This window comes from Gopherus flavomarginatus, chromosome 5 (genome assembly GCF_025201925.1).
Source record: "Gopherus flavomarginatus isolate rGopFla2 chromosome 5, rGopFla2.mat.asm, whole genome shotgun sequence".
NCBI lineage: Eukaryota > Metazoa > Chordata > Testudines > Testudinidae > Gopherus > Gopherus flavomarginatus.
This window is the reverse complement of record NC_066621.1, coordinates 116604576-116724927: the sequence shown is the minus strand read 5'-3', so window position 1 is coordinate 116724927 and position 120352 is coordinate 116604576. Positions and strand designations below refer to the sequence as shown.

The 120352-nt window shown below is 48.3% G+C and overlaps 1 protein-coding gene across 4 annotated transcripts; it reads left to right on the top strand.

The window, feature by feature from the left end:
* The first annotated feature begins 13789 nt into the window (after window positions 1-13789).
* SYNDIG1L (synapse differentiation inducing 1 like) lies at window positions 13790-112924 on the top strand. 4 transcript variants are annotated; one of them, XM_050955755.1, is made up of 6 exons: window positions 32634-32819; window positions 33528-33566; window positions 34877-35033; window positions 103872-104323; window positions 107062-107199; window positions 110798-112924. In XM_050955755.1, the coding sequence occupies exons 4-6, from the start codon at window positions 103913-103915 to the stop codon at window positions 110954-110956; spliced, it is 708 nt and encodes a 235-aa protein (XP_050811712.1). In that variant the 5' UTR covers window positions 32634-32819; window positions 33528-33566; window positions 34877-35033; window positions 103872-103912; the 3' UTR covers window positions 110957-112924. The 4 variants fall into 4 exon arrangements, with proteins under 4 accessions (XP_050811708.1, XP_050811712.1, XP_050811707.1 ...); XM_050955751.1 differs by lacking the exons at window positions 32634-32819; window positions 33528-33566 and adding an exon at window positions 13790-13893; XM_050955750.1 differs by lacking the exon at window positions 33528-33566.
* Window positions 112925-120352: the final 7428 nt, after the last annotated feature.

Sequence of the window (120352 nt, the reverse complement as noted above, 5' to 3'; positions counted from 1 at the left end):
GGGGTGTGGAAGAAAATGTACAAATGCTGCTTGGAGAAGGGAATGGTGTCTGAAGTGAGCACCAGTGGCATAGTGGAAAGAGCAGGGTCGAGTGTGTAAGTGGATAAGTAGGAAGGGAGAGAGAGAGAGAGTTGTGAAGTGCCTTCAAGGTTATGGCATCAAGTTTTAACTCCCATCTGGTGGAAAAGGGGGAGCTGATGATGGAGTTTTAAAGATTGAGGGTGACACAATGAGGACAGGCCAGGAAAATGTGCCTCGCGACTATTGTTTGAATGGACAGGAACTGGATAATATGGGTGTCTGGAAAGCCAGATAGGAGGAAGTTGCATTAACGGAAATGAGATGAGGATGGACTGGGTGGGTCTTGGGTGTATAGGCAGAAACGGCTTGGTCTTAGTGCCTCTGGAGCAAGAAGTGGCAAGGTTTGGACACTGTCTGAATCTTTGGGGCAAAGGTGACACCCAGGTTGCAGGCCCAGGGGACAGGGTAGATGGTTCAGTTCACAGTTCTGGAGAACGGTGAGAGTGGAAAAGCTAATTCAGGAGTTCAGTTTTGTCCATGTTGCATTTAACATAATATATCCAGGAGAATGTTGGATGGAGTGAAACAGATCAGGAATGGGAAAGAAGATCGGCGTCATTGGCATAAAGATGATGATTGAAGCACTGAGCTAAGATCACTTAATGAAAGGATATACAGGGAAAAGAGGGACCAGGACAGACCTGCATGGGGGCTCATGGAGAATGAGTGATTGGAGGAAGAACATGTTTATTTGCCTCACACTCCTAGGAGGAACGTCTTACTCTATCCACTCCCTCAAGAGACAAAGAAGGAATGACCAGAGAGGCAGGAGAACCAAAAAATGATAATTATGGAAGCCAAGCTGAGATAAAATTTAAAGAAAGGGCAAATTTAATGGACATGGTAGATAAATCCTATGCCTGTATCTGCTATTATTCTGTTTAAGACCGTCAGTACAGAGCTAAGTGTCACTGCCAATATGCTAGATTTCTTTGTCAGGGCTCAGGCCAGGGAATGGTACAGAGATGACATTTGTTGCTGTGGTGAAAGCACTTTTCCTTCCCATAGATGAGGGAAGTGCATCACACCATCCTGCTGGACCTCTCTGCAGTGTTTAATGCCGCTGATTGCCAAGTACTCATCTCCCACTTCCAAGGAGCTGCAGGGGTGAATGGACATGCCCTGAAATGGCTCAGGTCCTTCCTCTGAGATCCAACCCAGTGAGTCATCATGAGCAACTGTCCCTCCACTTCCAAAGCCTTTACCATGGAGTCCTACAAGGCTCAGTCCTCTCCTTGTATTATTCAACACCTACATGCAGCTGCTGAGGTAGGGTGGGCCGACGTGCCAGCAGGATGCAGACAATACCAGCTCGCGCTCGCTCTCTCACCCTCACCTTTTCATCAAACACAAGCAGCACCATCTCCTAGCTCTCTCTCACTGCCTGAAACCAACTGCTAGATGAAGCTCTAAAGCTGAGCCCAAGCAAAAGTGCGGTGATGCTGGTAAGATGGGAATGCTTCAGTGAACTTGCCTCCTGTATCACATCACCCATTGTCAAGGGCATCTGCTTTCAGATGAAGTCAGCCTTGTGGTGTGTTGAGTGTCCAGTAGTGGCAATGACTCCAAAACAGCCATAATGGCAAAAGATGCCTGCTTTTATCAGTAACCGGCCAGGAGACGCAGACCTGGCCATAGTGAGCCATGCATTCTTGATCTTCAGGCACAATTATACATCTCATATCTAGGAATAAAGCCATGCACCCTGAGAAGGCTCAATTGGCAAAACAGAGCAGCCAGTCTGCCAGGTTATGTGGACACGTGTCCAATGCTCTGCTCTCTTCTCTTGCTGTTTTTTATGTACAATGTCAGTATAAGGTCCTGTGTCCTGATATTCCACTATCTCTGTGAAATTGGCCTTAGAGCAGATCTCTCAAGCAGCTATCTGCAACATAAACTCTGCAGCATAAACTGGATCAATGTAACGTGGAGACTTATGAGTGCAGAAGACAGAACTTTCATAGGAGCAGACTGTGGAACTCATCTCTGTAGGAAGTAAGTGACCGTGGACCTAACCTCTTGAGAGCTAAATAGAAAACTCCTTTATTTGAGCTAAGTCTCCCTCTGTTTATTTTTTCTCACACAAAACATGCTAATACAAAAAGGGGAGTCTAGTTTGATTTGAGGATCTGGGTCTCAGTCCAAGGTATTTAGGTGCCTAACTCCTATTGAAGTTAATGGGAGGTAGGCCCAGATTTAGGCACCTGTGTCATTGGATGTATTATTAGATGTAGGATTGAGTTTTGGCCTGAAGTGGAGGCATCTACTTTGGTTGGTGTTTGGAATTAGGATTAGACCAAGTCTGGGTTTGTGACAAGTTGAGGATAGGGGAGTGGTGTGGAGCTCTGTTTGGAGATCACATCTGAGCAGATGAGAGACTTGAGCTCAGGTTTGCGTTTGGTTTGGGATTGTAGATGTAAATGAAGTCTATTAGAAATGGCTCACAGCTGATGTGAGTATCCCAGTGGGAGATTTGCTTCCATGGAGGCAAGTGCTGTGTTAAGGTAGCTTCCCCAAGCCCATCTGGGAGTAGGCACAGCAGCCTTCTGCATCAGTATGTGATGCTGTTATTCCTCAGTCAAGGGAGGCAGTCTGTGTGCAGTGCCTCCAGCCTCAAGCTTTCACACACACGAATTATCTGGGGGTTTTGTTTTTAAAATTTCCTTCTGGAGTGATAAAGAGTTTCTGACCTCGGTCTTTCTGCCCCTGTTTTTAATCAGTGCTCATTTACCTTTGGCATCCTTCAGAGGAACAGAATGGTATATCTTTCAGTTGCCATGGAAACAGACTAAATGCATATTACCATGGCAACCTGCCATGATCTTCAGCTTTATCTGGGTCTCATATCCTGAACCTGGGGGTGGGGTGCTGATATTGATCTTCCACTGTTTTAAAAAATGAACCCTCCTCTGCTATCGGTGTTGGTTCAGTGCTTGAAAAGTGCAATCGACAGGAGACCTGTGGCTGCTGCTGCCACTACCTCTTTGGCCAGACTTGCAACTACAGGATCGTCTCCAACTCCTTTCGCCTCCTTCTCCTCGCTTCTAAAAATACAGACGTGTTCAGAATGAGCTGATGTTGGCATTGACACTTTCCAAACTTCTCCTCTCCACCACCTCAAGCCACTCCCCCAGGTCAGTAAATTCAGGCTCCTTTGGACCAATGGGCAGAGGTCAGAGAGAGAACAGTAAATTCCAGAGTCTAAGGCACTCCCTGCGATTCCATTCCCTCTGGTTGAATGAAGATGGGACTGTACACTTGAGCATCTCAATTAACCTCAACAGCCAGGTACAACTCTGAGAGAGGCAGGCCTCTAAGTCAGTGGCGTTCATACCCTTTACAGCTGTGTAGGTCCAAATCAATGCTCTGAACTATGCACAGAAATTAATAGGAAGCCAGTGCTGATCACAGAGATCAGGTGTGTAATGTGCTTTCTGTGGAAGAGAGATTCCTATCTCCAAGCCAAGACTGAATTGTGAGGGGAGTGGGAGGCAGGATGCATTCTTAGCTGCTGCTAATGTGTCTGCCTTCAGCAGCAGCCCAAGTTCCAAAAAGCGTTCCAGTTTATGAACCCGAGTAACAAAAAGCTGACGGAAACTGCTCTACCCTTAGACCTCCTCCTGTTGTTCCCCTTAGTGCAGTGGTTCCCAAACTGGGGTTTGTGAAATGTTATAGGGGGCTCTTGGGGGGGGGGGAATTCCCTAATGGTGGACAGAACTGTCCATAGGGACTGCATAGGGCCAGCAGCCCAGAACTCCTGGACTTCCAAGAGCTAAGTAGGTCAAAGCAAGCATATCTAACACACTGAGGAAATTTTAAACTTCAAGACTCCTTATAAGAATTGGAAAGAGAAGTGGATATTTTTTGCTGTTTTTAAAATTAAACAGGCAGCTAGTGTTCTTCATAATTTTAAAAACAATAAGTTTAAACTTTGTTGTAACATGCGTTGTTTGCATGGACTGCTCAAGGCCTAAATGCTTGTGTAGGAGGAAGGCTACCACAGGGTACAAATCACAACAGTCCTCAGGTCTGCTCCAGCCTGCCGCAGTAGCCAAACCAGCCCCCGACAAAACACACCACATCTAGACAAGGTAGTGAGGATAGTCAGTGTGTCTGATCTCAGAGCCAAGAGGAGGAGGCTCCTCACACCACCTTCTCACCACATAAGGCAGTGTACAATCTTTCCCCAGATGTGTAGCAAAGACCTTTCTAAGAATCAGACAGGGAGTACCAGGTCTTTGTGGCCCCTTGCTGGAGGCCCCATTGCTCTGCGGCACCCTGCCTCAGGAAACAGTTCTCCGAGAGGAAGAGAGCAGTGAGTATTACCTCTGCAGGCTTGCCTAGAGACACATCCTGGGAGGAGTGATTTTGGGAACCACTGAGATCTGGTCCTCCAGCAGCTAGAAGGGCTGGGAATTGGCAAAAGCCAGTCAAGGCTTAAGAGGCTGAAAAAAGGAGCTGCTTGCTGCTAGCTCTTGGCAAGAGAATTCCTGGCTGGATCCTGTGGAGTGGGCTAGGATTCTCCCTACCCCACAGCCAAAGGAACTTGATTGGGCCAGGACTGATTGCTGGCCACAACAGGTGACAGAAGTTCAGGAGGAACCCTGCATATTTAATTCCAGAGAGGGATTTAAGCCCCAGAAGGATAACAAACCATTTGATTTACAATTGGTCCTGAAGGGCAAGGAACTTCTTGCAGGGTACAACAAAGTCAAAATAGAAGGGGTTTGAACTGTGATACCCATCTGGAGGCCTGAGCCACAGAAGACCCGCAGAGGGTGCTGGGCACAGAAGAGAGCAGCAGCACCACACCCAGACACCAGAGGTGCTCACAGAGGTGAATGTAACCTATCTACCTCAGTCACTGTGCACCTACACAATTAGACAGTTACCCGACTGCTACTTGGAGACTTGCCAAGTCTCATTGCAGTACATCTGGGAACCTGAATGGGCAGCAATTTTTATTCTTCTGCAAAGTTAGCTCATAAGTGCACTGGACTTGATGGTATGTGTGCTCTTCCTGGTGACATGTAACATGTCCACACTTTTAGTCCATTTGGTATGATGTCCATCCATTTGCATTTGGAAAGGAAGATATCATCTGTCTGTATTCGTGCAAGTTTCTTCATGAGGTTGATGGATTTCCACTCCATACGGCTAAATGCAGTGCCTTGCATCGTGTCAAGTATCAGAGGGATAGCCGTGTTAGTCTGGATCTGTAAAAGCAGCAAAGAATCCTGTGGCACCTTATAGACTAACAGATGTCTAGGAGCATGAGCTTTCATGGGTGAATACCCACTTCGTCGGATGACATGCATCCGACGAAGTGGGTATTCACCGTCATCCGACGAAGTGGGTATTCACCCATGAAAGCTCATGCTCCTAGACATCTGTTAGTCTATAAGGTGCCACAGGATTCTTTGCTGCTTTTACAGATCCAGACTAACACGGCTATCCCTCTGATACTTGTTACAAATGTTGTTAAGCATCTCTGTCTGTAACCTCAGGTACCATGGAGATGAATGGTATAAATGCCTAGATAGGATTCCTGCTTATTCCTGGTGTCACTACAAGGAAAGACTAGATTCAATAAAGACAAGCCAAGTGATTCATTTAAGAAGAAATAATCAAATAGAAGATAGTGGCTGGGCAACTAGACCCCCGAGAGACTCAAGGTGAGAGAATGGAGGGTAAATTGAATGAGCCAACAATACAATGCTGTCACAAATGCCATACTGAGATCTAGTAATAGGAACATCAGCTAGGAAACACGTGAGGTGAGCAGCTTGTTTTTTCTCCGCCTTGGATGCGGCTCGCCGCAGGGATGGCCTTCTAGTTTACAGAAAAACAAAGGGGGAAGTTCAGAGGAGAGCAGAATGTCTGGAAAATAACCTTCGTTCTTAAGGCTTAGAGGTAGGCCTGCAGAGCTGGAGGAAAGCATGAGGGAAGCCAGAGAAAAAGGACAGCAGCTCTAGAAAGAAAGATTACCCAGAGGAGATGGATCGATCTATTACTTGTAGAGCAGCATAAGTGGACATGGCAGTTTCCAGAATATGTAAAAAGACCAGCAGCCTGTTTGGAGCCTACAATACCCAGGAGCTCAGGTCTGGTGTGAGGAGAAGCCACTTTTACAGTACACAGGGCATGGTAGGATAGCCTGGGGAGGACTAACTTTCCTTGATTGCTGTAACATGAGACTGATCTCCTTCCACAAGGAGAATAACATGATTGAACTGTCTCAGTTCAGCTGCAGTTGTGATAGATCCTGGTGGGAGGCCTTGGGCACCTGGCACAACTTGTAGCATCACCAGGACCTGATTGAGACCTGACTCTTGGTTGGATGCAAGGCATGTTAGACTCATGGTAGTGGGAATGATCTATACGGAACATGACAATTTTTCTAGTGCAGACTAGGCCAGTGAGAAGTCAACCTGGGGAGAGTTGAAGGAGAAGGGAGCATGCTGGGATCCTGGGAATGGGAGACTATTCCAAGTAGAAACGGCTGGTGGGAAGGAAGGTGTGAATTATTCTCACTAATGGCAGATGAGAAAATAAGATGAGAATATAACAGCAGCAGGGAGTAGGCTTGTTAAATGGGAGAAAAGGTCCCAGTGGGACACTGCCGAGGGAGACCTGCATGGTAAGACTAGGCACTGTCTGGATAATTTGTACATATTGAAGTACATCCTGCCTTGGTGCAGGGCAAGGACTAGCTATCCTAGTAGAGCACCTGACCCAATGCACAGGACACAAGGGTAGATTAAATATCATATCATGCTAACAGTCCCTTCTCCTTGGACAGAGAGAAAGCTGAAGTGGGATGATCCCCAGGCCTGGTGGATTTTCCCTGAGTTCCTTGGAGCCTGCACTCTTCCTGCTCCTCCTTTTTCAGATGCATTTGATTGATGCATATACATTCCTGTTTCCCACCTGAATGGGTTTCAGAGTGTGTCAGCTGCATGAGGAAAAATTGATAGAGCAGGCTGCAAAGCAGCTGGAACCTCTCCTAGCAGATTTGGAGTTGTTAATTATAGGAGACTAGCTAAATCATGGCTGAGCCATCAGCCCAAGAAGTGCTTTCGAACCCTTTCCCCATTCTCATTCTTTTCTGTTCAGGTTCTTATATTTGTTACCATTACCATGGTGTGATCCTAAGAGTCAAAAGTACATCTGCCTTATTTACATGTATGCACACATGCATTACATGTGGTTAAACCTCTTCTCCTTGCCCCCCGACCTCCCCTCCAGGAAATTGTGCCCTTTCTGGCTCCTGCCTTCTCCCCCAAGCTGGACTAACCTGAGCCAGGCCTCTCTTCTAGCAAAGGCCAGGCACAGCACTTGTGCCCATCCATCTATGCCTCTGATGGCACAGATGGAGCAGCGGTTCAGCACTCTTGCCTGAGCCATTGCAATCCTAGCATTTCAGGTTGTATCTGAGCTAGCAATGATTGAGCACATTTTTTTTCTCTTTTCTCTCCAGGGATCAAATCTTAGCAGGACTTATCAGCTGTTTCTGCATTGCTCAGAGAGCCCGTCTTCCTGTCCCTTTCTTAATAGAGGGAACTCCGAGCCAGGGTTCAGTCCCAAGGGATTCAACACCTGTTCTCGGGGTAGGGATAACATTCCCAGAGTGTCGTCTCTGCTCTGCATGGATCTATCCCAAGTGGAAAGGGAGCTAAAGGATTAGAGGAATTTGTTTACTCACTAGTTCATCCCCATCCTACTTCTCAGTCTGGGACTCACAAGACCTGGGTTCACTTCCCTGCTCTGCCACAGATTTCCTGTGTTACATTGGGCAAGTCACTTAGTCTTTCAAGGCCTGTGATCCCCACCTGTAAAATAAACTGAGATAATAGTGTTTCCCCACCTCACAGGGAGGGAAAAATACATTAAAGACTGTGAGGTGCTCAGACAGTACAGTGGTGGGGACCACATATGTTCCTAAGATAGAGCTGGTATGTGGCATCTCTAGGGTTTGTTACCTTTGCTATTGAAAGGTTAACACATTCTCTCCAAGCTTCTTGGAGTTGCAGGGAGGAATATGTGCAGAGAGAAGGTCTGTGCTATCATCACTAACTGGATTCAGTGCCTGGAATGGAGGAGTCCCTGCCTTCTGCCAAGGCTCCTCAGGGACTTGGAAGCTAGAGACAGAGAGAGGGCACCAGGTCTCCAATTAAGGGAGAGTCCTTTGATTTCCACTGCTGTTACAGGGAGAGGCCGACTCAGGGACTGAGGAGAATCCCTCACCCATGTTTGGGCCCAGCTTTAAAGCTGCTAGACACACAAAATCTGCAGGAGCCTTTGATAATTCTGAGACAAGAAAGTGATATTGAAAAGCCTTTGAGCTGCTGGCTCAGCTTCTGCTCAGAGATACTTGCACAAGAGAAACTGATGCACCTCACAAAGTGGGGAAAGAGACAGAGGATCTGAAATCTGGCAGCAGGCGATTGTCTGAAGAGGCTTGGCTCACAGCAAGAGGAAGCGCGTTTGCTTCCCAAAGTCCCTGTCACAGGCAACTTAGGAGGAAAAGGGCCTGGGACACTTCTAGCTAGTGCCTCAAACTCTGCTCAGGGTGGGGCAGGTAGAGACAGATAAATTACATCTTCCTTATTTCTGGGTCACCACGTGGCATTTGCCAGAAGACTCCAGTTCTACTACTCTGCCTTCTTCACCTGTGAGACGTGCTCCTGCTGCGCATGCCTACCAGGTATGCTAACTACACTGTATGCACAGTTGTCATAAATAGCCCCCGATGGAAGCTAGAATGTGTGTGCAGAAAGAGAGCCCACCTCTCATCCTGGGATGAAAAATTAAGGAGAAATGACCATGAGTATCATCAACAGAACCCTGGGCACTGGAGGAGTGAGAATGAGAAATTGATAGGTCGTCGCTCAGGGTGCCTGACATCCTGAATACCATCCCCTGATACTGTTGGGGGATGGAAAGCATCACTAATACGAGTCCTAACTTCTGTAGGGAGTGCTTTGATCATCTAAAAAGGAGAAGAGCATGCCTTAGTGCCACTGGGGGGCCTCTGTGGCACAGGTGAGCATGCACTGGTCTGGTGTGAACAATGCATGCAGTGCTCTGTGAGTAGTAGTACCCAGAGTGGTTCTGTGGCATAGGGGAGTGTGTCTGGCTGGGAGTGGTACCCAGGTGACTCTGGCACAGGGAGCGTGTCTAGCTATGAGCAGTGCCCAGAATGGCTCTGTGGCCCAGGGCAGCATGGCTGGCTGGGAGCGGTGCCCAGGTGGCTCTATGGCCCAGGGCAGCGTGGCTGGCTGGCTCGGAGCAGTGCCCAGAGTGACTCTGTGGCACAGGGCAGCGTGGCTGGCTGGCTGGCAGGGAGCGGTGCCCAGAATGGCAATCTGGTTGCGCCTAGTGCCTTGGTTGATTTCAAAATTTGTCCCTTGAAAAATGTGCCTATTTTAGGTGAAGAGATGACATACCTGAGCTTTGAGGGGGTGTGTATCAGAAAGGGCTGGGAGGCCAGGGAATAGCTTGTCTCTTCAGCACACCCTAGAGGCTCCCTCAGTTAGAATGGGACAATAATGCAAACGGTTTGCAGAGAGGCTATTATTTTACTGTGCCTTTAAAAGGCCCTGGCCAGTAGAACTCCCCGAAACCCACAAGAACATTAGGAGGTTCGAAGTCCCACATTGCTGAGACCTCAGGGGATTTAGACCCTCCCGCACACAAGAAAAACACTTACTGGGTTACACACCAAACACTCCCGCCCCCACTCTCCAGCTCAGCCCCTGCCTCCTCGTTGGAAAATCCAAGTCTTGGAATGACAGGCAGTGCCCAGCTGGGCAGGACCTTGCACTAGTACTGGGGGCTTCTGGATTAGTTGGGCCCAAACACGTCTTTGGCATCTGTGACTCCACTTTTCCTCCAGGTTTCCCTGGCAAGGAGTTGTCTGCCTGTTGATCTTGTCCAGTAGCTGTAAGGGTCATTTAAAGCTTCACAAGAGACACTTGACATTTCAGCTAATAAGAGGCAAGATGAGGATAAATCACCTAATGCCTGGAGTGCAGCTGTCCCCAGGGAGCCAATCACAGGCACAGGAGCACTCGCTTCCCAGCCTCATGAAGAGGTGAGCTCTTCACAACGCCTCCACTTCAGCCTGCACGTGCATCGGGCAGGAGGGACTTGCTAATAGGAAGCCTGGCCTCTTGAGTGCCCACTCCCTCCTCGTGTCAGCTGGGTTCCCTCATCAGAGAGGTGAATTAGTAAGTCCTGGCTGCTGGAGCCGCCTGTGTGCAAGGAACCCCCTCCCCACAGCACCATGCTGGGTAAACGTTTCTCCTGTTCCTAAGCCAAAGGGGAGCCAGTGAGCTTCACCCCACACTGAAAAGGCAGCTGAGGTGCCTGAACAATTCAGGGGATGGCAAAGGGCAGCCGAGCTAGAGTATGTTGAAACAGGCCAATCTCCTCTCCCCTCTCAAAGGCTAAAGTGCCAGTGATCTTCCTTCAGCAGGGTGGCAGTGTAGAAGGGGGAGCCCTTTGCTCTCAGACAAGCAGAGGCAGCAGCATAGGGCCTCTTTCTCTCTCTGAGGAGTGGCATCTTCCCCTTGATAATAGTAGGGGCCACCTCTCTCCCAGGGCCGGCTCTAGGGGTTTTGCCGCCCCAAGCAGCCAAAAAAAAAAAAAAAAGCCGCGATCAGGGAGTGAGGGAAGAAGAATAGTCCCAAATTTAAATTCTGCTCCCCATCCGTTAGTTGGGGTCCTGCCTCTTGTCTTCCCCCACTGCATCCCCTGTTTCCTTCTGCAATCTACCTCCCCACGATCAGGGCCGGCCTTAGGATTTATGGTGCCCTAGGCGAGATTATTAAACTGGTGCCCCTGTGCCTGATTTGCTCTTAGCAACACAAACATAAGCTTACATTATTGGAAAACTTGCCGCATTCATGTTATTAAAACGAGTTTAACTTAATGAAGCACACTGTAATGCTGATGGACTAGCAGTAAAGAAGCAGCACTATAGAAAAAATTCTGATATGACAGAATGATGCAAATAATATTTTTTTTAATTTATCAAAATTTTATTGGAAATTTATATGAAAAGGTATTGAAACAAAGATTTGTTTTTAATTAAAAGCAATCTTTCTGGCTTTTTTGGCTGCAAAATCAGTAATAATGTCATCGTATGACAAAGACAAAGTCGTGTCTTGTTCGATTGCAAGAATAGCAAGACCAGTTAAGCGTTCCTGACTCATGGTAGAGCGGAGATTGTTTTTAATGAGCTTTAGTTTTGAGAAACTCCGTTCTCCTGATGCTACTGTTACAGGAATTGTCAGTAGAATACGAGTGGCAATATACACATTAGGATATATGTCAACAAGTTTGCGGGTATGAATAAACTGTACAATGTCCATCACCGATTTTGCATGTGGCAACATTGATAACAGTGTACTCAATTCTTCGTACAGTTCAAGTCCATTTAAATCAAAACTATCACCGTGCTTCAGGATGCTCTCTAGATTCTTGCACTTTGTCATTAGTTGCTCTTGTTTTCCTATTTCGTTGAATTTAGTTATGTCATACAAAAATCCAAACTGTTCATGGTGTACTTGCAAGGTATTAAACCTTTCATCAACAGCAGATACTGCTTTATCCATCACAACATTAAAAAATTCAACCTCAAATTTCTTTTCTGGATCGTCTATGGGCATGATCTCCTGTACAGATTCTTCACAAAGAAGTGTCCCTGGCCTTTTTAACTCATATTAACTATGTATTTACTTTATGAAAGTTGGAGAAAACATTGTGAAAACGTAAAACATTGGCTGCCCAACTTCTGGGCTGGCAAAAGTTATACTGACTCACAGGGAAAAAAAAAGCAGGAGAATCTTAGTACAACATATGGTCACTTTATACCAGGGGTTGGCAACCTTTCAGAAGTGGTGTGCCAAGTTCACTGTAATCTAAGGTTTCTCGTGCCAGTAATACATTTTAATGTTTGTAGAAGGTTTCTCTCTATGTCTACATTATATAAATAAACTATTGTTATTATCTGAGGTCTTGGCCACCGGTCCTGCTCAGGCCACTGCCAGCTGAGTAAATGAAACCCCAAACTGGCAGCGGGCTGGTGGCTGGAACCCTAGACAAGTTCCCAGGCCCTTCTCAGCCCGCTGCTGATCTGGGGTTCTGACCACCAACTCCTGCCAGCCAGGATCCCGGCTGCCAACCCCCCCTCAGCCCGCTACCAGCCTGGGATTCTGCTCACCCAGGCTGGCAGGAGGCAGAGTGGGGTTGGCGGCTGAGCTCCTGACTGGCAAGGGGCCGGCAGCCAGAACCCCAGAGTAGCAGTAGGCTGAGTGCTGCTGGCACCCCAGACTGGCAGCAGACTGAGCCACTCAACACTCCATTGGCCCTGCTCAGCCCGCCACCAGCCCACTCAGACTGCTGCTGGATGAGTGAATGGAACCCCAGGCTGACAGCAGGTTGAGTGGTTCAGCTGGCCTGCTCAGCCCACTGCCAGCCTGGGGTTCCTTGAGGGTCCCCAGGCCAGCAGCAGGTGCTGAGTGGGGCCGATGGCTGGTATCCCAGCTGGCAATAGGGCAGCAGCCGGAACCCCAGAGCAGTGATGGGCTGAGCCGCTCAGCCTGCTGCTGCATACCATCAAAAATCAGCTCACCTGCCACCTTTGACACGTGTGCCGTAGGTTGCCGACCCCTGCTTTATACACTAGTAAAAAGATGAGCATATTACAGTTGTTGGAGGGTTCTTATCAGGAGTAACAGGCTATATGAAAGTCAGTCAACATTTTTTGTTTCTCTGATAAAAACTGGCCCACTCCCTGCCTCAAACCAAACCTGTCACTAATAATTGTCAACAACTTAATTTTCTGTTTTTGGCTAAGATATTGATTTTTTAAAAAAAAAAAATATTGAAATTGGATTCAGGATTGTTAGCAAGAAAAAGTTGTTAAATGACAATCTAAATGGCAACACAGTACTGCTTTCATGCTTGGCTCACCCCCCAGCCTGCTGGTCCAACAGCTGCAATAGACCCCAAAATCCACCTCTTGGGGTGCAGAGTGGCAACAGCAGCAGCAAACCTTCAGGTCCAATCACACGCCAATGGGCACCACCACCAGCCTTATGGACCATGGTGAAGTTAGCACAGCATCTGATCTCAGGGACAGGGCACCCATGGAGCCACAGCAGCTCATCCTGCCCTGTGCAGCTCCCCCCGGATGAGATGGATCGCTGGCAGCTGCCAGCCTGGGGGAGAGGCGCTCCCCAGCTAGGGTGGCCAGATCCAGATGTCCTGATTTTATAGGGCCATTCCCGATATTTCGGTCTTTGTCTTATATAGACACCAATTACCCCCACCTAGAGTGACCGGACAGAAAGTGTGTAAAATCAGGACAGGGATGGGGGGGGGGGGGTAAAAGGAGCCTATATAAGAAAAAGACCCCAAAATTGGGACTGTCCCTATAAAATAGGGATATCTGCTCACCCTACCCCATCCTGATTTTTCACACATCTGGCTAACCCCAGCCAAACCCTGTGTGACATTCCAATTCTGGCTGCCTGCCCAGGAAGTGAGTTACTTTCACTTTCATTCCTCAGCAAGCAGCCAGCCAGCCTCCCTCCCCCCCCCAGCACTTCACCCAACCTAGCCCTGAAGGAGGGGAGGGAGGAGAGAGAGAGAGGGGTGCTCCTGGGGAGGAAGGAGAAAGGAGGGGGTGCTCCGTGGGGCAGGGGGGAGAAGAATGGATGTTATGGGGGAGAACAAAGGATACTGGTTCCAGAGCCACAGCCTCACCTGACCTCAGCCGGGGGGAAAGAGTCACACTCACAGGTGAGCTCCTTTCCCAACCCCCACCCCCTCCCCTTCCCAGAGACCCCAGCAGTCAATCCCATTCCTCAGACTGTGCTGCATTCGGCTCTCTCTAGAACCCAGCAGCCCTGCTTCTGCACTGTCTGGGCTGCCTGGAGAGTGGTGCCCTCAGGCAGTGTGAGGCCCTACGCGGCTGCCTATTCTGCCTATGCCTAAGGACGGCCCTGCCCACAATCACCAGAAGAGGGATGGCTGTGGCCTGACCTTTCTGTTTCAGGAGAATATCACAACAAACAGTGGGTTTCCAGAAGAAGCCTACTATAGTGCTCTATGGTGCGAAGAGTATAGCTTCCCCATACAGAAAGGGTCAGGCTCCAAGGTAGATATTTGTTGGTACCAGGGAAAGGAGGCACTGAAAGGAGTGTCTGGTTTGCGCAGACCACGGCTGCTGCAGGATTGCTATTTCTAATGAAAATGTCTGTCTGCAGCTTTCAGTGTCTCACCGGGTGACCTTGGAGCCCTTCCACAGCCCCAGAATCAGGCTGGTTTGTGCTGCTGCCTCCCTTACCAAAGATGACTGGCTTGTAGTTCCATATCTGCTCAGGCTGGTGTGTGCCTTGAGGGGAACGTTTATCTCCCGGTGTCTGGGGGAGAGGTGATTGAACACCAGGCTTTGCATCCAAGCAGGGAGGCACTACCAGCCCCTGCAGCCCTCTCTGCTTCTCTAACCTTTATGAGATGTAAGTGCAAAGAAAAGCAAAGAACAACAAATCTGGGGGATTTTGCTGGGCAGGCCCATTGCAGCCCCTCCGACCTGCTTCTGTCACATTCCTCAGACATACAGAGGCAGCTCCCTTTGGAGACTTTGGCAGTGATTATAGGGATTGAGTCTCAGCAGGGCTGGCAGAGGAGGAAGAAAATGTTCTTTGCCTTAATCCCTGCCTCTATCCTGCCTGTGTTGCCCTGAGAAGCTGCTGTTTAACCAAAGTCAAACAATATAAATGGCTCAGTCCTAGGTGCTTACGCTGGGGCTGCTCAGATCTTTTCAGCTCATCTCTGCTTTCTGCTTCTTTGGGCTGCCAGTCACTATGGGGACACACTTGCCAAGAGAACCCAAAAAGAGCCAGCTGGAGACTAGCTTCTACCTTCCCCATGTTTGGGGATTGGAGAGGGGCAGGAAAAAGGCATTGGAGAGTGTGTTATATTGAAAACTGTGTTAAAATGACTAGCTAGCACTTGAAATGTAGGGGGCTTCCTGGTCCTGCTTGCAGGCTAAGGGGCTCTGCAGGGAAGTGTGCGATCTGAACTGGGTCTTGTGGAGTGAGTCTGCAGAAAGGCAGCTTAGAGTAAGGTGGAGTGGGTGGTGCCACTTGGTTTTTCAGGAGCAGCCTGCTTTGTCTCTCTCTGTTTTGGAGTTCTTGCATGTTATCATTCTGAAGTCTAAGATATAAAGTAGTGTTACATTGCAAGCTTCCAGCGAGAGTATTTTATGGCTTTATCTACTCTATCTGTATGCTATGAACACATCAGAGAGATCTGGGGATTTCCTCCCCAGGAAAGGCTTTGGGAAGACCTTCCAGTTGCTGCATTTCAAATGCAAAGTAATTTGTTCCCCAAAAGGATCTCGTATAAGGCAGCAGTAAAATCATCCCAGCAGAGAGGGCATGAGCCTTTGGGGGTATATCTACACTGCAATGAAATACCTGCAGCCGGCCCATGTCAGCTGACTCAGGCTCGAGGGGCTCACAGTGTGGGGCTATTTAACTGCAGTGTAGCTGTTTGGGCTCACTCTAGAGCCTGGACTCTGGGACTCCATGAGTAGGGAGGGTCCCAGAGCCCAGGCTGAACATCTACACTGCAATTAAACAACCCCGTATCCTGAGCCTTGTGAGCCCAAGTCAGCTGACACAGGCCAGTTGCAAGTGTTTAATTGCAGTGTAAACAGTCCCTGAGAGGCAGGAAGATGCCACCCTGATTTCACCTTCTTTTAACTGCTGCTAGAGAAAAGGCCTCAGAGATGCTTTATGGCCAAGTTAATGCCCACAGAAAAGGGAAAATGGAATCAATAAAACAGAAAGTTCCAAGTTGGGGTGAAATGTCAACCTCCAGCCTTTGGCCAGATAATCTTGAACCACCACTTCAGAGGGCAGCCTGGGATGTGCTGGGATCAATTCCAATCTGCTTGAGACTTCAGCCAGACCACCTTGATCTCTGATCTTGTCAGGTCTCATCAGATAAACCAGTTTGGATGGAAGGAGCTCCCAGTTTGCTGCAGGAAGTGCTATTGGTGAGTCAGTAGGTGATGCTCTTCCCTTTGGGTCAATATCAAATCCATACCACAGTGTGGTACGATAGGGCACTGGTCTGCTGGCAGTGAAGAAAACTGAGGCCCTGACCATTTGTATCCATGAAAGTTCTCACAGTCCTTTGTGTGAAGCAGGGATTGGATTGAACATTCCCTTTAATGTATGCAGCCATGTCAGTCCCAGTGTATGAGAGACAAGATGGATGAGGTAGTATCTTTTAGTGGACCAATGTCTGTTGGTGAGAGAGGGGAAAATGGAATCAATAAAACAGAAAGGTCCAAGTTCTCTCTCACCAACAGAAGCTGGTCCAATAAAAGATATTACCTCACCCACCATTCCCTTTAATGGCAGATGAAGTGCACAGTAACAGAGACAGTGAGATTTTAGGTACATTCTGGCTCTGTGAGTGAGTGATTTCCTGACAGGAGAGAAATGAGTGGGCACGGGATACTGTGTCCTAGTCTAATGTATTGGCAAGTGCATATACTCTTCGTTGGGGCAATTAAATGGTAAAAGGAAATTGCAGTTTGTAACTGATGTACCATAGCCCCTTTCAGAGCTGCAACAAAACACCCCTGGATTCCAGTTCCAGCCACACTATGGCTCTGTCTGCAGCTTCTCCACAGTCATAGCGTCTGCTTCCTGCTATATATCTGTCTCAATTCCCCCATGCCCAAATGCATTAAAACCCTTTGTTAAGGCATGTGTCTGGGCTCAATTCACTATGCCCAGCTGCATATCAGTCAGTGTCACCCAGCCAAGTCAGTGCAAGCCTGTCTGGGCATGCTGGCTTGGCAAAAGAGAGACATTTGCACCTTGTACCTTTTGAGATGAGGTTTGGTAGACACTATATTAGATGGTAGCCCTTGTGTCATTACCACTGGGCTGTCAGTGCACTGGGGGAGGCCTGCAATGACACGGGGGGTGAGGTAATATATTTTATAAGGAGGTTTCTCATTGCTGACCTGTTTCAATGAAATCATTATATTCATATCTTCACCGCTTTTATTTCCTGCAGTTTAGTAGAGGGGAGGAGAGGGTGGGCAGGGGAATTGTCCGGACAACATATCTGAAGTGGCAAGCGTTAAAAAGCACCAGGAGAGGTGAATCCAGCTGTCTCTGAAGCTCTCAAGGTACCTATCCCCTACTGATTTCAGTAGGAGTTGTATACCTAAATACCTTTGAGGATCTGGGCCTGTGGTCTTGTCTGCGCAGGGAGAATTTACCCAATGTTTAAGATCGTTCTAACACCCATTCAGGTGAGGCAGGGTTAGCACCAGTGGGAGTTGCAGTGAGACTAGACTCCTGCAGCTGGAAGTTGTCGTCAGCTCTCATGTGCAGAAGGGCTTTTCTAGGTCAGAGGGAAGAACCATCATGTGCCCATGGAGAAGAGGTGCGTGGCAGGGTGCTGGCTTACAAAGACTTAACGTTCTGCATCCTCTGCAGGTGAAGGGGGCTGAGCTAATCCAGCAGGGCTAAGGGTCAGTCAGTGCTTAGAGTCAAACTCTAACGGCAGCTCTGTGGGCACTTCAAGAGCTGAAGTCCCTAACAAGACAAGGTATTGTGCCTAGGCCTCGTCCTTTTCTGGGGGCTCTAAACCTTTAGGAGAAAACATGCTGGGGAGCTGGACTTGAGATGGGCTGCATCAGCAGCTTCAAGGGACTCCAAGCTGGGAGGAGAGCAGAGTAAGAAGGGCTAGGCTAGGTAGAGGGGATGGGGCAAAAGGTGCTTTACAGTTTGACTAAACAGCCCTTCCCCCGGCTGAGCTTTGTGAGGTTCTGGTCGTTCCTACCACCCTAGCTGTGAGGTGAATAGACAGGAGCAGGGCCGAGAGTGCCGCCTGCTCGTCTCCTAGCACTGGCAGCCTTAAAGACTTTCAGAAGAAATGATGTTTGTTCTGCCATTTAGAATAGATTAAAAATCAGTACAGGCTTTTCTGGGACATTTCAGAAGGTGAAGCTATTGATTTAAAAACTCAGCATCAGTTTTGTGAGGCAAACTCTCCTCAGTTTCTTCCCATGAGCTCTAGCTCCAAACATCTCCTTGCCTGGCAGGAAGATGTTAATCCCTGCGTTGTTCTGTGTCCAGCGTTCAGTAGCGCTAAAAGTGAAGCTGTGAACTGGTGACAAAATGCTATGGCTGGGAGGTGTGAGATGAGCGCTTAACAGCTGCTTCCAAAACTTTCTGATAGGTGAATAAGAACAACTTATGGCAGGGGCATTTCTCAATGTGCTGGTGGCAGGAAACAGCATCCACAGCCCCCACCAATCAGAAAGCCAAGACTCATGACTCAATAAAAAAAAAATACATGTGGTGTTCTCATCATTTGCCTTCAGGTGTGAATCCTCTCAAACCTAACACCCTCACCTTTCACAGCTGTCCTGTAGCTTGCCTCTGTGGTGATGCCAAACTCCAACCCCTGTGGAACATCTGAATCCTAGTGATGAGGGCCTTAGATGTACCTACCATTCCACTGAGGCACCGAATGCTTATGATAATTAACTATAATAATTTCTGGTCCCGGTCACAGTCCCACAGGGTACACTAAAGGTTGAAAAGTTCTTGTCTCCTACTTTGTGGCTGCTTCTCCACCTTTCTGCACCTCTGTTTTGCATTTTAGCCAGAGTTGGAGAGCTGGATTAGATTTTCCACCTACAATGAGCTGGTGGGTTTGGAGCTCCACCTAATTAGCTGTGGCAAATGTTTAGTTCCCTCCTTTAGAAAACCCCCACCACTCCCACTGCCTCTATAAGGGGATGGGTTTTTGCTGCTCTGCCCTGCCCCAAAGAGTGTGCCCAGCCCAGCCATGGAGGCCAAAGTTGGGGAAATCATTAGTTCAGTCTGTTGGATATTTATATTGCATCCATTGTGGTGACATCACAGAGTAGCCACCGTGGGAATGAAATGCCCCCTGAGCATTGACTCCTGAAGACTGGCCATTACGTATGTGCTGGTGGAGGATGAATGCTGAGGGAGATGTTACAGAGCTAGGCAGGTACTAGCTCTGCCAAGGGGAGAGCACCCTGACAGGAGCGTCTTCTCTATCAGAACACTCTGTCCTCCATTGCAAGTCTCCCCACAGTGCCTTCCCAATCACAGCCCATCCAGGGGAACATAGGCATGGGAACTAGGAGTGCAGGGGGTGCTGCAGAACCCCCAGGCTCCTGGCTGCCAGTTCCATCCTGGGGACTCCACTGCCAGCCTGGGGTCCTGGTTGCTACCCCACACCCTGGGATTCTGTTGCTGGCTCCGTGCCCAGGGCTCCGCTGCTGCCGGTACCGCCCTGGGGATCCACTGTTGGCCCGGTGTCCCAGCTACTGTCCCCTCACCTGGGGTCCTGGCTGCTGCCCCTTGCCCGGCTCTGCTATCACCCAGCACCCAGAGTCTGCTGCTGCCCCGCACCCAGGGCTTTGCTCCTGGCCTCAGCATGGGGTGGGGGGTGGATGAGGTAAGGGGGCTGGCTTTCACTATTCCATTGCCACTGCAAGGGAAGGCAGTGGAAGAGCCTGTGGGACCCCCTCACTATGGGAGGAAAGAGCCCATGGAACAGGGTACTAAAGCAGCAGCTCTTGCAGCTGTGCTCAGCCTGCCAACTTTTTCCACATATCAGCAGAAGTGAAATCAAATTGTGTCTGCTGCTGGCTATGGAGAACTTGTATCTCTCAGCCTCTAATCAGGGCAGATATGGCATTTCTTATCTGTTGTATAAAATGGTGCTGCGCTTCAATCCATCCAATTATTTTTTCCAATAAGTGTAAGTGAAGGGGAGGGGAAGCTGACAGAGCAAGGCCAGGAGAACTTATTAGACTCAGCAATGAGCTGGCAGCACAGGGACAAGCCACACCTGGCCAGGCAGCTGCCTTTGCTCTGTACACAGCAGCCTATTAGATGATAACAGAACCAACTGGAGTGGGGGCATCACAGATTGGAGCTCTCCTGGATAAGGAGTCACATGGAGACTCCTAGTCAGCAAGGGGGTGAAGGGTTGACAAGGTTAATGGAGTGACTCTCTGCAAAGACCCCTCCTAACCCCCCCCCCCAAAGTGGGACAGTCAATATGCCCAACCCAAACACTTCCCCTAAGAAAAATAGTGTCCAGGGAAACACATGGGGATGTTCCCCTCCTGTGCTCCCATTGTCCAGGGCTAGCATGTGGGGACAGTGAAGTCCATGTGTAAGGGGACTGCTGACTCCTTACTGAAACTTAGTGAGATTTTTTGGTTGGCCATCTCCCCCTTCCAAAAGGAAGGGATGATGAGAAATAAGGACCCTGACACTGACAGTTCCCTGGGCCATTGGGGAGAGGTCAATGCTTCAGGTCAGCTTGATTGACAGTGCAGGCAGGTCAATGAGCGAGTTGGGAGGCTGGGGTCTCATTCTCAGTGTGAGCTGGGCCAGAACCGAGCTAAGGAACCTGAGCAGAGTTGTGCCAGCCAGAGCCAGAGCAAACCAGCCTGAGTTGAGCAGAGCTGCAGCTGCCAGGGCCAATGGAGCAGTCCAGGGAGTTGTGCTGGAGGCAGAGCAGCAGCGCTGGAGCTGGAGCTGGAGCAGGAGCAGTCTGGAGCTAAGTGCAGTGAGCAGCTGGGGAGAGCGAGGGGGACCCTGGGCAAAGGGCCCAGTGCAGGGAGATGCCCCCAGCCAAGAGGTCTTGCAGGCTGGACTTGGAGGGGGATTGTAACCCTGATGGAAGGGCCAATGCTGGGAAGAAGGTTCCTGCCACCTAGAGCTTGAAGGTGTGTGGCCACTGCTAGAGCAAGTGTCTGACCTGCTGCATCCCTGCAGCACCACCAGGGCCTAGGACGGAGGCCGGGGATGTGTGAGGGACAGACTGTGAACTTCCCTTACATTCCTGCAATGACCGTTTGGGTTTCCCTGTGCCCCAGGGTGGGGTTACATGTTTTCTTTTAACCTTTCCCATTTTTTCCTTATTTTTTTAATTGATTGCTATTTCATAGAATCATGGAATATTAGGGATGGAAGAGACCTCAGGAGGTCATCTAGTCCAATCCCCTGCTCAAAGCAGGACCATCCCCAACAAAGCACCATCAACACTTTGTCAAACTGGGCCTTAAAAACCTCTAAGGATGGAGATTCTACCACCTCCCTAGGTAACTCATTCCAGTGCTTCACCATCTTCCTAGTGAAATAGTTTTTCCTAATATCCAACCTAGACCTCCCCTACTGCAACTTGAGACCATTGCTTCTTGTTCTGTCATCTGCAACCACTGAGAACAGCCTAGCTCCAACCTCTTTGGAACCCCCCTTCAGGCAGTTGAAGGCTGCTATCAAATCCCTCCTCACTCTTCTCTTCTGCAGACTAAATAACTCCAGTTCCCTCAGCCTCTTCTCGTAAGTCACGTGCCCCAGCCCCCTACTCATTTTCGTTGCCCTCCTCTGGACTCTCTCCAATTTGTTCACATCCCTTCTGTAGTAGGGGGACCAAAACAGGACACAGTACTCCAGGTATGGCCTCACCAGTGTCAAAGAGAGGGGAATAATCACTTCCCTCGATCTGCTGGCAATGCTCCTACTAATACAGCCCAATATGCTATTGGCCTTCTTGGCAACAAGGACACACTGCTGACTCATATCCAGCTTCTTGTCTTCTGTAATCCTCAGGTCCTTTTCTGCATTAGCCAGTCGGTCCCCAGCCTATAGCGGTGCATGGGATTCTTCCTTCCTAAGTGGAGGACTCTGCACTTGTCCCTGTTGAACCTCATCAGATTTATTTTGGCCCAATGCTCCAATTTGTCTAGGTCACTCTAGGTCAAATAAATTGTATTTGCTTGGAACTATATTCACAGATCAGTGGGTCAGGGAAGGGTCCAGAGCGGAGAGAGCACCCGGAGTTGGGACATTCTAGCCCCTGTCCTAAGTGATCATGACAAAACTGGGGGTCAAGCCCTCCAGGAATCCTGGGCCCACCCTTTTCGGGTTATGAGGACTCTGTCACACAGGACAGTGGAAGGGGAGCCCTCGAGGTCAGTCAGGCCACTGGGTAAAGGGAGTGGGAGTGAGGACTCAGGTCCTTTTGCCAGCCAATTCCACCAGGGTAGTGTATAAGCCAGGAAAGTTCTCCACAATAGTGGGACCATTCCTCAGCTTACATATGGCCAGGCATTGCCTGATTTGTTGGATGGGACTCTGCACCAGTTTAGCACTGTGGAGGTGCTCTCTGGGGTTCCATCAATGGTACAAGGGCTGCTGTGAAGGAATTCTAGCAGCAGCCTGCAGCTCAGCAGTTTCCTGAGCTGCCTGCCAGCATAGACTTTCACCACAAGAGCTAGCAGCACTGGCACACACAGGTGCAGCGGCATTCATGGAGACGGGAGGAAGAGTTTTGAGATTCACTGAAGGGTTATATCAAGGCCAGCAGAACTATTCCTGAGAGTTAGCCATCTACAAAAGCCAGAGTGTTCGTACCAGCCCCAGAGCTTGGGGCCACCTGCTGTGAAGAACTCCACTGACTTCACTGGAAAACCCAGCATAGCACAAGATAGCAATAGCCAAACAGTGGGAACAGCCTGCTGCCCCATGCTCAGGATCCAGCCCAGTCAAACAGAGCCCCTGAAAGCACTTTGGCTGTCTAGGCCACTCCAATCCAGATGACTCCCCATGCCCAGTAAGATCTACCCCTCTTCATTGTTCCCTACATCTCCTGTAAGTCACACTTTTATATCTGAGGGAGGAGCAGAGAAGATGGACTGTCAGCAGACAGCATTGGCTGTTGTGTTGGTCACCTCAGTACTACAGTGATGTGGGCACAGAACAAATAGAAGGGAAACTTAGGCAGAGGCAGGGGAGGAAAAAAATATGGGACTGGAGGAGAGAGTGGGACATGGAGGGATCAAGCAAAAAAGAGAACAGAACAGTCAGCAAGTGACGTGGAGATGGAGAGAACATGTCAAAGATGGGAGGAGAGGGAAGAATACGATACATGAAAAAATCCTCATTTTCGATTAGTGACTGTAATTCATTCTGCTCCTCTCTTTACTTGTCCTTCCTTGGTAGATTCCTGTATCTCCATACATTTGAGGAACGGAGGGGAGAGGATGACTATTTTGAGCACTTACCCCAGGTTATATTAATATTGGTGTCTACTCTTGATTTGGGTGGTAACTAATTAGGAAAACTAGGTAAACTTCACTATAGAGCCCCTTTCCCCGTGCCCGTGCCCCAGTTCTCTTGCTACAGGATCCCTAGAAATCCCAGCACACAGACTTGGCCAGTGAAAAAGTGTTCAAATGCTAAGTATCAGAGGGGTAGCCATGTTAGTCTGGATCTGTAAAAAGCAACAAGAGTCCTGTGGTACCTTATAGACTAACACGCGTCTGACGAAGTGGGCATTCACCCGCGAAAGTTTATGCTCCAATACATCTGCTAGTCTATAAGGTGCCACGGGACTCGTCGTTGCTTTGTTCAAATGCTGGCAAGCAACGCACAGACCCCAGTGTGAGCAACTGGGCTCAACTTCTGCCACAGGGACAGAGGAGGCAGCTGGGAGGGCAGAAAATCTCCCCAACTCCTTTGATTTAAAATAAGCCAGGAGGTGCCTCCTGAGGTTAATCTTGCAGGCTACCCCCAAAATTCACATGGTGACCTGGCAGGGAGCGAGGGCAGGTCCACTGTTGTTTGGACAGATACCTGATTTGCAGACCAAAGGGGTCTGACTGTAGCTCTGTGCAGGGCCAGCTTTAGACCGATTTGCCTGATTCCCCAGAATTGGGCCCTGCGCCTTAGGCGCCTTTTTAATTTTTTTACTCACCCCGGCTGGGTCTTTGGCGGCTCCACTCCCCTGGCCGGAGCTCTGGCTGGAGCGCAGCAGCCCCACGGCCCGGGACCCCACGGCTGGAGCTCTGGCTGGAGCGCGGCAGCCCCACGGCCCCGGCCGGAGCTCTGGTCAGAGTGCGGCAGCCCCGCGGCCTTGCTCTTCCAGCTGGAACTCCGGCTGGAGCACGACAGCCTCGCGACCCCAGCTGGAATTCCGGCTGAAGCGCGACAGCCCTGCGGCCCCGCTCTCCCGGCCGGCAATCCGAAGTGCTGCCGAAGACTGGGAGAGCCGCCTGGTGAGTACAAGCCTCCCCCTGCCCCCAGGAATCGGGCCCGCACTTGCTAAAGCCAGTCCTGGCTCTGTGAGAGGCCGGTGCTATCCCTGCTGCTCATCCCCAGTTCTGAATTCCAGCAGCGTTCATCCTCTCTCAACCTCATTCAAATACACAGCAGCAAAGCTAAAGATAGAATTGGGGACAGCGCTATTAGTCACCAGAGACTTCAGAGCTCATTAGCGTTCAAAGCAGCCCAAATCAGGCCCCGTTTCCTTTTCCCTCACACCTTATTGCTAACCCTCTGCACTATTCACCGTGACCCCAAGTCACCGGGGTGCTGACTCTGTGCTGTGACAGAACATTCCTGGAAGAAAGAACAGCAGGGATTCGACTAGCTTTTCTGTTCTTTCATGTTCCTCATTAGTTGTGTAACTCTGGCAACATGGAATCATCAAGTGATGGGGGTAGGAGACCCATTTCCACAAATCCTTCTGCATCACTGAAATGACTTTGTCAATCTTATCTTCTACACTGCATCTTGGGCTCCCTCCTTGTTACTCCTCCTCCTGCTCCTGCCCGGTGGCCTGGCTTCTTAGTTTCACCTTTTAGACTATAAGCCCTTTGGAGCAGTAACTGTCTCCTTTTGTATCATGTACAGTGTCCAGCATGTTGTTGGCACTTACCCAATAATAATTCTTCTCTGAGGAATTTCATGGAACCTGTCCAGCTTCTTACAGGAGCCATGAAACTGCCCAAAAGAAGATCAAAATCCAGCCATCCCAGAGCCCTTTGTCTTCCTGGTAGTGTGAGCAAGCTGCAGAAATGCCTAGCCCTTTGTCCAGGTCAGGAAGATATTCATGGACTTCCAAACGGTGCTGTGACATAGTAGTCTGAGTACTGGGCTGGGAGCTAGGAACTACTGAGTGCTAACACCAGCTTTGACACTGATTTCTCTATAGCAAGTTTCTTCTGTTAAAGTTCAAATATTAACACTTGATGTCAAAAAAGGAAGTACAAATGGAACAGTGGAGAGTCCCTCTCACTAGCAACTGTAACCAGCTATCAGACATAAGATTATCTGTCTATCTGGGTAGCCCATCACCAGGGTATCTGAGCACCTTCCATGAAAAGTAAACACCAAAGCTCCATGTATAATGTAAAAAAGGCTAAGAATACAGAAAAGCAATCAGTGGCATCACAGCAAAACAGTTATTCCACTATTAAATTTTTCAGCCCCTCACTGCTTGTTAAAATAATGCCAATTAAAAAACTCTAAGTCAAAAGAACTTAATGTAATTTAAAGATTAATGTTAATAGATTCACCAGTTAATTTGAAAATAGTCTTCAGCGAAGAATTCACCAGCTTCTCAATTTTACCAATGGAAAAGTAAAAGCCTGTTAATCCAGGTCATAACATTAAAAATGCTACTCTTTATTATTTAATTGGTAGAGAGTGCTTTGTGATTTCTCTCTCATTCTTTAAACTCTTGACTTCAGGACTGAAAACTGGAACCATTTCTCTGATTGATGCTAGCTCAAGTAGCATTGGGGAAAGCCAACACTTTTCCTCCGTGAAATAAAGTATCAGCCTATAAATCCTGATCCTGAACCACTGGATTCAGTGGAACATTGCCACTGACTTTAATGGGAGAAGGATCAAGCTCTTGGCAAGCAAGTGTTTAATATCTGATCTTGGTCAGAGGCAACAATAAACAGCACTAGAAGAGCACTCTGAAATGTAGTACTGTTCCGTACTCTGTAAGCGTGTCTACCCTGCCATTGTACCCAGAGATAGCCAACAAGGAGGAATACATAAACATTTCTATATATGTGATTCTGATAGCTCATCTGTTTCCAAAATGTCTTTTTGAATAAGGGTTAAATTAATTAAAAGTGGGTTTATTTTAGACTCATCTGACTGAACAACAGGGAAATTAACAAAACCGAATTGTAAATATCAGACCGAGTTCCCAGTGACCTCTCAGCTCTTTACTAATGACAGGCTTTGGATTTGAATGGGGGTTACCATATTAGATTAGCTGGTTTCTTTTTCCATTAAAGTGGCAGGATTTTGCTGACCCCCAGGTTGCTTACAGAAGCACTCAGAGAGTCAAGCTTTCTCTCTGGTCTGTCTAATGCTGCTGACACTGACTCAAAGGGAACACCAAGCCGAACAAAATATCATTTTTGAGAATCGACAGTTCCTGATTTCTGTGATGAAATTTCATCTGAGGGGTTGATATAGATGGACAGTCATACATTATCCAGGGTCCCTTTAATACCTCTGGGCACTTCACCAAGAGGCCTCGTGGGGAAGAAAGATTTTTTGAGAGGAGAGAGTGAAATGCTAAGAATTGTGGCCTTTAATGCCTGGCCATGGTAGGTATTTGAGTCACTAGATGGACTTGAGCAGTTCCCCTCCCCCTCGCTTATTTCCTTGTGACATATTGTTAGAGTGAACAACAGAGCTATTTAATACCAAAGCACCCTCAGCCAGATCTAATGATGGAAATGTTCACAGGATGCCAAGGGAAAATATCCTCTCTGTGTTGGGTTAAATTCCAGTTCAAACCCTTTGTAGAATAATAAATCCCTAGCAAAACAACAGTAAGCAGGCTTGTCCCACAGAAGATGGACCTGAGAAGTAACTTTAGCTGAGTCACTAAGTAACAGTGACCACAATTCAATGACATTCAGTGTCCTCAGGAGAGGGATTATGCCAAAAACTGTGGCACTAAATTTTAGAAAGGGAGATTTAAAAAAGAAAATGAGGAAGCTAGTCAAAGAGACACGCACGTTAAAAGTGAGGAAATTAAAATCCTTAGATTCTGCAGGAAGGTTACTTAATCAACCATAACAGCATCGGAGAATGCACAAGATGGGGACTGCTTACCTTGCAGAGGAGCCAGATAAGAGGGGACATGATAAAAGTTTACAAAATAATGAATGTTATAAAGAAGGCGGATCGTGAACTTCCATTCTCTCTTTCTGATCATAAAAGAATAAGGGGACAGTCAAGGGAATTGAAAGGTAACAAATATAAAATGGATACAAGCAAATACTTTTTCATGCCACAAATAATGAACCTAAGGGACTCATTGCCACATGATATCACTGAGACCAGGAGCTTGGCAGGATTCAAAAAAAGGGTTGGATTTATATGGGTAACAAGAATATCCAGAGTTATAATGATGATTTTTTTTCTTTAATTGGAAGGCATATAAATCCCCAGACTTCAGTTCATAAGCCAGTCTCTAACTATTGCGGTTATGAAGAAAACAGTCCATAGTAGTTATTCCATAACTGCCAACTGCAGAGTTCTTGCACATTCCTTTGAAGCATTTCGTACGAGTTACTTTCAGAGACAGGGCCTGGGCTAGATGGTGTACTGCTCTGATGTGAAAAGACCATTGCTCTCCTCCTGTGTTTCTAAGGGCAGGAGCCTCTTCATGCTAGCAGGGCTTCAGCTAGCACACTAGCAATAGCAGTGTGGCTGTTGCAGCTTGGGCTGGAGCTCAAGCTCTCCAGCCTCAGGGTCAGGTGGGCTTGAGATCCCAAGCTCTAGCCTGGGCAGCAACATCCACTCTTCTCCTTTTAGAATGCTAGCTCAAGCCCTTGCTAGTTCAAATCTGTACCAGGCTGGGACAGTCACTCCCAGCTGCAGTGTAGGTCTAACCCAAGAGGCTACTTGAGCCAATCAGATGTCCCCAGGGTGCCTGTTTCATCTTGAACAAGAATCCAGTTCCACATCCCATCTTTACTGCTCATTACCCTTGTGGCTTCACATCTGTCATTAGACTGTAAGCTCTTTAAGGGCAGAGCTTCCTTCAACCTGTAGGAATAAATTAAAATAATAATTAATAATGAATATTAAAAGTGTATCTTCCTCAAAGCACCAGTGTCACATAGCTGCGGCAGGGGCACTGTCCCTGAGGAGGGAAGGAGAGTCCCGCAGTTTCTGCCTGACTTGAACTGCATTCTCCTGCTGCTTACAGGCTAACAGGAGTTTGGAGAACTGTTTACTGCTGGTTTGTCAGCTTGACAGCAATGTTTTCTTGATGGCCTGTCAGCTGCTGCTAACAGTAACATCCTCACGCTTTGGAGCACAAGCCCTAGCATAATAAATCCCAAGCTGTTGTCTAAGGCTGAGCGGCAAGGAGAGATGAAATCAGGACCTTGCTGTTGTGGATTTACAGACAAACTGGGAGAAGTGGTCAGCAGAAAACTGGTGGTTTGTGACAACTCTAATCCCACTGCTGAGAGAAGCCTAGCAGATTGATCATTGCATTTATGGGCTTCTGAGACTAGGGAGTAAAGTATGGAACCTTTTGACTGAGAAAGAAAGGAGGAAACAAAGAAAGACTCTCTCAGAAGAGGACATAGCAGCTGTGTAGCAGGGTAATTACCCCACTCCTGAAATAAGAAGAGTGAGAACAGCTAGGGGAAGCTGACTGAATAGCTGACCACAGGTGTGGCTAGCTCAATCAGGGCCCAGCTGGCCCTGATAAGAGAGGTGGAGGCCAGGTGCTACAGACTCTTTCTCTAGCTGTGAAGAGAGAAGGACCTGACTGCCTGGGAGCAGAGCAGTGGTGGGGAAAGGCAAGAGAAGCTGGGGAGCTCTAGCCTAGTAAACCCCCAGGCTACAGGCCTTGTTAAAGGCCAGACCAGGTACTGGGTGTCACGGAGTCACCAGGCGATGCTCTGGAACTGCTCCCCACCAAGCCAGTCAGGACTTTGGGGAGCCTCCTGTCCCTTGGAGCAGACTTGTTCAGGGCAAGAATCTCACACAGTTTCACCTCCTGAGTCTCTCCTTGGAGCTTTCAGCTCTTTTTAACCACTCTTTTGGCACACCACAGCTTTACTTCAACATGTTGCTTCTGAATGATTTGTCCGGCCAACTGCATAACATTCGCAATGGCAGCTTGTAGCAAAGCAGTGACTCACCATTGCAGCACCTCCTGCTGGTCATCCTGGGAAGTAGCTCTTTCAGCACTCAGAGCGTCTCTTGCTGGCCAGTGTCTTGCCTGCCTCAGGCCCCGTGTCCCTCCTGGACCCCAGTGCCCTTTACCTCAGGGTTCTGCCCTCACAGTACCCCCACACTCTGGGTCTCCCCTCTCAGGGGAACCCCCAACCCCCTATCCCCACCTTGCCTCAGTGGCTACTGCCAGTCATCATCTAGCCCCTATTCACTGTGGAAAACTGCACTGTAATGGCCACTCATCATTGGCAAGGGAGCTGTGGGGCATCCCTGGTGGCCCCCCTCACCAGGGCACCTCCCAGGCTGAAATGGGGAGCAGCAGGGGGCAGAAGCCCTGAGCCCATGGACAGAGTTGGGGGGGGGAGCACAAGCGTGTTGCACCTCCAAACTGCAGTGCCTTACCCAAAGTGGAGCAGTCCAGGAGCAGCTCCAGTCCCCCTCAGACCCAGCCCTTTGGCCAGGTCATAGGTCAGAAGCCAGAGCCAGGCAGTGCAGGGCAGTTACTCCTCTGGCTGGGGGTGCCATGGAGCAGGCAGCCTTGGCATTCACCAATCTGCTGCTATTGGTTGGGGCTGCAGAAGCTCCTTGGCTCCCAACTCCCTTTGATTGCTCATGCAGCTGGTAAGAGCGGCCCTGTCAGGGGGACCCAGCTCTGGGGCTGGCAGAGTCCTCAGGAACAGCCACCACAGAGGGAGCCCTCCTGGCACACAGCCCCTAGCTACCCCCTCCCTGAACCATGAGCTATCCCCCTGCCTGCACACAGCCCCTAGATATCTTCTCCCTGCACCCTGAGTGGTTTTCAAACTTTTTGAACTGAGTCTCCCCTTTGAGTTATATTTTTGGTTGCATCCCCGCATAACCCATACAGGCTGGGTGGCCTGCTGAGGTGAGTCAGGGGGTGGAGATGGTGCTACCTGGCTGGCCCCCACCGTGTGGAGTTGGCCTGAGGCCCACTGGCCCTTGCTGCCACCTCCCCCCCCAGTAAAAAAAAAATAGAAGTCAAACTATGCCTATGCCCAAGGCCCTTCCCTCCTGCCCAACCCAGAGGCCCAAGTCCCTCCCTGTCTCTGCTGGGCCCTGGAGTTTTTATAGCATAACAAGGAGGCCTCAGAGAGAGAGACATTGAGAACCCCTGAGGCAGAAAACATGAAAGGCATCATTAAAGGGAGAAATCATCAGACAAAAGGTCAAAGTGGATCTAGTCAAGCCATTACTTGTCTCTCTGATGGAGTGTATTGGCCCTTCAGCATTCAGAGTGGAATCTTTCTGGACTGACAAGACCCGCCTTAACATGAGCCCCAGCCTTCAGCATCTCTGCTACTACTACAGTGGTTCATCCAGGATCCATGGGGTTTTTCTGACAGATATCCTGGTTATCTTGCCAACTAGGACTATGTAACATAGTGACCTTGCTCAAGTAGGGCTGAAGGGAGAGTGCAGAGACCAGCCAGGTGTCTCTGAATAAGGACACTAGAGCAGATAGCTGGGGAAAGCATGCTCCTACTGTGTGTGCTGAGTTATTCTTGTTCCTTATTGTTGTCTGTGACACATAACAGTCCATCATAGGGCTTATGTTTTTTGTTTGGTTTGATTTGTCAAATGGCCTATAATAAATCCAGTGCTCCAGCAAGAAAAATGGTGTTTAATCAACCAGAGGGACTGGTCTGTCTTTCCTGAAGAGGCAGAATGAGTTTGGTTATAGCCACATGGTGAATGATCATCTCTGATTCTGCTTGAGGTTTTAAAAAAGGAAGAAGGCACGTGTGACACAGAGGCTCACTGGTGGTTCATTACTCTGTTTCAGCAACTCTTTTGAGGCCTGACATACTCGTTGCACCTCACTCACTGTTGTCATTATATATACTCAAAAGGTAGAAATTAATATAACTCACTGATCATTAATATTCCTGCAGAATGTGTGTACGAAGAGTTATGGATATGTGCTAGAATTAGGTTCTTAAAATGTGTTTGGTAAGCAACACATATACACAGCCTGCCTTACCCAAATGAATGGGTATTTGCTTGTCCGACCACCCTGCAGCCAAAGAAAGGACATTTACAGACAAGGCAAATAAAGCCATCAACCTACTGACCGGGGAAGATAGCCTTCTAATTATAAAGACGGGGTCTGATTCTCAAATGATAAGCAATTGAATCAACTTACTGCTTGATATACATTTACATTACAGTAATATTGCATACAAAGTCTTTTACAAATGCTTGTGACACACTGGTGCTTAGCAATACAGACATTTCACAATGATAACACTACATGAGGAATTATGGATACTCATTGTTATGCTTTAAAGCAATGGCTCTCAACCTTTCCAGATACTGGACCGCTTTCAGGAGTCTGATTTGTCTTGCATACTCCCAAGTCTCACCTCACATAAAAACTACTTGCTTACAAGATCAGACATAAAAACACCAAAGTGTTACAGCACACTTACTGAAAAACTGCTGACTCTCATTTTTACCATATGATTATAAAATATTCCAATTGGAATATAAATATTGTTCTTACATTTCAGCATATAGTATATAGAGCAGTATAAACATGTCTTAGTATGAAATTTAACTTGTACAGACTTCACTAGTGCTTTTTACGTAGCCCGTTGTAAAATTAGGTGAGTTGATGACCCCCTGGAAGACCTCTGTATACCCACAGGGGTATACGTACCCCTGATTGAGAACCACTGCTTTAAAGTCTGTGACCAAGCACCGGGAGAAACTGATTTTCTCCCAGACAGGAGGTAAGGCAGCTATTTACCTGTTTCCAGTGCAAGTCAAATTAAGCAGTTTGGAATCATAACAATGGAAGCCCCATTTACATATGAATCTGCAGGGGGATGGGAAGTCAACAGAAAGGGAAGAACAAGCAGAAGTCTTCCTGCCCCTTGTAGGAGGGTCAATGAAGTTTGGAAAGACAGCAGGGTGTCTGCACCCCAGCAGAAGGGGAAAAAAAGCTGGTCTGAGCTTATTTTTCAACAAATACACTTCAAAGATTTACTAGCCTATAAAACCAAGGGGGAGAGAACCCCATAGTTATCCATCACTTGGGGAATTCAAGGGGCCAGAGCCCTTGGAACCACAGAACATTGTATCCTTCAGTCAAGGGGGTTGAAGTCTCTGGGAACTGAGTTTAGGTGAGAAACCTGGTTAGGCAAGGATTGTAACTTGCTGAAGTTGAATTTTAGTCTTGGAAGTGTATATGTACTTTTGTTTGCTGTGATCCTTTCTATCCCTGTTCCTTGTGCTTGGTGTCACTTCATCCTGTGTCCTTTTGTTAAATAAACTTGTTTTACTGTAAACCAATTCAGGGCTGTGATTAAAATAAGAGTGTTTGTCAAAGCCCAGTTAAATAATGAGCTGCAGCATATTGTCTCTTTACTGGAGCAACAAACTTAATTATGTCTGTATGTGTTCCAAGAAAGGGCTGGACGCTGCAGGGAGATGTCTCTGGGGAGCACGAGTTCACTGATGGTTACCTGCAAGGCCAGGTTTGGAGTAGCAGGGTCCTGAAGAGTTTGCTGACAAGACAAACAAGCTGGTGTGTCAGGGAGCTGTCACACAGCTTTGCAGTAGCAAAACTGTTGCTGAGGCTGAGAGCAGAACACGGTAACTCACAGCTTTGGGAACCTCAGGAGATTATCACATTGGCAGACAATGTTGGGAAAATTTAGCACTGGGGGTTGGATTCACTTTGCAAACACTTACTGGACAGTGGAAGTCAGGGTGTGACCTGCAGGCTTGTAGGCTGGCTGTTGGGGTCAGGGCTGTTAGCCATGGCTGCATAGCACTGAAGGCACCCAGAGTGGCCAGGCAGGCAGTGATACAGCCCCTTATTGGTGTGGGTTAAACCCCAAAATGTCACAGTAACAAAACGGGGGTAAATACATAGTTACTCTAAATTCAGTGCTATGTGCAGAACAATAGCCTCTCCCTTTTTAGTTCGTGGGGCAGAAATTTACCAGTACTGACCTTTGGTGGGCATAGGGAAGGAAAGACCCCAGGAGCTGCCAACGATAGTGACAGATATTGTGTTAAAGCAGCAAAGAATCCTGTGGCACCTTATAGACTAACAGACGTTTTGGAGCATGAGCTTTCGTGGGTGAATACCCACTTCCTCAGATGCATGATATTGTGTTGGCATCAACTTTGTTCCAGAGGGCATTTGGTCTATGCTGCTGACACCAATGGGCATCAAAGTCACAGTGGATGCCACTGTATCTGAAAATGGAGTTAGGTACATTCTTTTTCAGGGATTTCTGAACCAGTGTGGGTACATATCATCTGGCAACAGTAAAAAATGGATCTTTTCTCCAGTCTTTTAGCTCAAGGAAAGATCAGGACAAAGCTGATAAGGTGAGAAGATACAGACATAGCAGACCCTGTACTGTTCTGATTTTTGGACCTTGGCCACATGAGCTGACACTAAGAAAATCAGACCAGCTCCCACCCTGTTATTCCAGATGGCTGGAACTCTCAATTCAGTCTGAGGTGTCTCTAATGGGGTCTTATGCAGTGTTGCTGTAGCTGTGTTGGTCTCGGGATATTAGATAAGGTGGGTATTACCTCACCCACCTTGTCTCTCTGTTATGGGAGCTTTGCATTTTTATTTCACTACCTTTAGGCTGAGCTGCCATGCCTTCTTCACACCATACCCTGCCGAATGCTGTATGCAGAGGATATTGTCCTAGAGCAGTGGTTCTCAAACTTATTTGATCATGCCACCCTTCTTCATGTCTGTAGTACTTTACAGCTCCCTTTCTCCCCACCACGGGCACCCAGCCAGCTGCCTCTGCTCTCCAGCTGCCCAGTTCTTAAGGAAGAATGTATTTGGGGGAGGGGGCATGAGAAGCTTTAGGTGGGAAAAAAACTTACTGCGCACTTTCAGAGCTGGGCAACCGGAGAGTGTGGCTGCTGGCTGGGAGCCCAGCTCTGAAGGCAGCGCTGCTGCCAGCAGCAGCAGAGAAGTAAGGGTGGCTTGGTATAGTGTTGCCACCCTTACTTCTCTGGTGCAGCTGGCAGTGGTGCTGCCTTCAGTGTTGGGCACCCAGCCAGCAGCCACCACCCTCCTGTGGCCCAGCTTTGAATATGTGCAGTAAGTTTCCCTAAAGCTTCTCATGCCCCAACCCCTGGATACATTCTTCCCCCAAGGAAGGCATGGCCCCTCAGTTTGAGAATCTGTCATAAAGTAATTGTAACAGCCTGGATCACACCACTGATGAAGGGGAAAATGATGGTAACCTGTGTCACGCTATGAGCAATATGTCAGGACTGTTACTCATGTATCCATGGTGGTAGCCCAAAAATCCATGGCAGTGTCTTCATGTGCATTTATTGGTCTTTTGAAGGTACATATGGTTTTGGCAGCTATTGTTGGACTCAGAGCAGCCAGAGTCCTGTGTGATAGTGACTTTTATTATGTACTTATTATTAGTTGTTTTATGATAGGAATAAGAAGATGCAATCCCAGCCCCAGAGACCTGTTATGTCTCGTTTCAGACATAACACAATGAAGTAAGTATGTAAGCAGTAGAAAGCAGTTGGAGGGGGAGAACGGGGAGACAATGATAAGTTGATGCAGTAACTCAACGCAGCTAGTGCAATGGTGCATCAAAGCCATTTATTTATACAATAAATTAATCTCCTTGTACGCTAATTTCTTGTAGGTGTTGTGGAAGTGAGTCTCTAGGTGGTGGTGAATGAAGAGAGTGCAGTGACTTCATGGACCAGCTCAGGAAATGTTTTCTACATCTACTGAATCTGAATCTGTACTGCCTGTGAGAGGCATAAATGTTCAGCAGCCATGTTCTGCCAGAGCAGCTAGTAAGTGACAATGGACTTTGGTTTGTATTGCATGAGTTTGAAACTTGCATGAAAATGAATGGTGTGCATCGCATCAAAGGAGCACCATACCAGCTAGCAACAGCTTAGCAGAAAGATTTGTCCAAACAATGAAGCAGGCACTGTGTTTCTCAGAAGGAAGAGCATCTGTCCATAAATGCTTGCCTAATTTCTCATTATCTTGTTGAAACCACTCATGCCACTGCAAAGGAGCCTCTAACACTGCTAATACCCAGCTGTCAATTGAGCATCTGTTTCGATTTACTGAGCTCACTCAGAATGACACAAGTGCTGAAAGAACAGGCACAGCTAGATCAACAGGAAAGATCAGTAAATGTAGTGATTAAACACGAGGATGTGCGGAACTAGCTTGTAAGTAAGCAACTGCCTCTAAATGAGCTCTTGCTGTGGTTATTGCCAAGCCAGGATCAGTGTGGTGTTCGCCTGCAGCAGGAACAGAAAATTGTCTCACATGCCAGGGATTGTGTTGATCAGTGTTTAGCAGCACCTACTGAATGAATCAGCTGAAAGTTCAAGAATTTCTGTTCGGGAATTTGTGGATGATGAGAGGCCCCTTGTCACAGACACTTACCGTGCCAGACCCTTCTCCAGCACTGGTATTAGTGGATGAACTGATGTCACCATCTGCTTCCACATCACTAAGTCTTCTCAGACATTGCACTTGCATGCTGCGGACTGTGACGGAGGTCCCAGTTTCTGTTCCCCATGCACATCTAATCTGAGTCAATTATTTCCCTGTTCTTTGACATCATAGTCTGGAGGCAGAAGAATTCCAGGCTTAGATGAGAGTTTGATATCGTTGACCCTATTCTCTAGCTAACAGTTGTTAATGGAGTATTCCTATTGTGGGGCACATGTGATTAAGTATTGGAGTTCTGTGTGGTTCTTCATAGTCCCCCTTAACAATATTTGACTTTATGATTCAACCTTAGACTTAGGATGTGTGTTCAATGTTTTGTTTCTCTCTATAGAAAAAATATAAAAGTGTATTGACCTGCCTCAGTTTTCTCATCTATGAAGTAGGGATAATGAGGCTAGCCCACTGTTGTAAAGTGCTTTGAGATCCCTGGATGAGAGCTAAGTATTAACCCGGTTCATCTTTGTCATTTATTCTCTTCAAAGTGGGCTAGAGGGGGAATAGACCCTGCTCAGTTATCTCCTTTGTTTGCAATCTTTCCCCACCTTGTTCTTTTGCTAGTGTGATGCTAAGCCTGCCAGTGCATACCTGACACGCAGTCCTGGCCTCTGTAAAAGGGAGAGGTGGGAAGATAAAATATAGTTGGTAAAAGTGTGCGTGTGTGTGGGGGGGGGAGGGGGGAAGCAACTCCTCCTCCTGTACTTCCCAAGTGCTGGGTATTTTGTCTTTATTATGGTTTGCATATGAAAACAAACAAGGTACAACAAAAGATAAATTGAGGGTGAGGAATTGAAAGGGAGGCATTGGAGACAGAAGAGCAGGAGAGAAAGGAGTAAATGAAGATATGAGGGCACAGATTAATAGAACAAGAGTGAGTGTGAGGAAGAGAGAGAATTGTGATAGATTTTTGGAATCTACAGAGGAAAAAAAGGAGAGAGAGAGAGAGAGAAATATGGGACCTGAGAGGGACATGGTTCAGAGGAGGGAGCTGTTCTTTTTGAACTAGTTGTACCAGGCAGATACTTGCTGTTGCACCTCAATTCAGGATTAATGATGGATTATTGATCTTGGAAGGTAACACAATAAAATCTAGTGGAACTCTGCACTTCTGAATAGCAAGGAAAAGCAGATGATGATAGAGAACAGAAGGGGCTCGGGGCTAGTTGGTAGCTTTCAATGTCCTGAGATTTTTGGATCTCTGTTGTAACTCCATGCGGTGGAAACTGTTGTTGGGATGCATGGAAGGGCAACACAGTATGTCTGGGAATTCAAGATTAGTCAAACATAGTGAGATTTAAGTTCTCTACAGATGTAGAGAAACTCAAGGGACTGACAAATCATTTGCTTAGCAGAAGTGGCAGTGCAGGCCTTCTGATGTAGGTGGAGAAATCAACTGAAACCGAAGCCCGGCTAAACATTGAATAACACTTACTTATTTATATAAAAATGTTATTTATAAAACCTTAAATAATACACCTGAGTTCATACAGTTTTCATATACAGATGGAGAAGCTAAAATGCCAGCACTGAAATTAAAGTGCACTACAAACAGCAATGCCGGACAGCACTTGTTTAGTTCCTATCAGGGTGTTGGAGTCTAATATTTGGGGTTTGGTTTCACATTTGAGCCAATTCTATGAACTTTTTAGACAAGTGTCTTGAATTTCATTACTTGATCCCAGCATGTGCACCTGTGGTAGCTGCGGCGCTCCCATCACAACTTGGAATGACCCTTCGCAAGAGTCACCTGCAGATTTTTCCATTTGGTTTTCATGGTTTCACCCTCTGAGTCATTTTCTGCTTTTAGCAAATCTGCAGCTTGTTTATCCCCATTGACAGCATCACTGCTACAAGCAGTCGGTTTCATGGCCAGCTGGCTGGTTGCTGACAGAAGGCGCTGTGCCTAAAGACAGGTAACTAAACCCTGGGGGATATTTTTGGGGAGTAGGTTTCTTCACAGGACAGGTGATTGTTCCAGTATGGGTTTCAATGTACTTCTAGGCGGCCTCTCTCTTGTGGAAAGGATCTCTGTTGTAAGCTTTCTGGCAACACAGCAATAAGTCACACCCAAGTGTAGGCATTACCCGCCACTGGTGCACTGTGAAGCACAAGGTTGAAGGCAAGTCCTGTGGAGGAAGGATGGTTCTGTGATTAAAGCACAGATCTCAGAGACAGGACTTCTGGCTTCCCTTTGGGGCTCTGACAGTTGCTGTCTGTTATGTTGTTATGGCCCCTCTCTGTGCCCCATAGAGCATGAACGGGGGCATGAACGCAAGCAGAGGAGGGAGATACTTGTGACTGTTCAGTGCTCTGGGTCCCTCCAGCCCTCCTGGGATGTGTTGGGCAAGAACTGAAGAGTGAAATAGGATGTTGTGGTCCTCTGCTCAGCAATGCAGCCAGCAGACCTGGACCTGCTCCTACTGCAGCCATGAGCCAACAGAGAAAGGAACAGGAGATGAGGCCAGCACAAGATAGCATAACAGAATGTTTGGGCCCCAGGGAGAATGTGACACAGTGAGTGGCTTCAAGGCGAGCACGGAGGAGAGCAGGCACCTGGCCGGATGCCTGAGCAGGAGGAGATGGGGGCCCAAATCCTTATTTGAGATTAACATGCAAGGACTTTCTTCCCAAACAAGAGTGTCCTTGTGAGCTTTCTTATGAGCCCTTACAGTGGGGGATGTTCAGGGATCCCTTAGGCAACAGGGACTGCCAGAAACTCCCACTTGTCAATGATACCAAGGGACCAGCTTCTAAGGGGCCAGGGCTCCATGGGAACCAACAACTGTGACAGAGCAGAGCACTAAGTGGGGGAAGGTGGGGGACTTCACCCCACTCCGCTGGGTTTATCCTAGTCTCCCTCTAGCAGCTGCTGGTCTTACAGTGGGGAGGAGTCTCAGAGCCTCTTCCCCATGCTCAGTGACAAAAAGCAGCACCACAGGGGAGCAGGATTAGTGGCTCCCCTTCCAGGAGCAGCAGAAATTAAGGAGGGTGAAAAGGAAACCCTTAGCCCCTTCACCCAGTCAGGAAGCATTGGGGGGGAGGGTGCTGAAAACTCTCCTTCTCCACAGGGCCTGCCACAGAGGGGTGAGTGGGAAGAAAAAAGAGTCCAGAGCTCCTTTCCCAATCAGGAACCAGCACAGGGCTGGAGAAAGGGGCTTAGGGCTTCCCTGAGCCACCTTAGCTCCATAGGTAGCTCTAGGGATATATATATATCGGCCCTTCTCTCCCTGACCCCTGGCAGGAGAGATTGTAGCTTGAATTTGAAGTTATCTCAGATGATGGGTGTGCAATTCCCAGCTCTGCTCATCCTGCAACAGGCTATTAAATCCATCCCTCTCAACCTAACTGGGGCAGGGAGGGGCCAGGAGGATGGGGGAGCTGGGAGCTGAGGCACTGTAAGCACAGCTCCCATCCCCACTCAGCCTGCTGCAGAGAGAGAAGAGCTGGTCGCTTCACTCCCCTGGAGGAGTGGGAAGTGGTTAGGGCACTAAACTGGGAGTGTGGTGACCACAGTTCAATTCCCTGTTCTGCAACAGACTGTATGTGTGTCGGTAGGTCTCTGCAGCTCCAGGCCCCCTCTGTAAATGGGATAATTGCACTTCCTTCCTCACTGCAGGAGTGAGGATACAGAAAGATTGCAAGGCACTCGGATACCACAGTGGTGGGACCCCTTGAAGTACCTAGGATAGACAGAGGTGTGCAGTAGTTCCAGCTGTCTGAGGAGCTGGCCTGGCTCTCCCTGATATCTGAGCCCCCTCTTGCCATTCCCCTACAGATGTCCCAGCTAGGGGAAAGGAAAACTTGTATCTGAGGGTGGAGCAGTTGCAGCAGGAGTGGAGTGGGCAGCTATAGCCCTCTGAGGCCTGGTCTACACTACGCGTTTAAACCGATTTTAGCAGCGTTAAACCAATTTAACGCTGTACCCGTCCACACAAGGCCCTTTATATTGATATAAAGGGCTCTTTAAATCGGTTTCTGTACTCCTCCCCAACGAGAGGAGTAGCGCTGAAATCGGTATTACCATATTGGATTAGGATTAGTGTGGCCGCAAATCAACGGTATTGGCCTCCGGCCGGTATCCCACAGTGCACCACTGTGACCGCTCTGGAAAGCAATCTGAACTTGGATGCAGTGGCCAGGTAAACAGGAAAAGCGCCGCGAAATTTTGATTTTCATTTCCTGTTTGCCCAGCGTGGAGCTCTGATCAGCACGGGTGGCGATGCAGTCCCAAATCCCAAAAGAGCTCCAGCATGGATCGTACGGGAGATACTGGATCTGATCGCTGTATGGGGAGACAAATCTGTTCTATCAGAGCTCCGTTACAGAAGACGAAATGCCAAAGCGTTTGAAAAAAAAATCTCCAGGCTATACAATGCTGCGTGACAAGCATAACGGGAAGCCAGAGACTCAAATGGAGGCTCATGGAGGGAGGGGGTACTGAAGACTCCAGCTATCCCACAGTCCCCAGCAGTCTCTGAAAAGTATTTGCATTCTTGGCTGAGCTCCCAATGCCTGTAGGTTCAAACACATTGTCTGGCGTGGTTCAGGGAATAGCTCGTCAATTTACTCCCTCCTCCCCCAAGTGAAAGAAAAGGGAAAGAAAACATTTCTTTACTTCTTTCAGAGTCACCCTATGTCTACTGAATGCTGCTGGTAGACGCGATGCTGCAGCAGTGAAGAGAAGTATCCGCTCCTCTTCCCTCCCCGGTGGCAGATGGTGCAGTAGGACTGGTAACCGTCCTTCTTATCAACCCGTGAGTGCTCCTGGCTGGCTTCAGGTGAGGCTGGCCGGGGGCGCCTGGGTGAAAATAGGAATGACTCCCAGTCATTCCCAGTAGATGGTACAGAACGGCTGGTAACCATCTTCATCATAGCAACTGGAGGCTGAGCTTCAATCAGCTCCCTCCCTTTCATGTGAAAAGAAAAGATTCTGTACTCCCTGGACTATCATAGCAGTGGGATGCTGGGCTCCTCTCCTCCGCACCGCTTAATATCCTGCCTGGACTATCGTAACACCGGGAGGCTGCCTCCCCCTCATTTTATGTCACTAAAAACTCAATGTTTCTTATTCCTGCATTCTTTATTATTTCATGACACAAATGGGGGGGGACACTGCTACAGTAGCCCAGGAAGGCTGGGGGAGAAGGGAAGCAACAGGTGGGGTTGTTGCAGGGGCACCCCCCGTGAATGGCATGTAGCTCATCATTTCTGCAGGATCTGACACAGAGCAGCTGTACTCTCTCTGATACACTGCTTCTCTAGTACATTTGCCCCATATTCTAGGCAGGACTGACTCTATTTTTAGAAACCATAAAGGAGGGATTAACTCGGGGAGTCATTCCCAGTTTTGCTTTTGCGCCCCTGGCCGATCTCAGCCAGGGGCACCCATGATAGCAGCAGACAGCACAGAAGGACAGATAACCGTCATCTCATTGCCAAATTACACTGGCAGCAGATGGTACAGAACAACTGGTAACCATCTCTGCTATCATGCAAAAGCAAATGAATGCTGCTGTGTAGCGCTGGAGTATCGCCTCTGTCCGCGGCATCCAGTACACATACGGTGACTGTGGAAAAAAAAAAAAAAAAAACTGAACGGGCTCCATGGTTGCCGTGCTATGGCGTCTGCCAGGGCAATCCAGGGAAAAAGGGCATGAAATGATTGTCTGCCGTTGCTTTCCCGGAGGAAGGAATGACTGACGACATTTACCCAGAACGACCCGCAACAATGATTTTTGCCCCATCAGCCACTGGGCTCTCAACCCAGAATTCTAAGGGGCGGGGGAGACTGTGGGAACTATGGGATAGCTATGGAATAGCTACCCACAGTGCAACACTCCGGAAATCAACGCTAGCCTCGGACCATGGACGCACACCGCCGAATTAATGTGCTTAGTGTGGCCACGTGCACTTGACTTTATACAATCTGTTTTATAAAACAGGTTTATGTAAAATCGGAATAATCCCGTAGTGTAGACGTACCCTGAGAAGCACAGCTAGTAGAGCTGCTCCTGGTGATTGCTGTGCTCCTTGAGACACTTCTGGGGAAGGGACAGTGAATGTGGGGAACATGCATATGGAGAGTGGGGGGTGGGGGGAGATATAGTACTGGAGGTCTTTGGGGCCAGAGATTGCCGTCTCTTGCAGGATTGCTGACTGAACTCCTATGGAGTACAAGTGTGGGGATGTGGGGGAGACCATGGCTAGGGAGGGGGAAATGGTGGTGGGGCATTGCTGGGAAAGGCGGGGCAGAGAGAGAGGACAGAGCTGGTGAATCAAGGAGGTTTGCTCGCTGCATCACAGTAGCTTCTGGGGTAGCAGAGCTGTTAGCTAATGCTAATATCCTTTTAAGAAAAATATGTGCGGCTGCAGGATGTTAGAGCCCTCTATGAAGCCTGCTGTGCTAGTGCCAGGGCTCTTAGGACAGCTGCAGACTGAGGTATGTTGCCTAGACTGGAGCATGTCGGCTAGAGGCACATAGGTCCGGTGAGGATGATGGGAGAGATCTTGCAAACTCCCAAGTGGTCATAAATCATCTTTTGTAAGCAGCCTAATGGAAGAGATCCAGAAAAAAGCACCAATTGCATCTGCCAGGTACTAGTATCCTGGATCCCTCCTAGTTGGACTTCAGGCCAGGGCATGGTGTTGCTCTGGTAGATGATCTCCTCCTGACTCTAGAACAGATAAATGCACCACATTCATACTGCTGGACACCTGGGCATCATTTGATGCCAGTGATCACCAAATACTCCTGCCCCACCTCCAAGAAGGTGCAGGGGTGAAGGGCAATGCCCTGAAGTGGCTCAGGTCCTTCTCAGCTCCAGCCTAGAGAGTGGTCATGGACAACTGCCCTCTGCCTTCAAAGCCCTCATCTGCAGAACTACACAAGGCTCAATCCAATCTCTCTCATATTACTCAATATCTAAATGTAGCCATTGGGGGAGCTGATCAGACAACATGGGTTGAAGAGCCAGCATGATGAGGTGGAGCTGGGTGTTGTCTTCTCCTTTACATCCATCGCAAATAACACTCTCTGTGCCTGCCGGAATCTGGCACCTGGGTAAGAGTGGCTGGCTAAGGGTGAGCCCAGGCTAGACTGACCTCATGCTGGTCTGAAGAGGGAAGAGCTTTGAAGAACTTGCCTCCTGTATCATATGGAAGGCATCTGCTCTCAGATTTCATAGATTCTAAGGCCAGAAGGGACCACTGTGCTCATCTGGTCTGACACCACTCCAGTGGTTACTGGCCAGCAGCCTGCACTGCATCCTCTCAGAGACCTGGCCATGGGGATCCACGCATTCATGATCTCTTGGCTTAGTTACTGCAACTCATGAGATCCGCAAATGAACCAAGAGACCGTGGCATAGCCCTAGCTGGTACCAAATGCAGCAGCCTATCTGCTTAGGTAGGTCTCCGGGAGCACATCACCCCAGGCTGCACCCTGCACTGGCATCAGATTTAGTCCAGTTTAAAGTTTCTATCCTGCTATTTAACCCCCTGATGGAATTCGCCTTAAGTCCCTGAGAGATCAATCACCTCTTCCTCTGGAACCAGGACCTCCAGTGACAGCTCTGGCCCACCAGAACAATGAAATGGGCAACCAATGAGGGAGGCTTACAGGATTTGTGTCCAGACTATGGAACCAACTACCACAAGAGACAAGACCAAGCACAGACTTGCCGGCATTCAGAATACAAAGTAGAATTCAACCCCTTAGCATATCTTTCCCTTGATAACTTCTGCACATAAAGGACCCAACGTTCCTTCGCATAAACAAGCCTAAAGCCTGTGAACCAGCCAGCTTTTTCTTGTATGGGCTGAGAAGGAATAAAGAAAGAGAGAGGTTATTTCTATTTTTAAATGCTTGGCAGGTGTTGGATACGACAGTAATGGTGGCCAGGCAGGTACCTAGATTGTTCATACTTGCTGTGTGGTTATCTTACTGGCTTCTGCTGGGGCATCTTGCCCATTCTCCCTCCCTTCCTATGACAGGATTGTGTGGTTATCCTCGCCAAACCCTTGCAGCTGTAAGCCTCGCAGCAGCTCCAGCATCTGTTTCTTCAGCCTCATCTTTCTTCCTTTTAGTCTCTTGGTAATGAACAGCACAAAATGGTTAGACAAGGGCAGCAGTAAAATTAGCGATGTGGTAAAGTTCACAGCTCTGCTCATAAATGTAATTTTCAGCGAGGCGAAGCATGAGACAAGAGGCCATAAAACTGGAGAAGCAAAGCTGGTGTCTGATTGAAGCTGCAGCTTTGTGCAGAATTGCAAGCAGCCTCTGTCCAGTAGCCGGTTGCCATGGGGACCTTGCAACAGTGGATGTAGCAAATCTCCCCATTCCCAGCTTGTACAGAGTTTAGGATGAAATGGCGCAGCAGGGTAGGCACAGCCACTATTCAGGGCCTGCTAAGGCCCTTCCTCATTAGCAGAAACGGAAGCCCAGGAGGTTGTTTTATTTATTAATTTCAAGTGATATACACACGTGAAAAGTTCCCATCCTGAGCTCATGCTGCCTCAGGCAGCCTGTTCTAAACACAATCAATACAAAAGAATAGATTTAGCTGCATTGCCTGGAATATCTTGTTGGGACAGTTGGTAGGAGAAGAGAGATTTTAAATATCTCACTGAAACATGAAGCTAATTCCTTCATCACCTGCAGGAGGATTTGATGATGATCCCACTCAGGGCCTCGCTGGTCACTGAGGGTACGTCTACACTGCAATTAAAAACCCACAGCTGGCCCATGCCAGCTGACTCAGGCTCATGGGCTCAGACTGTGGGGCTGTTTAATTGCAGTGTAGACATTCTGGCTTGGGCAGCAGCCCGAACTCTAGGACTCTCCCACCTTGCAGGGTCCTAGAGCCCATGCGCCAGCCTAAGCCTGGGTGTCTACACTGCAATTAAACAGTCCCACAGCCTGAGCCCTGGGAGCCTGAGTCAGCTGGCATGAGCCAGCCACAGGGTTTTTAATTGCTATTTACACACACACTGAAACTGACACTGCGCTGCCTGGGAGCAAATGTCTGCACTGCCCTCCTTAAGCAATGATCCCACCCACCCCCTACAGTCCTGTTATTCCAAAGGACAGGGATATTAGTGCTTCCTCCTCCTCCTCATCGCTGTAGGTGTTGGGAGTAAATGGAAAGCTTATGCTAAGTGCATCTCTCCCTATATCCTGGAGCTTGCACCTTTGTAAGTGGAGCTTACGCCATGGATCCTAATGTTTGCATGGGACACTGGGCCCATGGAAACACAGAATATAGGAGTTGGTCTGGTCTGTTGAATACTAGCCCCATGGCTTTAGGGCACTGGTCCTGCACCTGTGAAGTCAATGGAAGCTTTGCCACTGACTTCAATGGGTGCAGGATCAGATCCTAGGGAGCAGAGTCTGGATTTCCCCAGCACTGGGTTGCTGCACCACCCAATTCTACTCCACTGTGGGTGTTTGAGACTTGGACTCAAATTGATAACATTCCTCAGCAGCTGAAATGGAGGCATTTTTCCTGAGCATGGCCTGTTCCTCAAGTACCCTGTGAAACCTTTCTCACATTTCAGAACTTGCTCCCTTATGAGCCAAGATTAAATAGAATATTAATAAATATCCCAGGGGTAGGCAACCTATGGCACAGGTGCTGAAGGTGGCACGCAAGCTGATTTTTCAGTGGCACTCTCAGTGCCTGGGTCCTGGCCACCAGTCCGGGGGCCTCAGCATTTTAATTTAATTTTAAATAAAGCTTCTTCAACATTTTGAAACCTTATTTACTTTACATACAACAATAGTTTAGTTATATATTATAGACTTCTACAAAAAGACCTTCTAAAAAGGTTAAAATGTATTACTGGCAAGCGAAACCTTTAGTTAAAGTGGATAAATGAAGACTCAACACACTACTAAAAGATTGCCGACCCCTGGAATATCCATTTTAGTATCATTAATTCAAAGGTAACATTCATTTGCAGTGAAATCCTGGCCCTAGTGCAGTTAACAGGAATTTTGCCATCAGTTTCAGAGGAGCCAGGATTTCACCCTATCTTGAGAAGACATTTGGGGAGTTATAGCCCTGCAACAGGTACAAACATAATCTGCTACAAATAGGCCCACTGACAGCAATTCTGGGCCCCAGGGCAGAACAGTCAACAGCACAGAACAGACCCCCTGCATGGACACAGTCCATCTGACATTTGGGCTGTGCTGGACCTGCACTGGCTGGTGCCCAGCGAGTTGCTGGCTACACTGCTGGGCGGGGTCTTCTGGCATGGCCAGGGCTTCCACATGCCTGCCCGGTAGGGCTACCAACTGTCTAATAGCACAAACCTGAAGACCCATGCCTTGCCCCTTCCCTGAGACCACGCTCACTCCATCCCTGCCCCCGCATTGCTCCCTCTCCCCTACCCTCACTCACTTTCACCAGGCAAGGGCAGGGGTGTTGGGTATAGGAGGAGGTGTGGGGTGCAGACTCTGGGAGGTAGTTTGGGTGTGGGACGGGGTGCGGGGTTGGGTTCTGAAAGGTAGTTTGGATGCAGGAGGGGGTGTGGGCTCTGGGAGAGAGCTTGGGTGCAGGAGGGGATGCAGGATTGGGTTCTGGGAGGGAGTTTGGGTGTGGGGTTGGGCTCTAGGAGGGAGTTTGGGTATGGGGTTGGGAGTGGGATGTGGGCTTTGAGAGGGAGCTTGGTTGTGGGGTTGGGCTCTAGGAGGGAGCTTGGGTGTGCAGGATCTGGGAGGGAGTTTGGATGTGGGAGGGATGAGGGGTCAGGCTCTGGGAGGGAGTTTGAGTGTGGGGTGTTTGCTCTAGGCTGGAGCAGGGGGTTGGGCTGCAAGAGGAGGTCAGGGGGTTGGTGCTTACCTCAGGCAGCTCCCAAAAGCGACTGGCACACCCCTCTAGCAGCGGCTCCTAGGTGGGGATCTTAGGGGGTCTCTGCATGCCACTGAACACAAGCACTGCCCCTGCAGCTCCCATTGGCCTCAGTTCATGGCCAATGGGAGCTGTGGAGTCAGCACTCAGGGCAGGGGCAGCACACAGAGATCTCCCAGATCCCTGAGCAATTGCCCCTTTTGCCGCCCTCCCCCCGTCGGTGGGCCTGGACACAAATCATCATCACAGAACCCCAGTGACCTAAATGCAGGGGATTGGCAATGGGAAGAGGGGCAAAAATGGGCTGTGCATGGGAAGGGGGATGATAACTAAAAAATAGCGATGAAATTAAAAACACAGGTGGGACAAAGACATTTGAAGGCATCTTTTATGCACAGGGAGAGAGGAAAAGACACATTTCTGTGGGGAGAAGGTTCTGACCGCCAGAGCTTCCCACAGCAAATGTACAGTCTAACTGCTGATAGTGGGGTTGTCATAAACAGATAGCTAAGGGTTAATGTCTCTTTCACCTATAAAAGGGTTACAAACAGTGACCTGAAATACCTGACCAGAGGACCAATCAGGAGACAAAATACTTTCAAAACTGGGTGGAGGGAAGTTTGGGTGTGAGTTCTTTGTTCTTTGTCTTGGTTCGGTGACCCTCTCAGCTCTGAGAGTGATCTCTCTATCTCCAGGCTTTCTAATCTTCTGTTTCCAAGTTGTAAGTACAAGGATAGTAAAACAATAGGTTTATATTGTTTTTTTGTATTTACCTGTGTGTAGTTGCTGGAATGTTTTAAACTGTATTCTTTTTGGATAAGGCTGTCAATTCATTTTTTCTTTTAAGCAATTGACCCTGTATATTGTCACCTTGATACAGAGACCATTTTTATGTCTTTTTCTTTCTTTTTATATAAAGTTTTGCTTTTGAAGACCTGTTTTTTTCCCCCCTTGTTGAGGCTCGAGGGAATTGAGTCTGTACTTAACAGGAATAGAGAAGTGGGGGGAAGGGTGGAATCCCTTTGTTTAGGTTCACGGAGCTTGAATCTGTATATCTCTCCAGGAACTCAGGAAGGGAACACCTGGAGGGGAGGAGGGGGAAGGGAAATGGTTTATTCCCCTTTGTTGTGAGACTCAAGGAATCTGAGTCTTGGGGTCCCCCAGGGAAGGTTTTGGGGAGACCACAGTGAGCCAGACACTGGAATTTTCTGGCTGGTGGCAGCGATATCAGATCCAAGCTGGTAATTAAGTTTGGAGGTTTCATGCTAGCTTCTCATGTTCTGAACTCTAAAGTTCAGATCTGAGTAGGAAAGTTATGACAGGGGTCCCTACATAGTAATGGAGTCTGAGCACTGAGATCAGGTTTCCTCCTCTATTATTTCATGGTACTGTAACAGGCTGGCCTGCCCCTTTAATGGGTAGGAGGTCTTGGCAGGGCCACCCGGGCGGGGGAGGGGAAAGTGGGGCAATTTGCCCCAGGCCTCAGGCCCCACAGGGGCCCCCACGAGAGTTTTTCAGGGCCCTTGGAGCGGGGTCTTTCACTCCTTCTGGGAGCCCCAGAAAACTATCGCGGGGCCCGGGCTCCTGAAGCTTCTTCCACTTTGGGTCTTCTGCAGTCTTCCACAAAATCCTGGGGTGGAAGGACCCCCCGCCACCAAATTACCGCCTAAGCGGGGGCCCCCCACCACCGAAGACCCCAGGCCCCCTGAATCCTCTGGGCAGCCCTGGGTCTTGGGCTAGTCAGCCCTATTAAATTAGCCTCTTCCTGCTTAATACCAATGATCACCAAATACTCTGCGTGTGCAGAACTTGTGCCAGGGCTGAGCCCCAGCATCTCTAGGTTGGCAGTTCATAGCCCCGGCACCTCTGGGCTGGCTGCGGCAGTTATGAAAGTAAAAAAATTGTTTTAGCCCCATCTCCCCTTTTATTACAAATTAAGCATTACAAGAAGCTGCAGGGGTGAAGGGCAATGCCCTGAAATGGCTTAGGTCCTTCTCAGACCCAAACTACAGGGCTGTCATGGGCAACTGCTCTCCACCTCCAAAGCCCTCATCTGCAGAGCTACAATCTTAAGAGGAAGGAAGCCCAGCAGTGAGGAGCCATAGGAGAGCAAAAGGCAGGCAGAGGCCTGTGGAAGGCTCCAGGCAGAAAGGCCTTGGAATGGTTGCTTGGAACAGAGCAAGGAATAACCCAAAGGAGCTGGACAGGCTGAGGGGAGAGATGGAAAAGAGCCTGGGAAGGCAGCGAGTGGGAGAAGGGTGCTTGAAGTTGAAGAAGAGAAGACAGACCCTGTAGGAAGGACGGGCTGGGCCCACTTTGGGACTGGCCTGGAACAGAGTTCATGTTTTGTTTGGTTTAGGTTTTTGATTCCCTTGAGAGGGTGGACTTGTGGTAATAGTTTAGCTGAAGGGCCAAGTCACTGCAGCCAGTCACCGCTACGTCTGGAGTAGGCTGAAGATTGTTGAGGGGAAACTGAGGCAGAGTGTGGCAATGCTGGGTCTTGCTCTGAAGTGGTGAGTCGTATACAGGCACCCATCAGTATGCCAGGTGCTTCTCACACAAAACCAGTCCCTGCCCTAAAGAACATACAGTAAAAGGCCCCAATCCTGCAAGTTGCACCATGCAGGTAGGAAGTCAGTGGGGCTCTGGGCTAGTTGTTATAAACAGATAGTTAAGGGTTAATGTCTTTTTTTACCTGTAAAGGGTTAACAAACGGAACCAAAAAAAATACCTGACCAGAGGACCAATCAGGAAACAAGATACTTTCAAATTTTGGTGGAGGGAAGCCTTTGTTTGTAGTTTTGGGTTTTGCTTTGTTCTCTCTAGGCTCTGAGTGACCACATGTACCTACAGGCTCTCTAATCTTCTGTTCCAATTTTGTAAGTACAAAAGTAGAAAGACAGTTTAGTCTTTTTAATTGTTTTTCTGTATTTGCAACTGTGTATCTGGCTGGTAGAGTTTTAATGTGTATTTGGGTGAAAGTATTTTAAATTGTATTTCTGCTGGAGAAAGCTTTCTTTCTATTGTCTATAAGCTGAAAGACCCTGTAATATTTACCATCTAAATTACAAAGATAACTTATATTTTTTTTCCTTCTTTTTATTAAAAGTTTTGCTTTTAAGACCTGTTTGATTTTTTCCCCAGTTGAGGCTCAAGGGAATTGAGTCTGTACTCACCAGGGAATTGGTGGGGAGAAGGGAAGGATAAATTTCCTCTTTGTGTTAGATTCATGGAGCTTGAATCTGTATTACCCCTGGGTGAGGGGAAGGAGGAAGGGTAAAGGGGGAATCCCTTTGTTTAGATTCACGGAGCTTGAATCTGTCTATCTCTCCTAGTGTACCCAGGGTGGAGAGAGCTGGGAGGAAGAGAGGAGGGGGAAGGGAAATGGTTTATTCCTCTTTGTTGTGAGACTCAGGGAATCTGGGTCTTGGGGTCCCCAGGGAAGGTTATGGGGGAGACCAGAGTCTATCAGGCGCTCTACCTAAGTCCTGATTGGTGGCAGCATATCAGATCTAAGCTGGTAATTAAGCTTAGGGAAATTCATGCTAGTACCCATATTTTGGACGCTAAAGTTCAAATCTGGGAATTATACTATGACACAAGTGCACTGGCCTGCACTTATCAAACAACTTGCAGGATCAGGACTTAAGTGGTAAACTCGACAGACAAGGGGAATATGGACTATCCCAGGAATGTGAGGAGCTGGGAGTGTCATAGGCTATGGAAATATAGTTGTCTTCTTTCTACCCTCTTCCACTCTCTGTGGGGCTCCCTCCATACTCTTTATGGGCAATCTCATCTGCTCACACAACTTTACCAATCTTCTTTGTACTGATGAACCACAGCTTTACCTTAATCCTCTGTCTCATGGTCACTTCAGCTTAATGGGGCAAAACTGGGCTCCATGTCTTTCCGCCTAACTCCTTTCCCCTTCCTCCTTTCTCTGTCACTGTGGATAGAGCACCAGCATCCTCTCTGTAATCCAGGCCTGAAACATGGTCATCTTCAATTGCCCCATCCATCCAGGCTGTGTCCAAAACTTGACACTCCTTTCTCCAGAGCGTCTCTAAGACGAGGCTCTCCTCTCTGTGCAAACAATCCAAATGCTTGTCCAGGACCTCAGCATCTCCTGTCTTGATTATTGTAACCTCCTCTCTGGCCTTCCTGACAATCACATTGTCCCCACTTTAGTCCGTTCGAAATGCAGATGCTAAGATCATCTTCCTTGCTTGCAACTCTGACCTTTATTAATCCCTCCACTGGCTCCCCCTTGCATCAGGTTTGAGATTTTTCTCCTTACCTTCAAGATCCTTCTAAACTTTGTCCCTCCCTCGTTCTCTGCTAGTCTCTTACTGCATATCTCCACCCCCTCCGATCTGCCAACCATGCCAGCTTTGATCGCCTATTTGTCTGCTTCCTCCACAGCTGGCTTTGTGTTTTCACCTCATCAGATGCCTGCCATGAGGTGACAGACCACTACCTTCTTCTTCCAGTTCACCTGCAGACCCACCTCTGCTGCAATGTCTACAACACACAGGCCACCTTGCTGCTCAGAATGGCAGTTGCGGATAGCTGATGTGTATCTGTTAAAAATTGTATGTGTTTTTCTTCCCTCCCTTCACTCTGAAAGAGGAGGGATATGTGTAGGCTCTTTGTGGCTCTGTATAGCTGTGGATAATGCCTAGCACAATCTGGGTGCTACTGCATATAAATGAACGCCAACTGTGCATCTTAGATTAATCCTGGTAGTTTCATCTTTCTTTTTACTGTAAAACACAGACTCAACTGCTTTTTGGTAGGCGCTGCGGCAGGAGTGCGTCTTTAGGAATGACCCGGATGAGATGCGAGAGGAGGCTTGACAGATATTTTTGGAAGAGGATTCCTGCCAGGAAGAAGCTGAAGGAGCAGGTCTCTAATATATCCATAGCCTGCACTTCAAAGGGCTTTAAGGGATGTCAGGGCCAGGATAGTCAATCCACTGATTTATTGGCAGCTGACATGAAGACAATATGATCAATGTAGCTCAAACCAGCGAGTGAACAGGCTGCTGCTTTCTGAGCATGCTGCAAGGAGCGATGGAGAAGTCCTGCTGAGAGGGAATGACAATAATTGAACCTCATGGCCAGGTGGGCATGTGTTGCTCTTTCAAGGTCATGACAAGATGCTGTAAATCAGGGCAAAGCCTGTGCAAACTGCACAACTGGGAAAACATGAAACACTTTGTTACCTTGTTGTCATGGTGCCTGGGGCTGACAGCGTCCTTGCAAAACACCTAAAAAACATGTCCAACGCCCTGTGTGGTAAACGGTGCATTTCCCAGCTCCTGTCAATAATCGGGAGCCTGTGGAGCAGTTTGCACCCTCATACGCCTGCATCAGTGGGAGCATCTGTAGCTTTCTGTAGGAAAAAACCACAACATGGCAAATGATAAGGGAATCCTAGAGATTAGAGCTGGAGAAGTCCTGTTTGATCACTTCCTAGTCCATCCTCTGTGGCCAGTAGCAAGTCTCAAGTGCTGAGCCCCTACCGCATACTGGGACACACTGTAGGGGTATGTCTACACTACAGGATAATTTCGAATTAACTTAAACCGGTTTTATTAAACAGATATTATAAAGTCGATTGCACGCGTCCACACTAGGCACATTAATTCGGTGGTGTGCGTCCATGGTCCGAGGCTAGCATCGATTTCCGGAGTGTTGCACTGTGGGTAGCTATCACTATAACTATCCGGCCAATAACTTCGATTTACGGCCACACTAACCCTAAATCAATATGTTAATATCGATTTTAGCATTACTCCTCTCTTTGGGGAGGAGTATAGAAATCAATTTTAAGAGCCCTTTAAATCGATTTAAAGTGCATTGTAGTGTGGACGGGTACAGCGTTAAATCGATTTAACGCTGTTAAAATCGGTTTAACAGTGTAGTGTGGACCAGGCCTTGATTCTGCAATCCTCACTGGCATCAGCAGGAACAAAGCACAGGATCTTCTGCCCCAAAGATAGTCATTCCCCTGTTGCTTGAGCTAAAAGTGAATCCGCAGTAGCTGCTGTAGTAGTAGGGCTTATACCTTCCATGGGTCACAGTCAGTAGAAGGCTGTATGACTTCAGGCACTTGAGCAGGTCTAGCATCCTGTCCAGAAAGGGTCTGTTGTGACCCAGGCAGGGCCGGCGCAACCATTTGGGCAAACTAGGCGGCCGCCTAGGGCGCCTAGTGGTTGGGGTGCCTAAAAGCCCCCTCAGGCGAGGAGGTGGAGGTGAGCTGGGTGGGGGGGCGCGCGGAGAGGGTTGCCCGCAATAACGAGGGGGGGCGCACAGGGGAACTGCTCCCTGCTTCAGCTCACCTCCGCTCTGCCTCTTCCGCTAAGCACACAGCCCAGCTCTAAGTCTCCTCCAATCAGCGCTGCAAGCCTGGGCGAGAAGGAGAATTAGAGCAGCGCCGATGTGCTCAGTGGAGGAGGCGGAGCCGAGGTGAGCTGAGGCGGGCTACCCAGGCAGGGTTAGTTTCCGCAGGAGGTCTCCCCAGGCAGGGTTAGCTGCTGGGGGCGGGGGGAAGTCTACCCAGGCAGAGTTAGCTGCCGGGGGAATGGGGAAGGGGAGAAGTCTGCCCAGGCAGGGTTAGCCACTGGGGGGAGAAGTATCTCCAGGCAGGGTTAGTTGGCCTGGGAGGGAGAGGGTTTAGCTGTCATGGGGGGGTATCTGCTGCAGGGGGGGCTCCCCTGGTGGGGGGATGAGTTAGCTGCCGTGGGGGGGGGGTTAGCTGGGGGGGTGCAAGGTGGAAGTTTCACCTAGGGAGCGAAACTTCCTTGCACCAGCCCTGGACCCAGGCAGGCTAGCCAGTACATTACACACTCTCTTTGTGTAAGTAGGGTCTGAATGAACTCTCTCCTGACATGTAGTGATGCACTGAGGGAAAAGACTTCAGGAGCAAACCATATTTGCACAGATATGCCTACTCTGCCTTGGAGCGCAGCATGATGGAGTTGCTTTGCCAAAATGACCAATTTGGGCTGGTTTTGGATTACAAATCACTCTAGTATTTGAATGCAGGGGTAATGAAGTGGTGTTATCCTTTTTTTATGAGCAAAGGGCAGCAGAACTGTGCTTAGCATCCCCTGATTGATGGGGTTACCCTAAACTGAACCTCACTTGCTAAGCAGATGGAGGGGTGCCAAATCCCAATTAAGATGACAGTGGTTGGTTCAAATGTTTTTAGCTGGGGAGGAGGGAGAGATGTTGTTGAAAGAGTTCTAGAGATCATTTGACCTGCTCCTTTCCAGTGTTTAAATGTTGAGCTAATTAGATTCAATTACGAGTCTTTATTTCTGGGTAGTGGTTCCGGGTGCTGTTCTCACTGCTGAGCAGGTCTAGGGGCTCAGCCTTAGACTTTGTGTGGGGATAATGTTGCAGCAAAGAAAATACAGAAACTGCACTGGCAGCGAGGTTCTCCATCGCCTGCTGATGTCACTGAGAGCTGAAATCACTCAGAGCTAGGTTAAGTGGTAGAACTTCAGAACATGATGTTCAGTGGGTGGTGGCAGCCAGCTGTGACAGAGAATGGCAGCCAGAGCCATTCCTTGGGTACAGTGAATTGGAGCGACTGCCACTGGCCCAGCGCTTTGATAAAATCGTGAGGAGGCAGGCAGTGAGGTGAGGCAGACGGGCAAGCGGAGTGAGGAGGCGAACGGGAAGGTGAGCGGCAGGGGGTGTGAGGAAGAGCCCCCTATCAGAACCTCCCTTTCCCCCCAGTGCCTCCTGCCCACTGGCAGACCCCACCGATCAACACCTCCCCCTCCCTCTCAGCACCTACTACCTGCTGCTGATCAGATGTTTTGCAGCGTCAGGAGGTGCTGGGAGGAAGGGAAGAGGAGCAAGGGCACAGTGTGCTCAGAGGAAGGGGGCAGAACTGGGCAGGGAAGAGGTGGTGCAGCATTGAGAGAAGGGGTGGAGTAGAGGCAGAGCCTGGGGGGAGCACTCCCCGGCACATTAGAAACTTGGCACCTATGTCCTGGGCCTTGCTCCTCCCTAGAGACAGCCCTGATGGCAGATATCAACAGAGAGACAGGGGCAGCTGTGAGCCAGCTGCAGTGATAGCAGCAGTAGAGGCACTGATCAAAAACTCGTCACCCCCACTTCCCCCAGGGTGGGAGAAGAACTGCTGTGAACGCACCGTTGAATGCTAGGTCTTCGCTAACCAAGGACAGCCAACTGTGAGCTGGGCGCAGCACAGAGAGTGGGGAATGGTGTGTTAAGGGACATTTATTTGCCAGACTTTCACACTACAAGGTGAGAAACAGGCAAAGGACACTGCCCAACACACAGTGGGATGGGTGTTTGCCTATGCTCATGTGCTTTTGAATCACAGTGGTGGTGTTCTCCCAAATTAAAGTGAGTCCCCTTTTTCCTTGTTTTCTCTCTTTAAACACAGATTCAGTGCTTGCGAGGTAGGAAGTATTGCTTCTTAGGGCTGGTCTACACTATGGGGGAAAATCAATCTCAGATACGCAACTTCAGCTACGTGAATAACGTAGCTGAAGTCGAAGTATCTAAGATCGAATTACTCACCCTCCTCATGGCGCAGGATCGATGTCCGCGGCTCCCCATGTCAACTCCGCAACTCCGTTGGGGTTGGTGGAGTTCCGGAATCGATATAAGAGCGTTCGGGGATCGATATATCGCGTCTAGATGAGACGCGATATATTGATCCCCGAGCAATCGATTGCTACCCGCCGATACGGCGGGTAGTGAAGACGTAGCCTTAGAGATGCCCGGGGTGGTATTAAGTTTTCCCAGATTACTGCGGGGGCTGAGCCGGTTCTATTTTGTATCATAAAGAGAAACCCCTAGATATTGAACCTGGCCATTGTTGCTGCCAACTCCACTTGGCGGAAGGATTACAGTTGTTTAGACAACATTCATTCCTGAGCATACAGGAATCACAGTTTAGACCAGCCACTGGGCACCAGTTGTGGCAATTCACAGAATTGCATGGTTGTTCTTTATCCTGCATCCCAAAGCTGTACCTCCCCAATGGAGACTCCTTGACTGGGATTTCTTTGACTTATTTTGTAGCAACAGTGGCACTTTCTGCCTCCTGGTCTGCTGATGAATTTATCTGAGCAGGTACACTTGGGGAGCCTATAAACAACCCATGGACTGGCTTTGAGGAGAGGGGAATTCCTGTATTAAGATCCTGTATTGACTCCGGAGTGAAGGACTGGGTGACTTAAGGACTGTGTTTCCTCTCTAGCCACTGTGATTCCGTGAACTCATTTCAGTGATGGGGCAGTGAGCAATTCTGCTTTACATTCTGGTACATTCCCAGTGATTAAAGCCTGTTTATTCCTTATCTGAACTGATAATGAAGGTGGATGTGAGGTTAGGCTGAATACTTGATCCTGGACTGCCTAGTATATTGCTTTGTCATCACTTTCCTTTTGAGGGTAAATCCTGCTGTCCTTTTAAGAAAGCGTTCCACCATGAGGAAAACAAATACATTCCCCATGTGTGTACACAGATACTCACCTGGAATACTGGGTTCAGCTTTGGTATCACTCTCTCAAAAAGGATACAGCAGAAATAAAAGGGGTTCAAATTAGAACAGAAGTCCCCAGACTGTGGGATGCACCTCCTGGGGGGGGCACACAGGAACGTTCAGGGAAGCATGGCTGAGACCCATGCAAGCCCCCATGGACGAACGGGTAGAGAATGGCATCCAGGTCCACTCCTGGCCTCAACACCGGCTGCTGGCCCCATGCCCAGGGTTCCACTTTCAGCCTCGACCTCATCCCCAGCTGTGACCCCAGCCGTGGCCCCCTTAACCTTGTCAGCATCCCCCTTCCATCCTCCAACTCCCAGCCCCAGCTCTGGGGCGAGGAGGCATGACCCTGAAAAGTTTAGGAACCGCTGGACTAGAGGGATGATGGTCATTAGAGGTCTTGGGCCAGATTTACAAATGTATTTAGGCACCTAAAGATGCAGCTAGGTCCCTTGTGATATTTTCAAAAACACCTAAGCAGATTAGGTGCCTAACTCCCATTGAAATCAATCTGCTTTTGAAAATTCAACCAGGCATTTATCTGAATATTTAGGCACCTAAATACCTTTGAAAATCTGGCTCCTGTATTCTAACTTTGGCTGTACTTTTCATGCCAATACAGTTTTTGAACCTGGGTGATCATAAAAGACTGTCATGACCTCGTGCGTGTGGGAGTCACAGGGTAACTGGCCCTTTAAGGGAAACAGGTTAGACTCACCTGTGCCATAATTAACTGCATCCCAGCCTGAGGGAGCAGGACTAATGGGATCAGCATGGAGAACAACATCTGGGCCTCATTAAAAAAAATTAAGTGGCCCGAGAGAAAACATGAGGAGGCAGCTGTGGGAGTGACCCTGCAGGGAGCAGGTTAGGTTCCTGTGGAAGACCCTGAGATAGGGCCTGTAAAAGAAGCAAAGAAGACTCTGGGAGAAGTTGCTGCTGTCCAGGGGGAGGCGAAGCCATGGGAATCCTGTCAGGAAGAAAAGAACCTCCAGGGAGAAGGTCCCAGGAGAGCTCTCAGCTAAAAGAAGCAAAGATGAGCTTTGGGGGAATAGGGGTGGAGAGCAGCAAACTTCAGTGAATCATTGATTGAGAGAGGGACAACAGGGAAGGCATCCAGGGATCAGCTCTCTACAACTGACCTGGAAGGACTTTAAGATAACCCTGATGGGACAAGAGCTGAGAGCCCAGAGGGCAGGCTGAATAAGAGCCCAAGAGGGGTGGAAATGTGGTGTGTTTAGATGTTTTGTTCAGTTGGACCTTTTTACCCTGAAAGGTGACTGAACTGGCTGGAGGGCTATGGCATGGAAAATGCAGACTTTAACAGAACCAGCACAGCAGGAATAAGGGTTGCTAGAGGAGAAGGACCCCAGAAGTGCCATGCTCTGAAGCCAGGGGTTGGCTCTGGTGGTAAGTTCACCCTATCTCAGTGCCTATATCAGGGGTCTGTTTTTTTAAAATTGAGCCCTCTGTGTTTTTTAAATAACATAAAGTCTCAATTGTGAGCTGGCCTATGTGCTCTGGCAGTGTAGTGAGGGGGCTACCTGCACTGTGGGCCACCTTGTGGTGGGAAAGGTAGCCTCTGTGGTGCTGCTACTCACCTTCTCACGCAGGTGGGTTGGGCCAGGCATAGGCAGGCAAGGATGAGGAATAGGTGGAGCCTTGGCATTGGGGAAAGTAAGCTGCCCTGGGAAAAAGCCATGGTGCCGTTTATTTTGCCCAGTGGGAAGCAGGGTCTGAGTTGTGACTGGCTAAGCAGTTACTGCCTCTTAGTCCGGGCAGATTGCAAGAGGCCCGTCTCTCCCTAGATGTTTACAATAAACTTAGGGCAGGTTAGGTGGTTTCAGGAGAAAAGTGATGCTGTTTGTAATGATGGATTTGATGTCCTGGTTCTGTTGTGATGAGAACATTAGAAACACATCCCTGGATTAAGGAAATCTAGATGGGATTGTAAAGCATTTCTTACCTTTTTAAAGAAAGTACTTTCCAGTTTGCATCTTCTCAGATGGCTCCAAAATAATCTCTTTGTTTGATTCTGGCACAGTCCATCCAAACTATTACCTTTTGCCCTGAATGCTTGCATTTTGGAGAACTGAAATACTTCCCTGTTTGCAAATGATTTTTATTCTGAGGTTGAGCCAGCTATTGATATAGCTAAAATCCATAGCCACAGAAATGGGCTGAAAGTTCAAACAGCTGAAAAGACTTCATGCATGGCTTGCTGTTGCAGCTGAATATCTTAAGGAAAACAAACTCACTGGCTGTCCTTAGAATAATCCCTCAACAATAGCCTCTGCTTAGAAAGGAATTTCTGAGTTGATCTGAAGGAAGCGTGGTACCGCAGGGTCACAGATGATATTATTGGCATCTGTCTAGCTCTATTGTTATCCTGGGGGTTATAGAGAAACCTGAATCCATGTTGTGTCCTTATATGACCCTCATTCCCTAGTGTGGCCTGTAGGTATTGTATTTTTATCAGTTTGTCCCCAGGGGTTCTTGCCTCCAGTCTTGTAAGATTTCTTCTGTTAATCCAACCCTATCAAGGTATGTCAGCAGTTGAAGTGAGCAACCAGATTTCCTCTACAGATTTCATGCAGAACATCAGTGCTATTGGCAACAGTACTTGATCCTTAGCAGAGAGTGGTGCTGTTCTCAATGTGCTACAGTTATTGTAGAGGTGGCACTTCAATTGTAAGCCTCTTTCCAGTGGCTTATCTCTTTTGGAAAGATTACCCTTCGGGCTGCATTTTCTCCTGCTTGTTCTTAGGCCAAAGATGGTGTGTCTTGTAAAGTTTGATTTAAAAATTGGCTTGGCTGGCTTTTGAGTTATTCAAAGAGGAGGAAAGTGTCTTCACCACAGACATTTTCCAGATGCTTCTTTTCCTTCCTGTCCTTGGTACGGTAACTCCAGTGAATTCCTTGCCAGCTCCATTTTCCTCACTGAGGCCAAGCACCTTAGTCCTGTTTGAAGCAATGTGGTTTATAACTAACAGAATCATCTGACAGCAGCACCCAGAGCACACTCACCATGTTACTGGCCTTTGCAAGGCACAAGCGCCAGAGATTGCAGTGCCTTGAGCCTGTGAGAGAGCAGAGTGGGCATGGTGAGTCTCCTTCCCTATGCTTGCAGGCCCTCAGTAGTGCCACAAGTCCAGCCAGCACTGTTTCACTCTCCACAGCATCCTCCCCCACATGGCTCAGGGCTGGAGCCCCTCACGGGGGACTTAATGAAGAGCAGGACCGGGCTCTTTGTGTTGTTCCTTAAGTTCAAAATTGCCTTGACAAGCCCTTGAGGCACTGCCTGTGAAGAGACTGCAGCCTTCTCTGTGCCCATGACCTTGCGCCCTGGCTGGTACCTTGTTTGTGATTCCCTCTCCTGAGGGTGCCAAACAGCAACTCCACTAAAGAAAGCTCTAAACCCAGTTGTCTTTGCTTACAGTGAAGTTTCAGTACCAGTGGTACAGAAACAGAGGGAAAATGCTCAAGGACAAGTGAAATCACTCACTCCGAAGCCTACAGGAGTCCTCTGGACAGCACTGTTAAGCTGCCACAGAGTTTAGCTACAAATATTAACCTCCCTGAGGGGAAATGGTCATTTCTCCCTCAGCCTGAAACTGCACATCTGGCCCCCTGACACATCTGTGTGTCTCAGTTACGTGTGCCAGAGAGTGACTGAACTTCCCTCCACCTTTTCCCTGGGATCCCCGAGCCTTTTACCACACTGGTTGTTCCCCAACAGTTATTCCCATCCCACTAGTTTTCATCCCCCTTCTATCTAATCTGAGTGCCGAGTCCTTAGAGTGGGGTTAGCAGTCAGTGCATGTGGCTTCTGGAGCGCTGAGCTCTTTGTGTTCCAGCCCCCTAAGTGACCGAAAGTGATAGCAGAAAAAGCTGACTGAACTCAGTCGCCCTGATTTTGTCACTCACAAAGTAATTGCTGTGGCTCACATCCAGGCTAATGTTGTACTTAGAATCAGAGAATCACAGTCCGACCCCCTGCCAAGATGCCGGATTTGTTGTGTCTAAACCATCTAAGACAGGCTCCTTTTGAAAACCTGAAGGAAAGCAGGAGACTAAAATCCTACATACTTACCCATTTTATAGATGGTGCGGTTGATCTAAGTAAAGGATACGGATCTGGGTTGTTTAATCCTTGACTGAACCCTGGCACAGAGAGATGGTAGCCAGGCCTTGGGGTGGGGAAGAGATAGGGAAGAGCGTGGTGAATGGTTTGAGAGGTGTAAGCTATGAGCTACAGGGACTCGATCTGTAACAGGGAAAATCAATGCTATACCAGCGGGAAGCTACAAATCCAGTCTCTTCTTCTCCCTGACTTTTTCCTCCTTGTAGCCTGCCTTTCCCTCTTTTGCCTTCTGTTTTATTTCTCTCTTCCCTTCCTCCCTTTCTGTTTATTTCTTCTGCTCTCCCAACCTCCTCCACAGGATATCCACCAGGCTGAGCACAGTGGAACGTGTGTGGGGAAACCAGGAAGGCCTGATGGGTCACAGGCCACCAGAGTGAGCATGGCACAGAGGTCATAGGCTTGAGGAGTGGGGAAACTGGACTCGGGTTGTGGAACTGAGGGTATCTGAAGACTTGTCGGGGAAACTCTAAGTGGTTTACAATTTACCAAGGGTTGTGGTGGATTCTCTATCACTGACAATTTTTAAATTAAGATTGGATCTTTTTGAAAGGGTATGCTCTAGAAATCATTTTGGGGAAGTTCTCTGGCCTGTGTTACATAGGAAGTTAGGCTATATGGTCACAGTGGTCCTTTTGGTCTTGGACTCTGGTGTTGGAGTAGAGTGACCAGATAGCAAGTGTGAAAAATCATGACAGGGGGTGGAGGGTAATAGGAGCCTATATAAGAGAGAGCCTCAAAAATCAGGACAATGCCTATAAAATCAGGACATGTGGTCAACCCTATGTTGAAGAGATTCATTGGAAGGGAATCCAAGGTCTTTCCATAGAGGATCAGGCATGGGGCCTTCGATCTTGTCAGAAGAGATCGAGAATGGGATCACAGTCAGGAAAACAGGTGTGGTTTGACACTTGTGGGTTGGGTGCTGGAAGAACAGCCTCTCTATGGGTGTCTGGCCTCAGTTTATAGTTTTTGTCCCTCTAAAAGGAACAGTATGGGGAAGGCAGCCTCAGAGCCCATGTCATTTGAATTCATTGTCTGATCATCTGAGGATTTGTGTGGCTCTTTTCTGCATTCCCTCCTATCTGCCAATGAGGATTATTATTGGTTGAGTGCTGCTAATGTGCTTGGTGCTGAACAGAACAAATTTGAGATGGGTCTTGCCCCCAGGGACTTTGTCAAGCCAGGACCAAGATACCAACTTCCACATAGTTACATGGTGCCAGAATTCTGTGCTGAATGGAAAACAATGAGAAGCACATGTGCCATGAGTTGTCATCCAATGCTAATTACTGTTACTTCAAATCCAAATACTGCCCAGATCGCTTGCCTCCCTGAGATGACTCATGTGGTTCAGACGCGACAGTTCAGCCTTTTTCTAGTTATTTAAAAGAATAATAATGCTTAAAATGTGTGGTGGGGGATGGGCTCCTATTCATGCTTGCTGAGCTGAATTTGCCTAAACTTTCCCCAAACTTTCCCTTGGGGTCTGACACCAGGCATGAGATGTTTCCAGTTTTGAAAGTTAGAAGTCACTGGCTACGGGGTTTGTGATGAGAACATGGTCTGAGTTTTACCTGTGGCAAGGCTGGATGTCAAATCGAGGCTGAGAACTGGGCAGGCACCAGACATGCGGGGGTGACTATCTTGGGCCCTTGCTCTCCTCCAGGGAACGATGCTTTCAAAGCCAGAAGAACGCACACCCTTCCTAACTAAAACACAAAGGGCTTCGTATGGGTGTCCAGGAGGTCCGAAGGTGAAACATGCGCCCCTTGGCAAGATGGGAACTTTGTGGGGCAGAATGCAGTCTCTAGGAGCACCCATGTAGCCCCCGTTGCCCTTGCTGTCTGCTGTGAAGTGACCGAGTTGAAGTGGGTAAGATCCTCATGGAGCTCATGCAGCTGCCTCTTGATATCTTATTCCTCATCCTGCTGCTTGTCTTTCATCTCAGGCTTCAGCAATGTTGTAAAGCTTCATTTCCAGAGACTTGCCTCCTGCCAATAGCTTGAGTTAGGAGCTCCCCAGGGCTCTGTGTCTCAGACTCTAAAGAAGATTTATTCAGCTATTAGACAGCGGGGGACCTGCTTTCAGGTAGGTGAGGGCAACTGCAGGTTGTCCCAGTCTCAGCTGGGGTCAGATAAATTTGTGCACACAAGGAGCTGGACACAGAGCAGTGGCACCAGTGGGAGAGCACACCTTCAGGGGAGGGGAGTGCCTTTATCAGTGTGAAGAACTATCACACTTGATAGTGCAGGTTAGGCCATGGTATTCTTGAGCACCTCATGGCCAGAAAAATACCAACAAACCGGAGGGAACGCAGAAAAGAGCTGCACAAATTATTAAGGAACAGAAATACTGCAGAACAGATCACTTAGGGAATTGAAAGGATGAAGGTCACTAGTTCAAAGCCGGCTCCGGTAGGCAGAAGCTTCCTCTTAGTCATCTGCCCTCCAAACACAGTAGTCTTTACATTGTTAATTTCTTCCTACTTTCCAGACCTCTAGGGGCCAATCAGCGCAAATCGAAGTCAACAGTACTGACTGTGCGGGTGTTGGATCAGGGCCCTCCATTACTTTCATTGCCCTTCTTGGGCATCAGAAGTGAACAGTTATTCCAGATGAGGGCATACCATTGATTTATAGTCCCAGACAAAAATGACATTTAAAATAGAGTGAAGGTGGAGAGTACCTGTCTGTAATTTAGGGTCAAATATGTTAAAGGGCTGTTGTAATTATCTCGCCCCCAGACGTGTTAAACCCAGGAAATTCACAGTTAGGGTTAAACTTAAAAGAAATCCAAACATGTTAAGGTACGGAAATGCACAATGAGGACATCCAACCAATCTTGACTCTCCCTGCTATAGGCTCTTCCAGCTTCTCATTGAGTTAAAGCTCACTGCAATCCTCTGCATAGGGTACATTGAAATACATATTTTTATTTAATGGTCATTTTCCCTAGTTCTTCATAATTCAAGTTTCTCCTTCAGCAGAAATTTCAACTCTACCCTGCAGAGACATCGTGGAAATACCACGTGATTATGATAAGGTATGATAGTGTTTGTGGAGCCAGATTAGAACAAACTGATTTTTTAAATCATATTAGGATTTGGTTTGGTTTTCTGGGTTTTTCCGTTTCATGGAGTCACTACACTTGTTTTTTTTCTCTAATTATATATTTTTTGTGCATTCTGGCTGCTTTCTGCTGTTCCAAAGTAGGGTAAAGCAGCCAGAGAATACAGGCCAACTAGAATGGGTTTACTGCTGCTTTGTTCTGCTAGAGCAGGAGTTGGCAACCTTTCAGAAATGATGTGCTGAGTCTTCATTTATTCACTCGAATTTAAGATTTCGCGTGCCAGTAATACATTTTAACGTTTTTAGAAGGTCTCTTTCTGTAGGTCTATAATATATAACTAAACTATTGTTGTATGTAAAGTAAATAAGGTTTTTAAAATGTTTAAGAAGCTTCATTTAAAATTTAAATTAAAATCCAGAGCCCCCTGGACTGGTGGCCAGAACCCAAGCAGTGTGAGTGCCACTGAAAATCAGCTCACGTGCTGCCTTCGGCACACGTGCCATGGGTTGCCTACCCTTGTGCTAGAGCAATGCAAAACAACCAGTGTGTAGACTGCGGTTTCCCCTTCCCTCTTGGCCTCCAAATCCCCCTTGTCTTTTGCACTCCCTACGTGCACACACCCACTCTAACATTCCCACGACTACTGGCACTTCCCTACTTTTCCTGTGTGCGTATTCATGTGCACATATCCATATGTGCACACACCATTTTCCTGTAAGGCCCCTATTTTCTCCTTGTCAAGGATCCACAGGATTTGTCCTATGCCTTTTAAACAGTCCCTTGGAGGAATCCCTTCAGTGTGCCAGGCTCCCAAGTGGTCCCACTCTCCTTCAGGGTAGGCTATGAGACCTCAACATCTCCAAGACTGAGCCTCTGGGCTCCAGCACTTGTTTCACACCATGAGTTCTGTTCAGCGAGTCCAACTGAGACAGACTCCTGTTCAGAGACTTGCACCTCAGCAAGTATTTGCAATGACACCAGGCAGCCTTTTCAAAACAGAGTAGGGTATGTTAGTGAACTGGAATACAGCATCTAGAAGTCATTGATTAGCATAGAGAAGCAAAAGTGAAGACAGTTCAGATTGGCCAATCTCCCAGCTCTACCCAGACAAGCTGCCGTAGAATCCATTTTGGCTCTGTCTCTCTCTGTTAGTCCCAGATGAGTGCTCTTATGTCTCTCCCAAAGACCAGCTCTCATCCCAGCATCCTTTCATCTTTTGGTCCATTGTCTTCCTCCTGCAGACTTATGTTAAGTTCACATGTTCTGCCTGCCAGAGTTTCCCATAAGTCAGTTGTTCAGTCCTTGGGATTCTCATTGTCTTTCTGGATCCTCCATTGAGATGTGTCTTTTTCAGCCAATCCCCTCCTATCTCGATCTGGTGCAATGGGTGGCCTTTGAAAGACTAATGGTCTTTGTGTGCTGTTATTTTTCATAATTGAACATTTATCCACCACAAAGACTTGCTCTCTTTCAAAATGGCCTTCAGTCCCATCAAGAACAGTGGGAGATGAAGACCCAGTGGCCCTCAGGAAGACTGTGGCTCCCTAAGCTGTGTGGTGGCAGAGACACTTAATCTCATGGACAGTGAGAGCCTTCTCAAAATGGCTGCTGTGGCATCAGTCCCATAGAATAATGGGAGATAGGGGAGTATTTTGAAAGGAGGCAGTTCTTTGTGGAATTCTCTGTAGCAAAATGTTGTATCATTCAGCCTCTGCAGGAGGAGACATTTTTCATTATGAGGAACAATTGGGTGAAATGACCATTAATCCCCAAAGAGAAATATTCAAATGTATACAAGATTTTAGTGAGTTTTAACTACAGTTAAAGTTTGAGCAGTCTATGCTGAGAATATTGGGGGCAAAATAAATTCTGACACTGAGTACTACATGTCTTAGAGAACCCATAGTTTAATTCCTAAACTAACAAAATGACTTCATAAATAGTCAGGAATGTCATTCTGTACTCAGAGTTCACAGTGTAATTTGCAGCGGGCTACATGAATTTTTCATACATAACGGGTTGAATCCCTGCTCTAAGTGCAAAACTCAGCTCAGCCCCCCTACCTCTGGAAACATTACTGATGCCTCCATAAGAATGGAAATGTCATATTTTTGTTGCTATTCTCTATCCATTTCTCAGTACAATCTACCACTATGTTTGCACTTTTGGCCATTCCTGTGCATTAAACAGATCAGTTTCACTGTATTCTCCACAATGACACACAGGTCTTTTTCCCCCTGAATGATTACTGTTAATCTAGAATTCACTAGAATATACAAATAGTTCAGATTATTCCTCCCCAGTGTGCATCACCTTGCATTTGTTCACACTGACAGGGCCGGTGCAAGGATATATTTTGCCCTAGGCAAAACTTCCACCTTGCGCTCTCCCCTGTCCCTGAGCCTTGCAGCAGCTCCCTCCCACCCCGGGGAGCCGTGCAGCAGCTCCCCATCGCAGCTCACCTCTGCTCCACCCCCTCCCCGAACCCTGCGGCAGCTCCCCCCACACCCTGAGGTGCCCCCCCCATGGCAGCTCCCCTCCCTCTCCCCCCCCCAGGGAGCCATGCGGCAGTTACTTGCCCCAGCTCACCCCTGCTCTGCCTCCTCCCCGAGCACGCTGTCGCTGCTTCACTCCTTCAGCCTCCCAGGCTTGCGGCGCCTAAGCTGATTGGCACCGCAAGTCTGAGCGGTGAGAGAAGTGAAGCAGCGATGGTGTGCTCGGGGAGGAGGCAGAGCAGGGATGAGCTGGGACGGAGAGTTCCCCTGCGTGCTGCCCCCCTTACTTGCTGCAGGCGGCCCTCCCTGTGCCCCCCTACCCCAGCTCCCTCCGCCGAAATGCCAGCAGTGACCAAGGCGGCCGAAGATCCGGCTGTTGCAGTCACCACCGAAGAAAATGTTGCCCTCCAAATCCTAGCACCAGGCGGTCACCTAATAGGTTGCACCGGCCCTGCACACTGAGTTCCATCTCCCACCATACTGCTCAATTAACTAATTAGTTCCTCTGATGTTCCCTACAGTCTTCTCTGCACTCGATAAAAAAGCCATCAGGTTAGTCAGCTTCAAATATTGACTTTATCTCCAACATTCCTCCACCCACTCCCCAATCTATAATAAATAGATACATGAAATCTGGCCACTTATTTTGATGCCTAAGTAGATGCTGAGCTCTCTTGCAAATCAGGCCCTTTCTGATGTGGTTTGGGCTCAGCTTAATACAGCTGCCTGAGTCTGGAGTTTTAGAGGTGTTCATGCTTTTTCCCAAAAGAATTTCCTATCCTCTTGAGTCTGATGTCATTCCTTTTCCTTTTACCTTTTTCTTTCCTAGCCTAATCAGCGGCCTTGAGGACATCCTGCAGCAGAATCCTCCTCTGAAATACCTTCAATTATTTTGAGGTCTGTATGGTGTATTTTCTTGTGGGCACTAAACCCTTAACCTGAAATAACCACTTGTTACTGCTTGCTGGGAGTTCAGGTTTCCCATTTAAAGTGATCAGGTTTTTGGCTGCCAATAATGCAATGTTAACAGATTTGTTCTGGCATATTTATTAGTTGCTGTGTCTGTTAGATGAAGAATTCAAAGCACAGGACGTAGTGGCAGTGGTGCATCTAATGTCTGACATATCATTTACCATCTCCTCCCAATGCAGAGTAACTCCAGAACAAAAGCATCACCTTTTACTCATATAGTTTGTCCATAGTATGTTTTTAAACAGAGGAATTATTTGAGTGGTCTAATGTCTACAATGTGATATCATCTGGTAGAACAGTGGTTTTCAGATTTTTTTTTTTTCCTGGCAACCCAGTTGAAGAAAATTGATGCCCACAACCCAGTGGAGCTGGGGGTGAGGGGTTTGGAGTGGGGGGCGGGGCTTCAGGGCTGGGGCAGATGGTTGAGGTGCCAGGGTGAGGGCTGCAGGTAGGGCTGGTTGGGGTGCAGGGGGCTCTGGGTTTGGGGGGGGCTCTGGGCTGGGTTAGGGAGTTGAGGTGTGGGAGGGGGTCAGGGCTCTGGGGTAGGGCTGGGATGAGGGATTTGGGGTGCAGGAGAGGGCTCTGGGTTTGGTGGGGCTCAGGGCTGGGGCAGGGGGTTGGGGTTCAGGAAGGGGCTCTGGGTTTGGAGAGGGCTCAGGGCTGGGTGTGGGGTTGGGGTGCAGGCTTACCTCTGGCAGCTCCTGGTCAGTGGCGCAGTGGGGATACTAAGGCAGGCTTCCTGCCTGTCTGGGCACATGGACCGCGCTGTGCCCCAGAAGCAGATGGAAGCCGGTCTGGCTCCTAGGTCCAGAGGCACGTCAGTGGGAGTGCCAGTGCTTGGGGCAGGAGCAGCATGCGGAGCCCATGGGCCCCCCCGCCTAGGAGCTGGACCTGCTGCTGGCCACTTCCAGGGCGCAGCGCGGTATCAGAGCAGATAGAGACTAGGACCCTTAGTGGGGCAGCACCACTGACAGGACTTCTAATGGCCTGGTTGTCAGAGCTGACCAGAGCCTCTGTGACCCAGTGCCTTACATTCTGTGACCCAGTACTGGGTTGTGACCCGCAGTTTGAAAACCACTGGTATATAATGTAATAAGATTCATTTCCTCTAACTGCATGTGTCCTTGCCAGAGGTCTCCTTGCCACTCAAACTGAGATCAGGGGACCACTTATTCTTACACTTTTTTTTTTCTAATGGGCCCATTTCATTCATCCCATTAGACTTATAAATATCCACAGTGAGGCTCAGCAGAGCAAGAGACTTTGCACATTATTGCTTCAATCCTTTCTGAATTCCTTTTCTGTTCCTTGCATGAAAAATGTTTCTGTACTGTATGTGGTTCCTTTTTTTTTTTTTTTTCTTCCTGACTTTTATTAGGTCATCCAGTCCTTCTGCATGTAGCCATGTGAGAGACTGGACCACGAATTTCCATGTGCTTTTCCCCTTTTCTCTTAAAGCTGCACCCTGACCCGCATTCATAGAAGTTATCAGATAGTCATGGTGGTAAGCTAGCAAAGAGACATCCTGGGTCAGAGACTTTGATTCAGGATGCTAATGTCACTTTATCATCGTCAAAGCAGGGGACACAGAGCTGCAGCTCTGCTGCTAAGTAGTATTTGTAGAAGTTTGGGAGGGCTAATCCCCCACCCTGTCTGGGTAATTACAGTGCCTGCATTTTAATCCGGTGATTGTGTGTGGCCCATATGAAGGGCAGGAGAGCGGCTCCATTGAATTGACGAAAGCAGCTTGTGGGGATTTTGATGGGGCTGCTGTGGCAGAGACGATTATACTTTGGTAATATTGCTGTTTTGATTACCCATCCGTCCATCCTTCTAGTCCTTTTTGGCGTGCGTTTCAGCAGCTTATCATCATGTAAATTCAAACTAGTTTGAAGGGAATTAGCAAGCTGTAGATCAAGGTATTTCATCTGGCTGACGACCTTTTTCTTTGGGGCTCTCTGGTGATTTGGGCAGTGGGGTTTTGCTGAGACATACAGTAAGAGCTCGCTTTTGTGGTGATTTACTGTTGAACCCCAGAGTCCTTTAAACTTCTTTAGACTGGGAAAGGTTTGTGAGAGCTCTTCCCGAGGCCTTGCCATATAAGCCAACGGGTTGTTCTAATATAACAAGGCTTTGTCCCTTACAGGCCCTCTTTGTTTACCTTTAATCAGCACATGTTGCCTGAATCTTGCTGCAAGTGGCTTGATAACCAAGGCAAACAGGAGTGTGGGCACCCTGTCTCCGGCCATGTGCCAGCTGAAACTGTACCCATAGATTCTAGCTGCTCCTGGTGACCTGTAGTTAGGATCTTTATCTAGGATTTTCACCTGGCTAATGCATTTGCCACCAAACCTCATTGCTCCTAGAGCTGCAAAAGGAGAGTACCATCACCTTCTCCTTGTTTTATTGTTACCCTGCATTTTGGTTCAGCCAGCTACAGGCTGGAGGCCTGCCACCAATTCTGAATTTGGATCCAGGTTTGGATTACAAATTTCCCTCAAATCCAGGGGTGCCTGTATGTAGGGTTTTGCTTTGAGCCCATCTGAGCTTTGCTCTTAAGAATCAACTACTGACACTGCCTGGTGCTGGGTGGGATCTGGCCATGGGGAACCATTCTATATGGGGGTGTTACATTGTTATTAGTAGCAACTCTGGGCCCCTGTGAGGTTTGAGAGTCCTAGAGGCTGAGCCTGAATGTCTACACTGCAGTTATACAGTCCCTTAGCCTCAGCACCACGAGCCTGAGTCAGCTGGCATGACCCAGCTGTGGGTGGCTAATTGCAGTGTAGATGTACCCAGAAACAAGCCTCCAAAGTGTGAGCAGAACAGATTCTCTCATTCTCATTCTCCCAGTCAGAACTCTGGTGGCACATGGGAGCTAGGCCATCAGAAATGTCTATACATTTGAAATAACCTGCCAGCCGCTCGTGGAGTACATGGGAAGCAGAAATCACATAGTGATAGAAGTTAGGCCAGACCCCACTCTGAGCATTTACAGGAAAGAAAAATCCTGCTGAGAAATCACAGCTTTAGCCTGGCTAGGGCCATGGCATTGGGCAGAGAGGCCTCATGGAGATGTGGGATCAGGGCAGTTTGGCTTTGGGGGTTGCATAGAACCACTGTGGGCATGTGGGTATGCAGCATGACACTGGTATGCTTTGAACATAGGAATTGCCAGACTGGATCAGAGCAAAGGCCCAATATCCTGTCTCTGACAGCAGCCAGTACCAGATGCTTCCCAGGAAAGTGTAAGAACCCTGAAGTAGGCACCTGTGGGATAAAACCTGTCCCCCCCCTCCCCCGTTAGCTCTCACACTTATCTCTAACAGCTGGAGATTGGCTGAAGCACCCAACATGAGGCTTATTAGCCTTTCCTAAATGTATGTTAGCACTGCCAGTGATAACTGGATATTCTTGAGCATGTTGGGGTATAGTAGCGGGGAGATGGCTTCCGTGGGGGAGGGGATCATGCTATGGAAACCATGTAGGGATGAAGTGGTTTGAGGGGGCCAGGAATGTAGCATGGGAGCACTGTGAGGATTTGAGGAGAAGACTTGGGGTAACGGCACAGGAACACTTGGGGCTGATGGCGGCACAGATGTATGGCAGGGCAGTGACCTAGTGCTGCTGGGGTCATGACAGGGGAAAGGTTAGGGTGCAGCATGGAACCTGTTTGGGGATGCCAGAGCATAGTATGGGTGAGGCTTTAGGAGGTTTGAGTGGGTTGTGGTCATAGCAGGGGATGCAGTTTGCGAGTGTGAGGGGAGCAGTAGGGAAGCAGTTTAGGGGTATTGGGAGAGGCCCGGGGAGCTGTTTGGGGGGAGTAGAGGAGTTGTGGGGGGAGTGAGGAAGGAGTTGGAGGGTTGGGGAGCTGTATGAGCTCTTTAGTGTGCAGGGTGAGAATGGATAGGGCTTATGGGAGTAGGCAGTGTTGAGCTGGAACCGGTTCCCACCGGTTCCCAAGAACTGGCTGCTAAAATTAGACCTCCGTGGAGAACTGGTTGTTAAAGGGCCAGGGGGTGGGCAAAGAACTCTGGTCCGTGGACCGGACCATCCTGTTGCTCCCAGGATTCCCAGCTGGGGAGGCTGAGGCTCTCCCGGCCTCTCCCCCACTTCCCCCCAGCTGCACCGTGGCCGCCAGCACTAGCTGGGCAGCTCAGCTGAGCTTGGGAGTCATCCTGCTGCCGCTTTTTGAGCTGCCCGGCAAGGTGTGTGGGGAGGGCTGCTGCAAGCTCCAGGGCTGGCCAGAGGGAAGGGGAGGGGACAAGTAGGGCAATCGGCCTGGGCTCTGCAGAGGCCCCCAGGCCCTCCCCCGCTTCCTCCACCCCGCAGAACCACAGCATGGCCAGCAGCTGGGCAGTTCTGCTGAGCTCCAGGCTGCCGGCAAGGTAAGAGGGGGTGGGGGGGCTGTGAGCTCCAGGGCCGCAGGGGGCAAGTGGGGCAATTTTCCCCAGGCCCTTGGCCTCACGAGGATGTCTCCCCCGGCCCCACCTCCTTTCCCTTACACCCCTCAAGCTGCAGCGTGGCCAGCAGCTGGGCAGCTCAGCTGAGCTTCTGAGTTGTCCTGCTGCTTTGAGCTGCCCGCAAGGTAAGGGGAGGGGAGATGGGGCAATTTGCCCCAGGCCCTGCAGGGGCCCTACGAGTATGTCTCCCCCCAGCCCCTCACTCGCTCTTCTCCCCGCCCCCCCAATCAGAACTTTTTGTAGGGAACCGGTTAAGATTTTGGCAGCTCATCACTGGGAGTAGGCTGTTGAGGCTTCGCTCTGATCTCATTTCATGCTGGTGTAGATCAGGATTAACCCCATTGAACTCACATGGTTTTACCCTGGTGCAACTCTGAGGTAGATCTGAATCAGGCCCTTCAGTTTTTATTTTATACAAACGCTGTGCCTTAAGAAAGAAATCCCAGATAAAGGAGAAGCTCAGCTTTTCCATCCCACAAAAATAAACAGTCGAACTCTGGCTCCAGGATTCCCAGATGGACTGAGGCAGCCGTGTCCTACTGGAGCAGAGAGCACACTGGCTGTCCCAGTGAGACCCATAGCAGTGCTGGGCCTCCTCAACCCATAGCACTGTCACAGAGGGACCCAGTTTGTCTCTTTCTTGAAATTCTGCTGTTCAGCCCTATGTCTTTCCTTCCCGGGGTGTTTGCAGGAACTGCAGAGGGAGTAGCAGTGCCGAGAGAAAGGCAGCAAAAAGAAAGAGAATGGAAAAAAGGCAGCATTTACGAGTCCTTAGCTGAATTTGCAGGACAAACGTGGGAAATCATCAGGCAACGTACAGCTCTCCTTTGGGAATGTTTGCCGCTGATCACACCGCAGCTGGAGTGCTAGAGAGTGAGTGAACGCTGGGCTCTCTTGACACAAATGTGAAGTAGGGTTTTGCTGCAGCTAGAGGGCTGTGCTGATGCACATCTCCAGTGCTGTGTCTGGCTATGCTGATGCACATTTCCAGTGCTGTCTCCGGCTGTGCTGAGGAGTGGTCCCCAGTGCTATACCTGGTGCTGTCACTGACTACCTAAGGCTTCCAAGCAAAGCAGCTCAAGAATCCATCCTGAAAGGAAGAGGCTGGAATCATCCCAGGTGAAGGGCTGTTCCTAGCCAGCATTATGCCTGGATCAGGTTTACTTCTGTTACCTTCTCTCCAACTTAGTGGGTGAGACACTGTTCATCACTCAGGTAAGGAGCATCCCTGGACTTTTCTTATTCAGGTTACTTTCCTGCTTTGATCAGACAATAGCAGCCAGGGCAGGATTAATGGATAGTTGTTTCTAGGAGGGGCAGGAGCTGGTTAGGATTTAGCAAAAGATTTTTGATGCCAAATATTTCAGAGAAATTGCAGAGCCACTTCAGGTGGGTCTGAAAATCTGAGGCGGCCACAGAGAGAAGGGCTCTGTGGACTTTCCCTTGCAACTCAGCCCCCTGCTAAAATTTGGGGATCTGTAATTACAGTGTGGCTAAAGAGAACTAATAATCAAACTATGCATGATAGATGCTAGTCATGTCGCTCAAGGCATCACTGGAAAATGCTGAGATTCCTGGAAGATCTATAAAAAGCTAAATAAAATAGAAGAGGCAATTAGTCATTTTGGTTAATTGTGCCAATAACAATACCTTCTACTTGTATGCGCGTACAAGTAGAAGGTTTCCCCTTTTCAGTCCAGGTTTGCAAGGTCCTATCAGCTCTTGAGCAGTGTCTGTGGGAAAGGAGCTGTGCGTTTAGAGTTTCAAAGGGCTAGTGTGGAAGGAAAGTGTCTTTGGTATCTGACCAGTGCCTGGCTTGTAATTCATTCTCCTAGGCTGCTCCAGGTGGTATAGAAACCCCTGCTATTCTATTCAGTCCCCCATTATGAACCTATTTGCTTAGCTTCCGAAAACTAGATTTCCTCTGAATGAGCACAGCATCTGCCACCAAAAACTTCTCCCCCCAAAGGGACCTGAAGGGAAAACAATGATGCTATGTAAATAATACAGATAATAAGTGGAGGCAGGTGTGAGGCTGGCTGAGACTGTCACAGGAAAATCCACTTTGTCTCAAGAGGATCATAGATGGCTACTTCCCAACTTGGCAGCGGGAGGAATTAGCCCATCAAAAAGGGTGTCATTATATTTATCTAGCAAAAGTTTCCAGTGCAATGGAAATAGCTGGTAGATCTGCAGCATTTGGAAGCTAAACACTCTTCATTCTGATTCCCTGCCTCTTCACCAGAGCCAGGGAGTAAACAGGCTACTGGAGAGCAAGTAGGTTGCTGCAGCTCCTGTTTGGGATCCTCAGTCTGTTCAGCCCACTTCCCTGCTTTGGAAGTCCTCAGAGCTTTGTCCCTCCCTGTCCCCTCCTAACCTTCAGACTTCAGTACTCCTAGGGGAGAGGAGTCAGGCACACTCAGGCCCTGCTGTGAATCTCCCTTTCATACTATCTTTCTTTCCTATGCCCCCTGTGCCTAGCCTGGTAAAGGGTCAGCACTGCCCAACTGGGATGCTCTTTGTCAGGCTGGCCCAGCATTCTGGTGTGACCCGTCTCCTTTTGATGAAAATCAGACACTGCCCAGGAAGGGTTAAACTGTGAGGCTGTCAGGCAGCTTCCCCAGGGTGAAGAGGAAACACTGCCTGAATTGTGAGATTGGAATCTTGGAAGCTGGAGAGGGAAGCCCAGTTAGCTCACCTTGCCCATCTCCTGGGCTGGGTCATTCCGTACTGGCTGTTCACTAACGCCAAATGTCCAAGGGATGGAGCTACCCCTCATCCCTTAGGAGATGATCTCCCAACCCAAGAGGAAAAAACAATGAGGCGTCCTTGTGGCACCTTAGAGACTAACAAATTCATTTAGGCATAAGCTTTTGTGGGCTAGAACCCACTTCATCAGATGCATGGAGTGGAAGATACAGGAGCAGATATAAATACCTGAAAAGATGTGATTTGCCTTACCAAGTGTGAGGTCTGTCTAATGAGACAATTTAATTGACAGCAGGATAAATAACTTTTGAAGTGGTAATGAGAGTGGCCCATTTCAGACAGTTGACAAGAGGTTGTGAGTAACAGGAGAGGGAAATTAGGTTTAGGTTGCTGTTCAGTAGGTGTTTTCTTATATTCAGCCCAAATGATCTCACTGTTTCCATCTCATTACACCTAGGTACATCCCTGTGTATTACCCTAAACAAGCCGTCCCTCACCTTGGCGTGTACACCCTTCCGACATTTGCCAGCTGCTAGCACGCTGGTGTTCTGCTCCTTTAATCTCTCCTGCCCGAGGCTTTTCTCTCCTGTCCTCTGTCATTTTCATTGCTTTTTTTTTCTGGACTCTTTCCAATTCGTCAAGCTCCCTCTGTAACGGGATGCCGAGAATTGAATGTGGTAACCCAGAATGGTGGCACCAGAGCCACCTTCCCCTCCCTGCTCCGGGGCATTCAACCTTGGAGTGTATGGCACCAAACTGAATTGACCTTTTTGTTAGAACACAGTCCTTTGCAGTGTGGTATTTGATGCCCACTTTCCCCACCAAATCTCTCTCAGCCATTCCTGGTCTCAGCTGTCCCTCCCGCTGATAATGGTGTTTGGGGTTATTGTCCCCAGGCGTAATACAAACTTTCCCAAACTGAACCTTAGGCCAGGTCTGCATACAGACCTATGCTAGTATAACTATTTTGCTGCACACCCCTGAGCAGTGTAGTTACACTGACCTTAACCCCCTGTGTAGACAGCACTATGTCGATGGGAGAGCTTCTCCCATTGTTGGAGCTCCTGCCTCTAACTACGCCGATAGGAGAGCTCTCTGAGAGCTCTGTGTATAGGAGCATCTTCATGCAAGCACTACAGTGGCACAGCTGCACCAATGCAGCATTTTAAGTGTAAACCTGCCCTTATGTTGCTATTTTTCTGCCTGTTTTTCTAACCTTTCTAACCCCAAGTGGCAGCTTCTTTTGTAGCTTCAGCATGGGACTAGCAAGCAGAAGATGCAGATTCAAGTTCCATCTCTGCCACTGACTTGCTGTGTGATCTTGAGCAAGTCAATAAAATGTCTCCATGCATCAGTTTCCCCATCTGTAAAATGTGGATAATACTGACTCACCTCACAGGGGGGAGGAAGAGTATGTGAGGACTTTCATTATGTATTGAGGGAGAGGCAGAGAGACTCTGAGCCGGTACGGTATATGCATATCATTAAGCCAGTGGTCCCCAAACTTTGTCACTTTTGCCCCCTACTTACCTGGTCTGTGCCTCCCAGGGAGCTTCAGTGGGGAGCAGGAACCAGGAGTGCAGCCATGGCTGGGAATGGGGCCATGGTTGGTTGGGGCTGGGACCAGCATTGCAGCTGGGGCCCCGGTTGGGGCCTGAAGCTGGGGGCAACAGCCAGGAGCAGAGCCATGGCCTGGAGCGAGGCCACAGTCAGGGCTGGGACCAGAGCTGCAGCTGGGGCTGTGACCAGGAATGGGGCTGTTGCCCCCAGCTCTGCTGCCAGAGTGGGGCTGAGTGAGGCTCCCACCTGGGGTGCTGGCCTGGGCCATGCCTATGCCCCCCGAATGTTCCTCCATACCTATGCCCCCCGAATGTTCCTCCATGCCCCCTTAGGGGGGCACACCCCACAGTTTGGGGACCACTGCAGTAAGCTCATGAGTAGTATGCATTGATTTATATGGGGCTACTTACATGCTGAGGGTTATGCAGCTGTTTAAGTGCTTTGCTGGATTCAAGCCCCAGCATCCAAAAGATGCTAACTGCGTTACAGAGTCTGAGACCCAGTCTCCCTGTGCCCAAGCGCTTCAGGACTCAAGAGAGGACAAAGGGAAGAAATTTCAGTGGCATTTCTCCCCAGTTGTTCCTTCGAGAAGTTTTCACCCCTCTCCCCACCCAGCAGTCAAGTGGGCTGCACCATAAACCCTGCTTACTGCCCAGGATCTCAACAGATCCCAGAGGATGTTGTTACAGGAGAAATTGGAGACATCGGCAGGGGTGCCAGCTGCTCCAGTGGTCCCTGGGAACAGCCGCACCAGCCATTGCTTGGGAGGCCCAGGGCCAGTTGGCTTCGGAAAGCACCTGAGCAGCGGTCCTGCGGGGTGACCTGGGGACTGCTCGAGCAGCAGCAGTCCCAGGGCAGCTGGCGCAGCGGTCTTGGGGTGCCTAGAGGCCATCCGGAGAGCAGTCTTTGGGAGCAGCGGCTGGGAGGCAGTCAAACCCCAGCACTCGAGCAGCCTCCCCCCCGCAGTAGGGACCAACTGGAGCAGCGGGCCCCAGAAGTAAAGATTTAGTTAGGGGTTTTTTTTTGGTAAAAGTCGCAGACAGGTTACAGGTTGTGAATTTTTATTTATTGTTGGTGACCTGTCTGTGACTTTTACCAAAAATACTGTGACTAAATCTTAACCTTATTCATGAAGCACTAGGTACCTTTAGACACATGAGTGCTCAGTAGGGTAGATACCCCACTGAGGACAGAGAAGTGTGCTTATGTAGCTCCTTCTTAATATCATCTGTGAACATCATTAACCACCCCATTCCAGATCACTAATAGAGATGCTAAATCAGACCAGACCCAATATTAGCCCTACAGCCCACTCCCCCGTCCATTCCTTGCTGTTTGTCTTCATCCTTTGTTTCCAGGCCCTTGGCAGGTTCTTAGTCCAGGTGGCTATATCAGACCCAAGCCAGGCTGAACTGGTTTTTCAGGTCCAATTATATGGTGCACAGTATAAAATTCCAGTGGTGATTGTTTATTTTTAAAGCACCTAAAAGTGTGCGTGGCACTTCATGAAACACTGACAGGCCGAGCCCCTGCCTCCAAGACCTACCGATCTAAATCCAGATGGGACATGACAAGGAGAGAATGAAAAACAGACCAGTGGGGTAAATTCCACCTCCAGTAGATATAACCATGCTAGCTCAATCAGACCTAGCATGTGTATATCTCCAGCTTGGGGGGACAGACCAAAAGGAGAAGGGAAGGACAAAGGCATTGATAACCCTGTTCAGCGAGGCACTGGCACAGTGTGAGGGCTCCATTTAAAAAATCCCTACATGGCATCCACTGCCATCATCTGCCTCCTTGCCATCACACCTGCCTCTCCCCTGACACACGGCCCTGTTGCTGAGTACAATCCCTCCAGCTGCTGGCAAAGGCAGGAGGCGAGGGAAAGAGAGGGAGCGCCTTTGTGTTGGATCTTTTTGTCTAGAACAACCTGTGCCTGGGGCTGGAAATGAACAGGGTTGAGGAAGGGCTTGGGGGAATATTGAATCCCTTTTCCCCTCCCCAGCTACTGTTGCTCCAGACTTCAGACTGAGTGTGAGAGACTCAGTGCTATCATCTGGGAGTCATGGCCGTGGTAAGACAGAGCCTCAAGTGCGCCCCTCGGAAACTGGGCTTGGTTTTTAATTTGAATTTTCTTTTCTTTTGTTGCTGGGTCCATGACCCCTAAACAGAGCTCCCCCATCCACCACACACACTTTAAGCACTGGAGGGGAATGCTGGGCTTTACACAGTCACTGCAGCACTGTGGTTTCTCTGAATAGAACTGAGCGCCAGGCCAAGCCCAGACATATCAGAAAAGATTTGCAAAGGGGCTTTAGATGCCAAACTGTTATCGATGTTCAAGGAGATTTGGGGGGCCCGTCGAGCCTTCTGTGATTTTGAAAATCTCCCCCCTCATCTTATCTTTAAACAATTCATTTGCTGTGCATTGGGGTTTTTATAGGCTGGCATGTGTGGCCTTTCTACCAGGGTTAGGCGTTCTCTGGGCAGGGATCTCTTCTCCCTCCCAGCCACATTGCAAGAGTCTTTGTGACTATAAGCCATAAGACTCTACGTTGTTGAAGTTCCCATACTTCCCTCTTCCCATGGGCGTTGCAAGGAGAGCAAAAGTAGTTTAGTTTAAAAGCCTGAAGCAGATGTTATTTCTCCTGTCATCCTTGAAAACATAATAAGCTCCTTCAGTCCAGAAGCTCCTGCCAATTTGGAGGCAAACTTTCTTAAAGACAGAGGGCAAATCGCCATCTGACTAGTCCAGGTGGAAACATCAGACACTAAAAACAAGGCTAAAAAAATTTCAGGTTGCAGCTATTAAGCTGGGTAATGAGACAGGCCTCACACTTTGTATCAAACAAGGAATTCTTTACCTGAACTTTAATGGAATGATTCATTTCTTCGCTACACCAGCTTATTGCATCTGTGAGAAATACTTCTGAGTTTGAAAAACTGAAATAGAAAAGTGCAGCATCCAAAATATGGCTTAGTTTTTGAAGTGATAGCAGATACTTAGTACTGGCAGTAAAGCACAGTGAGTAAGGGCTTTAAATACATTAGTAGTAGCACCCACAGGCCCACATAAGAATCAGGGCCCCATTGCATTGAGCATGATATGCAAAGACAGTAATAATCTGTGCACTGAGGCTCTTACCATCTAATTTGAAACAGGATAGGATTCTGAGGCTTGGTCTACACTACGTGTTTAAACCGATTTTAGCTGCGTTAAACCGATTTAACGCTGTACCCGTCCACACTACGATGCCCTTTATATCGATATAAAGGGCTCTTTAAATCGGTTTCTGTACTCCTCCCCGACGAGAGGAGTAGCGCTAAAATCAGTATTACCGTATCGGATTAGGGTTAGTGTGGCCGCAAATCAATGGTATTGGCCTCCGGGCGGTGTCCCATGGTGCACCGCTGTGACCGCTCTGGACAGCAATCTGAACTCGGATGCAGTGGCCAGGTAAACAGGAAAAGCCCCGCAAAATTTTGATTTTCATTTCCTGTTTGCCCAGCGTGGAGCTCTGATCAGCACGGGTGGCAATGCAGTCCCAAATCTAAAAAGAGCTCCAGCATGGACCGTATGGGAGATACTGGATCTGATCACTGTATGGGGAAACAAATCTGTTCTATCAGAGCTCTGTTACAGAAGATGAAATGCCAAAGTGTTTGAAAAAATAAATCTCCAGGCTACACAGTGCTGCGTGACAAGCGTAACAGGAAGCCAGAGACTCAAATGGACGCTCATGGAGGGAGGGAGGGAGGGAGGGAGGGAGGGGGTACTGAGGACTCCAGCTATCCCACAGTCCCCAGCAGTCTCCGAAAACTATTTGCATTCTTGGCTGAGCTCCCAATGCCTGTAGGTTCAAACACATTGTCCGGCGTGGTTTAGGGAATAGATCGTCAATTTATTCCCCCCTCCCCACGTGAAAGAAAAGGGAAAGAATTCGTTTCTTGACTTCTTTCAGTGTCACCCTATGTCTACTGAATGCTACTGGTAGACGCGATGCTGCAGCAGTGAAGAGCAGTATCCGCTCCTCTCCCCTCCCTGGTGGCAGACGGTATAATATGACTGATATCCGTCATCACCATCAGCCCGTGAGTGCTCCTGGCTTGCCTCAGGTGAGGTCGGCCGGGGGCGCCTGGGTAAAAATAGGAACAATTCCTGGTCATTCCTAGTAGATGGTACAGAATGGCTGGTAACCGTCCTCATCATAGCAACTAGGGGCTGAGCTCCATCAGCCCCCTCCCTTTCTTGTGTAAAGAAAAGATTCTGTACTGCCTGGACTATTATAGCAGCGGGACGCTGGGCTCCTCTCCTCCGCACTGCTTAATGTCCTGCCTGGATTGTCACAGCACCGGGAGGCTGCCTCCCCCTCATAGACTCATAGGTCAGAAGGGACCAATATGATCATCTAGTCTGACCTCCTGCACAAGGCAGGCCACAGAACCCCACCCATCCAATTTTATAACAACCCCTAATTTTATCTTACTAACAAGTCACTGTTTCTTATTGCTGCATTCTTTATTACTTCATGACACAAATGTGGGGGATACTGCCACGGTAGTCCAGGAAGGTTGGGGGAGGAGGGAAGCAATGGGTGGGGTTGTTGCAGGGGTACCCCCCGTGAATGGCATGTAGCTCATCATTTTTGCGGGATCTGACACGGAGCAGCTGTGCTCTCCGATACACTGGTTCTCTAGTACACTTGCCCCATATTCTAGGCAGGACTGACTCTATTTTTAGAAACCATAAAGGGGAGTCATTCCCAGTTTTGCTTTTGCTTCCCCGGCCAATCTCACCCAGGGGTACCCATGATAGCAGTGGACAGTACAGAAAGACAGATAACCGTCATCTCATTGCCAGTTTATACCAGCAGCAGACAGTACAGAATGATTGGTAACCGTCTCTGTTATCATGCAAAAGCAAATGAATGCTGCTGTGTAGCGCTGCAGTAACTCCTCTGTCCGCGGCATCCAGTACACATACAGTGACTGTAAAAAAAAAAAAAGCTGAATGGGCTCCATGGTTGCCGTGCTACGGCGACTGCCAGGGCAATCCAGGGAAAAAGGGCGCGAAATGATTGTCTGCCATTGCTTTCCCGGAGGAAGGAATGACTGACGACATTTACCCAGAACCACCCACGACAATGATTTTTGCCCCATCAGCCCCTGGGCTCTCAACCCAGAATTCTAAGGGGCGGGGGAGACTGCGGGAACTATGGGATAGCTACGGAATAGCTACCCTCAGTGCAATGCTCCGGAAATCAACGCTAGCCTCGGACCATGGACGCACACCACCGAATTAATGTGCTTAGTGCGGCCGCGTGCACTTGACTTTATACGATCTGTTTTATAAAACCGGTTTATGTAAAATCGGAATAATCCCATAGTGTAGACTTACCCTGAGTATAACACACACTAGGAAGGCAGAAATACCAGCAGTCGGGGAGGGGCCTTTAGAAGTGGGCGGGCTTGCACCCACCCACCTCCTGGGTTTTCCAATAACACTAGCAATGTCTGACAGCCCCACCTTTACGAAGCTGTGATGGGTTCCCCCCAGGGTGCCACTTGGAACTGAGGTACCACTGAACACTCTGACCTACCAGTCTGGGTTCCCTTTCACACTGTACTGCTGTGACAAGCTGCAAAGCCCTCCAGCCTGCACTTTCACCATCATTCACACAGGTAGGGACACGCCCAGCTGCAGTTACTCACAGGCTCTCTAGCCACCAGCTTCCCAGCCTGGGACCACAGAATAGATCTGTCCTGCCCTGGTCAAATCTGGCCACTGTATGGGTTTAATACCTGGTCCGCCTCTCCCTTAATGTGAAGAGTACAATGCACACCTGTGGTACCAAGCAGAGATTTTCCCCAAGCACTCCAGTCAAAGCTCACTAGTTTAGATTAAAACAAAAGCAAGTTTATTAACTACAAAAGGTATATTTTAAGTGATAACCAACAGATCAAAGCAAATTACCTAGCAAATAAACAAAAAAATGCAAACTGAGGTTAATATACTAAACAGAATGAGCATGAATAGCAGATTCTCATCCTAACTGATGGTACAGGCTTGTAGATTCTTAAGGCACAAGCTGCACTTGCTTTGCAACTTGGAATCCCCAGGTGTTTCATATACAGGCTAGAAATACCATTAGCCTGGGTCCAGCACTTCCCCCAGTTCAGTTTCTGTTCCTCAGGTATTACCAGGAGTCTTTTTGTGTGAGGAGTGAAGAATCACAGATGATGTCATGCCATGCCTTATATAGCTTTAGCATAGGCCGGGACCCCTTTGTTTCAAAACTTCGTTCCCAGACGGGTTTGTGGAAAAATATTGACATCTCAAGATGGAGTGCAGAATCATGTGGGCTGGTCAGATGTCTTTGTAGAGTCATAGCAGCCATTACTTACAGGCTATCTGGAGTGTTCTCAGGAAGGCTCACTAGGTGGGAGATAAGCTTCTCCTATTGTTTTCTCTAATGGGTCATTGCCCTGACTAGGCCCTTCCCAACCAGCCATCTAGACTGAAAGCAGGGGGTTACTCAGGTGTAACTACATTTGAAGTACAGATAGATAGTCAATATTTATATCTTTGGATACAAAAATGAGATGTGCATACAAATAGAATAATCATATTCAGCAAATCATAACTTTTCCAATGACACCTCACATGGCTTATCTTGTACAAAATGCATCATAATTATGCCACAACCATATTATAATAATATTACTATGACGAATATTGGGTGCAGTGTCACAGAAGCCATCATTGGTTGGTAGAAATAGATCTTGAGGAGGGAATCTGCAGCGGGCTGCTTTACAGGTCAGTTTAGGGCATTCTGGGCATTGGGGGCAGTGTGGAAGAAGGCACAGAGATGTTTGGGAGAGAAGTAGACCAGTGGGCTGGTGAGGCTGGTGTCTAGCCAAAGAGGTGGTGTGATAAGAGAGAGAAGAGTGGATAAGGAAGGCAAGGCAGAGTGGTAAAGGTTCTGGAAGGTGAGGGCAAGAAACTGAAATTGATGTGATGGAAAAACAGTGAGCCAGTGGATGAATCCAAAGAGGGGGGTTGCCATAGGCTGGGAAGACTATCTTGGCAGAGATCTTGGCACTCCTAAAGCTCTCCATGAGACTAAATGCATATTGTAGTACAGCAAACATGAGCAACTGCTGAAAAGCATGGTGGAGAATTCAGAAACATAACCACTGGCACATGAAATCAACCACAGGCACATCATAGTGCACAAGCACAAGCCTCTGTGCATGTTCAAGCAGCAGCTGATATCTCTTGTTTCATCCTTAGCATCCAAAGCCTGACAGAGCTCCAAGAAAAGGCAGAGCTAGCTTTATGGGATGACAAAATCTGATTGCATTATACTTCTATCCCCAGCCAGGTCCCCTGGGTGGGGAATAGTGGGGTCAGTGAAGACAAGTGCTATCTCATTGTTGGAAAATATTCATAGCCACTGGATCCAATAAGTCTAAGTTTGGTTCTCAGAAGCTGTACATGCTTGAAATTTCAAGCAGGTTTTCTTGGGGACTAAATGACAATCTCTCTTTCACCTTCTCTACTGGTGTTTGTTTGCCAGCCAGCCTATATATGGCAACTCTGGCATGATTTTCTTGGTGAGATTCAGGAGTGAGCAAGGGGAACTCGAAGCACGTGGCCTGCACTCCTGTTACTCTGTTTCCGTGCTGTGAAGTCTGAGGATGGCTGCAAGTTGTTGTAGAAGTTACAGTTCCCTTTTTTCATGGCCCAGATTCTCTGGTCTGGCGCTGTATTGCTGAGATGGGATGTCTGAGCCCTGACAGCTAGCACCATGTCAGATACTCAAGTGTCTCCTAAGCTTCTTTCATGGGTTAATTCCTCAGAGGGCTTGAGAATTTGAATGACAGCCTCCGCCAGACTCCACTGTGCTGAAGTCAATGCCTTGGTCTTCCCCTCCTCTGAGAAGAGCATTATCAGCGGCCAGTTGTTCCCTTCCAAATTAAAAAAAAAAATCAGTTGCATCTGACACGATTTGCTCTTTACACCCCCCCCCACTCCCAAATGTTGCTTATTGCTCACATTGCCCTCTAGGGGTAGAGACTTTTCCTTTTATTCCTGGTTCCATTATTTGATTAGGGATTGAAAGCAGAGTTATGGGGAATGAGGCTGCTCTGGTGTAAATCCAGAGTAGCTGCGCTGAAGCCAGTAGAATTAGACTAGTATCACAATCTGCACTACTAAAGCTCTTGACCAGGCCCTCATTATTTCCTGACTTCATTACTGGAACCTCTTGCTCTCCGGCCTCTCTAACACCTCTTTGCAGACCTCGGGTCCATTCAGGATGTTGCTCCTAAGGTCATCTTCTTGGGCCTTGCCCTCTGCTGGCTCTGCTTTCTCCACCACATCACATTCAAGCTTCTTGTCCTCCCCTGTAAGGCCCAGCACAGCTCCCCTTGTCCCTGCTTACCTGCATTTGTACCTTGGTGTGTTGCCTTCCCCATCCACTCTGCTCCACCAGTGACACCAGCCTCCATTTCTAGCTTCTCCCGCAAGCACCATTGTGCCTCCTTCCATGTCTCTTCATTGTGCATGGGACACAGAACTGATCTAGAAGGCCACTACCCTCTCCTCCTCAAGCCCCACCCTTGCCACCATCCCCACAGGAAATCACCAGTGGATAATGGCCAGTGTAGGTGCCCAGTTTATTTATGTCTTATAAATTAAAAGACCACACTGACTGGAAACATGCTACTATGCACCTGTAGCCTATGTAACCATGTGTTCCTCTTCCACTGTTACCCTCGTCCTCCCTCACCCTTCCCTTTGATTGTTTGATACACCAAATTGTTGTGTCTGTTGCATTTTGTCTTAAACTAGACAGTAAGCTCTTTGGGGCATGGGCCATATCTTCCCATGTGTATCTGCAGTGCCCAGCACAATGGAGCCATGATCTTGATTGTGGCCCTTAGGCGCTACTGTAATTAATAACTAGTGTGAGCAAGACCAGAATCCATGTAACTGCTGGATTCACACTCAGCTTTTTCTGAGGATCAGTCCCACTTTTGTCTTTCTCCAATCTTCTAGGACCTTTCCAGTTTGTACCTTCCCAGTTGGAAGTGGCAATAATAAGTGTAGCCGAATCACTGGCTAATTGCCATACGAGCCTGTAGTGCATGGCACTCAGATGCGTTGATTTGTAAATAGAATGGACAAATATTGCAAAAATAAAGGTAAATTCAAGTGGCTCCATCCCAAAGGTAGATGAAAGGATCCCTGTGTGCAGTCTGTATATCAGTTTGTTACATTTGCAAAATGCTTTGTGATCCTTCTGGATGAAAAGCCCTAAAGAAATGTCAGATCATTATGACAAGAAACAAGAAGATTGAGCACTGGGAACTGTCATTGTTAACAAAGAAGGCAGCCAGTGAGGAAGCACTCAAAGTAGCTAGGATGGATTTCCACTATCCATCGACACCACTGGATCAAGTCAAGAGAGCTAGGGGTCTGAGGTCCCTCCCATTGGTATCACAGCACACTCGTACTGAAAAACTGCTTACTCTCATTTTGACCATATAATTATAAAATAAATCAGTTGGAATATAAATGTTGTACGTACATTTCAGTGTGATGCTTGAATCTGTTTTTCACTTGTGAGTCTTGTCTGAAGCCAAAACCCCGCCACCTGGGGCTGAAGCATGTAACTTAGCTTCATGGGGCCCAGGCAACTACCCTGCTTGCCACCCCCTCATGCCAGCCCTGCACTTGCAACCCCCTAACCCCATCCCATGACCAATATTCCCTCTAATTTTCTCCATCCGTGTGTGAAATGAATTTTTTTACGTGCAGCACCAATATCGAGGTAATGCTGAGATCTGGGAGCCATTGTGACTTCATTGGATTATGTGGGAAAGTCATGGAAAAACTTCCACATGAGGAAAGATTAGTACTATTTAGATTAGAGTGCGCATAGGTAAGAAGGGATATAATAGAGTTGCATAAAATAATGAATGGGATAGAGAAGGTAAATTGGGAACTCCAGTTTTGCCCTCTCTTAATACAAGAACAAGGTGGCATTCAATCAAAATGAAAAGCAACACATCTAGAACTGATAAAAGGAAACATTTTAACATAATGAACAATTGACTGGTGGAACTCACTGCCAATAGATATACTGTACACAAGCATTTATAAGCATTCATAAAAGGATTACATGTTTATATGAATAAAAATACCCCCTGTCACCTGAGCAAGCAGTGCTCTATGGAGAGACCCTGCTGCTACCTATGGCAGGTGGGAGACAAATATAAACAATTACTTTCCTTTCTGCACCTTCCTCTGCCCTTCCCAGGATTCTAGTGCCTTCTCTTCCCTGTGCCTGTCCTCAGAGCAACTACTGACCAACCCTGTTCCCCCCTTTCCCCCACTTCCAACTGCAGCTCCCTCCCCTTTGTCCCCTTCTCCATCTGAACCCATGTTGAATGGCTGATTGTAACTCAGCTCACCACCTGGGCTAAGACTAAACTAAGCACAGTAAACTGAGTGCAGTGCAGACCAGTGCCCTAAGCCTAAAGATCTAGCAAGGAGAAAAGGAAAGGACCTTTCTACAGCAGCCCCTTCTCTGATAGAGACAAGAAATATCCTCTTCCCTCCGCCCCTGCAGCATCGGAAAGACATCCCCAGAAGTGGAGTAAGTGCCTCTGATAGGCCTGAGGGACAGTGTGTGTGAATGGATATGTGGGTGTGCGGGGATGTGAGTGTGAGCAGATGTATGGCAGGGGGAATAAGATACACCAAAATATACAGTTAATGGAAGGGGAAAAAAGGAGGGAAGGAAAAGGGAAGGAAGTATAAACACAAACGATACATAATACATTACCATAATATTAATATAAAGCTATTTTAGTAATATCAGTTTATTGCTTTGGATTCTCATTAACTAAAGGTTTCATATCCCATTAGTTTCCTGAACCATCCAAGCCATACACCCCCCCCAAAATAGTTAACAGAGGAGTAATAATAAAACTACTAATAATTTACACCTCTTCCTTCTGAGGCCATCAGATAAGTTTATATATTTGAATTAATTTAGCCACACACTAACTATTTTGAAGCAGGTAAATATCATCAGCTCCTTTCTACAAACGGAGAGCTTGTACTAATACTATTATTTCTCTCATCGTAGCTTTATGACCAAGTAGTCTGGTCCCCAAGAGCACAGAGGTCAGGTAATTTTTCTCAATGAAAGTAACAATGTATTTCTGTAAACACATTGGCTATTTTTAAAAGTTATTTTACATTTCAGCTCAATTGTACTAGAGTAAGAAAAATAATGTGTCGTTTTCTATTGTCTGGTTGTGGGAGCTGCAGCAGTTTTCAAAGCTGATAAATAATGTAAACTCCAAGATCAGCTCAGAGTTTAATATAAATTGCAATGTTTAATAATAAATTGTCCAGTGTTGCTGAGGGAGCCCCTTCTCCCCACCGTAGCCCTGCACACCCCAAGCTCCCCCAAGTCACCATCACCAACCCTCACCTCATCCAACTGCCCTCACCCACCCTACACATCCTCCACGCTCACCCGTGTGCACAGCTGGTGCACAACCCTTGATGGCCTCCTGTGTAGCCGCACAGGCATGCACCTTAGAGGGAACACACCTCATGACCCCTCTGTGGGCTGCAACTCCCAGGTTGAAAGACACTCCCCTAGATGAATTAAGTACCCCCTGGAAGACCTCTGAGTACCTCAGAGATACACATACCCCTGGCTGAGAACCATTCTAAACTATCCATGCCTGGTACCTGATTGGGAATCAACTCTTTACCTTCAGATAAATGCACCATTCTCTGTAGAGCGCCTGAGACATCTAGTGGCCAGATAGAAAAGTATCCGGTCCATGGATTTCATAGGAAAATCTATTTTTTGTGTGCTGATGCTGCACATTGTGTGCTAGGTGCTGCCTACACATGTGAAGAGGCTCTTGGCCCCAAGGAGCTCACATTCCAGGAGTACAGGCAATGTAGAAATGATGGGGGAAAGCAGGAGACAGTCGAAATGTGGACCTCTTATATATACATGTAGCATGTTAACTTACCCAGCGCAGAATCATAGATTATTAGGGTTGGAAGGGACCTCAGGAGATCATCTAGTCCAACCCCTTGCTCAAAGCAGAACCAATCCCCAAATGGCCCCCTTAAGGATTGAACTTACAATCCTGGGTTTAGCAGGCCAATGCTCAAACCACTGAGCATGTTCCAAGCCCCTTTTGTCTAAGTGCACCCTAACCTGATCTCTGCGAGAGCCCATCTGGTTTGCGTTGGTACGTTTTTATGGAACTGGGAGGGAGGTGTGTGGGAATGTAAGGAATCCTGATGGACTTCCCCCCTGTGATGCTGTTTCTCAGGCAGCTGCCAGACTAGTGCCACTGAAGGGATTGGGGGCTGATGTTCTGGCTGTCACCATCAAGAGCCATGCTTCAGTCCTAAGTAGTCTGGATGAAATGTTTCTGCAGAGAAACATTTTTCTAAGTGAGAATGAAGATTTGATTTGCATCTGGAAATCGACCAATTTGACTAGCGAATCCCTGAAAAAGCAGCACACGGTATCCCAATTATCAAAGCAATTTAGTCTCTGTCAGCTCTGGAAGCCCGTCGCTGAGGCAGCTGACTCTACCCCTATTAGGAGAGCAGAACAAACATCATATTTACTCCTTTCCAGCTCTCTCAAACAAGTTGCTTCACGGCTGTGCATTAGCTGTTCTTCATCACAGACACCCTGTATCATGCCCATTAGCCAGGTCCACAGTCTGTGTCACCTTCTCCTCCTGTAAATCCTTCCCTTATAATAGCTCTAAAATCTCCTCTTGTCATCCTGCTTGTTAGAGCCGTTGTACACACCTGGCTCATAGGTTGTTTGGATTACACTTCCCTCTCCCTGTGTCTCCCACAGACTCCATCCCTTTCATCCATATGCTGCTCTGACCAGCTTTCTCCCTTGCTGCTCTGATGATGTCTCCTTCCACTTTGCATCCTTTCCCTGGCTTCCTTTCCTTTTGCATCAAGTTCAAGCTCCTCGTTCTCTTCAAGGCCGTACGTAATCTCACCACTGCCTACATCACGGCATTCATTTCTACCTTACCTTCCCCCACCATACACTACTCTGAGCTTACTGCTCTCACTTTAAGGCTCCTTTTGTCTCTTGCTCACACTTGACCTGGCCCCTTTTCTCATGCTGCCTCCTCCACTTGGGACAGCTTTCCACACACCCATGTGACTGAATGGCTGGTCTCTGCTCCTTCTGATCCCTCCTGTAAACGATTTCTTTTGCTCACGCTTCCAACTGTGACCCTCTTCCTGGTATCCTCATCCCCTGCTTTTCACCTGCCCATTTGGGTTGGTTCTCTCTTGGTCTGAACCAGATAATTAGCTCCCGGAGGCAGGGCTGTCTCCTTGTGTGTTAGGCAGGAGCAGGACCTCCTCTTATCTCTGGAAAGCACCACGCACAATTATGATCATGTGCACTTATGGGTTGGCACTCCACAAGTAACAATAATAATGTCTCTGTTGCCTTCTCTGTGCAGCCATTGCTGTCATGTCAAGTGCTGCGCAACATGGTTTGATTTGGAGTCTGCCTATTGTTATGCCTTGAGGCCAAGGCAGGTGAGACTATTTGTATGCTACTTTCACTGTAGCTGGAGCAGGAGCAGGAGCTCCTCTTCCAGCAGCTGCTGTGCTGTGCTGTTCTCTCTTGGCTTCCCTGTTTGCTCCTCTCTCAAACTGCTTCACCATGGTCCCAGCAGAGGGGCTGCAGTGCCCAGTACTGCTCTCTGAATGTGCCAGCATGGCTCAGTTGCAAGCGCTCTTGCATATCAGCCCGAAGGTCCCGTGGCTTAAAGTCTCACATCAGGGTGTTCTAACCTCCTCTGGAGGAGATGTATTCCAGTGTCATAAACAGATAGCTAAGGGTTAATGTTCTTTTACCTGTAAAGGGTTAACACAGGGAACCAAACACCTGACCAGAGGACCAATCAGGAAACAAGACTTTTTCAAATCTGGGTGGAGGGAAGTTTTGGGTGTGAGTCCTTTGTTCTTGATCTGTTCCTTTTCTCGGCTCTGAGAGTGATTTTTCTATCTCCAGGCTTTCTAATCTTCTGTTTCCAAGTTGTAAGTACAAGGATAGTAAGACAATAGGTTTATATTGTTTTTTTGTATTTACATGTGTGTCGTTGCTGGAATGTGTTAAATTGTATTCTTTTTGGATAAGGCTGTTTATTCATTTTTTTCCTTTAAGCAATTGACCCAGTATATTGTCACCTTAATACAGAGATCCTTTTATGTCCTTTTTTCATTCTTTTTATATAAAGCTTTCTTTTTAAGACCTGTTGGAGTTTTTCTTTAGTGGGGACTCCAGGGAATTGAGTCTGCAGCTCACCAGGGGATTGGTGGGAGGAAGAAGTCAGGGGGAAAATCTCTTTGTGTTAGATTTACTAAGCCTGACTTTGCATACCCTCTGGGTGAGGGGGAAGAGAGATTAGATCTCTCGGTACTTGTGTTTCCAGGACTGGAAGCAGGGAATCTCCTAGGGTCGTCCAGGGAGGGGAGCCTGGGAGGAAGTAACAAGGGAACAAGGGGAGGGGGTTATTTCCCTTTGTTGTAAGACTCAAGGCATCTGAGTCTGGGGGTCCCCCAGGGAAAGTTTTGGGGAGACCACAGTGAGCTAGGCACTGTATAATTCCTAGCTGGTGGCAGCAATTACCAGGTCCAAGCTGGTAACTAAGCTTGGAGGTTTTCATGCTAACACCCATATTTTGGACGCTAAGGTCCAGATCTGGGAAGAAATGTTATGACATCCAGACATAACCTAACAGTGAGGCAGGACTGAATGTTCATCTGACAGAACAACTAAATTGTGATTGATTATTGGAAAAGCTACTTAATTTACCATTAACCCGACTTGTTACACCCAGCATCTGTGCCAAGTGTCAAATTAGAATCAAGGACTGTCCAGAGAGAGGAGTATTCAGTGACTGTAACCTTATTGCACGGGGAGCATAAATGTGCCAGTCTAGTCTTGAGAGCTGGGGGCTTTGGAGCTGGGAGACATTAGTCACACTCAACGAGACCCAGATTTATCCTGGGGCTACAGAGACCAGAATCTGGCCCTGTTTGTTTTTTCCTTAGCTCAGTTCATGTCCATTGTCTCCAATGCGGCACTTGTTTTGATAATCTCTTGGCGTGAGGCACACTGATCAGTTCTTCTTCGAGTGATTGCTCATATCCATTCCAGTTAGGTGTGCGCGCCGCGCGTGCACATTCGTCGGAAAACTTTTACCCTAGCAACTCAGTGGGCCGGCAGGTCGCCCCCTAGAGTGGCGCCGTCATGGTGCTCGATATATACACCTGCCGGCCCACCCGCTCCTCAGTTCCTTCTTACCGCCCGTGTCGGTCGTTGGAACAGTGGAGTGCGGCTTAGCTGACCTCCACTTCCCTAGCTACTCTTAGTTGTCGTATATAGTTACGTTATAATCCTTTTATATATATATTTGTATAGTTACACGTTTTTTCTTTGCTAACATAGTTAGTTTAGTAATAGTTAGCGGGGTTCAGGAAGTAGCCCCTTCCCTGCACCCGGTGCCGGAGCCCATGCACGGCTCACCGGGTTTTAAAATGGGCTCGGCATGCCAGAAGCCGATGCCGACGGGAGATCCACACGACTCCTGTTTGAAGTGCCTCAGGGAATCACACTTGACAGCTAAGTGCCCCATTTGCAAGGCTTTTAAGCCGAGAACAAGAAGGAGCGGGACTTTCACTTACCCCTCCACCTTTGGCACCGAGCGATGATCAAGCGGCTGGCAGAAGCACCTCCTCGGCACCGGACCCCGCCGGTACTACCAAGGCCTTTCGGCACCGGCCGTCGCCGGCACCGAAGTCGACTCAGCACTGCTCCCGTCCTCCGAGGTCGAGAAAGCCTACAATTCCCGCTGGTGCCTGACGGCTCCCCGGCACGCGCCGTGGTTGAGCTTACTGCTCCTGCTTCTTCCGTGCCAATGGCACCGCAGCCAGAGAGCTCGTCTAAGTCGGATCGCCCGGCACCGACACCTGCTGAGGCACCGACGACGTCGGCACCGTTGATCCTGGTCCCACAAGGGCCGTCGAATCCGGTGCCTTACAGCTCCCCAGTATGCACTGTGGTTGAGCCTGCTGTTCCCTCCACGCCGGAGACATTACCAATGGCGAGGGATCTCATTGCCATGACAGAGTTGATGCTGCCTGACCCCGGCACCGCCGGTGCAGGTAATACAGTCTCTTCATATGACCGTCCTCTGTCAGCACAGCAGAGCGGCACCGTTCATGATCACGGTCCCGCAGACGCTCCAGGTCCTGTCGGCACGCCCGACACCACTTGCAGTCCCGGTGCTGTTTTCCTCATCGGTACTGGTCGCACTTGCCGCACCGGTCGGTATCCCGTTCGCCAACCCGCTACTATCGGCACCGTTCTGACTCCTGGCACCGAGACAGGTACCGTGACTCCCGTAGCCTCTCCCCGAGCCTCGAGATCTCGGTCGACCTCCCGGCACCGTTCTGGTTGCAGGTCTGGATCTCGTTCCAGGTACCGGTGCCAGTCCCCGGTGCCGAGTTGGGCAAGGTCAGATAGAGTCAGAGACTCTGCCCATGCCTTTTTTTAGTACCTCCATGGCCATCCAGACACGCATCCGTGTCATCCCACATGCGCAGATCTTATGCTCAGGACCACGATTCTGATACGCCCCCCGACAACCTGAGGTGGAGGAGGTCCCAGAGGTAGAGGACCCGGTATGGTGCCCTCTAAGGGGTACGACTACTCGTCTGTCCGCTCTCCTCTCTGCTCACTAGTCTTTCAGTCTGTTAAGGAGAGGTATTGGCATGGCCAGCGGGCGCCAGCCCCGAAACCGAAGGAGGCTTGGCGAATGAACCTACTTGGCCGCCAGGTGTGCTCTGCAGAGGCCCTGCAGCTCTGGATAGCAAAGCAACAAGCCTTGCTTAGCTGCTATAATTATAGCACCTGGGTGAAGGTAGTTTAGTTTATGGAGTTTCTCCCTCAAAACTCCCGCCAAGAGTTCGCTGCCGTCTTGGAGGATGGGGGAAAAAGGTACCCAGAGCGTCCCTCCAGGCCTCGTTGGACGCAGCAGACTCAGCAGCCAGGACTCTGGCCTTTGGTGTCGCCATGAGGTGCATCTCATGGCTTCAGGTTTCAAACCTCCGGCCGGAGCTGCAGTATGCCATTCAGGACTTACTCTTTGTTGGTAAAGGCCTCTTCGCGGCAAAGACAGCCCCAGGCTGCGAAGCCTGATGGACAACAGGGTCCTAATGCGCTCTCTCAGCATGCATATGCCAGCGACCAAACGCAGGCCTTTCTGTCCCCAGCCGCCATACTCTGTGCCTAGCCAGAGACAGGACTTTGGCAAAAGGCGAGGCCAAGGTGGTCGCAGATAAACATCAGGACCCCTAAAGAGCCAAGGTCAAGGTCCCTCGCAATTACCACTGGGACCAAAGACGAACCTTCCAAGGTGCACCTGAGGGCGGTGTACCAGTCACAGACCGGGATCCCAATTCCGCTTTCTCCTGGCGTGGCCCCAGTTAATTTCAGATCGCTGGGTCCTGCGCACGGTGGAGCATGGATACCACCTCTAATTTGTTCCAACCCTGTCCCCCTTCAGGGACCCCTCTCACGAGCATTTCCTCGTACAAGAGGTGCAGACGCCGACGGACGAAAGGGGCAAGGGGTTTTACTCCCGTTATGCCCTAGTCCCCCACTCGAACGGAGGTCTCAGACCTTCCTAGTCCTGCGCGGTCTCAACCAGTTTAGGATAAGGTTGGAGTTCCGCATGGTATCCCTGGGAACCATTATCCCATCCTTGCCTCCTGGGGACTGCTATGCCACCCTCTATATGAAGGACGCGTACTTTCACATCGCCATCTTCCCTCCGCACAGGAGATACCTCCGCTTTCTAGCCAACCGTCAGTACTTCTGGTTTACGGTCCTGCTGTTTGGCCTTTCTACAGCCCCACGGGTATTGTCCAAGTGTATGGCCATAGTCGCCGCCTACCTTCGCTGATGTCGGATATGCGTTTTCCATATCTGGACGATTCGCTTATCCAAGGAGACTCCGAGACACAAACCACTCAGCACGTGGTCATCGTCACGGTCTTATTCACAGGTCTAGGCCTGATGATTACTATAGAGCAATCCACTCTGGTTCCCACGCAGAGGTTGGACTTCCTAGGGGCTATCCTGGTCTCCGATCTAGCCGGAGCCTGCTTACCACAGCCGCGGTTTTAGGCGATGGCAACAATCATCTGCAGACTTTCCCAACGACCTCGGCTCGCACTTGTCTCAGTCTCCTGGGTCCATGACTGCCCGCAAGTTTGTAACCAAACACGCCAAGCTCCGCCTCCATCCTCTCCAAGTCCGGCTCACCTCGGCGTACCGCCTGGACAGGGAACCAATGGTCATGGTAGTCACCATTCCCTCGAGCACCTTAGGCTCCCTAGAGTGGTGGCTAACTTCCTCCCTGGTGTGGGCAGGGATGCGGTTCCATCCGCCCCAGCCCTCACTGCCCCTGACGACGGACGCGTCATCTCTCTGCTCGAGTGCTCATGGTCACCTCCAAGCTTATCGCCTTTGGTCTTCTCGGGAGCTGGCATTCCACATCAATGCCCCAAAAATGAGAGTAGTCCTCCTGGCGTGCCAGGGGTTCCAGCGGCAGCTGCGAGGCCGTGGTATCTCGGTGTTTACAGCCAACGCAACGGCCATGTGCTTCATAAATACCCAGGGAGGGACATGGTCCTCCCCCCCCTTTTGTCAGGAGGCCATCCATTTCTGGGACTTTTGCATGGCCCACTCGATGGAGCTGGTGACGTCCTTTCTCCCAGGCGTTTGGAACGCCTTGGCGCTTTGACTCAGCAGGTCTTTCCTGTCTTATGAGTGGTCACTCTGCCCCATGTGAGGCGTTCTGCTTTCCAGAAGTGGAAATTTTTCCTCACATAGACCTGTTCGCTCACCGCGAGAGCAGAAAATGCCAGATGTTCTGCTCCTTCCAAGGTCTCTCCTCGGGATCAATCTTGGACGCATTCCTGATGCCGTGGAAAGGCCAACTCCTTTATGCCTTCCCACTGTTCCCACTGGTTCATTAGGTCCTACTCAAACTCCGCAGGGGCAGAGTGCGCATCATCATGATCACTCCAGCGTGGTCCAGGCAGCACTGATATACCACGTTGCTCGGCCTGTCAATAACCAACCCAATTACCCTGCCACCCCACCCAGACCTCATCACTCAGGGCCACGACAGGCTTCGTCACCCGGACCTGCAGCCTCTTCGCCTCACGGTGTGGCTGCTGCGTAACTGAGCCGGGGTGGCAGGAAGCCTTCCACCTGGTCAACGTACCTGGCCGAGTGGACGCGTTTCTTCTACAGGTGCAATACGCTCGATCTTGCTCCTACTGAGGTCTCGATCCCCTCTATTTGGCCTGCCTCTGGCCTTCAGCGGCAGGACCTGGCGGTATCATCGCTGCGGGTACACTTGGCAGCCATCTCTACCTTCCAGTCAGGCTAAGGTGGACATTCCGTGTTCTCACACTCTATGGGTTCGAGGTCCCTCAAGGGCTTGGAGCGCTTGCACCCTCGGGTGCGCCGCCCAGCCCCAACCTGGGACCTCAACCTAGTTTTAACCAGACTTATGTCTCCCCCATTCGAGCTGTTCACGACCGGCCCTCTGCTATACCTGTCTTAGACGACAACTTTCCTCGTAGCTGTTACATCGGCCAGACGAGTCTCCGAGCTCAGAGCTCTTACGGTGGTTCCGCCGTACACTAGGTTTCACAAAGACAAGGTGCAGTTATGACCACACCCGGCTTTCCTCCCTAAGGTGGTTTCGGCCTTTCATGCTACCCAGAGCTCAACGCAATGGGCGCAACAATTGCACTCCCTGGACATCTGTAGAGTGCTCGCATTTATATTGCGCTGACAGAACCATTTCGTAAGGTGCCCCAGCTCTGTCACGGTAGCAGACCAAAGGGAAGGCTTGCTTGTTTTCCTCTCAGAGGATCTCATCTTGGGTGATGGCGTACATCCGCACTTGTTATGATTTGGCTCATATTTCCCCAAGCCACATCCGTGCATTCTACCAGGGCTCAGGCTTCATCTGCCGCCTTGCTGGCTCGTGTTCCTACCCACGAGATCTGTCGCGCAGCTCCATTGGTCCTCGGTCCATACCTTTGCTTTGCAGTATGCCCTGGTTCAACATTCAAGAGATGCTGTAGCCTCTGGCTCAGCAGTTTTCATTCTGCCACATTTCACTCCGACCCCACCGCCTACGTAAGGCTTGGGATTCACCTAACTGGAATGGATATGAGCAATCACTCAAAGAAGAAAAGACGGTTACTCACCTTTGTAACTGTTGTTCTTCGAGATGTGTTGCTCATATCCATTCCACACCCGCCCTCCTTCCCCACTGTCGGAGTAGCCGGCAAGAAGGAACTGAGGAGCGGGTGGGCCGGCAGGGGTATATATCGAGCACCATGACGGCGCCACTCTAAGGGGCGACCTGCCGGCCCACTGAGTTGCTAGGGTAAAAGTTTTCTGACGAATGTGCACGCGCGGCGCACACACCTAACTGGAATGGATATGAGCAACACATCTCGAAGAACAACAGTTACAAAGGTGAGTAACCGTCTTTTTTGTGTTCTGCCAAGGACTAGAGCAATGGGCAGGGTAGGCTGAGACTAGGGGTGTAGAGGTCACCCTCTGGAGTGACTATGAGTGTGCAACTGTCGGGAGAAAGCAGCCAAGTAATTATGGAGACACAGCATCCATGGGTACCTGGGAAATATCGCAGCCTGACTGCAGGTACAGTCTGTCTCTGTCAATCTGATAGACTCTCTCCTCCAGGTGCATCTCTCTGTCTGAGCTCTGTGTGTATGTATCTTCCCTAACCACCCAACAACACCTGCTGTTACCCGCTCTCAGTATTATGTAGACTAATCCTGTGGGGTGAATAGTGCCACATTCCATCCAAGTTTATCTATAATGAGGATGGAGTGTGCCTTGCTCTCAGCCAATTTTGTCTGTTCACTGCTTCTTCGCTTTGATCTGCCAGTTTCATTCTTTCTCTCCAAAGCCTGATGATGGGTAATAAGGCCCCAATTTAGTTAAACTCACTGAAGAACTCAAGGAAGTCCAGTCTGGTTTGGAGTTTACTGCATGATTTGCTGGACTCTGTCTCTTCAGAGGTCAGGGAGGGGAATGACTGTATGTCTTTCTTTTCTTGCTTCTCCTGGGATTTCCTGCGTCATCCAGATAGTCTCAGGAGCATCGTAGGTGCTGTGCAAACATATGAAATGCAGTCCCTGTCCTGAAAAACTTACTTTGTTCACTGCACGCAAACACGTGTACACACACACACTCACCTGCTATATTTGTGCAATGCTCTGACCTTGGCGCCTTTAAGAAATTAGAATGATCCCTAACCCTTCAACAATTGTGTCTTCCTTCCCCCGTTCCCCTGCTCCAGCTGCCTCTGTGATATTAGAGGGCTCTTCAGAGGACATGCTAACCCTGTTGTGTTAAAGCAGGAAGCATATTCCTTGCTTGCATTACAATATAGCTGAGCACAGCACCTATAGGACTCTAACACAATATCCCTCAATGCTCCTATCATAACTGTCCTACTCAGATCTGAACCTTAGGGTTCAGAACATGAGAAGCTAGCATGAAACCTCCAAACTTAATTACCAGCTTGGATCTGATATCGCTGCCACCAGCCAGAATTCCAGTGTCTGGCTCACTCTGGTCTCCCCAAAACCTTCCCTGGGGAACCCCCAAGATTCAGATGCCCTGAGTCTCACCACAAAGGGAAATAACCCACTTCCCTTCTCCCTCTTCCCCTCCCGGTGTTCCCTCCCTGGGTTCCTGAAGAGATATACAGATTCAAGCTCCGTGAATCTAAACAAAGGGATTCCACCCTCTTTACCTCCTCCCAGATTTCCCCGCCCTGGGTACTCTGGGAGATTCCCTGCTTCAAGTCCTTGAAACACAAGTACCGAGAGATCTAATCTCTCTCCCCCCTCACCTAGAGGGTATGCAAAGTCAGGCTTAGTAAATCTAACAGAAAGAGATTTTCCCCCTCCCTTCATTTCTTAGCCTTAACCAGTGAAAAACACTCAAACAGGTCTTAAAAAGAAAGCTTTATATAAAAAGAAAGAAAAAGACATAAAATGGTCTCCGTATCAAGGTGACAATATACAGGGTCAATTGCTTAAAAGAAAAAATGAATAAACAGCCTTATCCAAAAAGAATACAATTTAACACATTCCAGCAACTACACACATGTAAATACACAAAAAACAATATAAACCTATTGTCTTACTATCCTTGTACTTACAACTTGGAAACAGAAGATTAGAAAGGCAGGAGATAGAAAGATCACTCTCAGAGCTGAGAGGGTCCGAACCAAGACAAAGAACAAAGAACTCACACCCACCCAGATTTGAAAAAGTCTTGTTTCCTGATTGGTCCTCTGGTCAGGTGTTTGGTTCCCTTTGTTAACCCTTAGCTATCTGTTTATGACAGCTCCACTTCCACATAAAGCTACAGCTGCAACCTAATAATCAGACTGTTCCTGTAGCTGCACTTCAGGATAACTTTGCATATTTATGAGACCTGTGGTGGAAAGCTCTCGCTTCTCATTTCTCTCCTTACCCTGGGACCCTTGTTATCCAGCTTTCTCCCTAAAGAGGGAGCTGCCGATGCAGTTTGCTGGGATTTTTCTGTAGCTGTTCCACAAAAGAGAGATTGCTGACCATGATCCTCCCTGTGCAGAGTTGGCCCTCAACTTAATACAGCAATTTCCATACTCCTTCCTGCTGCAGCCACAGTCTTATGGGATGGCTCAGGGTAGAGGTACTTAAGTTACTTCTGTTGGCCCTTTGATCCCCTACAATCAACACCCCAATATCCTTTTTCCCTATCTTTATAACATCATCTCTGGGAGCCAAGCCCCTAGAGTGCTGAAGGGAAGCAAGGAAAAGAGTGTTGGGGGCCTTATATCACAGAGAACATTATAACAGGGGGAGCTCTGTTCCGCAGAGTTACAGAAGTTAGTGAGGGAAAAGACCCTGGGTGCCTCCATCCACCTGCTGTCAATACAGGATTGTTCTCTACGTAGCTCAGTGCTTTGTCCAGCATAGCTTTAAAAGTCCCAAGCGATTGGCCTTCATCACTTCCCATGGGAGAGAATTCTGCAACTGCTACCGCTCACTCTTGGGGAGACTTTCTTAGTACTTAACTTACATTTTCCCATCTGTTCCTTGATTACTCCCAATTTTACTCCCTTGAGCCACCCTGAGTAATTCATCACCCTTCTGGATACTTACACCCTTCAGCTATTTGCAGACTGTTACCATGTCTCTCTGTGTTGCCCCAACTAGACAGATTTTGTTCTTTCAATCTTTCCTTGTAAATCTGTCATCCAGCCCCATCTTTGTTGCTCTTCCCTGAACTTTTTCCAGTTCATCAGTATCTTTCTAGTTATAAGGTTCCCAAACTCACATAATCCGGATTCATTTGCAGTAGAGCTTTATAAAGAGAAATAATCACCTTTGGGCTTTGTTATTTGATGCCTCACAAAGGCTTGTTTTGCTACCATATTGCACTGCTGGTTTAATTTGCTGTCCAGTATCACCACTAAATCTCTTTTAGCCATCTCTGCATCCCAGCACTTCAATTCCATTTGATTGCCCGTGTTTCAGATTATTTTCCTCATGTTTTAGCTGCCTTTTTCCAAGTTCAGTTTCATTTTATCTTATACTTATGTTTTCAATTTCCCGAGGACCCTTTGCATTATTTCTTTGCCCACCAATATTCACAGTGCTTCCAATTGTAGTACCATGAGCAAATGTCAGACTCATAGACTTTAAGGTCAGAAGGGACCATTATGATCATCTAGTCTGACCTCCTGCAAATTGCAGACCACAGAATCTCACCCACCCACTCCTGTAACAAACCCCTAACCTATGTCTGAGTTACTGACGTCCTCAAATCGTGGTTTGAAGACCTCAAGCTGCAGAGAATCCTCCAACAAGTGACCCATGCCCCATGCTGCAGAGGAAGGTGAAAAACCTCCAGGGCCTCTGCCAATCTGCCCTGGAGGAAAATTCCTTCTCGACCCCAAATATGGTGATCAATTAAACCCTGAGCATGTGGGCAAGACTCAGCAGCCAGATACCCAGGAAAGAATTCTCTGTAGTAACTCAGATCCCACCCCATCTAACATCCCATCACAGACCACTGGGCATATTTACCTGCTAATAATCAAAGATCAGTTGCCAAATTAATAGCCAAAATTAGGCTATCCCATCATACCATCTCCTCCATAAACTTATCAAGCTTAGTCTTAAAGCCAGATATGTCTTTTGCCCCCACTACTCCCCTTGGAAGGCTGTTCCAGAACTTCACTCCTCTATGGTTAGAAACCTTCGTCTAATTTCAAGTCTAAACTTCCTAGTGTCCAGTTTATATCCGTTTGTTCTTGTGTCCACATTGGTACTAAGCTTAAGTATGACACAGGCTTTAGAATGTCCCTGAATTAATTTCTGTTTGACCAAAAGCAGATTGTTTGGAGAAACAGATCTTCAAGCTTTCCAAACAACCAGTGACAGAGAATTAGCCCACCCAGCACTTGGTAAATTGTTCTGATGGTTAATTACCCTCGCTGTTAATAATTTACACCTTATTGCCATCTGAATTTGTCTAGCTTCAACTTCCAGCCACTGAATTGTATTAGGCCTTTCTCTGCAGTTCATTCCTTCTTCCAGATCGTTTAATGCAGATCTTAAATAAGACTAGATGTAACATTGAAACATGCAATATTCATTAAACGTTGCCCTGCAACCCCATACAGGACAATTTATCAGCACTCTGTTCATGGTCCTTCAGGCAGTTTTCTGTCCAGTTCAGTGACTATTTCCCACTTTGAATGAACTTTGGCAGAAAAAAATGTCATGAGAAAAGTTGTCAAATACTTTACTAAAAATGCAAGTTTGTCTGCCAAGATCTTTTCTGCCCAAACTCCATGGCTGGATCATATCCTGTAGACATCTCGTGATTTTTCACCACTTAATATTTGTTCCATTATTTTATTAGAAGTAGAATTTAAATTTACAGAAAAGTAATTGGCAGGATCACTTTTTCCCTTTTCCAACCCTCCATTACAAGCCCAGTTCTCTGTGATTTCCTTGAATTAACTGTCAGTGCTATAATTTGTTATATCATTCCTTCAATATTCTTAAAACACACATCATCCAGATTGTTTCACTTCTTTATTGAAAATTTCCCATATATGCCTGTACTGGTCTTTATTATTTTATTTTAACTAGGTCTTCCTTACTTGTTAATGGTTCAAATAGAAATTCTTAGTAGGATGGGAAAATTTCATAGAATCATAGATTATTAGGGTTGGAAGGGACCTCAGGAGATCATCTAGTCCAACCCTCTGCTCAAAGCAGGACCAGTCCCCAACCGGCCCCCTCAAGGATTGAACTCACAACCCTGGGTTAAGAATCTGGGGCATGCCATTGGTCTTATTTTGGTTGTTGGGTTAAATGTGTGGGTGCTGGGTGGCGCTGGTGATCTGTGACATACCGAAGGTCAGGCTATGATCTCAGTGACTCTGTTGGTGGGAGAGGCATGAAAGATATGTGAATTAAGATGGGTAGGCCTTTAACAACACAAGATGGTGCTGAAGGATTTGAGGGGGAAGGGTAAGAGAGAGAATGATTTCATCTTCCTGAAGGGAGGCTCAACTTCCAAAAGTTTGAGAAATGTTGCCCTAAGGGAAGGGACGGAAGCTCATTGATAGGGATATTTTGAAGCTGGATACAATACTAGGAATTGTACACTAGGGGGGAAGTTGGGTTTGGCCCTGGGGACAAACACATGGGAGCTGACTGGGCTTTTGATCCTCAGAAGTCTTCAATTCAACTTCTTTATTTAAATTTTCATCTGGAGGACAGATAAAATGAAGGTGATATGCTTTAGATCAGAAAGAGTGGCATACCCCAGGGAGCCCTATATCGGGCAGATGAATCTGCCTATACTATATAACATACTGCAGAGAAAGAAATTACTAAGGTGTCTAAAAAGAAATGACATTCTTGGCTGCAAGGCAGCAGGGTGTCGCATTGAGGTCTGTTTAGGAGACAAGTGTATGCTAAAGAACTGCTGTAAAAACACAGTGTCCAGTGTTAGAATTAGAGGTGGCCAAATAATGGAATTTGTGCCCCACGAGGAAGTCTGATATTCTAATATTTGTTTTCATGCCAAATCAGGAGGAAAAGTCAAAATATCAGCCGTTTTCACAGAACAAAAGGTTCCAAAATATTTTGATTTGGAAATGTTAAAATGGGCGATGTCTGCATTGTTAATTAAAATGAAATGATTCGTTGTTCCCAAAATACATTTTGATTTGAATTGACATTTTTAAAAAATTCTTTTCATGTCATTTAAGAAATGTCTGTTCAAAACCAAATGTTTGTTTTGTTTATATTTCGCTGATGGAAAGTCAAACAATTTTGTCAAAATCAGCATCTTCCCATGGCAAATTTTGATTTTGACAATCACATTTTCTGATGGGAAATTGTTTTGTGCAAAAAAAATGTCAGCCAGCTCAAGTTAGAGTCTCCAGAAGTGAGCTCAGTTGTAGCGCTTTTCTATGCCTGGGGTGCTGCTGGTTTGATTAAAGCTGTGATGTTGCACTAGTTAAGAAAAATGGGTTTAGAAAGGAAAGATGGTGCAGTAGTTAGGAGGCTATTCGGGGCTGTCAGAGACCCGGGTTCAATTTCTGCTCTGTCACAAACATTCTGCGTGACCCTAGGCAAGTCACGTAGGGCTGTCGTACACTATTAAGTTAGTTCAGTTTAACTACATCTCTCAGGGCCATTAAAAATGTCACACCCTGTGTCATATAATAAACTGACGTAAGCCCCAGTGTAGACACCTCTAGGTCGATGGAAGAATTCTTCAATCAGTCTAACTACCACCTCTGGGAGAGATGGTTTTACTACATTAATGGAGGAACCCCTTCCATTGCTGTAGTGAGTGTCTACACTGCAGTGGTGCGGCTGAACCACAGTAGCGTGTCTAGTGGAGACATATCCCTAGGCTTGGTAGGTCTACACTTGGAGCTGGGGGTGTGATTCATGGCTCGAGGCGACATACTTGTGCTAGCTCTCACTGAGCCAGGAGCTAAGAATAGAATATAGCCATGGCTGTGAGACAGGCTAGCCACCGAGTACGTACCTCTCCGAGATCCTAGGCAGGAACTCAGGGTAGCCACAGCTGCATTCTGTTCATAACAGGCTAGCTCAATGACAGCTAGCGTTTAAGTGTCTCCATGAGACGGGAATCACGCCCCCAGCTCAAAGTGTAGCCATACCCTTTTTTCTCTGTGCCTCATTTCCCCATCTGTATAATGGGGACAATAGCACTTCCCCACCACACAGCGGTATTGGGAGGACAAATATATTAAAGATTGTGAGGTGCTCAGTTACTACAGTGATGGGGCCATATAAGAACCTTCAATAGATAGGTAAGTGCAGCTGTAGGGGTAGACCAGGCCTCAGCCTCGCAATCCCTCTCTCCCTTACTGTGCTTTGTATAGTGTATGGAGAGGCAGACCCCCCCAGAGAACACTAAGACGGTAACATAATTAAAAGATCCTCATAGCAACCTTCCATCTTCCCTGAATTTATACTCACTCCCTCATCAGCCTGAGCCTAGGCATTAAAAAGCGCTATGAAAGCTTGAGTATGTTTAGAAACCATTAGCTGTTGAAACTGTAATGCATCAAAGGCTGTAATTTACTGTATGTCCTGCTAGTTTTGGACGTCAGAAAGGCCCCTCAAATGGATGCCAGCTGTGCATCTACTGCATTGCCATCTGGTATCCTCTACAGCAATATAAATTATGAGTCACCAGAAAGGATGCATCAGGCATTCCTATCTGACTGTATGGTCCCTTCTCAATGTGCATTGTAGATACAGCAAATCCTCCACTCATTCCAGCCTGATGTTATCAGATCATCTCATCACATGCTTAGTTTACTATCAGCTTGTGACAGATGAACAGCTCCTTGATTATCTGAGACAGTGTTCAAGCCATGGAATAGGGTTCCTAGATTCTTGATCTCTCCAGTGCAGCCAGATAGTGCCATTTTGCACTGGTCAGTGTCCTGCAGTCATCTGTGCTGTATCCAGTAGATGTTACTATGAATGGTATCCCTGAATCCGCAGCCTCGCCTTGTTGATATTATACACTCACTCCTTCTACTCTCTTTTATTCCTCAGGGTTACCCTCCTGTTAGCTTCTCCAGGCCATTTTTAGCAGAATGGAAAGTCTGAGTGAGCTTCAGAACCCACTGCTGGCCAAGAGCAGCAGGCATCTTCACGGTAGCTACTCCTACCATCAGCATCACCCTAGTCATTGCTGCCAGGGGAAACTTTACATCTTTCAAAACACTGGCAGTGCCAGGACTCACCAGCTGCTGGATGCCAGTTCTCTGCAGCTGGCCGTTGAAGCATTGTATGGTCCCAACTTCATCCTGGTGAAGGATGAGACCAGTCTCAAGGCCAAGGACAACAAAGGGGAGAGCTGCGAGACGACCTTCATGGAAAACAAAGAGGCCCCCTCTGAGCCTGAAGATGGGCGAGAAAAACAAGGGCCATGCCAGATGGAGAGTGACATCAGAATCCAAACAGTGTCCTATGAGGTGGAGGAGGAGGAATTCCAGGAGTGTGAGGTGAGCTACTTCTAGGAGAAACAGTAACAAGCTGCTCCCCGATGAATATGTCCGACTGCCCTTGGAGATAGATGGTGCACAAATGGGACTGAAGGTGTTAAATTTCTACCATCCCCTTCTGTGTCTGAACTCGCCATCACCACAGAGTGTCCCAGCTGCTTCTGTTGGTGTCCAACAGGGTTATTTTTGGTGGGATATTTTGCAAATTTAATTTAATGCTGAAATCAAAGTGGAGTTGAGATTAAAGCATCCAGGAGGACTCAATCAATTATTATAACATGAGCTCATTTCATTTGCATATTGCAGTCCCATTGTTTGAAATAAAAGAAATGAGGAGTACTTGTGGCACCTTCGAGACTAACAAGTTTATTTGGGCATAAGCTTTCGTGGGCTATTTCCCCATGCTAATTTTTCCCGTACTGTTACTCACACCTTCTTGTCAACTGCTTGAAATGGGCCATCCTGATTATCACTACAATAGTTTTTTTTCTCCTGCTGGTAACAGTCCACCTTAATTGATTAGTCTTGTTAGAGTTGGTATGACAACTCCCATTTTTTCATGTTCTCTGTGTACATATATCGTCTTACTGTATTTTCCACTGTATGCATCCGATGAAGTGGATTTTAGCCCATGAAAGTTTATGCCCAAATAAACTTGTTAATCTCTAAGGTGCCACGAGTTCTCCTCATTCTTTTTGCTGATACAGACTAACGTGGCTGCCACTCTGAAACCTGTCACCATTAGTTGAAATGTTATCCTAGTATTGTGAGTTTCTCTTAGACTGTAAAAAGCTCATTTGTCCTTTCCCACCCACCCCTCTCCTCTCCAGCTCTGGCTTATTACAGAGCAAATGTTACTATTTCTGTCAGCTAGATAGCTGCACAGCAGCAGCACTGCAGTGAAGGTGTTGTTATATTTTGAGGGTTGGAAAGTAATCTGGGGCACTGTGAATTGGCCAGAAATACAGCCAGGAGAATGAGCCATCTCGGGGGAGGGGAGGTGCCCTTTGAAATAGCCCTTTTTTAACCTCATGGCTAAGTGTAGATGAATAATGATGTCATACTTTGTGTGGCAGCCACACGTGGCATATATGCTGCTCTGTCACAAGGCACTTGGGTATCTTGATTGGCTGCTCAGAAGGGACCACATTTACCCATCTCCCTCCCTCCCCTATAGCAATCTTATCTTGTCACCATCCTCCCAGTCCCCTCTTGACACCTTCTGTGCCACACCCAAATCTCCTGCCTCCCGCACATTCTCCCTACATGCTCTCCCCAGTTTCCTGTTGTTGATCCATGCCCCATATTTTCCCTCCCAGTCCTTTGATACTCTCTCATCATTCAGTTCTCCCACTCTGCTGCCCACATTCCTCTGCATCCTCAATCTCTCTCATGCTCTCTGTATTACCCTGAACCTCCTCAATCACTTTCCTGGCACTCCTTAGCCTCTGACTCTGCCCCCGCATTTCCCTCAGTCTCTCTCCTGCACCCTACATTCCCTAAAACTCCCTCAGTTTCCCTTCCTGCTCCTCATCTTTCCCAGTAATTTCCTGTGCCTCCATGCACCCTCTCTCTGTGTACCCAACATTTCCCTGTCTCTTCACAATTTCTGGTCCAGTTTCCTAACTCCAAAGCCCAGGAGGTGGCCAACTTTCCTGATATCAGCCTGACTTCAGCTCAGTTGAGAACAATGGGAAATGGTGGCCATCTTCATTAGGAACAGCCTCACTTTCCAATGCAAGGCAGTGGTAGCCATCTTGACTATGGCTGTGGCATTACAGAAAATAATGGGAAATGGCGGCCACTCTGAATAAGGGCAGGTGAGAGGATATATAGACCCCACACAGGGGGCTGGGGATGGGAAGCGCTGCTTATATACAAAGTGATAAATGCCCTAGAAATATCATCGGTGGGCAGACCGACAGAGGCAGTTCTGATTCAGGGAAAACCCTTAGTAATAGGACACAGAGCATTTTGTGTCAAGAGCTCCGAGTTGCCAGAGGTTGGTAGTGACCAAAAGTTTTTTCCACCACCAGGTCATGAGATCCTGCATCTCAGCCTCGTTCCCATCACACTTGCCCCCACACAGCAGGTCTGGATGCGCTATAGCGACTGCACCCCTTTGTTATCCCTGTGGCAGATCCCTCCACTGCAGGCCAGCATCAGACTGGTGGGAGGAGGAGAGGACACCCCTGTGCAGGGCCAGCTCTAGTCATTTTGCCGCCCCAAGCACGGCAGCACACCACAGGGGGCGCTCTGCAGCTCGCTGGTCCTGCAGCTCCGGTGGACCTCCCGCAGGCATCCCTGCAGACGGTCCGCTGGTCCCGCGGCTCCGGTGGACCTCCCGTGCCTGCAGATGCTCCACCAGAGCCACGGGCCCAGCGGACCCTCCGCAGGGAAGCCTGTGGGAGGTCCACTGGAGCCACCTGCCGCCCTCCCAGCAACCAGCAAATCGCCCCCCCCGGCATGCTGCCCCAAGCACGCGCTTGGTGCACTGGGGCCTGGAGCCAGCCCTGCCCCTGTGTCAGTGTTTGCAGCCTCCCCCCCTCACCTGGTTTTGACAGGCTGGCCTCATGACATGTTTCAGGGTCACGTAAGTGTCAGACATGCCAGCCTGTCCCACTGAGGGGTGAATGGGGTGCGCTTGCACTGCTCTTCCCAAGCTCTCTCTACCTGGGCACTCTCCAAGCCTGATGGCTCTGCGCTGCTCAGTAGCACTGAACTCATTTGTTTTCCAGAGTGACTCCTCGAGTGACAGCGAGAGTGAGGATCATTTCCTGATGCTGCCCCCACGAGACCACCTGGGCCTGGCCATTTTTTCAATGCTCTGCTGCTTCTGGCCCCTGGGAATCGCTGCCTTCTACTTCTCCCATAGGGTGAGGAATCCATTTGCTGATCTCTCCTTTTCTGTGCTGCACATGCTGGGTTAGGTAATGGCTCTAACTCAGGGACCCTGCAAGCCAGAAGAACCCCTTGAGTCAGGGGCCTGTCACCATTCCAGTCAGTGAGACACACATCTCTGTCATTCCCATTGGTCCTGTTTCCAACCCTCACTGACCCAACTCTGTGTGCTGGAGCACAGCAAGTCATGCTCCAGGGCATGTAGTGCTCTGAGCACCCTTCATCCACGCCCCACAGCAGAATTACATGGTTCCACTGCAGCCAGGTCTCTCCATGATCATGTGGGGGAACTGCAGGACTTGCCCTTCAGTGCAGAGACTAGATACTGTGGGCCAGAGTCCCACCTTTTGTGCCATTCTGGTGGTGCAAAGGGACCCAAAACTGACCATAACTTGCCAAATGAGAGTTTCTCCAGCATGAGTGAGTCTATGGCTGGGGTGGAGCTGCTACAGTTAGTTCCTACATTGCCCTGCTCCAGTTTCTGTGCTTCAACAATCCCCGAAGGGTGGATGGTCTCCTGGGTGACTTTACCATCTGGTGTAGCTTGGAGCTGCCCCCAGGCTACTCCAAACTGTTCCAGAGCCAGCAGTGGATCTGCTTGAGAATCCAGCTGCCTCGGAGACTGGGCAGAGCAGAGAGTCTGGCCTCTGTTTCTCATTACAGGGGTCCCTCCATTCATTATGTCTGTAGTAATGGCCTCTGATGTTGTCAGATAAAGCCAGTTCCCCCTCTATAAAATAGGGATAACACCACCTCCCTTTGCCAACCTGCTGGTTAAACCTTGAGTCAATATTACTCTCCTGTTTAAATCTGGGGATGGATTGACAGCTCTCCCGATTGAAACATGAGTCCATTGTGATCCTCCCAGATCACACAAGGGCTTGATTCTCCTCACACGTGTGTGTAAGTCAAGTGTAACTCAGCCGTGTAAAGCCTGGCACAAATAAGACAAGAATCTGGGCCTTGGCCTGTGTTAGCTCTGACTGGCTGCTGCTCTAGTCAGGGCATGGGCCAGATTCTGTTCTCAGTTACACAGATGTAGATCCAGAATAATTCACTTGGAGTCGATGGAGTTGTGCCAGTTTTATACTGGATGATACCAAGATCAAAGTTTTTCTCACAGTCTTAAGAATGGAGACAGTAGAAACAATAATAAAAGGTAAGTTATAATGCACCTAGCTGAGAGTAATATGAAAGGAACAACCTAGCACAGCACCTGTGAGGCAAAATGGGGTCTTTAAGCTGCTGGAGTTCTTAGAAGAGGAGCTCTTGTTGTTTGTTTATCTAATGTAATTGCTGTACATGGTGCTTGGTTATTACTTGGATTGTTTGTTAGTTCTTCAGGGCGGGGACTGTCTCTGTGTTTGTTGAACAACTGAGAACACACACAGTGTTTAAAGGAAGTTAAAAGTGCCCATCTTGAAGAGCTTGCAGTCTAACCACTCTCTCCACCACTGTGTCACTCCAGTTTTATGCTGAGTGGGTTTCCATTGAAATCAATAACATTATGCCAATGTAAAACTAGAACAATGCAGTGGGGAATCATCTCGTAGGTTTTAACTAAGAATGAACAAGTAGTGGATAAAAGATGACAGATGGGTCTATTTAGACCTTCAAAGGCTTTTGATAAAGGTGGTAACCCTGGGCAAGGTGGATACAGTTCTGTTATAGGTTATTATACACTGGTTAGGAGGTAAAAAGCTAACAAGGCTAAATAATTGTCAATCCTCAACCAAGAAGGAGATTAATAATGGGTTCCCCTAGGGAACAGTTCTCAGACTATTATGTTAAATATTTTATTAATGATTTAGATGTTGGGGTTGAATAAAGAGGCGTCAACATTTGCTGATGACACGAAGTCATTTAGGTGAGGAGGGCTGAGAGGAACTCTTGAAGAATGTAACACAGCCAGGAAACTGGGAACATGATGGCAGATGAGTCGGTACAGACAAGTGCAAGCTGATGCCCACTGCAAGGAGCACTTCAATCTTGCTGGCCACTGAATTAGCCGCTCAGGAAGCAGTGCGGCATGTCACTGTAAGCAACCCTGAATCTGTGCAGTGGTGGCCCAGAGAGCAAATGGGATGCCTGGATATTGAAAGGGGAATAGAGAGGAATGTGACAATGCCATAGCATAGAGTGGTGTGTGTCCTCACCTTGAATACTGCATTCACTACCAGGCACTTCATCTTAAAGATGAGGTGCAATAGAAGAAACAGGAAAAGGTAACAGCAATTAAAAAATGACTAGGAACACAGTTACTGCTAGATCTATGGTCCAGGCTGTCTGCTGCCTTTCCCCTGCTTGTACCCAGAACCAAATGCCAAGGTGTAAATTCCCATAACAATCAATTATGGAATAATCTGCCTCTGGGGGAATATTCTTCTTCACTCCTATCAGTCAATGATTGGTTTATCCTAACTAATGTATCTGCAGTATTCTTATATACATGTTGACTCCACTATGTCCTCATATCATGTGGCAGTGAGTTCCATGGGTTATTTATGCATTGTGGGAAAAAGTGTATTTCCTTTTATCACTTTTAAATGTGTTGCCTTTTAATTTCAGTAAATGTCCCTGTGCTCTGGGATTATGAGAAAGTGTAAAGGGCAGCGCACCATTTACACACTTTATCCTATTCACTATATTGTGAATATTTTCATTTGATGGAAATGATCAGAGGCCTGGAAAGACCCTTTTAATCTCTACCACATGAAAGTATTTCTAGGCCTCTGATCATTTTCATTGCTCCCCTTCAAACTCTTTCTATAACTGCCGTATCCTTTTTGAAATGACGTGGCCAGAACTGAACACCAGAGGAAGGTGACCCGCCAGTATATGCAATGACATTATACTGTTTCAGTATTCTTCTTTATCCCTTTTTTAATACAATGTAACCAGAAATAATTTACATATTTCTAATTAGCCAACATACTGACGACTATTAGTACAATATAGCTAGTATCTCTGCTTGTACAGTCCTGGCATGACATTGCACTTACATTTCAAGATCACAAGTGCACGAAGTAACATATTCAAAAGTCCAAACACAACCAGTTCAAAGACTGATCCATCTACCAATGTATGGATATCTGTAGCTGCTCACCAAGAAATACATCTCTATCCTGATATAACACGACCTGATATAACATGAATTCGGATATAATGCGGTAAAGCAGCACTCCGGAGGGGCAGGGCTGCACACTTTGGTGGATCAAAGCAAGTTTGATATAACGCGGTTTCACCTATAACGCAGTAAGATTTTTTCGGTCCTGAGGACAGTGTTATATCGGGGTAGAGGTGTACTGTGCTGGGAAGAGCTGGTGCAATTATCCCTGTACTATGAGAGTGGAGTTTAAGAATATCAGATGCACACATGTACTTCAAACTTCTCAACCCCTCAAACCTACCTTTTAAAGGAAAGCTGTGTCAAAGTAAAGTTGCACAGAAGGGAAGAGAAGGATAAGGGTTGGGAGTCAGTGCTGTTCCCTGGAGTAAGTGAACAGTCATTCCTCTTCCCCAAAGGGGTTGGATGGTGTTAATAGTCACTTACACATTGTCTTCTCTTTCCAGACCAGTAAGGCTGTCTCCAAGGGGGACTTCCACATGGCAAGTTCAGCCTCCCGGCGGGCCCTCTTCCTTGCTGCGCTCTCCATCACTATCGGCACAGGGGTCTATGTTGGTGTGATTGTAGCACTGATTGCTTATCTATCCAAAAGTGGCCATGTATAGCAGAGACCTTCATGCCAAAGCTCAGCACTCTGCACCCAAAGGCCAATGCTAGTGGGATTCACGCTTTTGTATGGAGCATAGGACACAACACTTGCAAGGGCTGCTGAGCAGCTCCATGAGTGGAGGGATCCAGGCTTGGATGCGCTGTACAGGGTCTTTCCCTTTTACATGAACAGTAGACTCCATTCTCCTTTACACCTTGGACAGCTGGCTAACAACATCTTGCTAGTAAAGAACTCTGCACAGGCTGAGAGTCCTGGATTCTGAGGCTGGGAGGAGCATGTTTCACTTAAGGAAGAATGTAGAAGAGATCATTTTAGTTCATCGGCAGGGCCTGGTGCAGCCACTTATAGTTTTCAAAACAACATGTTCATGTTCTAGTCCTGCACTGTGAATCCCACCACCTAGTATATCACAGCCCTGGTCTGATTTTGAGGCACATGGGGAAGAGAGGGCAGGGGGAAATTAGTTCATTGCCTGCTCTTCCTTTTAGGAGAGTGGGTTCACAGGCTGATTGCAAGAGAGATTGGTCAGGACTCCTGGTGTGGGGAAAACACTTCAGTTTTAGTGCCACAGGCTGGCAACTGTCCCTTTAATTGCCATAAACTAGGAGGACACAGTGCAGCCCTAAATAAAGAGAGAGCTCTGGGACTCAGTCTGCAGAACCTCAGCTATCAGCTCTACCACCAGGCTTTACCCTAGTCTCATTTACCAAGCCATGGCTCAGCCCTTGGTGATTCAGACCTAGCTCTGGAGTCATACATCCATTTTAAACAAGACAATGAAAGGTCATTGGGGTTGGTAATTGTGTGTCATCATTTCACGTGTAGAAGCTGGTTGGGAAAAGCCTCACAAGTCTTGTGTATTATCGTCGTCACAGTAGCACCTAGTGGCCCAACTGTTGTGCTAGGTTCTGTAAAGACACCCAGTAAGAGCTCCGGCTCCAAAGAACATACAGTTTGTCTCAGGAGCCAGAACAGACAAAGGCCATGTGTGAAATGGAAGCACTGAGAGCTGACAGGGTCACTGAGATCAGGGGCCTCAGGGGCCAGAGAACCCTAGGCCGGAGTGCTAGCCCCTAGGCTACGTACCTCACCTTTAGCTTTAGCAGTGAGCAATGAAACACTCCAGGTACTGCCATTTAGGCCAACACCCAGAAGAAAATATCCTGTTCTGCCTCCAGTGCATCTACTTCCAGGTAAATAACAACCCCCTCTGCTGGATCTGGCCTGATCCCATTAAGGCTGGTCACAGACAAATAAGGTGATCAACAAAAAAACCTCTTAACTCAGCTTTGTGTATAACCTCCTGCCAAAAATACTGTTTGTCACTGGACAAAAGCCAGAGAAGGAGAAAATATATGTTCCAGGGTTGGAGACTGAATGACAAGCGATGGAGACAAAACCCCAGGTGGGGAGCAGGAAGAAGTGTCTGTGTAAGGCTCTGTGCTGGAGAGGACCCACACTGGAAATGCCAGTGCCACTTAGCCCTGCTTATAGCCTATTACTTGTATGTATAGTGCCAGTAACACGCTAGGTGCTTCACAGATGGATGTGGAGGCACGGCTTTGCCCCAAAAATCTTACTGTAAAGAGACACTTTCTGCTTCAAACTGAGCTCCACTTTGTGCCTCAGACGCCACATCCTAAACCCTCCTCACCTTGGCCAGTCCTCCCTGCACTTCTTTCCTGGCCTCCCCACACCTCACCCTGATGGGGTGTAGGCAGGCTCCCAACTCACCCCTCCTCCCTGGGGCTTCTGTGCACACTCTAGCACATTCTGTAAGAAACTCAGCATGTTCCTTGATCCGTGTATTGTTCATATGTACATTTCATTCTAAAGCAGCATGTTAATATCTGACATTTCTATTGTACTTGAGCCATAAAAGAAGGAAACATACAAGAGAAGAGACCTGTTCAGAAGCTTCTCTGAAGATCCCATTATGTTTTATAAGATGAAAGAGTTAATAAAAGAGCGGGAAACAGGAATGTATCCTAGATGAGTTGGATGTGGACAGAATGGGAGCGCACTGTGCAAATGGCACAAAGCTATTTAGATCAGTAAAACCCCAGGATCCTTGTGAGGGAGGCTGGAGGATGTAATACAGCCAGTGGCTGGGCAACACCATGGGATATTACTGTAATATTACAGTTAACTTAGGTCACTGCAAAGAAATACACTTTGGGGAAAAGAGCCTAAACTTAGAGCTCTGAATTCATAGTAGCTTTTTAGGGGAAAGATTCAGGAGTCCCCATGGAGTTCATTTTGCCCAGTGCACAGTTGATGTTTAAAAAGTAAAGATGCTCAAAAGAGAGAGAGAGAAAATGTAGTGATTTTGAATATCAGTGAACTCCTCTGTGGAGTTACTAACAGGTCCCCTGGAGAGACTGGAAACAGTCAGAGAAGCCAACAAAAATGATTCAAGGCCTGGCAGGACTTGAATAAAAGAGATGAAAGTTAGAGCAGTTCCAAGGTTTTCGTTTCCTTTTTTACCATTTGGTAAAATCTTACCAGTTTGACCGATTCATAACTCAGGGAGTGGGGTCACTTGAATCATAGTGAAAGAAAGTAAACAGGAAACAAAGCGAGGGAAATGGGCAGCTAGTTAGCTGGAGGAGTCAGTGCCCCATGGGGTCACCATGCCGGAAATCATGGCTGGATTTAAAAAGATAATTTGATGGCCAATAATCACTTCTGAAGCTGTGCATACTAAAAGAAGTGTAATGAAATCTCAGCCCATCAGCTAGCCCCCAAGGAGGTAATAAGGACTCCCCCTCCCAGCCATAGTGAGGCACAGCTGACCAGCAGCATGGGTGGGAGGGTCTGATGTGTTACATTATTTGTACTGCAGTGGTGCCTAGAGGCCTCACCAGAGAGTGGGACCTTACGTTGTGTACCAGCATACAGTACAAGACAGTTCCTGGCCCAAAGAGCTTACTGTCTAAATAGACAGGCCCAGGGACCAGTCTGCCATACGTCCCTTACAGCAGGAGCTGGAATACTGGGCACGGGATTGACCAGTGGCCTGATCCAGGACATCAGGAGCCAGGATCCCAGGGACTACATGGTATTGCAAATCAGTTGTGGTTGCAGCACAGAGGGGCCAGTGTTTGGATGAAAAACTGGGGAAGTGTCTGCTGGTCAGAGAGTGAGGACAAGAAGGTAGAATTTGATGCAGTAGAAAATGGGGAGCCAATAGATTCAACATGTGTGAGTGGGGTGGGGGGGAAGCAGGCACCCCAGTGACCAAGTTAGGAGTCCAGGGTCCCAGCCTTCCTGTGAGCTGGAGCTGCCTGAGCCAGAGTAGGGCAGAGCTAAGGAAAGAGCAGAAGCCTGAGCTGAGCTGGAGGCAGAGCAGCAGTAGTCAGAACCAGAGGGGTCAGAGAAGCAGCCCAGAAGGCAGAGCGGAGCTGCAGCTAGAGCAGCCCAGAGCTGGGAGCTGGAGCCATGCTGACTGTGAGCAGGAGCTGAGCTACAATGGGGAGCTGCGAGCCCAGCACTGGGGAGCAGACACTCACTGTGCCATGAGTAGCACGTGAGCCAAGTGTGGTGAGCAGCTGGGGAGAGTGAGTGAAGGGGAGTTCTCGAGGTCAGGCAGGCCTCTGGGTAAAAGGAGTCGGAGCGAGGACTCAGATCCTTTCACTAGCAATTCTACCAGGTTAGGGCATAAGCCAGGAAAGTTCCTCACAATAGTAGGACCATCCCCCCACTTACACTAGGAAATCAGCTATACTCCAGGTGGCTGGCTGCTGGGATTGGCTAATTCCCAGGTCTCTGGGGAGGGTAATGTGGTGGGAAGGCAGGACAGTGTGTGGCCACTGGGAGGGGTGCTGAGACAGGGTCCTGCAGCCTCCCCCATAATAGGAGCCCCTCTGCTACCCTGGCCTACCTTACCACCATGCCTTCTCTCCCCTGATGGGCTGCCACTCACACACCTCACTCTGACACTGCATGGGGTGGGCAGCAACAGAGCCAGGTGCAGGGAGCAGCTGGCCGGACCCTGCAATGGCTCCCCAGGGAGGTGGAGTTCTTGCCCACTAGGGACCCTCTTCTATATCTCCTGAGAGGGAAGGAGTTGGGGTGACCATCTACTGAGGAGGTGTGGGAGGGAGAGGGTCTCAGCCCAAGTATATCTGCCCTGAGTACTTCGGTGCAGAACACTCAGAACAAGAGCCAATGTTTTCTCACCCCCTTGAGGTGCCTTCCAATCCTGCATCTTCTAGGATTTTATGAGAGTCCCAATGAAAATTCATTTCTGTTTGCTAAAAAAAATCACTGGTTCTCAGCTTCTTGAGTTCCTTAGGTGCATTTTAGGTGCATTTATGAGTCAACAGTGTGATGCTGTTTCAGAAAAAAGCAAACGTGATTCTGGGATGCATTAACAGGTGTGTTGTGAGCAAGACACGAGAAGTTATTCTTCCGCTCTACTCTGTGCTGGTTAGGCCTCAACTGGAATATTGTGTCCAGTTCTGGGCACCGCATTTCAAGAAAGATGTGGAGAAGTTGAAGCGGGTCCAGAAAAGAGCAACAAGAATGACTAAAGGTCTAGAGAACATGACCTGTGAAGGAAGGCTGAAAACACTGGGTTTGTTTAGTTAGGAAACGAGAAGACTGAGAGGGGACATGATAGCAGTTTTCAGGCATCTAAAAGTGGTCAAGGTTTTTCCCCCACTTTGAACTTTAGGGTACAAAAAGTGGGGACCTGCATGAACACTTTTAAGCTTAATTACTAGCTTAAATCTGGTACGCTGCCACCAGCCAGAATTTAGTGTCCGGCACACTTTCTGTTCCCCCAAAACCTTCCCTGGGGAACCTAGACCCAAACCCCTTGGGTCTTAAAACAAGGAGAAATTAACCATCCCCCTCCTTTTCCCCCCAGACTTTCGCCTCCCTGGATTGCCTTGAGAGGCTTCACACCGATCCAAACTCCTTGGATCTTAAAACAAGGAAAAATCAATCAGGTTCTTAAAAAGAAAGCTTTTAATTAAAGAAAGAACAAAAAGTAAAAGTTATCTCTGTAAAATCAGGATGGAAAATGCTTTACAGGGTACTCAGATTCATATAGACTGGAGGGACCCCCCCCAGCCTTAGATTCAAAGTTACAGCAAACAGAGGTAAAAAATCCTTCCAGCAAAAAGACACATTTACAAGTTGAGAAAACAAACATAAGACTAATCTGCCTTGCCTGGCTACTACTTACAATTTTGAAACATGAAAGACTGATTCAGAAAGATTTGGAGAACCTGGAATGATGTCCCATCCCTCTCAGTCCCGAGAGCGAACAAGGAACCAAACGAAAAACACAAAGACTTCCCTCCACCAAGATTTGAAAGTATCTTGTTCCCCTATTGGTCCTTTGGTCAGGTGTCAGCCAGGTTTACTGAGCTTCTTAACCCTTTACAAGTAAAAGAGACATTAACGCTTAACCATCTGTTTATGACAAAAAGGATATCATAAGGAGAAGGGAGAAAAGTTGTTCACCTTAGCCTGTAAGGATAGAACAAGAAGCAATGGGCTTAAACGGCAGCAAGGGAGGTTTAGTTTGGACATTAGGAAACAGTTCCTAACTATCAGGGTGGTTAAACACTGGAATAAATTGCCTGGGGAGGTTGTGGAATCTCCATCTCTGGAGTTATTTAAGAATAGGTTAGATAAATGTCTATCAGGGATGGTCTAGACAGTATTTGGTCCTGCCATGAGGGCAGGGGACTGGACTCGATGACCTGTCGAGGTCCCTTCCAGCCCTAGAATCTATGAATTTTGAAAATGCTACCCAATGTCTGTCCTCAGGAGCCTATGGGTCAGCCTGTGGGGCCTGACTGGAATAGTCTGGTTTTCCACACCCTCCACTCCCCTGAGCTGTGAGCAATATGTCAGCCCTGCTATCAAGAACCCCTGTGGCCCCTGCTTCACATCTCCCTGCACTCAGAAATTACTCTTCAGGCTCCTGCTTATTCAGGGAGCATCTCCTCACATGCTCAGTCCCACTAAGCTTCCTCTGGCTTAGCCCTTCAGCTCCCTACAGACTGGCTGGCTCCAAGTTTCTTCTGCTCGTCAGCTGTACTTGGTGGCACCTCCTGGGGTGATGCACTGGGACACCTCAGCCTGCACCCCTGCATTGCCGGTCATGGGGATGAGCATCAAACACAGAACTTAGGTTACCATCCGTTGAACTAGAAACTAGACCGGGCTGGGCTCCACCAGAACTGCGAGGGCCCAAACTCACTTGCACAGGCTCTTTAATGACTAGCACTCACTGGGGAATATGTGACGCCCTGTGTAACAGAACATATTAAATTGAAACTCATCTCTCTGGCTTTTTAATTTAAGCTATAAGGAAAAGAACTTGATATGAAAGGGACCGACAAAATTAAAAAGTGTTTTCTGCTTATAAGTGGGGTCTCCGGTGATACCATAAGGAGTGGGTGGTGCAAGAACATCCCCTCGGGGATTGTTACAGAAAGGAGGATATTAGTTAGAAGTAGCCTAAAGGGAAACTTGGGAAAATTGAAAGCCATAGAATCAGCATGGTGATTGCCTCAGAATAACTTATTATAGTCTCCACAGTCTGCTGCATGCCTGGGAGCAAAGGGAAGGGATGCACAAAACCAAGAAATCAACAGGCTGGTTAAAAAGCAGCTCCAGGAGTTCGTACAAACTACAAAATCCTTCAAAATTAAATTTCTGCTCAAGGCTCTAAAAGAAAAGGATCATCACCGGCAGGGGCAGCTCTATGTATTTTGCTGCACCAAGCACGGCAGTCAAGCAGCCTTCGGCAGCATGCCTACGGGAGGTCCGCTGGTAACACGGATTCTGTGGCATGCCTGCAGGAGGTCCGCCGGTCCCACACCTTCAGCGCACCTGCCACTGAATTGCCGCCGAAGCTGTGGGACCAGCAGACCTCCCGCAGGCATGCCGCCAAAGGCAGCCTGACTGCCACCCTCACAGAGACCGGCAGGTGCCCCCCCGTGGCTTGCTGCCCCAGGCATGCGCTTGCTGTGCTGGTGCCTGGAGCCTCCCCTGGTCACCGGCAAACCCTGCCTTCAGCCCCTTTGCTTCTTCCTCCTTGTAAGGAGGCGCCCTGGCTCCCTGCCGCGCCTGAGAGGGATGAGCCAGAGCAGGTGCCTCAGTGGGCGGGGTCAGCACTGCCTGTCCCCGCCCCCTGGAAGTCAAGGGGCGGGACAGGAAGTATAAAAGCCCGGCCCCAGCGCTCAGTTGGCAGCAGGCTACTGGAGAGGACAGATGCTAGTGCCCAGGCTCCCGCTGGGCCCAGCCTGCCCCATGCCCACTACCCAGAGGAGTGCTGGCCGGATCTGCCCCGTGCCCACTACCCAGAGGAGCGCTGGCCAGACCTGCCCCGCGCCCACTACCCAGAGGAGCGCTGGCCGGACTTGCCTCAGACCCGGTACCCGGAGGAACATCGGCCTGACCTGCCGTGTGCCCGATACCCCGAGGAACGTCGACCTGACCTGCCGTGTGCCCGATACCCCGAGGAGTGGCCTGAGCTTCCCCACGACCGGTACCCGGAGGAGCCCATGGTCTGGGACCCCCCAGACGACCCCGGCAAGGACCAGGTACCCAGAGAGGGGGAGGTTGGAAGTGGCCCGGGGGTAGCTGACCCTGGTTTGGCTCCTGAAGAGCCCGAACCCATGTCAGTGTGTTGCGGCCAGGATCCCCACTGACTGCAGCGGGTCTTGACCGCTGCTAGGGTCCCGGGCTGGAACGCAGTGGAGTGGGAGGGCCTGCGTTCCCCCTGCCACCCGTAACCGGGTGGCAGACTCCCCCTCTTCCCGCCTATTGCCACTGCTCTGCCCTGATCCAGAGGGCCAGAGCTAACTAGAACTTTTACTGCCCCGCCCTGCCAAGGGCCTGGGCTGATACTGTGTTTGCTCAGCCCCTGCTAGAGGCCTGAGCTTGAACTGCTACTGCCCCGCCCTGCCCAAGGGCTGGGGCTTATTTACTTTGAGAGCCCCGACCCTGGCTAGAGGGCCGGGGCTCTACCTTGTTTGCAGACCCTGTACCCCCCTCAACACCTGCGGAGGAGCTAAGCCTACCCGGACCGCGGTGTGCTAGGAGGCACCCTGGCTCCCCGCCGCGCCTGAGAGGGACGAGCCCCGACACGACCGGCTTACACTCCTACTCCCCTCACTGCCCATCCCCTTCACCTCTGCTTCTTTCTGCCACCTCTGCTCCCTGCCTAACCATAATGATCTCTTTATCCCTTCTCCAATGAGGACTGAGAAGGGGGCTGGTGGTGGCCTGCTCTGGGCCCAGGTTCAGAGGGGAACAGCAAGTCTTTCTCTTCCCATTCCACCCACACTGTTAGGAGGAGAAACAACTCTCTCTCTCTCCCCCCCCCCCCCCGGTTAGTCACTGTAGGCTTTTATTTTATTTAAAGAGAATTTTGTAATGTGGTATTATACCACTGTGGGTTTGGCTCTGGTGGCTACAGTTTGAAGCTTAACAGAGTGGAAGTTACCTCTGTTACTTGCTTCAGATTTAGAGTTTCTAGGAACACATAAAGACCAAGGATAGTGACCACACAGACATTCACAAGTACAAGCTCTAGACTGTTTTACAAGTTTTATTCAAGTTACATTTAAAGTTATGATTACCCAAGCATATAAACATTCTATATAGCCCTATGCGAAAGTTACAAATATAGTTATACTCACATCCTTAACAACAGTGTTAGGGTCTGATGGGTCTCTCATGGATTGATCAGCAGCAGAGGAATAGTCCCTGCTGGAGTTTCCCATAATGAGCTCAATTCCCCCACCCCTGCTTTTTATAATGTAATTCTGACTGTACTGTATTAGCATTTATACCCATAGTGCACTCTGTGGTTAGGGCACATGTTAGAAAAATGTGACTACTGGGCATCTTGTAAGCAAAAATTTACTTTTACTGTTATTTTTTTTTTGTAATATCACCCATTGGTACATCTTTTCCTGTAATTTTGTAATTCTTTGGTCACTTACTTATGTCCGGATTGCTTATCTCCAAGGCCTAAAATAGCTAAGCTAAAATCTTGCAGGCTCCAGCCTACAGACATTGTGTTTCAGTCCTACTTACTTAGATACCTAATACATAATTATCTCTTCTAATGACTAATCAAGCTCGGTGGTGGTGTGGGGAGGGTTAGCTCAGTGGTTTGAGCATTAGCCTGCTAAACCCGGGGTTGTGAACTCAATCTTTGAGGAGTCAATTAGGGAAGTGGAATAAAAATCTGTCTGGAGATTGGTCCTACCTTGAGCAGGCAGTTGGATTAGATGATCTTCTGAGGTCTCTTCCAACCCTGATATATTATAAAAGGCAGCTGCATCTTTGCCATTTATAATTCTGTAATCCTGCAATTTAACTCTAACATACAATGATTATATGTGACATAACATTA

Coding starts and splice junctions, on each gene's coding strand:
- SYNDIG1L (XM_050955751.1), top strand. CDS start 103,913: ATGGAAAGTCTGAGTGAGCTTCAGAACCCACTGCTGGCCAAGAGCAGC. Junction 104,324..107,061: donor AGGAATTCCAGGAGTGTGAG/GTGAGCTACTTC, acceptor TTTGTTTTCCAG/AGTGACTCCTCGAGTGACAG. Junction 107,200..110,797: donor CCTTCTACTTCTCCCATAGG/GTGAGGAATCCA, acceptor TTCTCTTTCCAG/ACCAGTAAGGCTGTCTCCAA.